General features: G+C 49.8%; 3 protein-coding genes across 4 annotated transcripts in view; all 3 read right to left on the reverse strand.

The window, feature by feature from the left end:
* Positions 1-38,260: 38,260 nt before the first annotated feature.
* Positions 38,261-70,563, reverse strand: LOC311204925 (coiled-coil domain-containing protein 169-like; the record flags this gene model as incomplete). The annotated part of the gene is made up of 8 exons (XM_084279189.1): positions 38,261-38,363; positions 40,234-40,304; positions 42,842-42,895; positions 43,121-43,219; positions 64,306-64,346; positions 64,442-64,552; positions 64,982-65,064; positions 70,484-70,563. The coding sequence occupies 8 exons, from the start codon at positions 70,561-70,563 to the stop codon at positions 38,261-38,263; spliced, it is 642 nt and encodes a 213-aa protein (XP_084135315.1).
* Positions 70,564-75,587: 5,024 nt separating this feature from the next.
* On the reverse strand, positions 75,588-99,363 carry SPART (spartin). 2 transcript variants are annotated; one of them, XM_084268682.1, is made up of 10 exons: positions 99,270-99,363; positions 92,561-93,400; positions 90,586-90,783; positions 89,452-89,556; positions 86,614-86,743; positions 84,559-84,753; positions 82,629-82,787; positions 82,460-82,550; positions 77,418-78,212; positions 75,588-75,832 (listed from the first exon to the last, which is right to left on the reverse strand). In XM_084268682.1, the coding sequence occupies exons 2-9, from the start codon at positions 93,389-93,391 to the stop codon at positions 78,026-78,028; spliced, it is 1,896 nt and encodes a 631-aa protein (XP_084124808.1). In that variant the 5' UTR covers positions 93,392-93,400; positions 99,270-99,363; the 3' UTR covers positions 75,588-75,832; positions 77,418-78,025. The 2 variants fall into 2 exon arrangements, with proteins under 2 accessions (XP_084124808.1, XP_084124809.1); XM_084268683.1 differs by lacking the exon at positions 89,452-89,556.
* A 34,729-nt stretch (positions 99,364-134,092) lies between these two features.
* The window catches only part of LOC311189103 (erythroblast NAD(P)(+)--arginine ADP-ribosyltransferase-like), an 18,053-nt gene continuing 9,432 nt past the window's right edge, over positions 134,093-142,713 (reverse strand). The window contains exons 2-3 of the mRNA XM_084260683.1: positions 135,105-135,935; positions 134,093-134,342 (exon numbers count right to left, since the gene is read on the reverse strand). Of these exons, the coding sequence (XP_084116809.1) occupies positions 134,101-134,342; positions 135,105-135,864 (1,002 nt within the window). The 5' untranslated portion in view covers positions 135,865-135,935 and the 3' untranslated portion in view covers positions 134,093-134,100. The remainder of the gene's footprint in view (positions 134,343-135,104; positions 135,936-142,713) is intronic.

Raw genomic sequence — 142,713 nt, forward strand, 5'->3', positions numbered from 1 at the left:
GTGTGTCATCTGCAAATTCTACCATTAATGCTGTTAAATATTCCTTCAGATCACTCATAAATTTATGTAGTAGCAGAGGACAGCGTTTTCTGAAATGTGGGGCTCAATCCCCCAAGGCAGCGGTGTCCAGGCCGTGTTTAGAGCTCATTCCACTTCATGTCAGGGAGGCACTCGGCTCTCTGGGTGCCAAACCAGGCCCAGGGAACTAAAGCAATCGCATGTGCCCGTTTCAGCAAACAGCCTGTGCCAGCTCCCAGCTGGGATCTGAGCAACCGGAGCCGCACCAGCCAGCTGGGCACCGCCGAGGCCTGGAGTGGGGTGGCCCAGGCCTGGCACCAAGGCGGCCCAGGCCTGGCGCCAGAAACACGTGGGGCAAACGCTTGCTTCTGAGAAGGAACAAACTCAAGGAGTAATGATTAGCTGTTTGTAGTTACTTTGGGGGGATCTGTCATTTAGCAGGCTTTTAATTAATTGTTCAGAGTTACAGTGATTTTGTGTAACGCTAATCACTTAATTAGATTGATGTACCACTGTATCTCTGATGCTTTACAGAAGCATATGTCAACGCAGTCACCTTTATCAATCATAGTCTGCAATCTCACCCAGAAATCTACCCAATTTGACATGCTCTCTGGCACTAATTGCACAATCATTTTCTGCATTGATTACATCATGGGTCAGGCCTTCAGGTATTTTACCTGCTACTGATTCCAGCGTAGCTAGAATTAGATATTCAAGGTCATATTTATTTTGTGTTGTCCAAATCCTAGTGTAACCCCGTCTTCATCCAGCTTTCTTTCTTCAATATTCTTTAATTTCTTAAATAGTGACATTAATTACTCAGGCAGTCAAGTAATATTATTTATGGAGTTAAACTACCCATCTATTAAAAATTATTTGCATATTATTTCAGGCAAAAGCATATGGTGCTCCTGACTGGGATGGGACTGCATTATGTAGAGATATTTGCTGAGTACTTCTTTCTGTTCTGCCTTGTTATTGGCAATTTCAACTGTGTGCTTCTAATAACAGGCTGATGATTTTCCTAGGATTCATTTTGTCCACATTACATTTTTTTAAATTCCTCTTTTTGTGCACGGTGTTCCTTGCTGTAAAACTTCTCACCAATTTTATCTCCTATGTTTATTGTTGATATTTCACTCGTCCAGACTTATAATAATGAGTAAATAATTTTTGCTGCATTATCTGTCCTTCTGTGTATCTCTCCTGCAAGGGTATTTGTAACAAAAGGCAATATCCTCTCTAACTGCACAAGTGGACTTTTGAGTCTGCTAAAATCATACACAGCAAAGACTCTTCTTTTGTCTTATTTGCTTATCAGCGACTTCAGGAAATTCATCCTTCTAAAAACAGACTATAGATGGGACTTAACTGTGCATACAGCAGATACAATTACATGCTGGCCATTGGATAAAACATTCTTAATGTTTTATGGTACATGGTTTTATGGTTATATGGTTTTCCACTGGAAGGAGGTCCCACTGCAAAGTGAACCCATTTTGTATTGGAAAATGATGGTATTTCCCTTTTTGACAGTCCATGAGTGTTGTAACTATGTCAGCAAAGACCACCAACATGGCTTGTCAGACTTAGGTCTCTTTTTTTTCCTTTCTAATATTTTTGAGATGTTTCAGATACTATTATTTCAGATATTATTAAGGACATTTTTTGAAGAGCTGTTTGTCTGCAGATTTGCTGACCAATATTGGTTAACAAATTCAACCTAAGTCCCTGTCATTTGGGATTATCAATTATTAATGAACTATACGGGTGGCAGGCCAAACCCTACCTGGGAAACCACTCTATCCATCTCCAGAATATTCTCCATTGACATGTAGTATCGTGAGATACACATCTGAGTAAAACATTAATATAATATTTTTCCTTTCCAGGTTGCCAAGAAGCTGAATTAAAATAATTCTGAAATGCAGGATCTGAATTTTCTCTGATCCCTGGTTCAAACTAATTAAAGCTAATTGATATTCTTTGCTGACTGCTAACCTTTGGCAGAAGCCTTTTAAATAATTTAGAGTATGTATGTTCACAATAACCTCAACCGAATCTCAGTAGTATTCACATTCTCTAAGCTGAGGATTTGGGCTCTGTCTTTTTCATTTTGAGAGAAAGCTGGAATGTTTTATGAATATAAATGCACAAACTGTACACAGTGTTTTGAACCACAGAAGGACAGCATATGTGGCAGTTTCATCTACCAGTGTTTTAAAAATAAGTCAGAGGGGCTAGTGCTAGGGCACAATTTTTACAAACAGCACTTTTAAGAAGGAATTGCTTTCCAAAAGAATTTAGAAGGTGAGGTTGTGGCTTTGTGCCATTTTTTTGTCATGCACTGGCTGTACAAGGTTGTGAAGCAGCATCTGCTGGGTGTCCTGCTACAACCAGAATCAGGTCCTCTCAACATTCTGTATCTTTTCTGAGGGAGGATTTGGATGGTGTCCTCTCCCACAGTTCCTTCACAGGTTAGGGCTGCAAGGCACTGGCTGTTCCTTTACACTAGAGTCCCATATCTCTCCACATGCAGACTGTGTGGTATGGAGGAAGCCATTCGTACTGCTTGTGGGATCTGAAAAGACTTCTTTACTGATGGTCCTTCCACTCAACCACCCTATGGCTAAGCACTACAGCAGGTAAAATTGATTCTGTGGCATTTAATTAAAGATTCATCTACATTATGGCTGAAAGTCCAATTCTTATTAGTTTAGAGGAGATTCAACCTCATGGTAATGTTAAAGATTTCATCCTGACTGTCTAATACTATTAATGCACAGATAAATAGTAAGTATTGTTTTAAGATGCTGAGCAGCAAACAGTTTTATCTCCAGATTACTGGAAGTATAAGGTATGGAGAAACAGCCTTTCTTAATGTCTCTGTTGATGCTAATTCAGGTATGTTTGGCTACTGGAATGCTGGGCAGTGCTGTAAGGTTCATCAGGTAAAAAATAAAGCAAATTATCACAGGTATGAATACTAAATACCTTTTACTTAAAGAAAAATGAAGGTAAATATACAGGTACTAATAGTTTTATGTCTGATAGGACAGAGTGTATAAGTTAGCAATGATACTATACGAGTAGTTGTGACTCTTGTGGTAACAGGGCTCAAGGTAAAATCAGATCAAAATATAATATTCCCATAGTAATCACAGATCATGGCAGGGCTGCACAGACAACCAAAACAGTACATATAGAGAAAAGACTTGTAAGTTAGGGAATCTCTTTGAGATAAAATAAACAACTTGTAAACTACTACACACACTACTAGCACACGTACAGGCTGGTTTGATAATGGATTGAGAGCAGCCCTGAGAAGGACTTTGGGTGTTGGTGGATGAAAGACTCATCATGAGCTGATAAGATGTGCTTACAGCACGGAAAGCCAAATATATCCTGGGCTGCATCACAAGAAGTGTTGTCAGCAGGTGATTCTGCCCCTCTGCTCTCATGAGAGCCCACGGTGAGTACTGGGTCCAGCTCTGGAGTCCCCAGTGCAAGAAAGACATGGAGCTGTTGGAGCAAGTCCAGGGAAGGACCACAGAGATGAACAGGGGGCTGGAACACCTCTTCTATGAAGACAGGCTGAGAGAGTTGGGTTTGTTCAGCCTGGAAAAGAGAAGGCTCTGGGGGGAACTTAGTACAGACTTCCAGTTACTGAAGAGGCCTACAGGAAAGCTGGAGATGGGCTGTTTACAGGGGCAAGGAGTGACAGGGAGAGGGATAACTCGTTTAAACTGAAAGAGGGGAGATTTAGGTTGGATATTAAGAAGAAATATCTATGAGGGTGGTGAGACACAACAACAGGTTGCCCAGAGAAGCTGTGGCTGCCCCCTCCCTGGCAGAGTTCAAGCCCAGGTGGGATGGGGGTTTGGGAAACCCAGTCTACTGGAGTCAGTCCCTGCCCATGGCAGGGGGTAGGAAGTAGATGGTCTTTAAGGTCCCTTCCAACCCAAATCACCCTGTGATTCTAGAAATGGAGAAGGCAAAGCATAAGTGGTAGCCTTCTCCCCTTCATCCAAAGAAAGAACTGACATGCCTAAAACTGTAGAGGCTTCAACACAAAACTGAAATCCAGCCAAGACACCACCTTTCTGGGGAGTCCAAGGTACCTGCACTTGTACTGCCCTGAGCTTTAATTACCTCAGAGTTCATTAAACATTTGACCTTCAAAAGTCTTCATCTACTCTAAATTACAATGACCTGGAATGATTCAAAATGAAACATATTTGAGCTGCTAAATTTAGCATTGCTGCTTAGGAAAGGTAAGGCAAAAGCTCTGGGTTGGGGTAGGTGTTTTCTGTAGCTGTGAGACTGTGGATTGTCAGCTCAGTCCTTTGATAAAAAATAAAGCCATCATTATCTATTGAGTAACTATCTTTGTGTGGGGAAATTAATGAGGTCTAGAGGAGAACAGGGTAGCTCCCAGTTTTGCATCTCCAGATAACTTTTTCTGCTTGTCCATGTCCTTTGCAAGTTTAGGTGGGGTCAACATGAAATATCATAGGATCATAGACTGTTCTGGGTTGGAAGGGACCCCAAGGATCACAGAGCTCCAACCCCCTGCCACAGGCAGGGACACCAACCTCCAGGCCTGGAGCTACACAAGGCTGCCCAGAGCCCTATCCAACCTGGCCTTGAACACCTCCAGGGACAGGGCATCCACCCCCTCTCTGGGATAGCATCATAGATAGCCTGAAACATTAATTTTGTTCAAGAGAAGCTGTTACTGGTAATAGCCAGAAAGAAATACAAATCTTAAGATTACATTCAGACCATTGCTGATAGGAAGGAAAGTAGTATTAAGTAAATTAATCCACATGCTCTTAGATGGTAACAGAGCAAAAACTAATTTGCCATGAAAGAGCAATTCAGAGTCTTTTGTTTTGAAGAACTAATTAATTTTGCTTTAATGTAGGAAAGTTTAATGTAACAAATCCCTAGAAAACCTATGAAGGGCTGTTTTACATGAACAGAGTTGCACTTCTTCATAAGTTTAAAATAAAGGACTTTAAATCATGCGTGGTTTAAGTTTGTGAAGCTTCAGTGAAACAAATCCATGTGGAAAAAACAGCATTTTTTAAGGTTACCAATTAATTGAAGATATTGCACTAGATAGTGACATTAAAATTTCTCCTTTCTTCCCTTTTGGATGATGTAGACCTTGGGGAGGCTGCCTCTGAACAATTGTTCTTGTTTTGTTTCCTCACTTTAAATTTATCAGGGTTATTAAATTTAGAATTTTCTGAAGAACAGAAAACCCACTTGTCAGTGTGAAAAAAATGGCTGGTGCATTTGATGCTCTGGAATGACATCATGGAAAGAATCAGTTGCTAACTAGATATGTGGGGCTGCTATGGACCCAGAAGCTCTCACAGAAGTTAGTTTTAACCTTTTTCAAACTTGTTACTTACACAGTTATAAGGTATTTTCTGTTCATTCATCAGTTCTCTTTTCCAATATTTCTAATCCCTTGATTATACCTCCTTTGTCAGAGATCTTCCACAGTGATGTCAGTATTTCCATGCTAAATCAAGGCTCCCCTGTAAAGCAAGGTGACAAACTTAGACGCTCACTTCTCACTCCATAACACTGCTGCTTAGTGTGATGATAACATCTCACTTTTTCAAGTGGTAAGTTATTTTGGGGGTTGAAGAGTGACCGATGTCATGGTTGCAGGGAAAACTTCAGCTGAGCTTTTCTCTGTTTTTTGTCATTCCTTTATTTATTCTTTGTGAAATCTCCTGTCCCTCATCAGCCTCTGAGCTGAAGAACACTATTTATTTATCATCCATGACGTACCCAGAAAGGTTGGATGAGTTTGAGTGCTTTTGGGATTCTGTATCCAGCAGTCCTGCCAAGTGCCACACAATGAAAAGATCCTGCCTCTCCACTTCAGCTCTGTCTGTACCCCATGTAGTCATGCAGTGTAGCACATTGCTTTCCAGCTCTATCATGTTCCTCAGATATCCTAGCTCAGCAGTTCCTTCTCCTCCCTCCTTCTCTCCCTCCCTTCCTCCTACTCTCTCCTCAGGCACATGCTATAAGATGCCAGACACATCCTACACCATTCACCAATCTGTAGTGCTCTTATAAAATCATAGAATCATTAAGAGTGGAAAATACCCTTAAGATCAAGTCCAACCATTACCGTGACACTGCAGAGTCCACCACTAAACCATGTCCCTAAGCACCACATCTACATGTCTTCTACATACCTCCAGGGATGGTGTCTCAACCACTTCCCTGAGCAGTCTGTTCCAGTGCTTGACAACCCTTTGGTGAAGAAATCTTCCCTAACCATCAGTCTAAATTTCCCCTGGCACAACTTGAGGCCATTTCCTCTTGTGCCATCACTTGTTACTTGGAAGAAGATACAACTTCCTTTCAGGTGGTTGTAGAGAGCGATAAGGTCTCCCCTAAGCCATGCACAGAGGATAATTAAGGAATGTCTAAAGATGTCAGTCCTTGTTGAAAACAAATGTGGTTTACTTTGCAGAATAAACAAATCTTTTAGAGAGAATTGTTTTTAAACAATCTAAAGATGTGTTTCTATTACTTTAAGCCCTGCAGTTTTGTAAAGGTCATCTATGAAGCTTCAGTTTTACTCAAATATCCCAAAAGTGAGTACTGTGCCTCAGTTTTCTTCTTGAAAACTTGCTCTTGCCACTGTCTTACAGAATCCTTTTTTACCCTGCAATCATTCCTTCAGCCTGTGTTCTCAGGCTTTGGCTCTTCTGGTCTTGCCTGCTTCAGCAGGAGTCTTCAGGACTTACAGCTCTGGTCATGGATCCTGTATTTCTTAGGGTAGCTATTTTGAGAAAAAATGTCTTCTTTTCTGCCCATTTCCTCTGGCAGAACGCTGCCAGATCAGTCCTAATATAGTAAGCATCCCATTAACCAAGCAATACACATAATCTCTCTCAGAACAGCACTAAATTTAACATGGTCATTAAAAAATGCTGCTGGGGATTCATCTCATAGACCTGTTACTATTCTGCTGCCTACAAAATAAAAGACTAGCACACCATCTTAATTATGCCAAATAATTACAAGTTACAATCAGAGACTCTTAAGATACATTTACTTCAGAAACCGAGGGAAGCATATGAAAAGGGGAGGGAATTAAAATGAAGTTGCTAATAGAGCTGAGATTTTCCTTACTATGCACGTTACCATGTCAACCAGAGTTATGCAGCATCGCATTTGAGATCTATTCAAGACCCCTTCAAAAGCTTAGCAACTAACCAGGATGTTGTAGATGGGTTTTCAGCTGATTTTGGCATCTTTTGCATGATAAATGCTACTTAACCACATTCTTTTCCTGGTTTAATATCAAATACAACTGAGCAAATGTTTAATTATATCCATGCAGATGGTTTATTATGTAAGAGATAATTACTTGTCCCACTTTGAAAGTACTAAACCATGCAGAAAACATGAGGCTCAATCCCTTTAGGATGGTGAGGAACTTGGTATAAATCATTATTTCTTGCACATAGCAGAGGAAAACATACAACCTCAGTATCCTGTGCATGGATTAGTTTCAGGTGGCTTAACTATGATTCTCTGAAGTTAGTACGTGAGTATTTCCTCTGTCCTAGCTTCCCTCTTCAAGGCAGCGTAGCTTTCCTCTGCTCTCTGGCAGCAGCCTAACTGAAGGAACGTAAAATTTGCCAGCTGATCATTCAGAAAATACACTTTTCTTTATTCTTAAGCACTTAAATGTATATAATGGGCTTTAGCATTATTGGTTCCCTGTTTAATATAACTTAAATATCTTATGAGGAGTGTTAGTTCCAGAGTCAGCATCTTAGCTTTGAGAATTATAGGAGCTGGTACAACAGAAGACGTTGGCAGGTAGCAGCCCTTGAGGAATTACAACATTTTTACCTGTTTCCCATATTAATTGAGTTATTTAAATACACTTTGAAGAACCATAGAATCATAGACTCATAGAATGGCATTGGTTGGAAGGGACCCCAAGGATCACAGAGCTCCAACCCCCCTGCCACAGGCAGGGACACCAACCTCCAGGCCTGGAGCTACACAAGGCTGCCCAGGGCCCCAGCCAACCTGGCCTTGAACACCCCCAGGGATGGGGCATCCACCACCTCTCTGGGCAGCCTGTTCCAGCCCCTCACCACTCTCTCTGGAAAAAACTTCCCCCCAATATCTAATCTAAACCTTCCTTCCTTTAGTTTTAATCCATTCCCCCTTGTCCTGCCATTATCTGCTCTTTTAAAAAGTTGATTCCCCTCCTGTTTGTATGTTCCCTTCAGGGACTGGAAGGCTGCAATGAGGTCCCCCCACAGCCTTCTCTTCTCCAGGCTGAACCAGCCCAGCTCCCCCAGCCTCTCCTCATAGAGGAGCTGCTCCAGCCCTCTGATCATTTTGTGGCTCCTCTGAACCCTCTCCAACAGTTGAACAAAAGGGACAAAAAAAATATATGCTTCAAAAGCAGAACAAAAGTATCAGCCAGGGATTATTTGTATTTGGAACCTAGATTCACTTTTTTCCAAGTCAAACACTGTATGAGACCCCCAAAAGGGAATAAATGCAGAAGAACTGATAAACCCATTGCACAACAGCATGGTAATCACTTAGCTAGGTGAAAGTCAGGGATAATGTGAAAGTGATGAAACACAATTCATCCCCAATGCCAGAAAGTTCCCTCACACTTTAGACAGATCCTGACAAACTTCCTCCCAGAGCAGCAGAGCAAATGGAGTTCAGTCGGTAGCACATCGATTCTTCGATGTCCAACGGTGAATGAAGCTCTTAACCTTTTCCCCAGCACAGAGACAAATGTCCTGTCTCTCTACTCAGCTGTCTAATTTCATAACATTTTAAGGAATTCAGCCTACTTGAGCTCTCTCCTCTTGCCTGTTCTGGTTACAGTCGCAGGTGGTTGGGAGCGGTCAGGAGGCAGCTGATGGATGTCGCTTCCTCACCAGAGGCACCAGGCTGGCAGGGACCCTCCAGAGAAGCTGAAGAGCCTCTAGGGGAGGATGGATTGTTCAAAGTTCAGAGAATGAAAGGTAGGGGCTCAGGTTGCCAGTACTTGCTCCATACTTTGGAAGAACTGATTTTAAATGGAGCCTGGTTGATTTTTTCTGAGCTCCATATCCTTAGATAAACAAAGCTGAGTGCAGATAACTCTGTCTTGGCAAACATCTGCCAGGCACATCCACTTATGCAGTGCCTGCATGTTCCCTGGGCAGCTCAACATATTCCCCAACCACCCATAACCTCAGCAGGAAAATGATCATCTCATGGTACTTCATAGTCCAGAATGAAAGCAGGACTGCAGAACAACCAACGTTCTCCTCTGGCTGGCTGAAGTTCTATTACATCTACAGGCAGATACCATGCAGGAACATAACCCCACTGCCTACTAGTTACTCAAACACGTAATTCCTAGACTGTGGTTTCCAGGGATCCCATATTTTATCCAATCCCTGGTGATGCTGGATACAGAAATAGTCCAGCAAACTGTGTATCTCAGCCCATGAGTTACCCACAAGTTCTGTTGTTTTCTCCCCTTTCCAGTGGCAAAAGGAAATAGAGAGCAAGAGGGAAATAGAAGGGAAGGATATATGTAGGAAAGAAAGGGAAAGAGAAAAGAAAGAAAGAAGGAGGGAAGGGAAGGGAAGGGAAGGGAAGGGAAGGGAAGGGAAGGGAAGGGAAGGGAAGGGAAGGGAAGGGAAGGGAAGGGAAGGGAAGGGAAGGGAAGGGAAGGGAAGGGAAGGGAAGGGAAGGGAAGGGAAGGGAAGGGAAGGGAAGGGAAGGGAAGGGAAGGGAAGGGAAGGGAAGGGAAGGGAAGGGAAGGGAAGGGAAGGGAAGGGAAGGGAAGGGAAGGGAAGGGAAGGGAAGGGAAGGGAATAGTGGGAATAGTTTTTTAAAATGTGCCTGAAGCAAAATGTGCTTTTGTCAGGCTTATGTGATAAAATAATAGTATTAGAAGTTGGTAATTGTATTTGCAAGGGAGCTGAAGTGTCCCTAAACAAACTAAGGCTGAACTCCATCCTAAGATGAATACTTGAGCATCTGGGATTAAAAAATAATGGTTTTTCCTGCTTTGTTATTAAACAGGGACTGCTTCATTGTTGCTAGATGTACATAGTCCTTCAGCTTCCCCACTGCCACATACTGTATAGTGTAAAGCTGGAAGAATTGCCCTAGATTCAGCTTCTTTTCTGTGGTTCTGTCTGTACAAAGAGCAGCAGGAAACAATGCTGCAACAGCCATTTCCCTGAACTCCCTGCAGAGTTTGTGGTGTTCATACTTTTTCATTCTCAACCTAGAGAGGAGACACAAAGCTTCTGGGTGAGAAAGGATAAAACAAGCAGAAAGCTGGGTGAGGAAAAAGAGGAAAAAAGATAAAAATAGACGTTTAAAATGTATGCTGCATGTTAGAGTATCATTGCTTTTGATGGTAATGTGTGTAAAAAAGTCACTGGGAATATATCATAGGATATCCTGAGTTGGAAGGGACCCATAATGATCATCCAGTCCAACTCCTGGCTCCACACAGGACCAGCCAAGTGAGAGCATGGGACTGAGGGCATCGTCCAGATGCTTCTTGACCTCAGCCCAGCTCAGGGCTGTTATCCCCTTCCCTGGGGAGCCTGTGCCAGTGCCTGACCACCCTCTCCTTTTCCTGACATCCAACCTAAACATCCCCTGTAGTAGCTTCAATATATGCTCTCATACATTTCAATATATATGCCTGGACAGGGGGACCCTCAGCTGGGTTAAAAACTGGCTGGATGGCTGGGCCCAAAGGGTGGTGGTGAATGGAACCAAATCCAGCTGGAGGCCGGTCACGAGTGGCACCCCCAGGGTTCAGTCCTGGGTCCAGTCTTGTTCAACATCTTTATCAGTGACCTGGATGAAGGGATTGAAGCTCCCTCAGTAAGTTTGCAGATGACACTAAACTAGGAGGAGGTGTTGATCTGCCTGAGGGTGGGGAGGCTCTTCAGAGGGATCTGAACAGACTGGACCGATGGGCTGAGACCAACGGGATGAAGTTTAACAAGGCCAAGTGCAGAGTGCTGCACATGGGACAGAACAACCCCCTGCAGCGCTACAGGCTGGGGGAGACTGTCTGGAGAGCTGTCAGGCAGAGAAGGACCTGGGGGTGTTGGGTGACTGCAGGCTGAATAGGAGCCAGCAGTGTGCCCAGGCAGCCAAGAAGGCCAAGGGCATCTTGGTTTGTACCAAAACCAGTGTGGCCAGTAGGTCTAGGGAGGTAATTGTGCCCCTGTACTGGGCACTGGTGAGGCTGCACCGCGAGTGCTGGGTCCAGTTCTGGGCTCCTCAGCATCAGAAGGACATTGAGGTCCTGGAGCGAGTGCAGAGAAGGGCAACCAGGCTGGGGAAGGGGCTGGAGGGCAAATCCTCTGAGGAGCAGCTGAGGGAGCTGGGGGTGCTGAGCCTGGAGAAGAGGAGGCTGAGGGGAGACCTTCAAATGCTCTCACATATATCTGCTGTCAAATGTGCAAGATAAAATGGAAACTGTGACTTTAGGTTTTCAAGAGCACTAATTCCCACTCATGTTTGGCCAGTCCCACTGACATTTCACAGTGCACCAGCTCAAAACAATAAGGTGAAGTATGTCTCCCAGACCATAAGTAGAGCAAATTTATGTGATGATGCCCTAAGTAAATAATGTATCTGGGTTTGGGGTTTTTTATTATAAGGCAATATAACATAAAATACCTGCTACTCTCCTTTAGGTACATAAGGAGACACAACATATTCTCCCACAAGTCGAACCCCACAGAACAAAGGCAGAAGAGGTATATTCAGTTTAAGAGAAGTTCAACAAGCATTTCCTCTGAGAACTGAGGGACAGCATATCTCTGTTAACAAAGTGGGGGGGGAGTGATTGCCATGTGGGAGCTGAGAGGAAGAAACAGGCTGCTGTGTGGAAAACTGAGGGGGAGAACAGTTATATAAAGATGAAAGACGAGGTACTGCCTACAAGCCAGATACAGGAAGACACACTTTAGGGAGAATTGGTGATAATAAGAGACAAACAGGAAAAGAGAAGGATGTATACATACACCCATGGACACGTATGAGACACACAGCAGAATTAGACAAGGGAAGTTAACTGGTTAGTGTCTGTACAGATCCTCTCATGTTGCATATCCTAGACTCTCCATCTTTCTTTCTTTCTACAAGAATGAGCTAAGATATAGGAAAGGTTTTTAAGCCTTGTTTATTTAAAAAAAAAGATAAATAAATGGCAACCTGCCTAAAGGGAATTTAGCCTGTCCCAAAAATCATCAATCTGCCTCTCTGTGAGCCAGGGGTAAACCTATAGCATATATAACATCCCTGCTTTGGAGAAGTGCAGCCCTTTGGTTTCTAAGGCTTTCATTTGGAAACATTTTCCATGGTGTGATTTGTGTCACCATGTACTTCCCATCTTAACGTTGGCAAAGAAACAGCTGCCATTTATTGTGTGCTTCAGTGCAGTGCAGTGGAGAGACGTGCAGTGGGGGCCCTTTACATGTGACTGCAATACAAAGGGCATATCAATAATCCCTAAGAGTTGAGGAGGAATGGAATGGGCCTCTGGGTATAAGATATCATTTTTCTTCTTAGGCCCAGTTTAGATTGTAATCAGGGAGTTCTTAATCTTGCAATTATTAGGTGATGTGCGGAGTATTAGGACATTTACAAAATTAACAGTTGAGTTAGACTAACAATTGGAAATGGGCATTAGCTGTTAATCAGACCAGCCTGTGGAAATTAGCACTGTGTGGTAATGGGAAAAGGAGGCACATCTGCACATCTGTCTCTGCCTCTCTCTACTAAGTGCTCTGGGAACTCTGTTGAGATGAAACAGCCAGGTTTTTGCAGAGGGAGCACAGTTGTGCCTTGCCCTGACCAGCAGAAGGCAAACCCTTTATCCCCTTCTAGTGACACAGCTCTGAGTTAAAGCACTCAACACCAAGTCACAATACCAGTTCTGCCTCAAGTAATGACAGACAGACAGCACCTCCTCAGCTCAGTTTCTACACTGGATCCTCATAAAGCTTTAGTCCTTCAGCTTGTCCATCCCCCTGCTGTGCTTCTGTGATCCTCAGGTATGGTCTAATTGTCTCTCCTGCTTTTATCATCCAGGCAGAATGAGTCAGTGCAGGATTCCTTGCTGGCAGGCTGAAAGGATCTCTGCTGCCTTCTCTGCAGACATAGGTCATAGAATCATAGAATGGTCTGGGTTGGAAGGGACCCCAGGGGTCACAGAGCTCCAACCCCCCTGCCACAGGCAGGGACACCAACCTCCAGGCCTGGAGCTACACCAGGTTGCCCAGTTGTAGTGTAGGTAAGTACAGTGTACCCACGTGGCTGACTAATGGTTTTTGAAGTCACTGGACTGCAGATATTTTTATTCACAGGTCCTGGTGGAGATGGGCTCCAGAAAGTTGTCTTGCTCACTTAAACTCTGAACACAGCTTGGGACCCAGAGCACTTAAGGACATGATTAACCACTGAGACCTGATGAAGCTAATTATTTACATTAGTATATGCAGAAGTGTATGCCAAGGATCAGCATTTAGACTTGTCTGAACATTTCTGTGGAATCATGGACTTTAAGGTGCTTGGACACCTCAGCAAGGTGCAACAAATCTATATGAAATCCAAGTGGCACCACAGCACGTGTATTCTGTGCAGGAGGATGGGGGAGGAAGTTCTGCTGACTGTAGTTTGTTGCCAGTAACACAACTGTGAGCTTGCCAGCAGCTGTCTGAACAACTGGTGAAGCTTAGTTTCTTTGGCTGGACCTGTGTTCCTAAAGGTAGATCCCTGGGCCCACTCTAAGTGGTGCAGAAGGGCTCGTGCACACAGAGGGGTCCCCCCATCGATGCAGATGACCTGGCTGCATCCACACTAGCCCTGGGCTTCCTCCTCAAGTACCAGCATAGGGTCCCAGTTGCTTAATGATGAAATTGGGTTTCAATAACTTGTGTTTTCTAGTTGAAATTCTTTGAGAAAAATATGAGGATCAGCTTATCAAAAGCAGCATTTTTATAGCATGAAACAGAAGGCATGTAGAATTGTTGGAGAGGGTTCAGAGGAGGGCCACAAGGATGATTAGAGGGATGGAGCAGCTCTCCTATGAAAAGAGGCTGGGGGAGCTGGGCTGGTTCAGCCTGGAGAAGAGAAGGCTGTGGGGGGACCTCATTGCAGCCTTCCAGTCCCTGAAGGGAACATACAAACAGGAGGGGAATCAACTTTTTTAAAGGGTAGATAATGGCAGGACAAGGGGGAATGGATTAAAACTAAAGGAAGGAAGGTTTAGATTAGATATTAGGGGGAAGTTCTTTGCAGAGAGAGTGGTGAGGGGCTGGACAGGCTGTCCAGAGAGGGGGTGGGTGCCCCATCCCTGGGGGGTGTTCAAGGCCAGGTTGGATGGGGCCCTGGGCAACCTTGTGTAGCTCCAGGCCTGGAGGTTGGTGGCCCTGCCTGTGGCAGGGGGTTGGAGCTCTGTGGCCCTTGGGGTCCCTTCCAACCCATGCCATTCTATGATTCTATGGTTCTATTACCTGTCTGGGCGAGACATGTAAGGGTTGCTTGAGGATCTACTGAGAGTGGGTTAGTGGAGTGTGATGCAGGCTCCTATACACCTCCTAGGAGAATGGTCTGGGAGGTGAATTATCCCCAGAACTGCACCTAGATTTGTGGGGGAACTGAATGTTTCAGTCTGAAAGAGCTCTTACTGCTGAACTAGTGTATATGGTATTGATGATCAGGCAGCCAAGGCCCAGAAGACAATTGAGTGACTGAGATATTTGGTAGCTATGAAGTACTCCTTAAAAACAGATTGAGAATACACAATTCCCCATTAACCACTCAGAGAGTCTAATGGCTCTCTGAAGAAAATATAAACATCACCTGTGAAAAATGACAATATGAATCTCACCACTTTTCCTCAGACGTTCATCTGCTGCCACGTACAATTCTTCTTGCTTGACAGTCTCTCTCTGACAGTCTCTAGTACTAAAAATGACTTTGCCACCTCATGTTGTCACAGGCTAAGACTGACTTTGAACAAGAAACACAGTTTCAAAGAAATCAAGCTCAATGGCTTGCTGTAAAGTAGTTCTGATTGTTTGCATCTGTCCTTTAGGATCGGTCATGTTGTTTGGAATCAGCCACCTAAACAGCCCAGGGGTTCGAGGTTCCAGCTTCCCCAGTTGTGTAATTGGAAGAGGTGATATTTCATCTCTTGTTCTGTGAAGTAAAACAAGTAATTTATTCATAGAAGTAGGTGTGAGAAGCACAAAAAAGGTGTGAACTTGGTGTTGGGAGATCCTGCCTTGACTTCATGCCAGAGATCTAAGAGTAGTCATAAAGACCCCTTTCACATAAAGTGCATGTGGGGAACTAGTCACGTCCAAGCAGGCTGCAAATTTTGGGGAAATTCATTTCATTCTAAGTTTCTAGACCTCTGTAGGCTTTAGGTAAGAGCCACGCTGGGGTACTTCGCCTTGTGAAGGCTGATCCTTCCAGACACGCATCGCCACAGGGTATTATGGTTCTGCACTGACACCACTGCACACCAAGGAGAAAGGAAGTTAGTCAACTTGAGGTGCCTTGGTGTTTAAAAGGCAGCTGAGTTAGGGGGTTGCTGGGATCAGAATATCCTGCTGTCCTCCACATACTCAAAAAGAGGAGAAAACTGACTAAAGATGGACTAAAATTGACTTGAGACCTGGGCACTGGAACAGGGTGCTCTGGGAGGTGGTTGAGTCACTACCCCTGGATGTATTTAGAAAATGGGTAGATGAGGTGCTCAGGGATATGGTTTAGTAGAGGTATGGTTGGCCTTGATGATCTCAAAGGCCTTTTCCAACCTAGTGATTCTGTGAATCTGTGTGAGAAAACAAGCAGCATAGTCAAGGAATTCATGGAGATGGGGTGGATTACAGAAAAAAAACCCCACCAAGATGCTTTTAACTACATCCCACAGGTGTAGAAACACAACTGTGTTCTTTCATACTGTATTTCACAGTTATATATGAAAGAGAGAAACTAAAAAAATGAAACAAAAAAATTCCTTCAGGCTCAGGAATTTTTAAATATTAATGTTTCCTGGCACAATAGAACTGTAATCTTATCAAAAGTTGGTCTTAATTGTTCATATTTTGCCAATTAGACAAAAGTTGTGTGAATTAAGTGCTTACAGAGCAAAATTAATTCACATCTTTCAAAGTAACCTAGAATTTATTTGTAATGGAAGCTTTTATTATCAAATTGACTATTTTAGCAGAACAAGACCCCACAGGAGAGTAAAAATAATCTGTTTTATGGAGGGAAGTTCTGCTTTAGCCACTCCAGCAATCTTCAGAAATTATTAGAGCACAATACAAAATGATCTCGTTCAGAAATTAACATTGATGGTTTTAATACTGGAAAATGTTTCAAGAGGTAATCGATCTGTTCCAGCAGAGCTCTAAAATAAGTTCCATTAGATCAAGGAATATTTATAGAAAACAACAATGAGAGAAATCAGTTTTAAGGCAAAAATGGTTACACATTATGTAGCGCCTTGTGAACTTCAGTGCTGTTCTGAACTGTTTGAAAATCGTGGTTTCCATGGATTAAATCTTAGATAAATGAAGATGTGCTTGAAAAATAATACAGAGTTGCTTGTTCAGGCTAGTCCTTCATGACAGGGCAGGGGAAGAAGATAATGATTTCTTCACAGGGTTATTCAACAGTTTCAGGGGCTGTTGTGGTCTCCAAAATCAAGAATGGTTTAGGAATGAAATTGGGTAATGAGGATTAAATTCTACATGCTAGTGTTCAACCTTGAACCTTGTGACACCAGAAAGATGTACCTATTTCAGATTAATCCAGCATTGCAAAAAAGTGGAGTAAATTAGGTAGCTCGGGATATCAGGATACAACTTCTCATGTAGCTGATACTGTGTTTAGATAACAGATAGGCTGTTAACAGATTCTGCTAATTAGCATGCATCCCCCCATTGCAGTTAACCCAGTAACTCAGATCTGTGCTTACGTAGTCCCCACAAAGAAAAGGACAATTTCTCATTTGTAAATAATTAAAAAATGAATAGAGTAGCATTGTTAAATGATATATTTTAATTATTAGGCAGTAAAAGCTTACTGAGCCACACACAACAATCTAGCTGTGCAACATCTGTTTGAATTTGGCCTGTTGCTTTTGTCTACTACCCAAAAAACGTTTGGCTCTGTAATGTACACTTTCAAGGCTACAGTATTTGTGCATTCCAGATGTTTTTGTTATATAAAATTAGTTAAAATTAACATTTAGTGTAAGAAAATTTGCTGTAAACCCCCCCAAATCTTACATTTTAGGAAAACATTCATCACAACAGTGATCATGTACAGCACATTCTTCACAGAGATATTTAAAAAAATGATGAGAAGCCTGTAAAATGCCTTGCAAAGCAGGAAGAAGACAGAAAGGCAGCAAGATAAATCAGAATTATTATAGACAACAGAAGTTAATTTGAATGAAATGGATAAGATAATAGAGTATGCCCTTTCTGCTCCCTCAGATTGGCAGCCCGTTCAGAAGCAGCTCTTTGAGAACATCCTCCTAATGCTGCTTTCTGATAGGGAGTCCATGTGGCAGCCATCAAAATAAATCTTGGTATCTCTGACATTGCAGATGTGGTTTCAGCAATATTGCTGGAAAAAGGATCCGAAAAAGACCCACCAGAATCTCACAAGGACTCGATTCACTCAATGGTATTGGATCCACGTTCCCTGGAACAGGATAGATGCAGAAGTACACTGTATCCATGAGACTCCCACATTACTTTTCAGACTGGTGTTAAACCACTGCCTTATTTATGTACTTAAAAAAAACCCCAAACAACCCCAGACAAACCAGAAAAGTGTGTCCATTCGACTGTGTTCATTAATTCAATTATACTGATTGTAAAATGCAGGTGCTGTCCAGATTAGCCTTCCATCCTGAATTCCAACCAGAATTTTGATTTTCCTCTGTGCTCTTCCAGTTTAGATGATGATTTCCACAGGATTCAGTAGTGACAACACTGTACATATCAGTAGACTATTTCCAGGTTCCATTTCAATAACCTCTAGAAGAATCCATATACACCTCTGTGTGAAGCTGCCAGTTCCTCTAATCAGCACTTGATGGTTCATAGGCCACCTAATGAGTTTAACTAATTAGGAAATGTTCTGGGTTGTTTGTTTGCTTTTTCTCCCAAAAATTCTTCATCTGGATACTAAATCACTTGAATGCCTGATGGCTCATGGGCACTGCAGACGTTACCAGAGAAAACAGACAAGGCTCTCATCACAGGAAGATGAGATCTGACCGAGTAGGCAGCCAAGAAGGCCAATGGCATCTTGGCTTGTATCAAAACCAGTGTGGCCAGTAGGTCTGGGGAGGTAATTGTGCCCCTGAACTGGGCATTGGTGAGGCCACACCTTGAGTGCTGGGTCCAGTTCTGGGCTCCTCACCATCAGAAGGACATTGAGGTCCTGGAGCGAGTGCAGAGAAGGGCAACCAGGCTGGGGAAGGGGCTGGAGGGCAAATCCTCTGAGGAGCAGCTGAGGGAGCTGGGGGTGTTGAGCCTGGAGAAGAGGAGGCTGAGGGGAGACCTTCTCCCCACCTACAACTACCTGAAGGGAGGGTGCAGAGAGGTGGGCGATGGTCTCTTCAGCCAGGGGCCAGGAGATGGGACAAGGGGCAATGGCATGAAGCTGTGCCAGGGCAGGGACAGATTGGACATTAGAAACAAATGTTTTCCTGACAGAGTTGTCAGGGCTGGAACAGGCTGCCCAGGGAGGGGGTTGAGTCACCTTCCCTGGATGTGTTCAAAAAAAGGGTAGATGAGGTGCTCAGGGATCTGGTTTAGCTCAGGATGGGAATGGTTGGACTTGATGATCTTCAAAGGTCTCTTCCAACCTTGTGATTCTGAGATTCTGTGATTAGTAACTTTAAAAGTCTATGTGATTATTTACTTCACTATGTACACTTCTGGAAGTTAATTGTGTTAGCCTCTTTATTATATCTACTTCCCACTTTGACATTGCACAAGGGCTCCATGAAATGGTTTCAAATCAATATCAGACTTAGTGTGTCACACTGATTAGTGGTTTGTTGCTGTGATTTTACATTCCATCACTTTGGGCTCGACTGTTTTCCTGTACGTTGTATGCTTTATTTTACAGCAAAGCTTCAGAGATCTTTCTGCTGCTGGAAGCCTCTTGCAAATTCTTTCTGTTTCGACTGGGCAACAAGATATCAGCAGGGGATGTCTAAAAACCAGCAATAACAAAAAAAAAAATAGCCTTTCCCTCTAGCAGACTCAAACTCAGCTGGAATGCAGACTTCTGGTTGGATGGGAAGGAATTTTTAATTATGTAGAAAGAATAGTTGAATAAAGGAGAAAATGTAAATAATTAACAGTTGACTTCACCCTACAACAGCCAGAATTTCCCTGGAATATTTTAAAACATAAAATAACTATTGTGACATTTCAGAGTGTGAGAAATAAACTCCTTCTTCAGGTGTTCTTTTCTGTCACATGCCAATATGACTATGTCACTTAAACATCTTTAAGGGGAAGAAGATCCTCTGAATCTCCTCCTGCACACTCTGAGCAGCTCCTGGAAACGTCAGTCTTGGCCCGTGTAATTGATGTGTGCAGGCCTTCAGCAGGGAAAGGAAGAAGGAGGCAAAAACCCCAGATAGTCTGTGCTCACTGTAATCACATAGCTTGTGTAACTGCTACTATGAGTGTTCAGAGTCCAAGAGCTAAATCCAGAATAGATGTTAACTGAAGAAATGGGACAATGGCTGTTAGGACTGGAGGAGGACTCTGTGACAGTAAATACATCACCAGTGTGCTATGAACCAGCCAAAGGGGAGGATATAAAACAGTGGTGAAGGTAAGAAATCCCAATATTCAGCATGAGCTGCCACACTGATGACAAACGTCGATTCTGGTATGATTAGTTCTCCAAGGCAAATTGAACTGGGTAGAGCACTGGGTTTCCTTCAAAAAGCCCAACCCCAAACAGCTAGAAAGTTCTTTTTAAGAGAATAGGTAAGCTTTGTATGAGCCATGGTGGGCACCTCATTCCACACTGAGTTTCAGGATAGGGGAAGTGAGATGGATACCATCTTATAGTATTCCTCTTTGAGTCCAGTATGTCCATTTCCTTCTTGTGCTGGGGAGACTGGACACAGTACATATGGTTTCACAAATGCCAGACTGATGGGAAGAATTGTTCCCCTGGACATGTGTGCTGATCCAACCCAGAACACTGCTGTCCTTCTTTGACACAGGGGTACATCGCTGCCCTTTGGTCAACTCTTTTGTCCATCAGAGCCTGTGTCCTTCTCTACAAAGCTGCCTTCCAGCTGTTTATTAAGGGGGGATGGACTTAATGATCTCTGAGGTCCTTTCCAACCCCTACAATTCTGTGATCCTGTGTGGGTTTCAGGGGTTTTTCTATGCCAGAGGTTGGAGATTGCATTTGCTTTTGTTGAACATCATGATGTTGCTGAGGTTCTTTTAAATCTCTAAGTTGAATTATATTCAACACAGAATGGACTGAATTTTTCATAGATTAAAAAAAAAAACAAAGAAGAAAAGAAAGCAACAGAAAGAGATTTTTATTCAGATGTTTCACCAGCTACAACTACCTGAAGGGAGGTTGTAGAGAGGTGGGCGATGGTCTCTTCAGCCAGGGGACAGGAGATGGGACAAGGGGCAATGGCATGAAGCTGTGCCAGGGCAGGGACAGATTGGACATTAGAAACAAATGTTTTCCTGACAGAGTTGTCAGGGCTGGAACAGGCTGCCCAGGGAGGGGGTTGAGTCACCTTCCCTGGATGTGTTCAGAAAAAGGGTAGATGAGGTACTTAGGGATCTGGTTCAGCTCAGGATGGGAATGGTTGGACTTGATGATCTTCCAAGGTCTCTTCCAACCTTGTGATTCTTGTGATTTCCTGCCTGTGGGCATGGGAAGCTGCAGCTTCTTCAGGAAAACAAGATGTTACTAGTAATTCTACCCCAGTTACGTAGGTATCACCAGTAGAGCAGATTGCTTTCAGGTTCTCCATGGGACTACAGGTGATGACAGTCTGAACATGCTCTAAGCTTCTATTGGTTTGGGTTTTACTCCTCTGCAAACTGACTGCTCTACCTGAAATGAAAAGCAGAAAGGAAATGGTCTGGCTGTTGCTATTATTACTCGCAGCACAGTTTCTCCTGCTGATGGCAAGGGTAATCAAGGTGATGGAAACCCACGCATTTAATTCTCACTCCGTGTATTAAAAGATGCCCTGAGACAAGCCCTGAGCTCCTTAATTTAGATAAACCTCATCTGAAAAAAAAACAAAACCCAAACAACTTTACCAGAATAGTAATTTATACTTAATCTTAACTTAGGCACATAGTTGCCATTACTTTAATGAAAATTCAATACATTTTAAAATCTGGGACTCGGGTTATATTTAGGTAGGTAATGCCATATATAAACTGAGTTTAAAAAAAATGGGTAATGTTTTAACCCTGCCCCGGGTATATTTAACATAAAACATTTATTTGATCATGTTTAAGGATTTAATTTTGCAAATTGCAACACATTCTTCTCCCTGCTGGACTCTCCCTACATGCTTACACACGCTGCAAACAGCTTTCTGCAGGGCTTCAGAACACGGACTGATGAAACATGTAAGGCCCTTGAAAGGTTGGTGAGGAGATGTACACCCTGAGGAGAACACAGGGAGAAGGAAGGTCCTTGAGAGGCAGTGGTGAGGCATTTTCAAATTACAAGAGCTGCTGGCAGCACCAGAAGCAGCAGCATTAGGTGTTCCTGTAACCCTTCCGACTCGTGCTCACATCCCTGTGCCCAGCTCAAGCCTCAGGACAGAGACTGGGAGTTTTCATTACCTTTTGTTTATGATTTCAATTTTACTCCTGATTTACTGTGGTCAAATAATTCAGAGCAGACTATACACTACACTAGCGAGTATGTCTGTAGTACTTCCCGTGCGTACCCTAGAATCATAGAATCATAGAATCATAGACTGGTCTGGGTTGGAAGGGACCCCAAGGATCACAGAGCTCCAAACCCCCTGCCACAGGCAGGGACACCAACCTCCAGGCCTGGAGCTACACAAGGCTGCCCAGGGCCCCAGCCAACCTGGCCTTGAACACCTCCAGGGATGGGGCACCCACCCCCTCTCTGGGCATCCTGTTCCAGCCCCTCACCACTCTCTCTGCACAGAACTTCCCCCCAGTCTCTCCTCTGCCCCTTCCCTCCTCCAGCTTCACTCCAGCCCCTTGTCCTGCCAGTCTCTGCCCTTTAACAAGCCCATTCCCCTCCTGTTCCTGGGGTCCCTTCAGGGACGGGGAGGCTGCAGTGAGGTCCCCCCACAGCCTTCTCTTCTCCAGGCTGACCCAGCCCAGCTCCCTCAGCCTCTCTTTGTAGGGGAGCTGCTCCAGCCCTCTGAGCATCTTTGTGGCCCCTGATCCCGAATCGACTTCAAAAAAAGTTTACAGTTCAATCCCCTCCTTGTACTTTTGGTCTATTTTTGTTCTGGAATGAGGCAAAAGTTGGTTTCACCTTTCAGTTCTTATACAACAGAACAAATTTAGAAAACTGTTTACATCTCTCCCTGAAGGTTTCTTTGCTCTGCCTGTGGCTATTACAGCAGTGCTGTGACAGCCTCAGCTTCAAAAAAAAGAGAGAGAGAAACATTTCATTTCCTTATGTTGTGCAAACCACAGCGCTGGGTGCCCGGCCGCTCCCCGCTGCCACCACCACCCGCTGAGGTTTAAGCTGCCTAAGAGGCCCTGCACAACACAGTTGGTTCTCCTTGCTTAATAAGCAGGTTCTCCTAAAACTACCAGGTTTCTCTCTGATCAGGAAGAAAAAAATCAAAGGAAAAGACATGAAGTGAAGCTGGGGCACGGGCAAGGTTGCTTCCCTCGCCGGCTCTTTGAAGGAGGGAGCAGAAGGCAGCAAAAGCAGAGCTGTGTCACACCATGGTTTTGTTGTTTCCTCTGCTGTTCAGAGTGCCCAGTCCATTTGATCTCCAGCAGACAGGTGCTGCAGCCCTTACATTCAATTATATTTTCCTCCCAGTAAAAGGTTTGTCTTTATATGCCACTTCCAGAACCATATTTCATAGTGAATGGGCAAACTCCCTACTGATCTGCAAATCTACTTGGAGTGAAATGGCAAGCTATCACATTACCATTCTCTTAATTTATCTTTCTGAGGCTCAGTTTTACATATCCTTTTTTTTTTCTTTCTTTCTTCCTGATCATGCTCTCTCAATGGATGTTGGTGCTACTTGACCTTTAAATGTCAAAATCCATCTGAATGGCATTTACCACAAACTCTGCAGTCATATATCACACCCAAATCCCTAATATACATAAGAATCAAGAGATACTTCATGAGGCATGGCCTGGCTTATGAATCAATTTTATTATTCCTATCACCTCCCCACCCCCATTGAAATACATTTTCAACCAGCTACTACTATTTTAAGAAGAGAGTAGGGAGAGTGTATGCAGACAAGCTGATTGACACCAGTCATCTAACTCTTCCAGCTAAAGGTCTGAGCCTGCAAGCTGTTTTTTGTGGGTGGAACTCTGGGCTTAGATTGAGAAGCCTGCAGAATTTAAACTGCAATCAGTTACAGCTAAGGTATGAGGCATAAACTCTTACTTTTAGAAGTCCTTCAAGGGAAGAACCACTTAGAAAGTGAAGTCCCTTTCCATACGATTGTTGCCACTTTCTGTTTGCTTCCCATTAACTCCAAAATACAGACACTCTCTGTATGTTGTTTTTGCATTTGTCTCACACTGGGCAGTAAGAAGAGGTTTCCATCACTACATCTACCTGCATGAGTCCTGAAATCTGAACCAAGTACCCCAACCTTTGCCTGGACTGGCAAAGCAGGGGAGTCAGTCAGGAGGGAATTGAAAATATGCCCATCACAGTCAAGAGTCTCATTCAGGCTTGTCCCTCTAACCCAAAGCTGTTTGACAGTGATTCAGTCACAATAGCTGTCGTGTATCAATCTCATCTGGGGCAAAATAGCAGAGTTTGTCCAGTTCTCATGCCAGTTGAAAAAAACCAAACAAACAACAGAATCACAGAATCCTAGAATCACAGGGGTTGGAAGGGACCTGGAGAGATCATGGGGTCCAACCCCCCTGCCAAAGCAGCTCCCCAGCTCATATTGCACAGACAGGCGTCCAGACGGGGCTGGAATCTCTCCAGAGATGGAGACTCCACCACCTCCCTGGGCAGCCTGTCCCAGGGCTCTGGCACCCTCACTGGGGAAAAGTTCTTCCCCATGTTGGTGTGGAACTCCCTGTGCTCCAACTTGCAGCCATTGCCCCTTGTCCTGTCTCCACAGACACTGAACACGAGCTGGCTGATTCCCCCTGCATTCCATACTTCAGATAATTATAGACTTTAATTAGGTCCCCCCTTAGTCTTCTCTTCTCAAGGCTGAACAGTCCCAGCTCACTCAGCCTTTCCTCCCAGGGGAGATGCTCCAGGCCCTTCAGCATCTCTGTCTCTCCTCTGGACTCTCTCCAGGAGATCCCTGGCTGTTTGATCCCAGGGACCCCAGGCCTGGACACAACACTCCAGGTGGGGCCTGACCAGGGCAGAGCAGAGGGGGAGGATCCCCTCCTGTCACCTGCTGGCCACACTCCTCCTGATGCCCCCAGGATCCCATTGTCTCTCTCAGCCCCCAGGGCACACTGCTGGCTCATGGCCACCCTGTCACCCACCAGCACCCCCAGGTCCTTCTCCCCAGAGCTCCTCTCCAGCAGCTCATCCCCAGCCTGTCCTGATTCCAGCAGTTATTCCTCCCCAGGTGCCAGACTCTCCACTGGCTGTTGTTGACCCTCATCTGGTTTCTCCCTGCCCAGCTCTCCAGCCTGTCCAGGTCTCTCTGGATGGCAGCGCAGTGTCCTGCCTGTCCCCACTCCTCCCAGCTCTGGATCACTGGGTACTTGCTGAGGGTGGATGCTGTTCCCTCATCAAGGTTGTCAATGAAGATACTAAACAGGACAACAAACAAAAAATGAAGACAAAAGACCCCTTTCCTCCATCCGTTTCTGAAGGAGAATGTGGCATATTTTGACACCATTACCCCAATATTCTGCCCATGATTTGCTGTGGAAGTGAATATGGATTTCCACTCGTGGCTGTCCTCCTGCTCACAAAGGTGGATCGGTTTGTTCTACCCATTGTAGGATCGTTTTGCCTGCAGAGAAGAGGAGAATTCCTTCAGGAAGGGAGAATGAAAAACACTGATTTAGCTTGCTGCTGTTTCTCTCACTCACTTGGTTTAGATGTGGAGAAAATTTCTGTTGCAGAAAAAGGGGATGGGGGCTCTGCTGAACAGCCTGCAGGAAGCTGGGCGTTGTCAAAATCTGGGTGTAACATCTTGCTGGGTGGATGCTCAAAAAATTCAAATAGTCCTATTTTTCAGTTCACACAAAAAAAAAGCACAGAGTTTCCACCATTCATTCAATTCTCTTGTCTCATCTTTCTCACTTAGAAGGCACAGACTCATTTACAGGTTTTCTCTGGTGATGCCTGTCACATGGAGATGGAGACACCTCTAGAACATGACAGAATTATAGTGCTTACAACACCCACAGGAAACAGTTGTTATCCCACAGGCGAGTGAGAAATTGAGTCACTGTATCATCATCATCATCTCCCACAGACCAGCCGAGTCTCCTAATTATAACAGCACTCCCTGTTCAGAGTCACCTAGGAAAAGAGGAAGCCTGAAAGGTAAATGTGGCCATAGCCCTGTGGAGCCTTGTCTGCACCACAAGCTGTCTCACATTCCAACTACAGATGAGGGGATGAGCTGCTGGAGAAGGGCTCAGTGGAGAAGGACCTGGGGGTGCTGGTGGGTGACAGGGTGGCCATGAGCCAGCAGTGTGCCCTGGGGCTGAGAGAGACAATGGGATCCTGGGGGGCATCAGGAGGAGTGTGGCCAGCAGGTCACAGGAGGTGATCCTCCCCCTCTGCTCTGCCCTGCTCAGGCCCCACCTGGAGTGTTGTGTCCAGGTCTGGGCTCCTTGGTATAAAAAAGCCAGGGATCTCCTGGAGAGAGTCCAGAGGAGGCTACAAAGATGATGAAGGGCCTGGAGCATCTCCCCTGTGAGGAAAGGCTGAGTGAGCTGGGACTGTTCAGCCTGGAGAAAAGAAGACTAAGGGGGGACCTTATGAATGTTTATCAATATCTGAAGTGTGGGATGCAGGGGGAATGGGCAGCCCCTTTTCAGTGTCTGTGGAGACAGGACAAGGGGCAATGGCTGCAAGTTGGAGCACAGGGAGTTCCACACCAACATGGGGAAGAACTTTTCCCCAGTGAGGGTGCCAGAGCCCTGGGACAGGCTGCCCAGGGAGGTGGTGGAGTCTCCATCTCTGGAGAGATTCCAGCCCCGTCTGGACGCCTGTCTGTGCAATATGAGCTGGGGAGCTGCTTTGGCAGGGGGGTTGGACCCCATGAGCTCTCCAGGTCCCTTCCAACCCCTACAATTCTGTGATTCTATGATATCTACGCTAGATCACAACCAGCAGGATGACCTCAGGAGGTGCTGTGGGCTGAAGCAAGAGCTGTTTGATATTCACCTGATGAAGTGCCTTATGCTGAAGCAAATGGGGCACAGCCACCACTGGGAACTTTCCACCTAAACACACTGAGCTCCCTCCCCTGTGTTCACTTGCAGATATATGATCCAGGGTGGCTTAGATTTGCTGAGGCTTCCTGCCAATCAAAGGGGTTAATTTGATTATTTAACATAGAATGGTCTGGGTTGGAAGGGACCCCAGTGATCACAGAGCTCCAACCCCCCTGCCACAGGCAGGGACACCAACCTCCAGGCCTGGAGCTACACAAGGTTGCCCAGGGCCCCAGCCAACCTGGCCTTGAACACCCCCAGGGATGGGGCACCCACCCCCTCTCTGGGCAGCCCCTTCCAGCCCCTCACCACTCTTTCTGTAAAAAACTTCCCCCTAATATCTTATCTAAACCTTCCCTCCTTTAGTTTTCATCCATCCCCCTTGTCCTGTCAGTCTCTGCCCTTTAACAAGCCCATTCCCCTCCTGTTCCTCTGCTCCCTTCAGGGACTGGAAGGCTTCAATGAGGTCCCCTCACAGCCTTCTTCTCTCCAGTCTGAACCAGCCCAGCTCCCTCAGCCTCCTCGTAACGGCCGTTAGAAAGCAAATTTAAAAGTGATCATCTGTTCTTAGCTGAACAGCTTCTCCTTTCAAAAAATGTTTTCCCAGGAGCTCAGCTCAGATGAATGGGACAGTGTCAGTGGAGCTGTATAGCTTGCCTGCAGTTTCCACCCAACCTCCTGAAGGAGGTACCCGAGAGTCAAAGGTCCAACACAGCAAAAAGAAACATCCTGCTGTCACAAAATCCATATAATCTTCTTGCAGTAAGTTTGCAGATGACACTAAACTAGGAGGAAGTGTTGATCTGCCTGAGGGTGGGGAGGCTCTTCAGAGGGATCTGAACAGACTGGACAGATGGGCTGAGACCAACGGGATGAAGTTTAACATGGCCAGGTGTAGAGTGCTGCACATGGGACAGAACAACCCCCTGCAGCGCTACAGGCTGGGGGAGACTGGCTGGAGAGCTGTCAGGCAGAGAAGGACCTGGGTCAGAGCATCACTCCCAGCCACGTGTGTACAAGAACTGTTGGTCTGCCAGTGAGAGGATGAAAAGGTTCCATAAAACCTCCCTGGCATTCCTTATTGAGGAGATCTTTTCCTTTCACTTGACAATGATGAATACTCTCAGTTCTCTTGTGCACACAGACATTTCAGAACAGAAAGTGATGTTAAAAAAAACAACCAAACAACCAACTCTTCTGTCTAATGATTCCAGCAGGGCATTTTCTGTTTCTCAAACACCAACCAATGCTGTATGACAATGGAAAACGTGTCTTGCAATGTACATGCCATGATGTTACTGATGGATTTGTTTCTGCACTGTAGAAAACTCCATGAACAAGAAATCATCAAAAGGACAAAGTATTCCAAAGACATTTGAAGGATCAGAAAGGACATACAGTGCAGAACTTTCTGGTTAAGGCACATTTCATCATGAAGTGGTCAGTAACTGAAACAGAAGGTCTCCCCAGAAACAGCTTCCCTCCTTGGTTTGGAGAAGGTGAAGCTCTCCACCACTCCTGCTCATCATCCTGGTAACTGGACTACTGGCTGGCTGGGTTAGGCTTTGCCCCATGCAGCTTCTGAGTGCTGCTAATCTCATCCTTCAATTTCTAACTTTCTGCATTTAATGTACAGAGAGAGCCAACAGCAGAGTCCCTTTCTCTTTTGGGGGTTGGACCCGATGATCCCTCAAGGTCCCTTCCAACCCCTGTGATTCTATGATTCTGGAACTGAACTTTCAAGCTCTACATGATCTGGACCCTCTTCCAACCTACTCTGTAGAGTCCTTTGGAAATCTGGCTCTTAACATGAACCTTAACAACATGTTCTCTATGATTTTTGTACCACCCACTTTTTATGGGACCAGGAATCCACTGGCTACCATCAGACAGTCTTTGCACAGATAGCACTGGGCGAGTACCTCAACTGTGCTTACACTCCACAGCTCAAAGGGAAAGCCAAAAGCATATCACAGAATCATAGAATGGCATGGGTGGGAAGGGACCCCAAGGGTCCCAGAGCCCCAACCCCCTGCCACAGGCAGGGACACCAACCTCCAGGCCAGGAGCTACACAAGGTTGCCCAGGGCCCCATCCAACCTGGCCTGGAACACCCCCAGGGATGGGGCACCCACCCCCTCTCTGGGCAGCCCCTTCCAGCCCCTCACCACTCTCTCTGTAAAAAACTTCCCCTTAATATCTAATCTAAACCTTCCCTCCTTTAGTTTTAATCCACCCCCCCTTGTCCTACCATATCGGTTTAGGTTAGACTGTTTTTTCTCTTTATGAGAATTCAACCAGTCCATTAAACTTGTTAAGCTTTATCTCCTCAAGTAAATAGATTGTGTCCAAAGCAAGGGTTTTCTTCTGTAGCAGTTGTATCTTCCTTGCCTCTGAGCACATTTTTAGCTTTGAAATAGACCCTCAAAGGTATTTCTTAAGTAAACCTTTCAAAGACCTTTACAGAGTCTCTTCTCCCCCTGCTTCTCACCAGTGCTTGTTTTAGAGTAACGTTTATATGAAGTTTGATACTACAAAGTTTTTATAGAACTGCTGAACTGTACCTCAAAATAAGTCAAGCCAAAGCTTGAGTGCACAGCTTTGTCTTTCATGGAATCACAGAATCACAGAATTGTAGGGGTTGGAAGGGACCTGGAGAGCTCATGGGGTCCAACCCCCCTGCCAAAGCAGCTCCCCAGCTCATATTGCACAGACAGGCGTCCAGACGGGGCTGGAATCTCTCCAGAGATGGAGACTCCACCACCTCCCTGGGCAGCCTGTCCCAGGGCTCTGGCACCCTCACTTGGGAAAAGTTCTTCCCCATGTTGGTGTGGGACTCCCTGTGCTCCAACTTGCAGCCATTGCCCCTTGTCCTGTCTCCACAGACACTGAAAAGGGGCTGCCCATTCCCCCTGCATCCCATACTTCAGATAATTATAAACATTCATAAGGTCCCCCCCTTAGTCTTCTTCTCTCCAGGCTGAACAGTCCCAGCTCACTCAGCCTTTCCTCACAGGGGAGATGCTCCAGGCCCTTCATCATATTTGTACCCTCCTCTGGACTCTCTCCAGGAGATCCCTGGCTGTTTGATCCCAGGGAGCCCAGCACTGGACACAACACTCCAGGTGGGGCCTGACCAGGGCAGAGCAGAGGGGGAGGATCCCCTCCTGTCACCTGCTGGCCACACTCCTCCTGATGCCCCCAGGATCCCATTGTCTCTCTCAGCCCCCAGGGCACACAGTTGCCAGTTAAAAGTGCTGTCCAGTTAACAGTGCTGATGGTCAGAGGGCAGAGAGTTGGAAAAGGGAGTAGCAGGCACTGCTGCAGCCAGCTCTGGCATCAGGAAACAGACGATGCTGGGAAATCATCCACCCAGAAAACAATCTCTGAACTCCTCTATGGCTCAGAGGTGCAGGAGACCAACTTCAATAACATGAGATGAAGGAATAAGTTGGCAGTCCTGTGAAACGCTACAGTGAGACAGTGTGTGCTGCAGATACCAGAGGAACGAAGAACAAGCAAGTAAAGCAATTAAGTAGATAGAGGAGACTACTAGGAGGAGCAAGACGGGCATTTTTGCCAAGGTTTTTGGAATTTCTGCCATGAAAACTCCTGCAAATCTGAACATCATCCCACAAGGACAGTGTGAGGTGCCAGATCTCTCTCTGCAGAGGCTTCATCTCTCTCTGCAGAGGCTTCATCTCCCTCTGCAGATGCTTCAGCACAGGTTGGCATCTTGCTTTAGATCAGGTTGACATCTCTTCCAATTGTATTCTTCTTATCCTTTCCACGAAATGCTGGTTGCAATGGTGTCCACATGGTGATGAAAGAGGATGATGATGGAGAGCTCTCTGCCATTCTGAGCCATGAGGCACTGTCCAACGCCACTATCTAACATTAAGAGCATGTGTGTGGCTGTAATGGTTGAATTTTCTCCTAATCCCCCCCCACCCCCATCCCCAACATGTGCAGCCTCAAGTGACACGTGGATCTTAACAGAAAGGCTGGGGGTGGGGAGAGCAGAGCAAGTGGATGAACCCACCACTGTAAGGTAACTCATACACACACACTGTGTGCTAAAACTGTAAACCCTGGGCTGCCAGGAACAATCTGGGGCATGATAATCCCTTAATGAGCAACAGCAGGTGCTAAAGGGCTTAAAGTAAATCACTCCTGCATTTTAGAGAGCTGTTATTTATGTCATCACTATCAACAAGTGCAAATCCACCCGAGCTGGCAGCAGCCAGTGACCTCTGCTCCTGAGGGCTGGGAGCTGCAGGGGATGCCCAGGGCAGGCAGGGCATGGCTGGTCTCACCACCCCAGCCAGGTGCAGGGCTGCTGGAGAGGTGATCATACAAATTAGAATCATAGAATCATAGAATCATAGAATGGTCTGGGTTGGAAGGGACCCCAAGGGTCACAGAGCTCCAACCCCCCTGCCACAGGCAGGGACACCAACCTCCAGGCCTGGAGCTACACAAGGTTGCCCAGGGCCCCATCCAACCTGGCCTTGAACACCCCCAGGGACGGGGCACCCACTCCCTCTCTGGGCAGCCCCTTCCAGCCCCTCACCACTCTCTCTGCAAAGAACTTCCCCCTAATATCTAATCTAAACCTTCCCTCCTTTAGCTTTAGTCCATTCCCCCTTGTCCTGCCATTATCTGCTCTTTTAAAAAGTTGAATCCCCTCCTGCCTATAAGCTCCCTTCAGGCTGCAGTGAGGTCCCCCCACAGCCTTCTCTTCTCCAGGCTGAACAAGCCCAGCTCCCTCAGCCTCTCTTTGTAGGGGAGCTGCTCCAGCCCTCTAATCATCCTTGTGGCTCCTCTGAACCCTCTCCAACAGTTCCACATCCTTCTTGTATTGGGGGCCCCAGCTCTGGACACAGGACTCCAGATGGGGCCTCCCGAGGGCAGAGCAGAGAGGGACAATCCCCTCCCTGTCCCTGCTGCCACCCCTCTGCTGATGGAGCCCAGGATACCATTGGCCTTGTGAGCTGCAAGAGCCACTGCTGGCTCATGTCAAGCTTCTCATCCACCACAATCCCCAAGTCCTTCTCAGCAGGGCTGCTCTCAAGAAGCTCTTCTCCCAGTCTGTATCTATGGCTGGGATTCTTCCAGCCCAAGTGCTCAGTAGGTTTTCAGACTTGGGGCTTCACTGCAGATGTGTGGAGTGGACTGATGTACAGTCCTCTCCACTCCCCTCCTCACCAGCCGTGGGAAGGATGCACAGTTCTCACACCCCTCCAAGCCCTGACAGCCATGGCTGCCCAGGGGCCAATGAGAGACCAAAGACTTGGCCCAAGGGGTGATTTCTGCTGGCAGACTGAGGCAAGGCAGATGATTTAATCCCCAAATTTTAAGTGTATTTGGAGAAATTATCCCTGCCTTCGGAATACATCACACTAATGAAGTTACACTGTCAGCCACTGCAGGCTTGGCAGGACTTGCCAACTATTTTAATCCTCCAAGAACACATTTGCCCAGCCAATAATTTGACTTCTCATTAGTAAATTCCTAGCTCAGCTTTTTTTAAGAGACAGGAACACACCAAAAAGTATCGATCTCCAGGGCATCAATTCCTGTTCCAACTGGCCTCAGACGTCTTCTAAGGTCTGTAGCAGATTGATCTACAGATGGGCTGTATTTTCCCACCTGTATATTGAAGGTCCATGGGCTTTAGGGAGGGCTTTTTAGAATAACACAGCAGCTTGTTGCTTTGATTTCAGCAGAGCAGGGAGCTTGCCAAATCTCTTCAAAGGGAAAGGCAGAGATGGAGGGGGGGGGGGAGGTAATTTGCCCTTGTAGATCCTGATGCAACATGAGAATGGATCTGTGGGCCTTGTAAATATGGGGTTTAAAGAACAGGCCCTGCCTTGTGTGCTGGGCTGCTGCAGGAGGAGAAGATCAGCTCGAAGGAGAGTTGAATTGCAGCTCAGTGTTTCTTCCTGGCTCAGGCTCTCTACTGAGCTTGGGTACCAATATCCCTCACCAGAGCAGGAAAAATAAAGACCTTTTCAAGAAGAGGATTCAACCTGCCCAGTGGCATTAGACAGGTTATTCTGGGTTGGTCATCCTAAATTCTCTTTCTAGTCAGTGGAGAGAAACCCAGTAGATGTGTCATCCAAACCATTTTAAGCAGTTAGAATGAGAGGAACTGCTGCTCTCTGAAGGTGTCTGTTTCTTCCCATTCACTACACAAGGAATATGTGGGTCCAGTCCTGTTTAATATCTTCATTGATGACCTTGCTGAGGGAACAGCATCCACCCTCAGCAAGTACCTGATGATCCAAAGCTGGGAGGAGTGGCTGACAGGCAGGACACTGCACTGCCATCCAGAGAGACCTGGACAGGCTGGAGAGCTGGGCAGGGAGAAACCAGATGAGGGTCAACAAAAGCAAGTGGAGAGTCTGGCACCTGGGGAGGAATAACTGCTGGAATCAGGACAGGCTGGGGGATGAGCTGCTGGAGAAGAGCTCTGTGAAGAAGGACCTGGGGGTCCTGGGTGATGACAGGTTGGCCATGAGCCAGCAGTGTGCCCTGGGGGCTGAGAGAGACAACGGGATCCTGGGGGGCATCAGGAGGTGATCCTCCCCCTCTACTCTGCCCTGGTCAGGCCCCACCTGGAATATTGTGTCCAATTCTGGGCTCCCTGGGATAAAAAGGACAGGGATCTCCTGGAGAGAGTCCAGAGAAGCGCTACAAAGATGATGAAGGGCCTGGAGCATCTCCCCTATGAGGAGAGGCTGAATAAGCTGGGGTGTTCAGTCTTGAGAAGAGAAGACTAAGGGGGGAACCTAATTAATGTCTATAAATATCTCAAGCATGGAATGCAGGGGGAGTTAGCCAGCCCCTTTTCAGTGTCTGTGGAGACAGGACAAGGGGCAATGGCTGCAAGTTGGAGCACAGGGAGTTCCACACCAACATGGGGAAGAACTTTTCCCCAGTGAGGGTGCCAGAGCCCTGGGACAGGCTGCCCAGGGAGGTGGTGGAGTCTCCATCTCTGGAGAGATTCCAGCCCCGTCTGGACGCCTGTCTGTGCAATATGAGCTGGGGAGCTGCTTTGGCAGGGGGGTTGGACCCCATGAGCTCTCCAGGTCCCTTCCAACCCCTGTGATTCTGTGAATACACAGCCATTAGCTCAGACTTGGATGTGTGGATGGCTTTTAAGCCCAAACCTGGGACAGTTTGTATTTCCTTCTTTTCCTCTTCGGCTCTTTTCAAAAGATGCCTCAGTATCCTATTCCCAATCAGCACAGGATGAGTCAAGGGGACACACCCTTGTTGCTTCATCCTCCTCCCCCAGAATAAGCCCTTCAGCTGTGGATGATCCCTCTGCCCCCAGCCTGAGTTCCTCTGTTTCACCACACCATTCCTGAGCAGATTCCCCACCAGACACTTGCTGGCTGTGAGAAGGGGCCAGACAGCTGCAGGAGGCAGCGCCTGTTGTTCAGAGCCTGTCCTCAGCCCCACCTCCCAAGGGCTCCTTCTCTTTTTGTGCCTGGCATTTATTTCCTTTCCCAGCATTTGCACAGCAGCTGGTGGCACTGCTGGGCTGTGGCCATGGGAAGCACCCTGACATGGATCCCTACTGGCAGTTCTTTTCAGTAGGCTGCAGCAGCCACTGCTGATAAGCTTCTGCACCATCCTAGCCCCAGTCTTCTCTATTTTTGTTGTGAGACAAAAGAAAACCCATTTGGTTTAGGTCAGGCTTACTTAGACTCGTGTTTTTACCAGCTGGCTTCCTTCCAGCACTGGTGTGTTTATCTTCACACCCCTTATCTGCACCACAAACATACTACTCTCCCTACTTTACAGACAGGTTCCTGAAGCAGAGTTCATCTTCTCTCTGGCATCTAAGGGAGGGGTGAGGAACTTCTATGGGAATCAGAGTGTAGCAACCAGGCAGAACCATTGGGAGAGCCTGGTCCCATCTGTATGCTGCTCCTGTAGATGTGAGATGCTCACTTGGGCTCTAACATGGTTCTTAGTCAATAGGTTCCAGGACAGAGCAAGAAAATCATAGAATCATAGAATGGTCTGGGTTGGAAGGGACCCCAAGGATCATAGAGCTCCAACCCCCCTGCCACAGGCAGGGACACCAACCTCCAGTCCTGGAGCTACACAAGGCTGCCCAGGGCCCCAGCCAACCTGGCCTTGAACACCCCCAGGGATGGGGCAGCCACCACCTCTCTGGGCAGCCTGTTCCAGCCCCTCACCACTCTCTCTGTAAAAAACTTCCCCCTAAGATCTAATCTAAACCTTCCCTCCTTTAGCTTTAGTCCATTCCCCCTTGTCCTGCCATTATCTGCTCTTTTAAAAAGTCAAATCCCCTCCTGTTCCTCTGCTCCCTTCAGGGACAGGAAGGCTGCAATGATGTCCCCCCGCAGCCTTCTCTTCTCCAGGCTGAACAAGCCCAGCTCCCTCAGCCTCTCTTTGTAGGGCAGGTGCTCCAGCCCTCTAATCATCCTTGTGGCTCCTCTGAACCCTCTCCAACAGTTCTTTCTTGTGTTGGGCCCCAGCTCTGGACACAGGACTCCAGATGGGGCCTCCCGAGGGCAGAGCAGAGAGGGACAATCCCCTCCCTGTCCCTGCTGCCACCCCTCTGCTGATGGAGCCCAGGATCCCATTGGCCTTGTGAGCTGCAAGAGCCACTGCTGGCTCACGTGGAGTTTCTCATCCACCAGAATCCCCAGGTCCTTCTCAGCAGGGCTACTCTCAAGAAGCTCTTCTCCCAGTTTGTATCTGTGTCTGGGATTCTTCCAGCCCAAGTGCTCAGTAAGAGAACTGGATTCCAAGCAGCAACCTGCAAGGAGCTACATACAGTGTCTGTGCCTTGGGAAGAGAGGGTTAAACTGATGTGCTGAGTTAAATGACATACTGGCACCTTTGAGAAGCCTCATTATCTGGTCTAGAAAGGTCTGCCATTAGCATGACACTTGTATGTAAAGAGCTAAATTTGTTGCAATTAGCTGTGATTTTCATCCACACCCTTCACTGTTTATGTTTGACACCAGCCTGGCAGCAAGAGTGAAGCTTCATAACACAGAGGTTCCTTCATTTAGCTGCTTATTGTCTTGCTTCCTACTGTGTCTGCATCACATTTCCAAAAGTGCCTGCTCAGCATCTTCCACTACTGGACTAAATTATGCATCTCATCTTTATCAGTGGAGATGGAAAACCATAGGAGTCAGGGATGCTGTGAACTGTACCACCTGGCCAGTTATTTATATGGAGAACCCATTAAATGAAGTATTTAAGCAATGAAATATCTTGCTTATTGTTAATGACATCCTGACCATGAGGAAGCTCATCACCCAGGTTCTCTGGAGCCTGTGGTTATGCTGTGTAATTCCAGAATAATCAACCACGTGGGCAATGCCAATCGAGTAAACATTTTAATTTTGTTCTGTCAGAGATATGGTGGGGCTACACTGATTTATTGAAAATAAAAACTGTGACTCAATGCCCTCTTAAAGCATGAGAGAAAATAAACAAACCTATTTCAGGAAACAAGAAGTGTTTGCTTACCAGCATTTGAGGTTTTTAATTAATATTTTCCAGCAAGAATGCAGGTAAATAATTAAAATGCCACAGTTGCCTCAAAATCCTGACTCCTCTCAAAATCCATGGAGTTACATGAGTAATCATGTAAAGGCAGCATACTCTCAAGTCCCAAGAGGTTGGATACCAAATGTCTCTCCCCATCAATTACAGGCACTTACACACAACAACCAGCACATCTGGGATCCCAGTTACATTCAGAGAATCACAGAATCACAAGGTTGGAAGAGACCTTTGAAGATCATCAAGTCCAACCATTCCCATCCTGAGCTAAACCAGATCCCTAAGTACCTCATCTACCCTTTTTATGAACACATCCAGGGAAGGTGTGTTTCCTTAATTCTGTGTCGAGTCTGTTTTGCCCATGATGCTAACTGTGGAATGATCTCTCCCTGTCCTTATCTCGACTCCTAAGCCTCTCAATATACATTTTCTCCCCTGCCCAGCTGAAAAGGGGAGTGATAGAGCTCCTTTGGTGGGTGTCTGGCCTCCAGCCAGGGTGAAACCACCACACCATCAGAAAAGCATCCAATCCTCCTGCTGTGAATAAATGCCCATTCTGCCACATTTGTGCCATGTTTCCAGTGATTTTGAGGTGCTGCAGGGACTGGACTGGAGTGCACTGACTAACATTTGATTCAGGGACTGCAGCAGTAAACGTCAGCTGCATAAATCCAAGAGCTGAGTATTCTTCCCTGCTGCAGATGTCCCTTCTCTTTTATGCCAGTAGAGCCATTACAGTGATTTTTATTCCCCCCCACCCAGTCTCCTTCTCCACAATGACAAATGCCAGCACAAAAGTCTGGAAATTTTCCATGTGAAAACAGGAACAGAAAGAAGAATATAACCCCAATCAGCTGTGCTGTGCTTCCAACTGTGACTGTGAGGAGAAAACCTGGCCATGGAGCCCACCCTGCTTAGGGAAGGACAGTACCAGGTGCATCATGGCAACACTGGAAATGTCTGTAACAACTCCCATACCATGTCAGGGCAAAACATGGAGTTTCCATGCTGTACTCCACTGCAGGTTGTCTTCCTCTGCATTTCAGAATGACATCATTGATGTTTCTCTACCAGTTTAATTACAGCCTCACTTCCATGCTGCCAGTAATAAGCTGCTGCTCTTAAAGAGGCAAAAAGCTTTATTAGATACTGCAAAGAGCAGTAGGGATGCACTTAAAAATAATAAAGGGCAGTTAATCAATCACATTTGCCCTGCCAAGAGCTTTTAAGATGTAACCCAGAGGCCTGAAGCTTCATTACCAGAACATTTTTTCCTGCTGCCACTTAAAATTTCTGCTGAAGTTTAATGGTGAAAACACAGGTAAGGAAACTGCAGCAGCAACTGCATGAATTCTTCAGGGGCACCTACCCTTGTGGTTTTAGAGCCCAAAACGGTGCCAGTCTTTGAAGTCATCTCTTGAATGAAAGTAAATCTATTTTGTGGATTGCATGAGGGGTCTCTTTGCTGGGTCTCCTCAACAAGGATGCCCTTGGATGGAATTTTTACTGGTCTCAGTGGTGAGGGAATACCTCAGGTTACATCAGAGTGCCTCTTTTATCTTCTTGGTTGAGAGGTGAAAAATGTTAGAGGTTGGTTTGTTTTCCATGGTTGCTGTGCAGTCAAAGATTTCAAGGACCTACATGGTGTAGAAAGAAATTAAATGTTCTCCAAGGCTTCCAACCCCCTGACACCCAGAATCAGCGATGTGAAACCGAAGGGAAAAGGGTCAGAGATCCCCAGAACAAGGGTGGCAACTAGAAGAGCAATTCCATTAGGCAGAGGAACACTTACATTAAGGCTGCCAAGAATCCAAGCCAGTCTGGGTTTGGTATGGCACAAATACATTCATTTTCAATTCAGAAGCTTTCAGTTAAATTAATTTTTTTTTAAAAAAAAAGAGTGATTGGAAGGTCTTGGCATTATTATTAAGTCAGTGCTTTAGTTTTGGAAGCTTCTCCACTCCTGCAGTCTTTTTAATTGATGCTTTCTGGGGATTAACCATCTTCAGGTTTCCTGGCACACTGTATCTCCCTCTGAAATAAAGCAGGTGAGGTTAGTCACCAGGTGTCACATTCCCTTTAAGCTTTAACTGCTAGAAATTTGCATGCTTTTTATAGTTGCATAATGAGTTACTACTGTGAATTAATAACCCTGAGAGAGGAAAAAAAACCAAATGTATTTCTGGGTTTGCAAGCTAGCAGAGCATCTAATTATTCTGCCTACAAACTGAATCCTCATCTCATGGCTCCTGACTATTTCCTGTTACCTAAATGGCAGCATTTGAAGAATGAGAACAGAATGCTAAACATTTGTGCAAACAACTGGCCAAGGAGCCATTTTCATCAGTTACACAATCCCCATCAGGGAATGGAAAAGCACTTCATGTAGATGAGGTTAGAGTTCTCTGCAGGTATTCCACCCTGGAGACCCACGCTCCTGAGCCTGTGACCTTACAGGGGAAAGTAGATCCTCATGGATACACACACACCATCTGTGTAAGAGCTGTTTTCATCTTGATCTTTGGAGGGAAATCAGTGGGAATGTCAGCCAGTCTCCAGGGGTGGAAAATGGGGACTCCAAAAACTGGAAGGGTCGTTGTCATGACTGAGTAGCTATCTTAGGCAATGTACATTTCACAGCATCACAGAATCACAGGGTTGGAAAAGACCTTGGAAGATCATCAAGTCCAACCATTCCCATCCTGAGCTAAACCAGATCCCTAAGTACCTCAGCTACCCTTTTTTTGAACACATCCAGGGAAGGTGACTCAACCCCCTCCCTGGGCAGCCTGTTCCAGGCCCTGACAACTCTGTCAGGAAAACATTTGTTTCTAATGTCCAATCTGTCCCTGCCCTGGCACAGCTTCATGCCATTGCCCCTTGTCCCATCTCCTGTCCCCTGGCTGAAGAGACCATCGCCCACCTCTCTACAACCTCCCTTCAGGTAGTTGTAGGTGGGGAGAAGGTCTCCCCTCAGCCTCCTCTGATCCCAGAGTCAACACCCCCAGCTCCCTCAGCTGCTCCTCAGAGGATTTGCCCTCCAGCCCCTTCCCCAGCCTGGTTGCCCTTCTCTGCACTCGCTCCAGGACCTCAATGGCCTTCTGATGCTGAGGAGCCCAGAACTGGTGAGATACAAACCATATAGAAAGCATCCTACCTTCAGGAAGTATCTGAGAGCCTTCCAAAAGCAAATGTTTCATCTGCCTGCCTATAGACTTTTGTAGTTATCTACTTGTGTCCCCTGGAGACAGGACACTGGGCCCAACAGACTTCTGATGCAATTCCCGATATTCCTTGTACTTTACAGTCTTAAATCCCATCCACTTTGAAGCTTTCTCACAAGCACTCCACTCAGACATCTGTCTTATTTATGAGTAGCTCAGAGCAAGTGGGCTCTTCTCAAAATTCAATGTCTAACCCACATAACAAACAGAAATCTGTTAAACAACGGAGCTTTTCTATTTTGTCATTTAAATTCACTCACATTATCATCCCCAAAAGGCTTTATGATTTTTATTGGCTAAATAAATTACTTCCTTGGTGCTTTTGAAGTGAACCTACCCTTAATGGACTAAAAGGTATACTTGTTGCTCCCAACTCTGCAGTAATATAGAAAAAAAAATCCCATTCATTTTAAACACAGGTTGAAAAGGAATAACACCAGAGGTACTGTGAGGTTTCCAAAAGTCCACTGAAATAGAAGCACATTCAGTATTGCAACATAGTTAATATGAAACACAACTGATGGAAAATCAGTACCAAAAATGATGTCAAGATGAGCACTGTCTCAGAAGGATTATTCTCAGTGAGGTTTACTATGACTAGAGAGCTGTGACACAAAAAACACACTACTCAGCAAAATGTAATAAAGCCAGAGAACAGAGGGAAATAAAAGGAAACTCACCTCAGTCTCTGGTTTTCTCCTTTGCCTGTCAGAGGGTTTTGCCTTTCAACAATTTTAAGCGTAGCTGAGGTCTGCAAGAGCCAAATTTTTACAAAGCAAGTTAAATTCTAACCACAGCAACAGTTAAAGAAGGGTTTTTTTTTCCCCAAACTAGTCTCAACACAGTGTGGTTTTACTGCACTAGAGGGTGTTAAGCATGTATTATACTGATGCATTGTTGATTTGGGCAACTGAACATAAGGCAAAATCCCATGATGTGCCAAACTGCAATCACAGCAGCACAGAATGTGTAAGGCTGGAAGGGACCTTTAGAGGTCATCCAGTCCAACCCCCCTGCAGTGAGCAAGGACAACTTCACAAGATCATAGAATCACAGGGGTTGGAAGGGACCTGGAGAGCTCATGGGGTCCAACCCCCCTGCCAAAGCAGCTCCCCAGCTCATATTGCACAGACAGGCGTCCAGACGGGGCTGGAATCTCTCCAGAGATGGAGACTCCACCACCTCCCTGGGCAGCCTGTCCCAGGGCTCTGGCACCCTCACTGGGGAAAAGTTCTTCCCCATGTTGGTGTGGAACTGCCTGTGCTCCAACTTGCAGCCATTGCCCCTTGTCCTGTCCCCACAGACAGACTCTCAAACAGTGAAATTTTAATGCATCAGAAAGAGTCTGGACTGAATGTAAGTTTGTTTCTGCCCCTATTGTAAAAAAATGAACTGTTAAAAGGGAAGACATACACATGTAGATTTTAAAAGAACATAAAAGCCACAGTCAAATCAAAGTTACAGCAGAACAGGACCTGAAGAGACCAGATTAGCCACTGACACTTCTGCAACCAACAGTCAACCATGATTATGTTGACTGACATGTTCAGATTGGCAACATAAAGGGCAGATACCTGAACCTCTCACCTAGGCTCTGCTTATAGCTCAGGAAGGCAGACAGATATATCCCTGGGTAATTCATTTCATCTTGATATAAAACAGGTATGGTAATTTGGGTCTTAAAGACGTTTCTCTCTCCAGATTACAGAGAACTGTAACTGCTCTTGTTACAACTGCTTCAGATTGGCTGTTGTTCTGGTTTCAGCCAGAACAGAGTTCATTGTCTTCCCAGCAGCAGGTGTAGGGCTGTGTTGTGGATTCAGGATGAGAACAACATTGATAACACTCCGATGGTTTAGTTGTTGCCAAGCAGTCAAAGACTTTCCAGCTTCTCATGCTGGCCTGCCAATGGGAAGGTGGGGGGCACCCAAGAAGCTGGGAGGAGACACAGCTGGGACAGGTGACCCAAACTGGCCAACAGGATATTCCATACCACATGACATCATGCTCTGTATGTGATCAGGAGTGGGCTGGGAGGCAGTTTGGCACAAGAACTAGGCAAGCACTGGCTTCAGCTGGTGAGCAGGATGGGGAGATTAATCTGAAGAGGATTATTTTGTTTACCCATGATTCTGAAATCATGGGGGCAAGTAATTCATTGCTGCAAACAGGACACACAAACTACCCTGAGTGTCAGTTGCAAAATCCTCAATCCCAAATGCCTCATTTAAGATAAAAGGCCAGTGCATACACCTCACTTCCAATCATGTTTTATGCATGTTTAAGTGCTTTTCTAGGCAGTTGAACATGGGCACTCCTCTTGCTAGCATGTTCAGTGATAAAATCATCTTTATCTCCTATCTCCTTCCTCCAGCAGTTCTCAGTTTCACTGTTAATGCAAAGATATTAATAGTTATCATGGCCGTTTCCTGGGCTCTTTTTCTTGGTTTCATGCTGAAAAAAGTTTGTTTAAGCAATTCTTCCAGAGTTCCCAAAGCAGCCACACGAATCAGATGCCCACTGGGCACACATTCAGAAACACTGCTAATTACAGCCTGTCACCCCAGTCAGCTATGACAGGGATTCAGTGGCAGTCATACCTTCACAGAACCACAAGGTTGGAAGAGACCTTTGAAGATCATCAAACCCAACCATTCCCATCTTATGCTCAACCACATTATTCAGGAATTAAGAGCTCTTTAACAATAAGAATTACCAGAGAACTTCACAGGTTCCTCCAGTTTGTAGTATCAACCCCTTTGTGTATTACATAATTTGCAGCAATAAAATTTAACCTGATTTCATGAAAACAAAGGATCTTATCCCTTATCTTATCAAATTAATTGAAGTATGTGCTGTATTGTCCTTCTGGTTGGCTAGTTTGTCTCTAAAAGGATAAAAGGAAACATATGTAAAAGAGGAATTGCTACTTAATGCGGGTGTCACTACTGTTCATAATTTGGTTCTGCTCTTTTCAACTGAAACATTAAACTAACAGCAGTCTAATGACTAATGGATGAGCAAGCTGTCTCTATTAAGGGCACTTTGACTATCCTGGGGAATAATGAAACTCCAATTGCTACAAAAAGAAAAACAAGAGTGTTTCAAAGTAAATAAACTGCAGCAATCATTCAACAGAGAAACTCTTGAAATGTTTAAAAAGAGCAGCTTTTGTAATGGATTTGGTAGATCCTTTGACTTTGCCCTAACAGCATTAACAGATGCTGTTGCTATTTTAAGAAAGCAAAATGATTTCTTTTAAATTATTGAGCCAGACATTTGTCTCACCTGTAAGATCTCTGAGAGGTACGCACGGCGCTCGTCGTTGGCTTTGTGGTAAGCCTGCAGTTAAAACAAGGGACATCCCACGATTAAACTAAGGGATACAGGCTGCCATTAAACAAAATATTTTACAAGCTGAATCCTCCAGGAAGAAGCAAATATACAGCAGTGCTTTGTTCCAGTGACATATGTTGGGGAACCCTTCCATTGGGTGTTGCACACACACTCTCTGCCTGCCAGACAACACAATGGCTTAGAGATTAGAGGCATACAGTGATAACAGACCTTTGCTTCCTGTTCCAGTCTAAGTTCATAGTTTTTCAGTTGATTCTGGAGACTTTTCTTCTCTTCTTCTAGTTGTTTAAGAATCTCCTTTAAGGAACCCTGTGGTTAGAGTACATGAAATAATGTTTTACAGAAGTTTCCATGCTGTATAAAGCATCATCACCACAGTCCTTATTCTTCAAGCATTATGGTCTTTGTCATTGCACCCTCAGCATGTTTGGGGATGACACCAAGCTGAGTGGTGTGGGTGACACAACAGAAGGAAAGGAGCCATACAGAGGGATCCTGACAGGCTGGAAAGGTGGGACTGGGTGAACCTAATGAGGTTCAACACTGCCAAGTGTCAGGTGTTGCACTCGGGCTGGAAGAATCCCAGACACAGATACAGACTGGGAGAAGAGCTTCCTGAGAGCAGCCCTGCTGAGAAGGACCTGGGGATTCTGGTGGATGAGAAACTCCACATGAGCCAGCAGTGGCTCTTGCAGCTCACAAGGCCAATGGGATCCTGGGCTCCATCAGCAGAGGGGTGGCAGCAGGGACAGAGAGGGGATTGTCCCTCTCTACTCTGCCCTCCCCAGCTGGAGTCCTGTGGCCAGAGCTGGGGCCCAACACAAGGAAGATGTGGAACTGTTGGAGAGGGTTCAGAGGAGCCACGGAGATGATGAGAGGGCTGGAGCACCTGCCCTACAAAGAGAGGCTGGGGGAGCTGGGCTTGTTCAGCCTGGAGAAGAGAAGGCTGTGGGGGGACCTCATTGCAGCCTTCCCATCCCTGAAGGGACCATACAAACAGGAGGAGAATGGGCTTTTTAAAAGGGTAGACACTGGCAGGACAAGGGGGAATGGACTAAAGCTAAAGGAAAGAAGGTTTAGATTAGATCTTAGGGGGAAGTTTTTTACAGAGAGAGTGGTGAGGGGCTGGAACAGGCTGCCCAGAGAGGGGGTGGGTGCCCCGTCCCTGGGGGTGTTCAAGGCCAGGTTGGATGGGGCCCTGGGCAGCCTTGTGTAGCTCCAGGCCTGGAGGTTGGTGTCCCTGCCTGTGGCAGGGGGGTTGGAGCTCTGGGATCCTTGGGGTCCCTTCCAACCCATGCCATTCTATGATTCTATGATTCTATTTGCTTCTTCTGCACTCTTCATTTGCATGTATCAGGCTGGCACAGTGCAGAGACAAAAGCAGTTTACCATATGCCACAATTATCAGTTATTTCCACTGTGATAGAACAACACAGATAGGGTTTTGCACACTGCTACCCCTTGATAGGTTAGCAAAGTCAGCATGTGGTGACCAACCAGAATCACCCCTTATATCTAACCAAAAATTACTCTGATACTTTCACTTCAATAGGAAGATTTCAGATCTCACTTGAGCATCTGTTTTCAAACCACCTGCCAAGGGAGATGCACTGGCTGATGAGGGACAGCTGATGTCAAAGGTAACCCACAAGAATTTGGTCAGAAAGCAGTATTTTGTGGGGAGGCTTTCTCCAGCATGCAGCTGTCTACCTTGTCTGCAATTGTGATGAGGTAAAGGGACAGTGGTAGAGTCCATTTTTGGTTACTGGCAATGGCCATTTCTTTCTGTGCCGTGTAGTGGAAGTAGAACACACACCCAAGCAGGTCATCCTCCATTTCCAAAACAGGAAAAGGCTTCTCATGATCCTTTTCATAAACCATCCACTCCATCCAGCAGAGACATTCTCTAATGTGGATTGCTTTTTAAAATTCCTTGCCTCAGACTATTCAAGGTCAGTTTATACCTGTTTGTTCTTGTATTGAAATGATTTTTAAGGTAACTCTTCTTTCTCCTTGGTGTTTTCCCCCCAGCATGTACAGACAGAAGACAGGAGCATCTTTTTCCAACATTCTTTTTAGTAAGATAAGTAAGTTGGGGGGTTAAAAATGTTTTCTCACCTAAACATAATAGTAACCCCTTTGTACAACAGGCTGGACCTCAACCTTCTTAAAGCTGGAGAACAGGACTGTATTAGAGTGTGCTGCACTCCAGAAGCCATCTCAGTGCTGTGAACAGTGTCAGTAATACTTCTTTATATGTATAAAGGAGTTTTCACAGCTGTACAGTTCATGGTCAAGAAGGGATCAGCTTGGATACCCAGATTCTCCTCTGCAGCTGCGTCCAGGCGATCAGCTCCCACTTCATAACATAACAGAATTTGCTGACAATTTCCTAAATCCTTTGGTCTGCACTATTAAATTTTAATCCCATTTTCAATAATCTAGCCTTCAGCTTCATTCTTTTTCTTAACAACATCCAGATCCCTATTACGTTACATAATTGGTATCAGGAGAAAGACATCCTCCTCTGTTTCTCCTTCGTGTATCAAGGTCATACATTCAGTGTTCAGATTAGTCTTAAACCTGGTCCTGAAAGAATACTGCCTGTAGCCTCCCAGCAGCCTCCTCCCATCGTGTCCCATTTGCCAGCTCTTTGCTCCTTCAACAAACCTCCTCGTTTCCATTTTTCTCCAAATTAATCCGTCACTTCCCATGCGACCTGGTGTCTTTATCAGAGGTCACAGAGAACCAGATTACTGTATTTATTGTGGCAGCAACTCTATTGTGTCATCACAGAATGTCAACAGGCTTGCCCGCCACGAGCCACTTCTAATACATCTGTATTTCAGTCTGCTCTTGCAGCAATTATTTCTCTCTTTATCTTAAAACTGGAAAAAAAACCCCCACCCCCAAAATATTTGCTTCTCTCCAATGCACACAATGCCATCATCCACACAGCTCCTGGAGTTTTCCTTAGGATTTGGCGATTGTCATTGCTTCTTCCCAGCACTTGCTGACATCAGCTGTTTCTTCTGTTGTCCTGCCTGTATTGTTCCTGCCTTTACTGAAACCTTTAGCCTAGATATGTGGGTTTAATTTAAAATGAATGAATTCATGATCATTTGAACTGACAGTTTCCATGATGGTTTCAAAATCTAAGCCAGCATTTCCTGATAAAATGTCTTGGTTTATCCATCCACTGAGGTCTGGGCCTCATCATTATTAATACTTCATTTTCAGTCCTTATTGACAAGGATCACAGATGATACAATTTCTGGGAGTAATCTAATAATATTAGATCCAAATTTATGCATCCAAATTTTGTATTTATATCTATATTTGACTGTATAGTTGGGATTCACTCTGAGGTGAGGAGATCTACTTCGGACCACCCTGGTTTCATCTGGGACAGAGTTAGTTTTCTTCCCAGCAGCTCACAGAGTGCTGTGTTGTGGATTTAGGATGAGAATTATGTTTGCACCACAGTGATGTTGTAGCTGTTGCTAAGCAGTGTTTACAGTTAAGTCAAGGCCTTTTCAGCTTCCCAGACCTGCCAGCAAGGAGGCATGAGCCTTCTCATGCTTCCTTTTCTTCTGAGGAGATATTCAAAAAGCTGGCAAGGGGGCACAGCCAGGACAGCTGACCCAAACTAGTCAAAGGGATATTCCCTACCATGTGATGCTCATTATGTAACATAGTGGGGTGGATGCAGCTCGGGAAGTAGCTGGGAATCAGTCAGAAGGTGGTGAGAAATGTGCTGTGCATCATTTGTTTTGTATATATTATTACTATTATTATCATTGTTGTTATTATCTGTCTTTTAAAACTGTTTTTATCTCAGCCCATGAGTCTTTGTCTTCTTGATTCTCCCATCCCACTGGTGGCTGCAGGGAGTGAAGGTCTGTGTGGTTGGTTGAGCTGCTTCTGGGGCAAACATTAACAGTGTCCATGTGTGAACAAAGCTCCCACTAAGACTCACAGTCATTACAGTTGATGATGCACAGAGATTCACTCAGCTGAGCAGCTAGAGACCTGAACTCAGTTGCCACCTGAGATAGCCTAGAGTGTCCTGGACATTCATGTGTGGCAGATATTACACATGGGTTACAGGATGCACGTGTCCTTCTGGAGCAGCAGTGGGCTACTCTGCACTGAAACACCTGCAAGTCTCTTTGTTTAGACAACTATTGCCCACTGAGACAGATCTAGAGACAGCTCCAGACTCAGCCACATAGAGAAGCTGCAGTAGAAATTAAGATCTAGCCAACAGGGAGATATCTGCAAATAGAAACGATCTGTGTCCCAGTAATTGACTCATACTGGTTTAATGTATATTTCAGTATTATTTCCCAATATTACTGTGATTCAAATTTGTTTTCCTCTTCGTCCTCAAGATTAATTAATCCAAAGAGATGAGGAAGAGCAAAGAACATTAATGTAAAATTCCCTCACATCTGTCAATGGGATTCTGGGGGGCATCAGGAGGAGTGTGGCCAGCAGGTCACAGGAGGGGATCCTCCCCCTCTGCTCTGCCCTGGCCAGGCCCCACCTGGAGTGTTGTGTCCAGTGCTGGGCTCCCTGGAATAAAACAGACAGGGATCTCCTGGAGAGAGTCCAGAGGAGGCTACAAAGGTGATGAAGGGCCTGGAGCATCTCCCCTGTGAGGAAAGGCTGAGTGAACTGGGACTGTTCAGTCTTGAGAAGACTAAGGGGGGACCTTATGAATGCTTATAAATATCTGAAGGATGGGATGCAGGGGGAATGGGCAGCCCCTTTTCAGTGTCTGTGGAGACAGGACAAGGGGCGATGGGCTCAAGTTGGAGCACAGGGAGTTCCACACCAACATGGGGAAGAACTTTTCCCCAGGGAGGGTGCCAGAGCCCTGGGACAGGCTGCCCAGGGAGGTGGTGGAGTCTCCATCTCTGGAGAGATTCCAGCCCCATCTGGACGCCTGTCTGTGCAATATGAGCTGAGGAGCTGCTTTGGCAGGGGGGTTGGACCTGATGATCCCTCGAGGTCCCTTCCAACCCCAGTGATTCTAGGATTCTGGGATCCTATGCTGCATACCACACGTATCTCTGTTTGGATCTTTCCTGCCAAGTGCATACCTCTGATACTTGTCACCCTTCATGTTTTCATTATCAATGTTATTATATTTCCTACTAGTCAGGTTCTTCCATTTGGCTGCTTAGGCACCCTGTGCACAGTATCTGTTTCAGATTGTTTCTTTTTATTTTGAACTCAAGCATCTCCCTAGTCAAAACAGCTGAATCATTTCACTTTCTGTATTGACTACCTGACAATTACCTTAATGATCAGTCATTTCTTCTCACAACCTTAATGCTTTCCTCAGCCTTCATTTACCAGGTTTTCCTGGTAAACATTGAAAAGAAGATAGTATGACTTGCTCCAAATATTCTACCCTTCTTTTTTTGTGGAAATATTTTCCCTGTTTATCATGCAAACCTCAGATCTAGGAGGCCAGTATCCTTGTATGGTCAATTTCTTCTGTTTATGAATGCTTGGTAATGGTAAAAAAATCCCAAAGCAAATTCAAGCCTTAAGGGATCAATACTATTTAACATTCATTAATTATCTCAATGGTGGGGCAGAGTGTCCCCTAGAGAATCATAGTATCATAGAATGGCATGGGTTGGGAGGGACCCCAAGGATCACAGAGCTCCAACCCCCTGCCACAGGCAGGGACACCAACCTCCAGGCCTGGAGCTACACAAGGTTGCCCAGGGCCCCAGCCAACCTGGCCTTGAACACCTCCAGGGACGGGGCATCCACCACCATGAGCAGCCTGTTCCAGCCCCTCACCACTCTCTCTGTAAAAAACTTCCCCCTAATATCTAATCTAACCCTTCCTTCCTTTAATTTTAATCCATTCCCCTTTGTCCTGCCAGTGTCTGCCCTTTGAAAAAGTTGATTCCCCTCCTGTTTGTATGTTCCCTTCAGGGACTGGAAGGCTGCAGTGAGAAGGTTACAGATGACACCACACTGGCTGAAGTGGCTGATACTCCAGAGGGTCACGCTGCCATCCAGAGGGACCTCAACAGCCTGGAGATGTGGGCTGACAGGAACGTGTTGAAGTTAAAGAAGGAGAATTCCAAAGTCCTGCACTTAGGGAGTGTTGTGTTAAGGGTGGCAATTTGCCCAATTTATCATGGTAAGTCCAGTCACATCCCTTCCACTGAACTATCACAATCTGGATTCACAAATAATGAAACACACCTTCAACCTCCTCACACTCCTTGAACAACCATGGCCAGAGTTTGGTCCTGTTCATTGGGAACCAACACAGCTGCCTTAATGAAAGGGTCGTTTATTTAAGCAACACACAGATTCTTTGGATTGCCAGTGATAAATTCACTGTCTGCAAAACACTTATAAATACCAAGAGTCTTATCTACTAATGTGTTAAAAGATCTATGGGGACTCTATAGAGATTTATAGTTTCCCAGGGAAGCACCTGGTGTAACCAAGTGTTTGAATCTTACCCAAAAGTGTCCCAATGGGGGGGAAGAGAGGCTCACCCACCAACTGATCCCAGGTGTCAGAATGGTACATGATGGTATCTTCAAGGGGAAATGGCATGAAGCTGTGCCAGGGCAGGGACAGATTGGATATTAGAAACAAATGTTTTCCTGACAGAGTTGTCAGGGCTGGAACAGGCTGCCCAGGGAGGGGGTTGAGTCACCTTCCCTGCATGTGTTCAGAAAAAGGGGAGATGAGGTACTTAGGGATCTGGTTTAGCTCAGGATGGGAATGGTTGGACTTGATGATCTTCAAAGGTCTCTTCCAACCTTGTGATTCTGTGATTCTGTGATTCTGTGATAACTTTATTCAGTTATAACAAACACACTAGAGACATGGAGAGAATTAAGGTTTTTTTTAAGTTCCTAATTAAAGCATAAGCACCTTGGATGCAGATGAAACCTTTGTCCTAATACAGTCAATACAGTCAATGCTGGCTGACTCAAGGCAAAAAAAAGGTAAGCTGCAGATTAAAGAGAAAATTTGGCTAAATTCCACTAGGGTCACATGCTAGTTCATTACAGTACCAGTGTCTGTACAGAATTAAACAAGACAGAGAAAGCCTCAGCACTGTCAAGGTAGGAAAACTAATGGGTTTTGTCTCTTTGACCTGACTGCACATTACAGATTATACAGATAATTTTGTACAACATATTTTGGACCACCCCAGTAAGCTTAAATACTGTAAATACAGAAGTTCATGCTGCTCTCCAGATTTGTTCCATGTAAATCCACAGCTGTCTATTTATTTCCTCACTAGATTGTCCATCAGTGATATATAAGACAGCAAGACGTGGTGTGGCAGTTGTAAGTCACAAGAGAGTGATTTGGTAACTCCTCAGTGATGGTACTCATCTAATTTCATTGAGTTCTTTCACCTACAAAGTAAACTACTTTTAGATCTCCTTTCATTTAATCATGTCAGAAACACTGTCTATTTTTTGCTGCCAGTGCAGCTGGTCCAGTGCAGATGCCTGGGCATTCATTCAGCTCTGGAACAAGGATGATATCCAACCACAAGCAAACAAATGGTGCAATATGCTGCTTTTGATGAGCAAGCAGACAGAAATAGGTTGATAATGTGACTGAAGTATACAGTTACCATCCCTACAATCTCTGGGTGCCTCATAATTTGTAGTGTATCTAATGCTTACAACTCTCCTGTGGAATTAAGAATGTTATTAGCTTACTCCCAATTTACAGACTGGGAAGTGAAGCCCAAAATCCAAAGGGGACTACAGTCAAAATTGCACTTTAGACAGAATTAACATCCTAATGCTAGTAAAGCAATCCATGTAATGTCTCAACATCCTTCACAGCTGGTTTTGTCATATAACTTAGGGAGGCACCTGGGCTGATGTAGTTGCCCATAAGCACAAGCTTAATAAGCTGCTTAGTCTGCTGCTGAAATTCAGGCTTTATGGACTCTGAGAGTCAACTCCCTAATGGGGCACCACCTGAGGATGCTCCACCCACATCACATGAGGAAGGAATCCTCTTCTAATGGCCTAAAAACTGACTCACAAAGAAATTACATGAGCTACATTTCAGTCCTCTGCCACCCTGAATTCTTGTATCTTGTATCATGAGAGTGCTCTTGCCATCACACTTAACTACCTCTGTGAGAAATTTTGAAGCCAGGTCATTTAATCAGTCAGGAATGCAAAATGTACATGGATGGAAAGGAACAAGTGAGAAAGGCTGCAAGGTCATACCTGCTTCTGGAAAGAAGGCAGCACCTCAGACACGATTCTTCAGCATTTCTTACCAACTTCCCATTGGTTTTCCATCTCTGCTGTGTACTGTTATGAGTCCCAGTCTAGCTGCCTTTCTCCCAGTTAATACCTAAAAAACTCAGGCATCCAAGTCAGCTTTCTCACTTCCCTTCCTGGGTCTATGCACCTAATTGATGATGCAGACTTCAGCATGGCACTGCTGAAGTTCTCATGGGAATCTAGTGACCCAGATGTGTTTACTCAACTGAAAGACCTCTTCAAGTGCCTAAACACTATAGAATGAATTTCAAAAACAGACACAGAAACTTCAAAGAGGTTCTTGAGACCCACTTTAGCCAGGACTGGTTGTAAGTTACCTCCCACCCATACTTCCAAGGCAGTAATTGAACACACATGTGTACACATAGAATCATAGAACCATAGAATCATAGAATGGTCTGGGTTGGAAGGGACCCCAAGGATCACAGAGCTCCAACCCCCCTGCCACAGGCAGGGACACCAACCTCCAGGCCTGGAGCTACACAAGGCTGCCCAGGGCCCCATCCAACCTGGCCTTGAACACCTCCAGGGATGGGGCACCCACCCCCTCTCTGGGCAGCCTGTTCCAGCCCCTCACCACTCTCTCTGTAAAAAACTTCCCCCTAAGATCTAATCTAAACCTTCCCTCCTCCCTTTAGTTTTAATCCATCCCCCTTGTCCTGCCATTACCTGCTCTTTTAAAAAGTTAAATCCCCTCCTGCTTATAAGTTCCCTTCAGGGACTGGAAGGCTGCAATGAGGTCCCCCCACAGCCTTCTCTTCTCCAGGCTGAACCAGCCCAGCTCCCTCAGCCTCTCTTTGTAGGGAGCTGCTCCGGCCCTCTAATCATCCTTGTGGCTCCTCTGAACCCTCTCCAACAGTTCCAAATCCTTCTTGTATTGGGGGCCCCAGCTCTGAACACAGGACTCCAGATGGGGCCTCACTAGGGCAGAGTAGAGAGGGACAATCATGAAGTATATACATATATATATATGTATGAGATCTTATATATATATATATATATATATATGAGATCTTATATAGCTGAAGTCTTTAGCTGCTGCACAATACAAATCAAGAAAAGAGATCTGCACACATACAAACTCAGCCAAATGATTAAGGGCTGAATTTGCCTGCCCTGGATTCTGTGGGAAGTAAGCAGCAAGAAACCCCAATGAACGATCCCATCCTCGATGCCCACGGTTGAACGGTCCTCTTAGTGCTTCACACAGTAAAACAACACCAGAGCAAAAAGCTCCCAGAAAACAGGGAGCAAAGCACACAGTAACAGAGTTGTAGCAAAGTTTTTTGGAGCACAGAAAATCCTCACTACAAAGCAAAGGCCGGTAGGAGTCAAGAGAACCAAAAGAAGCCTCCTAGGTATGCAGTACTCCCCCCAGAAGGAGTAATTGCCAACCAAGCTCCAGTCTGAACCAGCAAGATAAAGTCTGATGAAGCTTTTTAGAAGTGGTTTAATTGAGTATTGAAACGGGGCTTTTAAAAGTTTGATTTAATACAGGTTCTTCTCCTAAGGCTTGAATAGCTGGACAATATTATTCCTGAAAAGGAGGCATAATCTGACTAAGGGATTTAACCTGAATTTAAGATCCTTAGTTTTCAATAAGTCTTCCATGTCAAGGCCCTCTGAGCAAGCTGGTGAGCTAAAGGACACACTGAGATTTTAAATGAATCCTTTCTTTATGTAATGGAATTTTGCAGGGCTTAGCAAGATTCACTCTCAGAGCAATGATACATGAAGTGCTGTGTCCAGCAGTGACCAAAGCCCAGAATTTCACAAAGGGAACACCAATTAGCCAGTTCTTCTTTTTCTCCACACAATTTCCTTTTTCATTGGGCTGAAGTTCCATATTTGGCTTAACACTCCCCAGAAAATGAAATTATACAGCATGACACTGCAGCTTGAATTTTAAAGCCACCCACAGAAGTTGTTTTCATTCTGGATTTTTTTCCTTGCCCTGCTACCAAGAGAGGTGGTGATTTCTACCAGTCATTTCACAACAGAGAAGCTGACAAACCCATGACATCACCAAGAGGCTCAAACGTACTTTCACCAGAGCCCCAGCTCATAGAGACTATTGATCCTTCTGGCAATTCCCTTCAGCAATAATCCCCTTGAACTTTTCTCCATCAGTTGGAAGAGAAGCAGAGCATCTGTCAGTTGTGTAGGGGAAAAGAAGAAAAAAACCCAGCCCAAAACCACAAGAAGCCTTTGCAATCCGTTCTACTTGACATTTCAAATCAAATGAAGTTTTGTTTAGAAAACAAACTCCCTTCCCTGCGATGCAAGGAGCTGCCAGTCATCAGCTGACTTAGCTAATCTTTTAATGTAGCATTTTAAAGTCATCGAGGCTAAAAAGCAAGGCAGCATCTTTAGTTTAAGGGAATTGGATTTGAAGTTGGTATCAGTAACTTCAATAGTCACAAATCACTGGAAAAAAATGATACATGTAAATTCTAAATAGCATATTTCTACACTGAACGTGGTGTGGGTATGTGCAGCCCAGGTGCTGCAAGGGCTTCAGCAGAGGTGAGGGAAGGCTTCCTGCACTGCTCTAAATGCCAAGTGCCCCCTCGTGGTTAACGTCACCTTCATATCACAAACAAATCCGAGGGCTGAACGACAGGAATGCAGAGTGTTCCCTGCCCACCAGGCATTCTGGGCAAGGAACGGCCAGGGGAAAGGAATCCCACAGAACCACAAGGTTGGAAAAGACCTTGGAAGATCATCGAGTCCAACCATTCCCATCCTGAGCTAAACCAGATCCCTGAGCACCTCATCTACCCTTCTTTTGAACACACCCAGGGAAGGTGACTCAACCCCCTCCCTGGGCAGCCTGTTCCAGGCCCTGACAACTCTGTCAGGAAAACATTTGTTTCTAATGTCCAACCTGTCCCTGCCCTGGCACAGCTTCATGCCATTGCCCCTTGTCCCATCTCCTGTCCCCTGGCTGAAGAGACCATCGCCCACCTCTCTACAACCTCCCTTCAGGTAGTTGTAGGTGGGGAGAAGGTCTCCCCTCAGCCTCCTCTTCTCCAGGCTCAACACCCCCAGCTCCCTCAGCTTCTCCTCAGAGGATTTGCCCTCCAGCCCCTTCCCCAGCCTGGTTGCCCTTCTCTGCACTCGCTCCAGGACCTCAATGTCCTTCTGATGGTGAGGAGCCCAGAACTGGACACAGCACTCGAGGTGTGGCCTCACCAGTGCCCAGTCCAGGGGCACAATTACCTCCCCAGACCTACTGGCCACACTGTTTTTGACACAAGCCAAGATGCCCTTGGCCTTCTTGGCTGCCTGGGCACACTGCTGGCTCCTATTCAGCCTGCAGTCACCCAACACCCCCAGGTCCAGGAGACCAGAGACAGCCCAGAGAGTTGTTGGGAACTTCAGGCTCCTTCAGGGAACCAGGGGTGGGACGCCGCCACCCTACACGCTGATGTCAGTGGTCTCCACAGCATTGCTGGTAGAGGTTAGCTGCTGACTTGAGGAGGTGGAAGCTAAAATTGAGACCTTCATTTCTGTGGTTCAGATTGACAGAGCAACACAAGAAAGATGTAGAACTGTTGGAGAAGGGTCAGAGGAGCCACAGAGGGCTGGAGCAGCTCCCCTACGGAGAGAGGCTGAGGGAGCTGGGCTGGTTCAGCCTGGAGAAGAGGAGGCTCTCGGGGGGACCTCATTGCAGCCTCCCCGTCCCTGAAGGGAACATACAAACAGGAGGGGAATCAGCTTGTTCAAAGGGTAGACACTGGCAGGACAAGGGGGAATGGATTAAAACTAAAGGAAGGAAGGTTTAGATTAGATGTTAGGGGGAGGTTTTTTCCAGAGAGAGTGGTGAGGGGCTGGAACAGGCTGCCCAGAGAGGTGGTGGATTCCCCATCCCTGGGAGTGTTCAGGGCCAGGTTGGCTGGGGCCCTGGGCAGCCTTGTGTAGCCCCAGGCCTGGAGGTTGGTGTCCCTGCCTGTGGCAGGGGGTTGGAGCTCTGGGACCCTTGGGGTCCCTTCCAACCCATGCCATTCTATGAGTCTATGATTCTATGATTTCTGACTCCAAAACATTTCAGTGAGTGTAACTCCTGGTCAGCCTGAAATGGCCAGTGAGTGTTTTCTTACACATTTTATCTAGAAGAAATCCCAGGGTCCAAGTCAATTCCTAAGGAATTCTTGAGAAGAGCCAGCAAATAACCCCACTTGACTGCAAGATCTTTCCCCAGTCCCTTCCTTTGAAATACAAAGTGCATCCTGGCTCTGGGAATACCACAAAGGGATTGGAGTGAAATAGTCTGCTGGTCTGTGCAAGGACACCAGGAGCAACAACTAATGCTGACATGGCAAGGAAAGGGAAAACTGCAAACCAGAAAGGTCTCTTGGAGGCATCCAAAATGCTTGTCTGAGGTGAGATGAAAGGAGAAGGAAAGGAGAGTCTGTGAGGAGGCAGGATACACCTTAGGGCAGTCAGACCAGACTCCAGCTCTCTCTCCAAAATAAAAGCTAGGATAACAGATTTCTTCTTCCCATATAGCTACTGGTGACTTAACCCAGCCAGAGCAACAAAGTTCATTGACCAGTGACTTGCTGGGAGAATTGTCAACATGTCCTATCCCTTGACAAAGTGCTGATGTTCCCTGTAGGCAGTTACCAACACCTACTGCAACACCAAGTCTTCACTGTGTGTTTTCACAAACCCAAGATCCCCCTCCTGTCACGTTTCCAGCACCTTCTCCAGGGTGACACTGCCACACGTTCTGCTTAGTTTAAAACTGACAGTAAAATCCCTGAGGGTGGCTGTGGGAGGGTCTCAGTTCTGTGGTCACTGTGCTCTCAGAAAGGTGGCTTCACAGAGCACGTCTCTGTCCCTTAAGGTCAGAATTTTCTCAGCTCTGGTGCTGGACATTCCTGGAAATGGTGATTTATCTCAGAAACCTTGGTTCCATGGCTAATCTGAACTGGAGCGTTGCTAAGGCAATGCTATCAGGAGTGTGCTCCTCTGAACTGATTTTGCAGGATGCTTTTCAGTATTTGCATGCTAAAGCTGCTATCTAGGGACTCTTCCTTGCAGAAATGGTGAGAGAGAAAGGAATCCTTTTCTTTCTGCTTATATGAGAAATTACTGCTTAGCAGAGAGCATGTGTTTCACCAAAAAAAAAATCATTTAATGAAAAAAAATGGGGACAAATGCATGCAGCATGTTTAAGAGAGGCGAGTAAAATTCACATCATGTTATACTTCAGAGAGAAGGCATTCCTTCTGTGATTGTCTCTGAAGTGCTGCATGGCATTTGTATTATTCATTGGGACAGAAAGGAAATCACTAACTAAACAGTTCTCACTGTTAGAACTCCCTTGTGCCTGTCAGTGTTTAGGTTGTGTTTTGATCTGCCCTCAGGACACAACAATTATTTTCTAAGCCCTGGCTGTAAAAATGAGTGTTCAAGGTACAGGTTCTGCATTTACTGACATGTGACACCTGCAGGGTCTCTCTGAAATGAGAAAAGGAAAGGATTCTCTCAAATCAGGGTAAGGACCTGGAACAGGCTGCCCAGGGAGGGGGTTGAGGCACCTTCCCTGGATGTGTTCAGAAAAAGGGGAGATGAGGTACTTAGGGATCTGGTTTAGCTCAGGATGGGAATGGTTGGGCTTGATGATCTTCCAAGGTCTTTTCCAACCTTGTGATTCTGTGATAATTGTATATTTAAATGGTTTAGGGGTGCTTTTAACAGCAAGGAATCATTCACCAGCACATTTCTAACTCTAAAGCAAAACCAGTGCAAGCCACCTGCAACAATTCCTGCAGTTTATCAACAGAGAAAATCCTTCCTCATCATTCCCAATTCTGCATTTGCATTCCTCCCTCTCATTCAGGTTTGTGTAGCTTGCTGACTGCCAGGCTCCCTGATGAGTAATTTTCTTTATTTTCCCTGTACTGCTTGATAGTGAGAAGATATTTTATGCTGCCTGTCTCTAAATGGGATGGATTACTCTTTGGGCATGTTTTTCTCCTATTGACTATGGCAGGACCTCAAATGAGTAGCTGAGTGAGATAAATCTCTTCTGCACCTCTGAGGTATCTCCTCTATTAAATACAGCCAAAACTGCTTAGGAAGTTAAGAATTATTAGAGGTCCTTCTAATAATTCTAACTCTGTAATTCCAACTTGTTTGTAGGTTAAAAAGACTTGCAAATGCTATTTAATTTTCTAAACACCTTGCTTGAAACAAAACCCACTGTATACTGGTGCCATAGTCTATAAATCTGTATCATCTTGCTGGAATAATGACTTTGCCATCTTGCCACAGAGTTTCATGTGCTGCTGCAAGTTGAAAGCTGAATATCAGAGTGTAGCACCTGGGGGGTACAGTGCTGGGCTCCCTGGGATAAAAAGGACAGGGATCTCCTGGAGAGAGTCCAGAGGAGGGACAGAGATGCTGAAGGACCTGAAGCATCTCCCCTGGGAGGAAAGGCTGAGGGAGCTGGGGCTGTTCAGCCTGGAGAGAAGAAGACTAAGGGGGGACCTTATGAATGTTTATAAATATCTGAAGGATGGGATGCAGGGGGAATGGGCAGCCCCTTTTCAGTGTCTGTGGGGACAGGACAAGGGGCAATGGCTGCAAGTTGGAGCACAGGGAGTTCCACACCAACATAGGGAAGAACTTTTCCCCAGTGAGGGTGCCAGAGCCCTGGGACAGGCTGCCCAGGGAGGTGGTGGAGTCTCCATCTCTGGAGAGATTCCAGCCCCGTCTGGACGCCTGTCTGTGCAATATGAGCTGGGGAGCTGCTTTGGCAGGGGGGTTGGACCCCATGAGCTCTCCAGGTCCCTTCCAACCCCTGTGATTCTGTGATTCTAGGATTCTACTTTTGATTTAACACACACACACACACAATTTTATATATACCCACTCTCAGCATTTTTACTTTGAGCAAATGGAGATTGATGACTGGCTGCAAAGTTCTTTGTTTTTCTACACCCACTCACCACATCTGCTCTTTATTCTCATCTGTGGAGAAGCTAAATACTCCCCCCAACAGCTCTCAAAACCAGAAAAAGGTTTTGGATAAACCTGTATGCTTAAAACATCACAAAATGATCTGTGTTGGGTTTTTTTTGTACCAATGTTTTATCTCCTAAACTTTAAAAGCTAAAAAAACCCACCAAAACCAAAACCAACTCTTCATTATTCTCCAAGAATATCTGTAAATACACACTGACTTCTGATACATTCAGCTAAAACAAACCAGACAAACCAAGCCAACAAAATATATTTATTTTCTTCCCTTCTTCCCATCTCCTGAAAATCAAAACAAGGGAAAATGAAACATTTCACTACACCCCTAAGCACTTTTCCTCCCCCTCTGGCTAGCAAACAGAACATATCCACTCTAAGCTGGAAGGATTTCAAACTGCAGAAGAAAAACCTATGCCATGGGCTTCAGACCTCCTCAGCTGTCACTGAGACTCTTCAAACTCTCTTCTAGACTCCTACTAGGAGCATAAATCTTTCCGTTGTGCTGCTGTCCTGGTTCCAGTCAGGATGGAGTTAACAGCTGCCATTCTTTCCTTTGTGGGACCAGTAATCCAACCTCTGGGACTGACAGCTCATAGGTGAGGAGGTGTTTATCAGGGATCAGAAAGGTCCTGGACTGGTGCAGCACAGCGGCTGGTGAAGGAGATTATCTCACTGGTAGGGACTTTCCAAGTGCTTGTCAAGGTGTAATTGGATTGGTTAAGAAGGTGGTAGCAGTGGGATGGAAATAAACACTTCTGATGGTGTAAGCAGGCATGCCAGTCGGGGCTTTACAGGCTGACAGGAGTAACAGTGTCTGAAGAGGCAGGTTGTACTGTCAAACATTCTAGATCAGTGTTCTGCCTTCAAGACTTCCCCTCAAGTACAATCCCTACTGTGCCTTCCAATCAGCTTCAGGAAACTGAAAAGTGGGAAGGATTGGTTCTCTGGTTAATGAACTGTTAAATAAAGAACAATCCTGCCAACCTAGAAAACTCCACAGTCTCTAGGACACCACTGAGAGTGGCAAGAATGTTCACTATCTGAAGGCCACGGATCAGAGCGGATTCACACCCTGCTTACAACAGGGAATCATTCCCACTAACAGGGCAGCCAGCCTCCTCCAGCTCAGTAAAATCCCATTTATCTTCACAGAATCACAAGGTTGGAAGAGACCTTTGAAGATCATCAAGTCCAACCATTCCCATCCTGAGCTAAACCAGATCCCTAAGTACCTCATCTACCCTTTTTTTGAACACATCCAGGGAAGGTGACTCAACCCCCTCCCTGGGCAGCCTGTTCCAGCCCTGACAACTCTGTCAGGAAAACATTTGTTTCTAATGTCCAATCTGTCCCTGCCCTGGCACAGCTTCATGCCATTGCCCCTTGTCCCATCTCCTGTCCCCTGGCTGAAGAGACCATCGCCCACCTCTCTGCACCCTCCCTTCAGGTAGTTGTAGGTGGGGAGAAGGTCTCCCCTCAGCCTCCTCTTCTCCAGGCTCAACACCCCAGCTCCCTCAGCCACTCCTCAGAGGATTTGCCCTCCAGCCCCTTCCCCAGCCTGGTTGCCCTTCTCTGCACTCGCTCCAGGACCTCCCTGTCCTTCTGGTGCTGAGGAGCCCAGAACTGGACCCAGTACTCCAGCTGCAGCCTCCCCAGTGCCCAGTACAGGGGCACAATCCCCTCCCCAGCCCTACTGGCCACACTGGGTCTGACACAAGCCAGGATGCCCTTGGCCTTCCTGGCCCCCCAGGCACACTGCTGGCTCCTGGTCAGTCAGAGTCACCCAACAGCCCCAGGTCCTGCTCTGCCTGACAGCTCTCCAGCCAGTCTCCCCCAGCCTGTAGCACTGCAATGCTTGGGGGGGATTCTTCACAATATGAAGCACAAAAAAAATACAATGGAAACACTTCTCTAAGCATAACCAGCTGGAATAAAAACTTGTCAGAGCCCTGCCTCTGTAATGTTTGTTATTCCTGCTTATGTCACACGGTATTATCACATCCTCACCTGTCTGCTTTATTTCTCAAAGTTGGTTGGAAGCAGAAAAGGTCTCAGTAAAAACTTTCAGCAGATCACAACTAAGGAATCATAGAATCATAGAATGGTCTGGGTTGGAAGGGACACCAAGGATCATAGAGCTCCAACCCCCCTGCCACAGGCAGGGCCACCAACCTCCAGGCCTGGAGCTACACAAGGCTGCCCAGGGCCCCAGCCAACCTGGCCTGGAACATCCCCAGGGACGGGGAATCCACCACCTCTCTGGGCAGCCCCTTCCAGCCCCTCACCACTCTCTCTGTAAAAAACCTCCCCCTAAAATCTAATCTAACCCTTCTTTCCTTTAGTTTTAATCCATTCCCCCTTGTCCTGCCAGTCTCTGCCCTTTAACAAGCCCATTCCCCTCCTGTTCCTGGGGTCCCTTCAGGGACGGGGAGGCTGCAGTGAGGTCCCCCCACAGCCTTCTCTTCTCCAGGCTGACCCAGCCCAGCTCCCTCAGCCTCTCTTCGTAGGGAAGCTGCTCCAGCCCTCTGAGCATCCCCATGGCTCCTCTGACCCCTCTCCAACAGCCCCACATCTTCCTGGTGTTGGGCCCCAGCTCTGGACACAGGACTCCAGCTGGGGAGGGCAGAGCAGAGAGGGACAATCCCCTCCCTGTCCCTGCTGCCACCCCTCTGCTGATGGAGCCCAGGACCCCATTGGTGTTGTGAGCTGCCAGAGCCACTGCTGGCTCATGTTACATAGTCCTAAATCTAAAATTGTTTTCACTTCTTTTACTACTTGAGAAGACAAAATGGCCAGAGGATTTGCACTTGTTTTTGTCATTTTCTCCTCCAATAACAGGAAAAAAAAAAACCATTTTGTGCTTTGCTGAAATACAAGTCATGAAATATGAGCACATTAGGAAAACAAATTTTAAAAATGAAAACAGATATACCATTTTTTGTAACACCTAAGGAAATAGACACTGTACAATGAGGAACTTTCCTGTAACTGTGTTATACAAGGTGTTATTGCTACTGTTTTCTGTGTTACCACAGTTGATGCAAAACTGGGAATAGCAGCTGATACACCAGAGGACTGTGTTGTCATTCAGAGGGGCCTCAATGCACGAAGTTCAGTTCAACAGTCCTGGCCCTGGGGGAAAAATAACCCCAGGCACCAGTATATGCTGGGAGCCAACTGGCCAGGCAGCATTTTGATGCACAAGTAGATGATCATGAGTCAGCAAGGAGCTCTTGCTACAGAGCCATTAAGAAGGATGCTGCCAAGGGGCTGAGGGAGGTGATCTGTCCCTTCTCTTCAGCACTGGTAAGACATACCCAGAGTGCTGGGGCCAGTCCTGGACTCCCCAGTACAAGATATGGATTTCCTGGACCAAGTTCAGCACAGGACTACAAAGATGATGAAGGGACTGGAGCATCTCCCAGTTGGGGAGAGAGCCTGAGAGAGCTGGGAGAACAGGTCCCAGGGTAGGGGGTGGGGAAATGTGTACAAGTACCTGATGGGAGGGGATGAAGAGGGACCCAGGCTCTTCTGAGTGGTGCCACTGACAAGATGAGAGGACATGGGCACAAACTGAAACACACTGGGTTTGCATGGCAAGGTTTTGGTAGTGGGGGCTTCTATGAGAACCTTCTAGAAGCTTTCCCCATGTCCAACAGAGCCAATGCTCCAAGACAGACCTGCCACTGCAAAGCACCATCAGCAACAGTGGTTGTGACTCTGGGATAACAGAGTTAAGAAGGGGAAAAAAATGCTGTGGAATCAGGAGTTTCACCCAGAGGAGTGAGAATGTGAGAGGAACAACTCTGCAGACACCAAGGTCAGTGAAGAAGGAGGGGAAGGAGGTGCTCCAGCCTGAGCAGAGACTCCCTTGCAGCCCATGGAGAAAACCATGGTGAAGACCATGGTGAGGAGGCTGTGACTGCATGGGAAGCTCAGGCTGGAGCAGGCTCCTGGCAGGACCTGCAGCCCATGGAAAGAGGAGCCCACTCTGGAGCAGGTTTGCTAGCGGGACTTGTGACCCCACGGGGGACCTATGCTGGAGCAGTTCATGAAGCCTGTATGAAGGACTCACCTTGGAGAAGCTGGTGGAGGACTGTCTCCCATGGGAGGGAGCCCACAGTGGAGCAGGGCAAGAATGTGAGGAGTCCTCCCCCTGAGGAGGGAGGAGTGGCAGAGACAACGTGTGATGAACTGACCCTAAACCCAACTCTACATCCCCCTGTGCTGCTGTGGAGAAACTGGGACTGAAGTTGATCTTGGGAAGAAAGGAGGAGTGAGGGCGGAGGTGTTTAAAGGTTTGGTTTTATTTCTGAGAACTCACCTTTGATTGGATTTGCAATGAATTAAATACATTTTCCCAAGCTGAGTCTGTTTTGCCCATGACAGTGACTGGTGAGAGATTTCTCCCTTATCTTACCTACACCCTGAAGCATTTCTTTACATCTTCTCTCCCCTGCCCAGCTGAGGAGGGCAGTGATAGAGCAGCTTTGGTGTGCACCTGGCCTCCAGCCAGGGTCAACCCACCACACACAAGAAATTGCATCTGATTACAAAAAAAACAATGCTTTTTTTTTAGAATCATTGAATCATAGAATGGTCTGGGTTGGAAGGGACCCCAAGGGTCACAGAGCTTCAACCCCCCTGCCACAGGCAGGGACACCAACCTCCAGGCCTGGAGCTACACAAGGCTGCCCAGGGCCCCAGCCAACCTGGCCTTGAACACTCCCAGGGATGGGGCATCCACCACCTCTCTGGGCAGCCTGTTCCAGCACCTCACAACTCTCTCTGTAAAAAACTTCCCCCTAAGATCTAATCTAAACCTTCCCTCCTTTAGCTTTAGTCCATTCCCCCTTGTCCTGCCATTATCTGCTCTTTTAAAAAGTCGAATCCCCTCCTGCCTATAAGCTCCCTTCAGGGACTGGAAGGCTGCAATGAGGTCCCCCCACAGCCTTCTCTTCTCCAGGCTGAACAAGCCCAGCTCCCTCAGCCTCTCTTTGTAGGGCAGGTGCTCCAGCCCCCTAATCATCCTTGTGGCTCCTCTGAACCCTCTCCAACAGTTCCACATCTTTCTTGTATTGGGGCCCCAGATCTGGACACAGGACTCCAGATGGGGCCTCCCCAGGGCAGAGCAGAGAGGGACAATCCCCTCCCTGTCCCTGCTGCCACCCCTCTGCTGATGGAGCCCAGGATCCCATTGGCCTTGTGAGCTGCAAGAGCCACTGCTGGCTCATGTCAAGCTTCTCATCCACCACAATCCCCAAGTCCTTCTCAGCAGGACTGCTCTCCAGGAGCTCTTCTCCCAGTCTGTATCTGTGTCTGGGATTCTTCCAGCCCGAGTGCAACACCTGACCCTTGGCAGTGTTGAACCTCATTAGGTTCCCCTGGGCCCATCTTTCCAGCCTGTCAAGATCCCTCTGGATGGCTCCTTTCCTTCTGGGGTGTCGACCACCCCACTCAGCTGGGTGTCACCCCCAGACTTGCTGAGGGTGCACTCAATTCCATCATCCATGTCACTGATAAAGATGTTCAAGAGCACCGGTCCCAAGACAGACCCCTGGGGGACCCCGCTTGCCACCGGCCTCCACCTGGACACAGACTGTGAGAGTGGCCAAACACATCTCCCAGAGAAGCTGTGGAGTCTCCTTCTGCACACACATTAAACCCCCAACTTCACAGGATTCTGGGTGACCTGTTGTAGCTGGCCCAGCTTGAGTAGGAAGGGTTGAGTAGAAGATCTCACAGGAGACCCTTCCAACCTAAATGACCCCATGGTTCTGTGATCAATATTTAACATCCCATGCCTCAGTGCAGGGCCACACAACCTTCACCCAGTCCAAAATCTCCCTGCAGCATTCTTCCCAACATTCAGGTCTTGTGTAACTCCAATTTACTACTTTTATTCCATGCTTGATAAATGCATAGGCAACTGCACAGATCTGAAACAATAAAGAAAAGCAAGCAGCACTGATTGTTTTGGTTTCCAGCCCAGGCTGGTGATCTTTTCTGTCATGAAAAAGATAAAGATTACAGAAGGTCTTCAATTACACTGTGATTTTTTAACCAACTTAATGCTGCAGTACTCACCACAGGCATCTGATCAAAGGTACGAACAATGGACAATTTATCTATAAACAAGCAGAAAAAAAATTGACCCATTGATATCATTTCAACATGTAATCACTGGATCTATTGAAAAGCTGTTACCAACACCCATTTCTACCTGCTGGATTGCCACGAATAACGTCCACTTTCTCTTGAAGAGTATCAATTTGCCTTTCCAGCTGCTTATTCAGTTCTGCTTGTGTCTCATACCTGGTTTTCCATTCATTACCTCAAAAGAGAAATACAGGGTTATGCTGTTCCCTATATTATTTTAGGCCATTTCAAGTGAAAGGATTTTTTCACAGCGTTCCCATTTGGTTTTTTTTCAGGAGACTGAGAAAGTCCTCAGTTAATAATGCACAAGATGAGCAGTTTTGAATACAAAAAAGCATGAAAACATAAATCAAGGGAATTTTTCTTGGGCTCTACCGTGGCCAGAATATTAACCAACTCTATGAATTCATGTTATTCATCGTTTCAATAATAAATACAACTAAGATGTGGCATGCAATAGTTCTTAATTTCACATCTGCAACATCACACCCCTAACAGTCCTGTTTGAAAAGGGAAAACTCAAGTTTCTAAATATTTATATCCAGAATAATCAATTTTCTGTGATTCCTCATCAAGTAGCAAGACTCTGTTGCACTTCACTTACCTTCATCTCCAACACTGCTAAGTCTTTTCTCCAGTTGTGTCACTGTGTTTCTCAGTTCAGATATTGAGATTTCAAGCATTTGCCTGCAGTGTTTAGAGAAGTCAATAAATTGGCTATGGAATTAATCTTATTATTAAACTTAAACTGAATATATTTACAGATTAAGCATCTATTGGTCCTTCCTATATCATGACATCATCTTGCCCCACGTTTTTAATAGATTTTTCTCTGTGGATGCTACAATGCCTTAAAAACAAAAGAAGCAACTTTGTCAATAAAATCATTCCCTAAAGAACCCAAGACAGACATTTCCTCAAATGTAGTAACTGTCCAGCAGATAATCAGTATTAAACAAATGCAGAGGAGACCCTGGTCTCTGCTCTTAATTGTTCATCTAAAGGAAGATGTACCTGGAGCATCTCCCCTGTGAGGAAAGGCTGAGGGAGCTGGGGCTGTTCAGCCTGGAGAGAAGAAGACTAAGGGGGGACCTTATCAATGTTTATAAATATCTGAAGTATGGGATGCAGGGGGAATGGGCAGCCCCTTTTCAGTGTCTGTGGAGACAGGACAAGGGGCAATGGCTGCAAGTTGGAGCACAGGGAGTTCCACACCAACATGGGGAAGAACTTTTCCCCAGTGAGGGTGCCAGAGCCCTGGGACAGGCTGCCCAGGGAGGTGGTGGAGTCTCCATCTCTGGAGAGATTCCAGCCCCGTCTGGACGCCTGTCTGTGCAATATGAGCTGGGGAGCTGCTTTGGCAGGGGGGTTGGACCCCGTGAGCTCTCCAGATCCCTTCCAACCCCTGTGAGTCTAGGATTCTATGCTACCAGAAATACAGTTTTTGAAACAAGAACATGCCTGAGAGATGTGCTATTTGACATTCTGCATTCATTCTTCATTTTGACTCACTGCTCAATGATTAATAGTAATTTTCTCAATTACACCTGTACCAACCCCAATCAAAGCACACCACATGCTATGACTACCAGAAAAGAAAGCCAGACTGAAGTAAGAATAGTTTTACCAAAAAATACCCCAAACAACCTCCCCCTCCCCTAAACCCAGGAGTTAAAGCCACCATTTTTTTTCTCAGTAACTCAGAACTTAAGTGGGGAAGAAATATTTTTGCCCACTAACTAGTTCTGTATGCTGGTCAGGCAGCCAGAGAGCTGGCAAGTACCATGGGAGGTGGGCTCTTTCTGCCTTGGACAGTATGACCTGAGGCAGAAGCCAGCAGAGGGCTTAGCCTGACAAGAGCACAACCCACCAGCACGCATCAGGCAGACTGCTGAATGATCCTCATCCTTCTAAATGGCAAGATGATCATTTAGTGAACTACCATGCGGGCTCCATCAGCAGAGGGGTGGCAGCAGGGACAGGGAGGGGATTGTCCCTCTCTGCTCTGCCCTCCCCAGCTGGAGTCCTGTGTCCAGGCCCAACACAAGGGAGATGTGGGGCTGTTGGAGAGGGGTCAGAGGAGCCCCAGGGATGCTCAGAGGGCTGGAGCAGCTCCCCATGGAGAGAGGCTGAGGGAGCTGGGCTGGGTCAGCCTGGAGAAGAGAAGGCTGTGGCAGTGATTTACTCTGGGCATGACTGAGATTCATAGAATCCCAGACTGGGCTGGGAGGGACCCCAAGGGTCACAGGGCTCCAACCCCCTGCCACAGGCAGGGACACCAACCTCCAGGCCTGGAGCTATACAAGGCTGCCCAGGGCCCCATCCAACCTGGCCTAGAACACCCCCAGGGATGGGGCACCCACCCCCTCTCTGGGCAGCCCCTTCCAGCCCCTCACCACTCTCTCTGCACAGAACTTCCCCCCAGTCTCTCCTCTCCCCCTTCCCTCCTCCAGCTTCACTCCAGCCCCTTGTCCTGCCAGTCTCTGCCCTTTAACAAGCTGATTCCCCTCCTGTTCCTCTGCTCCCTTCAGGGACGGGGAGGCTGCAGTGAGGTCCCCCCACAGCCTTCTCTTCTCCAGGCTGACCCAGCCCAGCTCCCTCAGCCTCTCTCCATAGGGGAGCTGCTCCAGCCCTTGATCATTTTTGTGGCTCCTCTTCCAGACGTGCTCCAACAGGTCCATGTCCTTGTGTTGAAGGCTCCAAAGCTGGACACAATAAACCACAGGTAAGGTTTCCATAAGGCAGGTTTCTATCAACCTCTCAGTGCTTGGGAAAGAGGAAATTACAATGACAGTGAACACTAAACTGGGATTTCTGGGAGGAAATAACACTGGGAATTAAACACAGTCAAGGCTGTAACTGGAGCTGAGCTGCATCAAAATGGAATTGTTTTCCTTTTCAAACAAATTCCAACCTGGTGCTTCGATGGATGCAGAAGGATAGCACAGGAACAACGAATTCTTTAAATCAAGTGCTTTCAGTTCTTCATTTCTGCTGCTATACCAAGACTACACATAACATTTCCTACAGTAGGTTTTATTATTCCAAACCTGCCAGCCAACTTCCAATTACATTTTGTCCTGATTAGAATGTGTACAGACATGATAAATCATCAGGTGTCAGACTGCAATTGCTACACTGACAGAAAGTCTTATTTCCATTTGGCAACTGGAACCAGTTTAGAAAAAAAAACCCCACAACTTAATGATTATTAAACATTTAATACTCCAATAACAGCCAGGAAGTAGCCAGGGTGGCACCTCTCTATTTTAGTCAGTGTATATGCAGTAAATCACAGTGCCTGCATTGACACTGAAGGGATGGAGAAATAAATCACTTTGACTAACTCAGTAAACACTTCAGCTCTTTAAGGTATCAGAATATTTTGCATTTCTGGAGTTATTTCTATTTGTGATAGGAAATGATGGGCACACCATGTGTGAATGTAATGCAGCTGTGTATCAAAATGCCTGCACAAATAAAGGCTTGGTCTGTACTTAGAGGGACTGTGCTGTGACTTTACCTGTGACCTCACATGTATTAAACATAATTAGACATATATTAAGGTCTATGAATCTTCCCCATGTCAGTGGACAATTGATAGCCATCAGAGAAGAAAGCCCATAAATCCTAGAAGTTCCCACTTCAGCCATCAGGAGAATCTAACTCCATCCTTGCACACTAAGCATAACAAGCAGGTTCTTGGGAAGGGAAGGAAAAAGAAGTGCAGTTTGGACAAGAGGGCTCTGATTGAAATGACAAAGGAAAGAAATTGCTGGGGTTCTTTTCAAGACAGTTTGCAGGTGTTATTGTGCTTCCAAGTGACAGCCTCTTAGGAGGAAAGCCATTCTCCTGCAGGATTAGCTCTCCAGATCTGGCTGTCTGGTACACTATCAGACAAAAGGCTGCCTGGAGCGTTTTCTATAGTGGAGAAAGAAGCCAGGAAACATTACAGGAGAAGCTCAAGGCAAAGCATCGGTTCCAGGGCATCAGCTCCATACCACAGCAGACCTTTTCTGATTCCTGTCGAAGATAAAACACATAGAAGCCTTCAGAACCTCTGAAGAAAGCAGAAACATCCCTGCACAGTGCAAAAGGCACCACGGCACTGAAAGCCAGAGACTTCTGCCACTTGCAGCCAGCAGCGGGCTGGGGAGATGCTGCAGCTTGTCTGCCAGGAAAGCCCCAGGAGCTGAAATCACACAAGCTGAATTAACACACAACTCCATGGACAGGCAGAAATACGTGGCTCCAAGACCTCTTTGTCTAATAAGAAGTGTACTGCAGTGTTATTTGCCTTCTCTCTCTCTCTCTCAGAAACATGTGCCGTGACATTTCCCAATCAAAACCTGGGCTGAATCTTGATGAGTGTAATTCAGAGTCACATCTAACCCGACTTTCATTAATGCCTCTCAGAGATTTCACAGTTTTACATCCACAACCATTGAGAAACAGCAGGTACTTCACATACAGACCCCTTATGGACATGGATGATTCCATTTACTCTTTGAAGTAGAAATCTCTTCTGCGTGAGCTTTACATGAGAGTGGTGGGTGGGCTGCTAGCAAACTGCTTGAATAAATGGCACAATAATCAAATCAACTGGTCAAAAAGATGACAAGGGTGAGATGGCTGTGAAGGAATGCAGGCATCTAGCTGTAAGCCAGTCACCCTCAGCTTGCTTTATACCCAACAGAGAGAAATGGGCACCTTTGAGGGTGGGAATCATCTCATGCTACAACAGCCAGCCAGCCAAAGTAGGTCAGATGAATCACACCTTCAAAGAGCCTTGCTGTATTCAGGGACTGTACATGGCACTGGTTTAGATGCCCAACAACCCTGCTCACATCCATATGTGTATATATACATATATTTATATATATATGCTAAAGCTAAAGGAGGGAAGGTTTAGATTAGATATTAGGGGGAAGTTTTGCAGAGAGAGTGGTGAGGGGCTGGAAGGGGCTGCCCAGAGAGGTGGTGGATGCCCCATCCCTGGAAGTGTTCAAGGCCAGGTTGGCTGGGGCCCTGGGCAGCCTTGTGTAGCTCCAGGCCTGGAGGTTGGTGTCCCTGCCTGTGGCAGGGGGGTTGGAGCTCTCTGGTCCTTGGGGTCCCTTCCAACCCAGACCATTCTATGATTCTCTGATTCTATGATATATAAAGCACCTATCAGCGTCTTGATAAACATTCTCTGGAAACACCCTGAGGGCAGAGGTAAGAACAGGAGTCAGCCTGTCAGTACCTCAGCGCTGCTGTTTCCAACCGATTCAAACCAAACCAAAGCCACAAGACTCTGCTGCCAGCTTGGTGGGATTGAGAAAAAGGCTGCCCAGGGAGATGGTGGAGTCTCCATCTCTGGAGAGATTCCAGCCCCGTCTGGACGCCTGTCTGTGCAATATGAGCTGGGGAGCTGCTTTGGCAGGGGGGTTGGACCCCGTGAGCTCTCCAGGTCCCTTCCAACCCCTGTGATTCTGTGATCTCCTCTGCAAACTGCACTCTTCCCAAACCCTGTTGGCTGTGAGCAGGGACTGCCTTGTCCTGTAGGTGTTTTTCAGTAACTCCAGTATGATTTCAATCACAAATCCCAGTAGGATTTCAGCCACAACTCCCAGTAAGATTTCAATCACAACTCCCAGGATGATTTCAACCACAACTCCCAGTAGGATTTTCTCCATAACTCCACCAGGCACTGAGGGGAAACTGCCTTTTACCCTTCAGACTCTCTCGCCCACCCCACTGGGAGGGGAGCAAGAGAGGAGCCGTGTCAGGGTAGCCGCCTACCACAGTCACACCTCCGCACCCAGCCCTCTTTTCCTTCCTTCTCCAGCACCAGCCACATTTTGGGCTAAAACCTCTTCTCCTAATTCATCAGGCCCCTCGCCTCAGCCGCGGGGGCTGCCTCACCACTCCCAGCGCCGTGCCCAAACTATGGGCCCTCCCGGCTCTGCCAGGCCGCTGCGCACCCACCGCCCCAGCCAGAGCCCCCGCCCGGTCCCATGGCAACCGCCGCCATTTTGCCTCCGGGAGGCGCAGCGGGCTGCAGCCGCCCGGTCCTGCCGGCTCTGCGGTGCCCGGCCTGATCCCCGTTCCCCTGCCAGGCACTCACTTCTTCTGCCTCTCCCGCCCCAGCTCCAGCGCCAGACGCTGGGGATCTGCAGCCCGGCGGCCGCCGCCGCCTTCCCCCATGGCCGTTGCGCGGGGTAACGGCCGCCGCATGCCCAGAACAAGCCCCAGGGAGCGGCCCGGCCCGGCCCGCCCTGCCGAGGCTGTGGGGTGACCGGAGGTAGCCGAGGTGTGGTCCTGTACCCCGGGCCGGTCACCCTTCGGGGCGGGTCTCTCGCTGCCATGGCGATGGGGAGAGGGAGAGACGGTTCCCTGAGGAGCCGGCGTCACCTGCGGCTCCTCCGGCCCAGCCCAGCTGTAGCGGCTCCTCCCGCTCCCTGCTGCGGCTGGTCCCCGGTTCGATGGGGTTTTTCATTCCCTCCGACCAGGGAAATCCCCGGCTCATGGCTCAGGGAGCAGCGGCCGAGGATGGGAACAATACAGCGTGGGTTTGGCCTAATCATAGAATCATAGAATTGTAGGGGTTGGAAGGGACCTGGAGAGCTCATGGGGACCAACCCCCCTGCCAAAGCAGCTCCCCAGCTCATATTGCACAGACAGGCGTCCAGATGGGGCTGGAATCTCTCCAGAGATGGAGACTCCACCACCTCCCTGGGCAGCCTGTCCCAGGGCTCTGGCACCCTCCCTGGGGAAAAGTTCTTCCCCATGTTGGTGTGGAACTCCCTGTGCTCCAACTTGCAGCCATTGCCCCTTGTCCTGTCCCCACGGACACTGAAAAGGGGCTGCCCATTCCCCCTGCATCCCCTGCTTCAGATATTTATAAACATTACTAACGTCCCCCCTTAGTCTTCTTTTCTCCAGGCTGAACAGTCCCAGCTCCCTCAGCCTTTCCTCACAGGGGAGATGCTCCAGGCCCTTCAGCATCTTTGTAGCCTCCTCTGGACTCTCTCCAGGAGATCCCTGTCCGTTTTATCCCAGGGAGCCCAGCACTGGACACAACACTCCAGTGGGGCCTGAGCAGGGCAGAGTAGAGGGGGAGGATCCCCTCCTGTCACCTGCTGCCCACACTCCTCCTGATGCCCCCAGGATCCCATTGTCTCTCTCAGCCCCCAGGGCACACTGCTGGCTCATGGCCACCCTGTCACCCACCAGCACCCCCAGGTCCTTCTCCCCAGAGCTCCTCTCCAGCAGCTCATCCCCCAGCCTGTCCTGATTCCAGCAGTTATTCCTTCCCAGGTGCCAGACTCTCCACTTGCTGTTGTTGACCCTCATCTGGTCTCTCCCAGCCCAGCTCTGCAGCCTGGCCAGGTCTCTCTGGATGGCAGCGCAGTGTCCTGCCTGTCCCCACTCCTCCCAGCTTTGTACCATCGGGTACTTGCTGAGGGTGGATGCTGTTCCCTCAGCAAGGTCGTCAATGAAGATGTTAAATCTAAAGACTTAGAGGTTCACAGAACCACTTAGGGTTGAAAAGACCTTTAAGATCATGAGGTGCTCAGCTTTTCTTCACCTGAGAAACACAAATATGTGCGGATTTTTAAATTATTTACATTTTTTAACCACTTTCGGCTGGAGAGTGGCGTGGCTTTAAATAAAAGCTTTGACCCACATGTGAGGGCAGGCACAGCCTGCTCTGAAACGCCTGGCCTGTATTTTAGCCCCCTTGGTAACTGTGATCTGTGCTGTGCATAAGCTGGTTTGCGAGTACCTAACTTGGGACAGGGCAGAAGAGCTTAGAATAATAGGTCTTAATCATCACTAATCAAGTCAAGGGGGTCAATCAGTCAGTATGTACTGGGTGATGTGGCCAGTGCTGGGCTCCCTGGGATCAAACAGCCAGGGATCTCCTGGAGAGAGTGCAGAGGAGGGACAGAGATGCTGAAGGGCCTGGAGCATCTCCCCTGGGAGGAAAGGCTGAGGGAGCTGGGGCTGTTCAGCCTGCAGAGAAGAGCCTGAGAGGGGACCTTATTCATGTTTATAAATATCTGAAGTATGGGATGCAGGGGGAATGGGCAGCCCCTTTTCAGTGTCTGTGGAGACAAGACAAGGAGCAATGGCTGCAAGTTGGAGCACAGGGAGTTCCACACCAACATGGGGAAGAACTTTTCCCCAGTGAGGGCGCCAGAGCCCTGGGACAGGCTGCCCAGGGAGGTGGTGGAGTCTCCATCTCTGGAGAGATTCCAGCCCCGTCTGGACGCCTGTCTGTGCAATATGAGCTGGGGAGCTGCTTTGGCAGGGGGGTTGGACCCCATGAGCTCTCCAGGTCCCTTCCAACCCCTGTGATTCTAGGATTCTACAATGCTTTAGTTATCTTATGATGTTCCAGATTGATGACTAAAAATGTTGCATGTTGCATTTTTCAGACATGGAGTTCAAATCAGTTCGTGGCTTTCTCAGGGTGAAGGTTTATGGGGTGGACTGAATGAATCTAATTGCTCACTGCTGCTGGGAGCAGCACTGCTGCTTCAGTGCCAGCCCTGACACTCGTGTGTCCTTCCAACAAGCCAGTACAGCTCATGAAACCTACAAGACTTACATTAGGGAAAACTCTAGTATTTGCTGCAGGTTAGGGATCAGAAATGCCTTACCGGTGTCCAGACTGGTCTGGAATCTCTCCAGAGATGGAGACTCCACCACCTCCCTGGGCAGCCTGTCCCAAGGCTCTGGCACCTTCACTGGGGAAAAGTTCTTCCCCATGTTGCTGTGGAACTTCCTGTGCTCCAACTTGCAGCCATTGCCCCTTGTCCTGTCCCCACAGACCACTGAAAAGGGGCTGGCTGATTCCCCCTGCATCCCATCCTTCAGAAGAGCTCCAGAGTTGATGCAAGGGACTGGGTGAAACTGGGAGTGGTTAGTGTGCTTGTAGATAAAACTCACCATTCCATGGGACCTAGTGCTCACTAGAGAAATTATCTGTTCACTTTCTCAGGATGAAGAAATGGACTGTAATTTTGCTTTACCAGTATATAGTGAAAAAAACCCACCCCAAACCAACAGGAGTAGTTTCTTAGTTACTCAGTAGTAATTCCATTGCATGAGCACCAAGCCACATGCAATAAAGCCACAGCTTGTTGTGCACAGAACTGCTGCTTTCAGAGTTTAAAATGAGGGTTATGTATTACTGTTACTTTAATACAGCATAAATCAGTCTTGCCAGACAAAAGCAAGCCCTGAAATTTTGGGAGTTTTAGTCCTGAAGTGGTAGTTTGTGACACTGGAATGTGCAGATCTCACACCTTAGATACTGCAACAGTAGGGCATTAATTCAGTAGGATCTAGTGCATGGTGAAGAGTAGGATGGAGAGTGAGGAGCTTCACTGTAAGAAGAAAAAGTCATTTTTAATGTCATTTGTCAGATATATAGGGCAGGAAGGGATTTCTGACAGCCTCAAGTTATAACTGATGCTAGCATCTAATGAGTGAATTACCACCTGAGGTAAAGATTGAACTGCAAATTGTCTGAAATACAAGAAACAAAGTTAAATGAGTTTTGCACTGTTGCTGCATTTACATTTAGCTGCTCACTTTGCCTTCAGGATTTACTGAATGCTCCCTTTCTAAAATACATATTGAAAACACATTCTGTTATCAAACCAATTATTGAAGTGATGACTTGGGGCTGGGTTAGTGCACCTAACTCAGGAGCTCCTAATCTCAACAGCCAGGGTGTTAACCACTAACCATTTCTCTTCCTAGTTTTGGTGAAGAACTGTTTCAAGATTAACTGGACCAGCCTACTGAGCAGTTCTCCAAGAGGAGGGCACGTTCAAGAGTTCAAGAAGAGCCCTGGAGTCTCAAGGAAGTCTGAGGACAGAGAGTGTGGAGTAAGAGGGCTGTAGCCTGAGGCCCACAGCGTACTCTGCCTGCCCCAGGAGACTTTTCTTGGACCTAGCTCATCATACATTCAGTTCCCAGCCTCCACTCAGGCATTACTAGGTGCCCTAACTAGGTAAGCTGGCAGGAACTACGTCACAGTGCACATCAGGATGAGCCCAGATCACACTGCTTGGCTTGGCACAGGACAGCAGGTCTAGCTGGGTGCTTCAGCAGGCAGTTTGGGAGTTGAAGAAGAGCAAAAGTGCCTTCTGGGTAGAGGTCTTGTGTATGTAAATCTTCAGACCATCAATATTTTTAACCATAACTGCAGTTGCACAGGCTGCAACACGTGAAGTTCCCTCCATTTATACTGAAATGTTCTATTTAAATAAGGGACTTTCATTGTCTTTTAATGTTGAGATGAAAAGGAAACTTGGTCATAACATAGTGTGCTTTGAAACCAGGATTTCATTCTTAAAACACACACCTTTGGGTTATGTGAAGGCAATGAACAGCTAGAGTTGCTTAAAAGCAAGCTAGAACAGATTCTGAAGACAGATGTTTGGATTATAAACCAATTTTTACAAAGAAGTGGTTATTTCTGTAGGACCAGTGACTAGGATGTGGTGACTGACAAGGGGAAACGGGGATGTTGTGTATTTTTGTTTTACAGGAGTCTTTGCTATAGTCTGCTATGGTACATTTATAGCCAAATGGGTGAGATACAGATTGGGTAAGTGGGAAATGAGGTCAGTGGAAAATTGGCTGGGTCATCAGGCCTAAAAGTGTGATGATCAGCGCTCTGACTGCCTGACTCTGGGATCAGAGGAGGCTGAGGGGAGACCTTCTCCCCACCTACAACTACCTGAAGGGAGGGTGCAGAGAGGTGGGCGATGGTCTCTTCAGCCAGGGGACAGGAGATGGGACAAGGGGCAATGGCATGAAGCTGTGCCAGGGCAAGGACAGACTGGACATTAGAAACAAATGTTTTCCTGACAGAGTTGTCAGGGCTGGAACAGGCTGCCCAGGGAGGGGGTTGAGTCACCTTCCCTGGATGTGTTCAAAAGAAGGGTAGATGAGGTACTTAGGGATCTGGTTTAGCTTAGGATGGGAATGGTTGGACTTGATGATCTTCAAAGGTCTCTTCCAACCTTGTGATTCTGTGATCAATACCCCAGGCAATACCCTTAATTCTTCATTAGCAACCTGGAAGGCTGAGCACACTCTCAGTAGGTTCGCCGGTGACGATGGATGGAGGGGAGCAGTCTTTGCACTCACTGATCTGTACAGTAGCCTCACGTCATAAAAAGGACAAAGCAGATTAAGCACTTTTAGTTTCATCTTTATTTCCATAAACCAAAGCTACACTTCAAGTGGTTAGATCCTTTTCTTCACATTTCCTACCCTAAGTACACACCCAAAATGTGCACCTATTTCCACTCTAACACACCTCAGCTGTTGCTGTGTTTTCCCAGTCCAGCACAAATACCATTTCCTCACAAGCATCTACAGTTATTTTCTCCATGTACATGAAATGGATTTAACTTGCAAGTTGGTGGTGGTCTGTTTGCTGCAGGTCCTGCCAGGATTAGAATGTGCAGCAGCTTTAAAACTCAGTAGTGAACCGTTAAGTAAGTAGCAGCATAAAAGCATCTCGAGGGTTCTACATGTGGAGTTACATCATGCTGCAGCCAGGAACAGGATGAAAAGCCTACACAGTAGCATCTATTCTATTCCACACACCCCCCTCTTCATTAAAAGGGTTTGTCTTCATACCCTTTAAAGATGTACCTTATGCAACTATGAATTTAATGGAATAAAGACACTGCCCTTTAGAACCACTTGAAAAAATACACATCTTCATTAGGAGGCTGTGATAAATCTTTCTGGATTGGCTGAAAAGTAAAGAATGCATAGAAGTTCCTAATGTCCTCTATAGGATGTTTTTTACAGAAAAAATACTTACCCTCTACATAAAAATCTAAATTTCAGAGGATCTTTGTTTATTCCTTATGGTGTCAACAAAAGGAGACATTTTTTCTTGATCTGTGAATACTGTCTTTCAGAAGCAATGCTTGTTATCTTTGGTTTGCTTACATGATGGATGGAAAAAAATACCATAGAATCACAAAATATCTGAGTTGGAAGGGACCCAGAAGGATCATCCACTCCAACTCTTGGCTCCACACAGTCCCAGCCAAGTCAGAGCATGGGACTGAGGGCATCGTCCAGATGCTTCTTGACCTCAGTCAAGCTCAGTGCTGTGACCACTTCCCTGGGGAGCCTGTGCCAGTGCCTGACCACCCTCTCAGTAATGAACCTCTTCCTAATATCCAATCTAAACCTCCCCTGTCACAGCTACGTGCAGTTCTCTTGGGTTCTATCACTGGTCACCAAAGAGAGGAGATTGGTGTCTGCCCCTTCGCTCCCCCTCGTCAGGAAGCCACAGACCATGCTGAGGTCTCCCCTCAGCCTCCTCTTCTCCAGGCTGAACAAACCAAGGGACTTCAGCCTCTTCTCACAAGACTTCCCCTCCAGACCCTTCCCCATCCCTGTTGTCCTCCTCTGGACACTCTCCAATAGTTCTGTGTCCCTCTTGTCCTGTGGCCCCCAAACCTGCACCCAGCACTCGAGGTGAGGCCGCAGCAGCGCAGTGCAGAGCAGGACAATCCCCTCCCTGGACTGGCTGGCCATGCCCTGCTGGATGCACCCCAGGATAGGGTTGCCCCTCCTGGATGCCTGGACACACTTAACCAAGACCCCCAAATGCCTCTCAGCATGGCTGGCATCCAGCATCTGACCCCCCAGGCTGTAGGCACAGCCAAGGTTCTCCCTTCCCAGGTGCAGAACCTGGTCCTTGCCCTTGTTAAACTTCATGAGGTTGGTGACTGCCCAGCTCTCTGATCTGTCCAGGTCTCTCTGTAAGGCTCCTCCACCTTCAACAGAGACAACAGCTCCTCATGATTTTGTGTCATCTGCAAACTTACTCAAGACACCCTGGAGTCCTGTGTCCAGGTTCTTTATGAAACTCTTAAAAATAACTAAGCCTAAACTGGGAACCCCACTAGTGACTGGTGGCCAGCCAGCTGTAACCCCCTTCACTATCACCCTCCAGGCCCGACCCTTCAGCCCACTGCCAAAATATTTTAGAGAAGAATAAATACCTAGTTACCTGAGGTTCATCTTTCATTTCTTCTAACATGAACTTTGGATAAGATTAGCTGTTTGGTAGCTGAAAAGGGAAATTCTCTACAAAACAATGAGACACAAAGCTTATCTTAATAGTGCATATTAAGTAGGACAAGGCTGTTTTAATAAAGCTACTTCTTAAAGTTAGTTAGAAAACAAAACTAGTAATCCAATTTATTCCAGAATTAGTAATCCTACTTGTTTAGTATCACCACTTCCTTGAGAAATATAAAGAATTACAAAAATATTCACAATAGTATTTCTACATTAATCTGTTATGCCATAATGTATTTTGAAAAAGTGCTTACAGAGGCAGGTTTATTAACTGCAAACTGAGATCCCTGCAGTTGCTGAAAGCCCCAATCCAGTTGTTTAAAACCCTTGCTCCAAACAGAACAGGGAGTAAAAACAACTTTCATTTTTCCTTCTGTGAAGGCCCCTCCCTACTTTCACATTTTCACGTCCAAGTGAGTGACAGTTGCTTGAAAAGTGGTGTGATTTGTGTTAAGCTGCAGATCAGACAGGTAGTTACTTCTACATAGGAAGTTTCATCTCTAAGGCTTTGAGAAACAGTTCATGGCTTTCATTTTTTCTCCTTCTTCTCACTATCCAGTACTTTATACTCATCTAACACAGCGTGGCCAGTTTCCTTTGCAGTTCTCTTCACAACAGCCTTGATCCCCAGGTGGTCGATGTTAAATGCTGTCACCCCCACATTGAGTGCAGAATTCACAGCGTTGTCTGTAGCACGGCCAGCATCGTCTCCATACCTGCAGGAAGAGAGCAGGGTTGTAGGTATCTATAACTGGACTGTTCTCTTCACCAGGATTCTTTGGGAAGCAAAAACTGAAGCGTTACCAAGGACAAGCAAGAAGCACACAGCCCAAATGTCTGAAGAACAGCATTAGAAATCACCAAGCCATCTGAGCAAGGGCTGCTCCTCTATCAGACAGATGAGTCTCTAAAGATATCAATATGCTTCTGCCCTTACCCCTCTAAACCTTCCAGTCCTTCTCCCTCCTTCCCCTCTGGTTCTGAAGACAACAGTAGATGGCTTATCTACAGAAGCCTAAGATGTGGGAGGGCAGCTGTGCACAATTACCCCGAAGTACTTAGTCACCTAAGTTTTTTAGGTAGAACTCCTAGTAACCTCTATTCCCCCTGTAGGTCCTCACAACTAGACCCTTGTACCTGCTAAATGTGAGGCCACCCCTCGAGTGCTGGGTCCAGTTCTGGGCTCCTCAGCATCAGAAGGACATTGAGGGCCTGGAGTGAGTGCAGAGAAGGGCAACCAGGCTGGGGAAGGGGCTGGAGGGCAAATCCTCTGAGGAGCAGCTGAGGGAGCTGGGGGTGCTGAGCCTGGAGAAGAGGAGGCTGAGGGGAGACCTTGTCCCCACCTACAGCTACCTGAAGGGAGGTTGTAGAGAGGTGGGCAATGGTCTCTTCAGCCAGGGGACAGGAGATGGGACAAGGGGAAATGGCATGAAGCTGTGCCAGGGCAGGGACAGATTGGACATTAGAAACAAATGTTTTCCTGACAGAGTTGTCAGGGCTGGAACAGGCTGCCCAGGGAGGGGGTTGAGTCACCTTCCCTGGATATGTTCAGAAAAAGGGTAGCTGAGGTACTTAGGGATCTGGTTTAGCTCAGGATGGGAATGGTTGAACTTGGTGACCTTCCAAGGTCTTTTCCAACCTTGTGATTCTGTGATTCTCAGTCTGTACCACGTGTGGAGGCACTGAAGAAGAGCAAACACTGTCCTGCCTTCTCACCTCTTACAGAAGAAGGGATTGAAATCACCTCAGGCATATTTTTTCCTCTGCTGCTCCCACCACTGCCAGAGCAGTGCTTGGGCAGTACTCACCCAGTATCTCTTCTCCTCTGTCTACATGGCATAATACAATACTGTGTCTGGTGTAACAGCAACACACTGACATGCTAATCCAAAAGCAAACTCAGTGAGGCACTGCATTGCTGTGCTCAAGCAAATTAACCCAGACAGTCTAACAGGTCTCCTGGGTACAGGGAATTGCTGACACAACTATGCTTATAAGCTGCAGGTAGCAAGGCCTCTGCAGAAAAATCCATTATGCAGTGAAAACTTAGCTGAAGTAACCTGGAATCAATAGAGTGGCAAAGGGGAAGAGGCAGTTGGGGGGAAGGAAAATTGCACAAACCCCCAAAGGGCTCAAAGGTATCTTGAGGATTTGTTGAAAATTACTAAGAGATTAAAAACTTCTGGTCTCTCCACTGCACTGTGGGTCCAGCTTCTGTAGGTTTTAGGGGGCAAGGCAGCAGTCTCCTGTTAATTACTGTAGCATGAAGAACACATCTACACCAGTAAGAGAACATTCTGAAGAAGGACAAGAGAAAGGAGAGAGCAGTAACTCCCAACTGTTCCAGACAGCCAGACACTTCCCCGGAGAGCACTGTAATCAGACAAACCAGGCCAAAGGGAAGGATTTCTGTCAGGATCAGAATTCCAGCTGTTAGCAGTTACTTCTCCCTCGTGCTTTTTAAGCCCAGAGATTGCTTAAGGACCTCAAAATAAGGCTAGGGAGAAGCACAGAATATCAAAAAGTCAAAAAACTCTATTGTGTTATCAGTACAGCAGACATGGCATTAACAGCTGGAAAAAAGAACAAATAAAAGAAGTAGTGCTTGTGTTTTGTTTTTAGTTCTCTGATAGAGCAACAGCCATGAATCACTAACAGCTGATTCACAGGTCACAGAATGAATCTCACAGCACAAGTGCAGCATTTGTCAATGTGATCACTTGTTTTCACTTCAGGAGCATGACAGGCCAGTTGTATGTAACATCTGTAGAACAGGGAACCTCATTTACAGTAACCCTGTAGCTAATCCAGTACTTAGACTAACCATTTCATCTGGTAACTGTTTTAACTGGGATTTCAGTTTGTCTGCCTTGGTTGCATGATTTGTAACTGCAGCCAAGTTTTAGCCAGGTTTTCTGTTGATTCAGAGGCACTGTAATGATGCTCCTTCTGCTTTGTTTAGATTAAGTGGAATTCAGCTCATTCTCTGAAGCATTTAGAGTTGCAGAAATCTTTGTCACCAAATCAAAAGAACAGCTTCCAAAAGAGATATTATGTAGAATTTAAATTTATATAGATCTAAATATCAAATATAAAACACCAGCCTAGAAGGGCAACCAGGCTGGGGAAGGGGCTGGAGGGCAAATCCTCTGAGGAGCAGCTGAGGGAGCTGGGGGTGCTGAGCCTGGAGAAGAGGAGGCTGAGGGGAGACCTTCTCCCCACCTACAACTACCTGAAGGGAGGTTGTAGAGAGGTGGGCGATGGTCTCTTCAGCCAGGGGACAGGAGATGGGACAAGGGGCAATGGCATGAAGCTGTGCCAGGGCAGGGACAGGTTGGACATTAGAAACAAATGTTTTCCTGACAGAGTTGTCAGGGCTGGAACAGGCTGCCCAGGGAGGGGGTTGAGTCACCTTCCCTGGATGTGTTCAAAAAAGGGTAGATGAGGTACTTAGGGATCTGGTTTAGCTCAGGATGGGAATGGTTGGACTTGATGATCATCAAAGGTCTCTTCCAACCTTGTGATTTTGTGAAAAGGTTTTCAATTGTATTCTAATTAACTGCAACATTTAATTACTTATTCTTTTTCACTTTTAGTGGCTGTTGACTGCTGATCTCCATGTTTCTTATTTCTATATCTGAAACAAAAACACTAATGTGAGTACCAGTACAATACCTCCCCTCACCCCTCCAGAAACCAAACATGAGCAATAAACACCACTGACTGGAACTTCACAATCTTGCCTCCTATTTGAAAGGCATCACCACACAACCCCAAGTGCCAATCCACTTCATACTACATGCTGACATTTACTTGGATTACTCTCTGCTAGTAGCATGTGTGTACTTTCAGGAAGCCTTTTTAACAACTCTCTTGCTACACTTATCCACCCCATTATCCCATTTAACTTACATCCTCCTGCTTACACTCCACCTTCTCATACCTAAGGCACTGTTTGTGCAGAGTGCATGTCACACATTCTGCAGTTCTTTCAGTACATTAGTGCCAATATTACTGCCAACCATAGGCAACATGAGATGAACTGACCCCACCCCCCATTCCCCATCTCCCTGTGCTACCAAGGGAAAGGAGGCAGAGAAACTGGAAGGCAAGTTGAGCCAGGGAAGAAGGGAGCTGTGGGGATGGGTGTGTTTTTTAAGATTTGGTTTATTTCTCATTACTTAACTCTGATTTGATTGGTATAAATTAAATTAATTTTCCCCAAGTTGAGTCTGTTTTGCCTGTGATGGTAATTGGTGAGGAATCCCTCCCTTATCTTGACCCATGAGCCTTTCATGGCATCTCCTCTTCCTTGCCCAGCTGAAAGGGGGGAAATGACAGAGCAGCTTTGATGGGCACCTGGCCTCCAGCCAGAGTCAACCCCCTACAACTTTGTTCTTATCATCTTAGTAACATCACCTTAATCCCAAAAGTTACTTCCTCCATTACCTTTCCTAATAACATCTGTATTTTACAAGTCAAGGTTATCCCATGATTGCTCTTCACACCTTTGATTTCCTTACACAATTCTCTTTTTTCTTCCCCCTCACTTTACTCAGACCTACTGATAGATGAAGTTGTTCCATTTTTCTTAAATTTAGCTAAGTTGACATAAATTCAGGATCAAGACTGAGAAGTTTAAAGTAGTAACTTTTTCCATAATGTCTTCATAATGTAGAGCAAAGATGTAAATCTGAACATTATTTGTAACATAGCCTGAAGCTGTAATGCTTGTAGAAGAGAGCTAAAAAAATACTTACCACAATCATTTACTCATTTCATATTTTTACTTACAGGAGATGCTCATTACTGTGCATTTAGCAGCTTATCATGTGCTGCATAATCAGAGCAAGGCACAATTTCAGTAAGTTTCCCTTCACCTTTATAAGGTTTTCTTTTTGCTAGTGTTCAAACACAATGACAGTATGTTGTAGAAAAGGAAACCAGTAAAACCAGAACTTACTTGTGTTTCACAGTTTTCACAGTCTCAGTTGAAACACTCTTAGCAATGCACTTAGCTGCACTTTCTAAACCTTGCCACACTGTTGAAAACCCTGTAAAAACAGACAACTTATTTGAGTCCACAGCTTTGAAAAGTATGCAATTAAAAAAGCACAAGGAAATTTTATTACCTTGAACTCCACTTGCTGCTACCACCAGAGCACCATCAAAAGTGGATTTGCCATCTTTGTCTTTCTTCAGGGATTCTGGAACTAATTTGCTGCCATGCTTCTTGACGTGTGGAGCCAGCTCCTTTCCAACACAGCTCGCTATAGAACACACTCCCTCAACTACCAGAAGACAAGAGTATGCACATGATTTAGTTAGAACACAGAACAGCCTTGTGTTGAAGTCCTTACATGTAACTGAAAGTTTCACCCAAGTCTTAGGTGCTGTTTCTATTTAAATAAGCTTATTTGAGAGTCACACTTGAATCCACTTTTAAGTGCCCAACTGATAATCACCCTTACTTTTCAACTTCTACACAGCTCCAAGTCAAAATCAAGGTTGTTCTTGCAGCTAAAAAACCCTTCAGAAGAAACACATACACATCACAAACTCTTAATTTCAAGACACAGTGTCTATTGTTTTATTATCCCCAACCTGCAGAGAGGGAACAAGCTGTGTTTCTTTTTTGACCTGTCTTCTGAAGAAGTTTTTCTTACAATTACTTCAGCCCTTCAGATTAAGTTCTGTAACATCCAGCCCAATTTGCTTTTAAACTCAGATGAGTCACTAGGCACTGCATATAAACATTAATGCAAATAAGTAACAGAAGGAAGCTACTGAAAGCTGCTAGGGTTACCAAGCCCCTCTGAACACTAAGCTATTTCTATCTGGAAGTTTACAGAGTGTAGCAGACTCTGTTGCAGGTGTGTGTATTTAAAAACACACACGCACAGGTTCTCTAGTGGTACAGTATGTCCCTGAGTAGCCAATGACAGAACAGCTTTTAAAATACATGCTTATCAATTTAAGAAGAAAGAAAGGGCTCAGTCCTGTGTCCAGTCTTGTTCAACATCTTTATCAATGTCCTTGATGAAGGGATTGAAGCTCCCTCAGTAAGTTTGCAGATGACACTAAACTAGGAGGAAGTGTTGATCTGCCTGAGGGTGGGGAGGCTCTTCAGGGGGATCTGAACAGACTGGACCCATGGGCTGAGACCAACGGGATGAAGTTTAACAAGGCCAAGTGCAGAGTGCTGCACATGGGACAGAACAACCCCCTGCAGCGCTACAGGCTGGGGGAGACTGGCTGGAGAGCTGTCAGGCAGAGAAGGACCTGGGGGTGTTGGGTGACTGCAGGCTGAATATGAGCCAGCAGTGTGCCCAGGCGGCCAAGAAGGCCAATGGCATCTTGGTTTGTACCAAAACCAGTGTGGCCAGTAGGTCTAGGGAAGTGATTGTGCCCCTGTACTGGGCATTGGTGAGGCTGCACCTCGAGTGCTGGGTCCAGTTCTGGGCTCCTCACCATCAGAAGGACATTGAGGTCCTGGAGCGAGTGCAGAGAAGGGCAACCAGGCTGGGGAAGGGGCTGGAGGGCAAATCCTCTGAGGAGCAGCTGAGGGAGCTGGGGGTGCTGAGCCTGGAGAAGAGGAGGCTGAGGGAGACCTTCTCCCCACCTACAACTACCTGAAGGGAGGTTGTAGAGAGGTGGGCGATGGTCTCTTCAGCCAGGGGACAGGAGATGGGACAAGGGGCAATGGCATGAAGCTGTGCCAGGGCAGGGACAGATTGGACATTAGAAACAAATGTTTTCCTGACAGAGTTGTCAGGGCCTGGAACAGGCTGCCCAGGGAGGGGGTTGAGTCACCTTCCCTGGATGTGTTCAAAAAAAGGGTAGCTGAGGTACTTAGGGATCTGGTTTAGCTCAGGATGGGAATGGTTGGACTTGATCTTCAAAGGTCTTTTCCAACCTTGTGATTCTGAGATTCTGTGATCTGTGATCACTGGATTTCATCAGGTCAGACCCTGCTCTAGCTCACTGGCAAGAGAAACCAGGTATCATTTTACAGAACATTCAAGGCAAAAATGTAATATACTGGGAGATGGAAATGTTTACCCAAGAACTGGCTGACTTTGACAGCCCCTCCAGTAGCCTGTTTGGCGACATGAAGCCCCTTGGCTACAGTCGGGTTGACTTCCAGGGGCTTTTCTTCCGGCTGAATGTGCTCCCGCAGTTTAGAGGCTCCCTTGTGGATGGCTTTCCCAGTATATTCTGCTCCTTTTATTAGGCCCCAGCTCACCCAAGATGCACCTGCAAGGCAAAAACTGTGTTTCTCAGAACATACAATGTTATAGACAACGATTCCTACAGCTGTCCCTCCTCTGCAACACTGGCTTTAGAAACATCCCTGTTCACACACTCTGCAATGTGGCTCTGTCCTGAATGGGCCACCATGAATCCCTGCAGTGATTTGTGCCCCTACACCACCCAGGTTTGCTCCAGTCACTTGATTTAATAGTGCCAACCCTCATCCAAATGCAAGCTTAATGCAGCAACTCAGGTTTTTAATAGATACCCAAACTCCAGTGGGGTCAAACATGACACACTGGTACATCTCAAAGGCTGAGGGTGCTGGGGCTGTTCAGCCTGGAGAAAAGAAGACTAAGGGGGGACCTTATGAATGTTTATAAATATCTGAAGTATGGGATGCAGGGGGAATGGCCAGCCCCTTTTCAGTGTCTGTGGAGACAGGACAAGGGGCAATGGCTGCAAGTTGGAGCACAGGAAGTTCCACACCAACATGGGGAAGAACTTTTCCCCAGTGAGGGTGCCAGAGCCATGGGACAGGCTGCCCAGGGAGGTGGTGGAGTCTCCATCTCTGGAGAGATTCCAGCCCCGTCTGGACGCCTGTCTGTGCAATATGAGCTGGGGAGCTGCTTTGGCAGGGGGGTTGGACCCCGTGAGCTCTCCAGGTCCCTTCCAACCCCTGTGATTCTGTGATCTCAATGCTGGTAGCATTCTGAAAACGTACAAGTCAACCCTCTAGCAAGATTCATATTTACTGCAATTTGGCAGTGATCATTAGTATATTCCAAAGGTTCCCAGAGGGGGAAAAATAAAAGAGTTTATCTGCAGAAATCACAATAGATCCCTGCTTTAACAGAACTGCTCACACAGGAGTAAAATGGTTCTATCGCAGTGGTTTGAGTCACAGAGGATGGACTGGAGAGGAAGGATGGAGAGCTGTCAGGCAGAGAAGGACCTGGGGGTGTTGGGTGACTGCAGGCTGAATAGGAGCCAGCAGTGTGCCCAGGCGGCCAAGAAGGCCAATGGCATCTTGGCTTGTATCAAAACCAGTGTGGCCAGTAGGTCTGGGGAAGTAATTGTGCCCCTGGGCTGGGCACTGGGGAGGCTGCAGCTGGAGTGCTGGGTCCAGTTCTGGGCTCCTCAGCATCAGAAGGACATTGAGGTCCTGGAGTGAGTCCAGAGAAGGGCAACCAGGCTGGGGAAGGGGCTGGGGGGCAAATCCTCTGAGGAGCGGCTGAGGGAGCTGGGGGTGTTGAGCCTGGAGAAGAGGAGGCTGAGGGGAGCCCTTCTCCCCACCTACAACTACCTGAAGGGAGGTTGTAGAGAGGTGGGCGATGGTCTCTTCAGCCAGGGGACAGGAGATGGGACAAGGGGCAATGGCATGAAGCTGTGCCAGGGCAGGGACAGATTGGACATTAGAAACAAATGTTTTCCTGACAGAGTTGTCAGGGCTGGAACAGGCTGCCCAGGGAGGGGGTTGAGTCACCTTCCCTGGATGTGTTCAGAGAAAGGGTAGCTGAGGTACTTAGGGATCTGGTTTAGCTCAGGATGGGAATGGTTGGACTTGATGATCTTCCAAGGTCTTTTCCAACCTTGTGATTCTGTGATTCTGTATCCTAACATGCAGTCAAATGAGAGGCCTGAGCAATCTGCCATGTACAAGACTGTTGGCAATGGATTTAAATTCTGCACTTCTGTTTTTTTACAGAACCCATCATGTCCTCTTTAGGTGATCACAGGTGGATCTGGTGAACAACTGCTTCTGACCACCTGACTTCTACAGGCAGTTAGGTGAAAATACTCAAATGCTACTCACATCATAATGTTTTTACATTCAGCACAGTCTGCTTATTGCAACAGTACCTGACAAGATTCCATGGGCAACCTTCTCACTCCATTCTGGCAGCTCTTTCCGGTTTTCCTCTCCTTCAGGTTGTGGTGGGATATGTACAGTTTGAGGCAAGTTAAACGCATCACCAGAGGCTTCTGCAGGCTAAGAAGTACAAGAAAACACCTGAGAACCTGCTTCACAGAGACATTTTATGACTCTATGATTTTACATCATACAGATCCATTACCAGAACGTGCTAATACTGTGTGTTCCTTGGGGAAGCACAGAGAAATTCAATGGAAATTTGTGAGTCAATTACTCCTGCACAGAAATACTTTCAGGAAAAGCTTACTGGACAGCTCAGCATTTTCTGTACCCTTTGTGCATCCAGTTACAATGAAAAGATTTGCAGGGCAACACAGCCCCATGGTCAAGTGACAAAGTAGGGAAAACTTACAGGACAAGTTAACGAGCAAAGGAGAGAAAAGATTTGTCCATCCATCATTTTTGTCTTCTCAGAGGGAAATCAACTCTGTTATTATTCAGTGTGGGAACTGCAGTCCAGCTGCTGTAAAAGAATGCAGCTGTTCTGATTGTTTTGCTCCTCATCCTTCTCTCCCAAGTTAAAAAATAAAGGAGATTATTCATTCTACGTGCTGTGGGTGCTTTTGCAGACTGGCACAGCCAAGGAACACATCAAGCTGTGCACGATACTGTTCCCCATTTAAAACTGGATGGGTAGGTACAGGGTGATTTCATGTCAAACACCAGAGTTTCTGGAGTAAACATTACTCATTCAAACTCAGCAACCACCACACAGCTCAGTCAGGATTTCTAAAAAGCATAATATCACTTTACACACTTCACAATGTGTAATTAAAATTTAATTAGAGAAAGAAAGAATTGTAAATTACTTAAGAGTTTGGTTGGGATTCTGTTTAAGACTTGGCCAAAGTAAAAGAGTAAACATTTCAATGACTGAAAACGCTGCTAGTTATTGAGGGGCAGTAAGAAAACCCTTTTTGTTTAGTCTAAAAGAGTCTAGATGAAAGCATTCAGAGCAGAAATAGAGACTAGAATACAGAAAAATAGAATATTTGCTATTGCATGGAAATTTCAGATTCCTCTGAAATATTTAATGGAAATAAAAACAGGGGATTGCACAAAGAGAGCTGTTACAGTAAACCAAAGCAAAAGCATCATGAACAGAAAAGAGTAGATAAAGCCTTGGAAAGTTAAGTTAACAATGTATAACTGTATATTATATAATACATATAACATATATAATATATTATATATATTATAATTATATAATATTATATATACATTGTATAATATATAATGTATATTATATATAACTGACTTATATTATCAATTTCTGCTTGCCAGCATTATGAAACCTCAAGTTTAAGAAAAGTCTTTAGCACGTGACCAAAACACTTTGGAGGCTGGGCAGGAGAAATGCCCTTAATACACAACTAGAACTAAAAATCCAACCAAAAACCTCAAGAAGTGTGCTCCAGACATAACTGTTACACCACAGTTTGTGTCATTATGCAGAAAAATACTCAACAAGACTTCTAAGGACTTTGCTAAAGAACAGAAATGGGTTCTCTAGTAAGAAAAGTGATGTTGTACTATAATCACATAAAATATACTTGTTAATTAGATCACAGAATCACAAGGTTGGAAAAGACCTTGGAAGATCATCGAGTCCAACCATTCCCATCCTGAGCTAAACCAGATCCCTGAGTACCTCATCTACCCTTTTTTGAACACATCCAGGGAAGGTGACTCAACCCCCTCCCTGGGCAGCCTGTTCCAGCCCTGACAACTCTGTCAGGAAAACATTTGTTTCTAATGTCCAATCTGTCCCTGCCCTGGCACAGCTTCATGCCATTGCCCCTTGTCCCATCTCCTGTCCCCTGGCTGAAGAGACCATCGCCCACCTCTCTACAACCTCCCTTCAGGTAGTTGTAGGTGGGGAGAAGGGCTCCCCTCAGCCTCCTCTTCTCCAGGCTCAACACCCCCAGCTCCCGCAGCCGCTCCTCAGAGGATTTGCCCTCCAGCCCCTTCCCCAGCCTGGTTGCCCTTCTCTGCACTCGCTCCAGGACCTCAATGTCCTTCTGATGCTGAGGAGCCCAGAACTGGACCCAGCACTCAAGGTGTGGCCTCACCAATGCCCAGTACAGGGACACAATTACCTCCCCAGACCTACTGGCCACACTGGTTTTGATACAAGCCAAGATGCCATTGGCCTTCTTGGCTGCCCAGGCACACTGCTGGCTCCTATTCAGCCTGCAGTCACCCAACACCCCCAGGTCCTTCTCTGCCTGACAGCTCTCCAGCCAGTCTCCCCCAGCCTGTAGCGCTGCAGGGGGTTGTTCTGTCCCATGTGCAGCACTCTACACTTGGCCTTGTTAAACTTCATCCCGTTGGTCTCAGCCCATGGGTCCAGTCTGTTCAGATCCCTCTGAAGAGCCTCCCCACCCTCAGGCAGATCAACACTTCCTCCTAGTTTAATGTCATCTGCAAACTTACTGAGGGAGCATTCAATATCCTCATGAGTACTAGATAACAAATCTATTAAGTGGCCATTAGACCAGGCTTTGAAATATTTCTGTTCTACCACAGAGATTTTAGAACTGCAGAAATTTGTTACTGATCTGCCACACGTTGCAGCCTCCAGTACCTGGACCAGCTCTTCACAAGCAAACAAAAAGCAACTCAAAATCTCCACTGGGCACAGTGCACATTGCTGCTTTCAACCAAGTTTGGGATCTCAGCAGATCTAACATATATTTCAGTGACCATTGTTTAATATGTTTTTTTTAACTATAACATTTTGGAATCACTGTCCTGGAATTTACCTGGACTTTGTGGCCAGACACCTCTTTAAATTTATCTTCAAATTGCGCTCTCTCACTTGCTGGGAGCTCTGAAGGTAACCCTACTCTCTCATGGGATCCTGGCACCTGTGACACCATACCAGGGAACATTAACAAAAACATGGGATTTTAGGACAACAAGGAGAGATCCAATCTGAACAGTTATACACACAAAAGATTACAAAATTTCCCTCCAAGTTCTGCACTGAAATATGAGAGGAGCCTGTAGGGCTTTTCCCTTTGATGTAAAAAAGCTGTGGCCTCCTGTGCTAGTGAGATTCCCTGCTGGGCTCACCAGGGATTGAGAACAGAACAGAACTTTGCCCACGTGGCACGTTGCAAACTGGTCCTTCATCCTCACTGTCTTGTCACTCAAGTCTTGGTGATTCAACAAGATTTGGTCTTTCATGAGAAGATACAGTCTGGCTATGAGCTTTTAAGTCGTTACTGATTGCTGCTCTTCCTGAACTCATGCTCCAGTGCTCTTACAGTAATGTTTTTCACCTTGTTTCCAGTCACTGCATCTTAATGCACCTTTCTTAAGATTATCATTTGTTTGGGTTGGTTTGTTGGGTTTTTTGGCTATTTTCACTATCTGTTAATATTTACTGCAACGAGGCATCATGTTTATCTATTTTGAGATGCCACTTGAAGGCAGATCTTTGAGGCACACACTATTTTCACAGGTTTTCTCTGAAGTAGCTTAATATTTTTGAACTGTAAACACATTTGGGCACAATATTCCACCAACAGTACCATTAAGACTCCACAGAGAGCCTCTGTGTGTGCACACAGGGGGAAAATAGTGGGTTTTCCTAAACAGAAAAATTCAATTTGAGTCTTCTGTCCTCTTTTGGAAAGCAGAGAAAATATTCAAAATAATCTCCAATTCCTCTCTGTGCTTAGAATTTGTTTTAAAATTTCTGTCCTCTCACCTCACTGAGCCTACTGTTTCATTACTAGGTTCCTTAATCTTGGTTACTTTTAGTTCTCACTGCTGAGCTTAACAAGCAAGACACAGAACTTGGTGGTTCTACAGAACTGAATCGAAGTGGGAGAATGTATTGATCATTTCTGCTTTCCCTATTGCTTTAGAAAGGCAGCCCAGGAATCTACCTGGATTCGAAGGTCAGACATCTGTTTTAAGAGATCCTCAAAGAGCTCTCTGTCAGCAGCTGGCAGCTCTGAAGACAGCACTACTCCCACGTAGGACCCTGGTATCTGCGACATCGTGTCAGGGAACATGTAGACTCCAGTATTGCAGCACAGGACAGGAGACTGGTTACACATTAGAGGATATAACCAGTCACAGACCTAGAAAAGATAAGTGCATAAAGGAATTGAAGGATGCTTTTAAAAAGAAAGGCAGGCAGGATGTACTGGTAAGCACCACAAAGCTGATTTTCCATAAAGTTTAGTAAGAAACATAAAAAAGCCTTGTGCCATCTGGAAAAAAACATGCATAAAGAACCCCAAAAGGAAACAAAACCCAAGCCCAAACTGAACAAACCACATGTGAAAACACCATTCCTGATTAGTTCTTGCAGCCCAACACAGAGGAAATACTGATTTACACAGGAGTGCAATTCAGACTGGTAGCCTCTCAACTCAGGTCCAGTCTTCAGGCCCCAGTGTAGAAGCAGATGTGGAAGTGCTGCCAAACAAGTCTGAATTCACCAACACCTGTAACGTCCTGAAGATCTCAGGACAGGTCTGTATGACAGGATAACCTATGGCTGTAACTGAAGACTGCTAATACAGGTAGGAGCAGCCCCAAAACCAGGAGAAGGTTCATTCTTTATTCCTCCAAATCTCCCCTTCACTGATTAGAACTAAACAACTAATCCTAGCAGCAACAGGGAGATCCAAAGTCAGCAACCTGATGGACACGTGGAACATGCCCACATGAAGCAAGCACAGACTAAGAACTTCAAATAATCTGTATTCTTTCTTTGTAGTTCAGAATCTGAACTAATACAGGCCCTCTCTCTTTCCATGAGCAGAGGGGTGGCAGCAGGGACAGGGAGAGGACTGTCCCTCTCTGCTCTGCCCTCCCCATCTGGAGTCCTGTGGCCAGAGCTGGGGCCCAACACAAGGAAGATGTGGGGCTGGTGGAGAGGGGTCAGAGGAGCCCCGGGGATGCTCAGAGGGCTGGAGCAGCTCCCCTACGGAGAGAGGCTGAGGGAACTGGGCTGGGTCAGCCTGGAGAAGAGAAGGCTCTGGGGGGGACCTCATTGCAGCCTTCCAGTCCCTGAAGGGAACATACAAACAGGAGGGGAATGGGCTTGTTAAAGGGCAGAGACTGGCAGGACAAGGGGGAATGGATTAAAACTAAAGGAAGGTTCAGATTAGATATTAGGGGGAAGTTCTTTACAGAGAGAGTGGTGAGGGGCTGGAAGGGGCTGCCCAGAGAGGGGGTGGATGCCCCGTCCCTGGAAGTGTTCAAGGCCAGGTTGGATGGGGCCCTGGGCAGCCTTGTGTAGCTCCAGGCTGAAGGTTGGTGTCCCTGCCTGTGGCAGGGGGGTTGGAGCTCTGTGATCCTTGGGGTCCCTTCCAACCCAGACCATTCTATGATTCTATGATTCTCACATTCCAAACTATCAGCTGTCCTAACTGCCGTACCTTGTGACTAGTTGAGACTGAAGTGGGTAGCACAAGCCCATTTTACCCTGACAAATTACAACAGGCAGATCAACAAGTCTGCTCTGTGTAAGGAACGGGAAGTTAATTTTATGGAATGAAAAGGCCAGTTAGATCAGCTCCTTTAGAAAATGGACTTCACCAAAACTGTTAGCAATTGAGAACCCTGGGAAGACAACAAGGTCATTTCCTCAGGAAAAATCATAAAAGCACTTATTTGCAGAAAAACATTTTCCCAACAGATTTCATAGTATCACATGCTGATTTCAGCTCAGAAAAGCAAGAACTTATGTCCTAGGGAGCTGCTTTGGTAGGGGGGTTGGACCCAATGATCTCTCGAGGTCCCTTCCAACCCCTACAATTCCGTGATTCTGTGATTCTAAGACTGCCTTTTAAAGTTCTATGACAGTTTCTGAAATATAATTAAAGGAGAAAATGATCTTTCTGTTACCTGGAGAAAGGCAGGTGGACGATTCTGGGACGTCGCACTGTCCGTATCCAAGAACTTCACGATGCGGAGATATCCAGGATATGAAGGAGCACTAACCTGCCCATCAGGAGTCACAAAGAATATCTGCACTCCCTGGGGAATCAAGATCAGCTCATCTGCATCCACTCCTAGGTTTTCAAGGGGGGGTGGCTGAGTACACTTACTGTAGTAGTCCTCACCCACAGAAGAGAACTCCCCGGAGTCTGTGCCGTAAGACACAGTGAAGTGGCCGTTGGTGGCTTGAGGAGTGTAGGCAGGAGGAGCTTCATTTGGCAGGCAAAGAGGTTTTGCAGGTGATGGGCTGGTAGCTGGTATTTGCCCCTGGCTCCCAGTTGCACCAATTCCATCTGCTGCTGGTGGCCGAGTGGGTACAAAGAGAGAGGCAGGGGCTGGGGGTCTTTCTGGCTTTTCTTTGGAAGGAATGGGTGGGTACAGCTTGGGCACCCCAGCAGGGGCACCCACTGCAGCAGGACTCCCTTGTACAGGGGGGCTGTTTTCTTCCAGAATGCCGAGTCGAGCGTAAACGTTTCGCAGAGTCTCCCTCATCTTCAGCTGCATTTGCCTGGCAGATTCCCACTGGGGCCCCACACACGCAGGGCCCTGCGATGGAACGCTGATCCCTCGGAGCAGGTGGTCAAGTCCTTGCTTGTAGTAATCTCTGGCCTCTTCCTTCTGACCCAGTTCATCTGTATTCAGACCTTTATTGATAAAAATAAAGGCTTTCCTGTATTCTTCATTAATAGCTTCTATACTTGCCTCTCCTTGCATAGCTGGATCCTGTAGCTGTTCCATCACTGCAAACTGGAATAGATTAACAAGAGAATTAACAGATGAAGCCAAACAAAGTTCCCCTCAGAATAAAATGTCTTCTAATTGGTTTCAAACACTATTTAGTGCTTGGTACCGTGTCTGACATGTTATCTCCTATTAACCATCAGATTTACAATACAGGATTCCAAGTCAGCAAGGAATTTAAGTCTGTAACTGTCACATCCAGTTACATCACAGACAGGTGTTTCTGAAAAAGTTCTGCATCAGAAGAGTATGGATATGCCAGAAATTAAAATGTCCATCTTAAAAAGTGTTAAAATTAGTACCAAATGGTGGAGTAAAAAAAAACAAACAAAAAACAAAACCCAAACTAACTTTTGTTTTGGTACCATTTAAAAAAAAATCTCTAAGGTATTAAAAAATTCAGTTACCATTTTTGTATGTTTAAACAAAGACTGAACTTACAAACTCAGTACATTTTTATTTCAGGGATTTAAGGGAAAGCAGTCAACAGATTTAAATCTTGACAGACTCAACAGACTTAAATAAATCTTGAAAGACTTCAGCATAAAACACAGAACTGGGAAGAAATACTTTGAACAGTGAAAGCTATGCCTTCCAACATAAAAGCAGGGAATTACTTATGTCCTTTACAGCATTTATCAAGTGAGAAAGAGGACTGGTGTTTTCTCTTCTTTGCTCCCCAGGTGGCAAAAACCTGGAGTACCAATATGTCCAAAAGGCTGCAGGTTCTATTTGTATTTTGAGATGTATTCCTTATATATATATGTCTATATTTCAAAAAATTAAGAGCAGAAGAGAATCCAATAGGTTTACTTGAACTTTAAAATGCATAAACAACACTATTTTAACCAACTGCAGGTCTGCAATCCTGGCCAAATGCAGCAAATGCAAATCAGTCTTGGACCAAGACAGCCAATGCGAAAAAATTCCAGTGAGGTTTTTGCTGGTCAGTGTTGAGAGGCACTGTCAGTTCAGAGAAATGAGAGTCATGCTCATGGACAACAAGAATAGGACACTATTTAAAAAAGAGACACCATGCATTTTAAAGAATGATTTTGATTTATACTGTAAACTGGATCTAAGCAAGGAGAAAATCTGGAGACATCTGTCAATCCCAGTGATTACAAGGGGGGATAAGTAAAATCCAAGGTGTGAAAAGAAAAATACTTCCATTATACATGCAGAGGCATTAATGCTCCTGGAGAGCAGCCCTGCTGAGAAGGACCTGGGGATTCTGGTAGATGAGAAGCTTCACATGAGCCAGCAGTGGCTCTTGCAGCTCACAAGGCCAATGGGATCCTGGGCTCCATCAGCAGAGGGGTGGCAGCATGGACAGGGAGGGGATTGTCCCTCTCTGCTCTGCCCTCATGAGGCCCCATCTGGAGTCCTGTGTCCAGAGCTGGGGCCCCAATACAAGAACTGTTGGAGAGGGGTCAGAGGAGCCACGAAGATGATCAGAGGGCTGGAGAAGAGCTCTGTGGAGAAGGACCTGGGGGTCTTGCTGGGTGACAGGGTGGCCATGAGCCAGCAGTGTGCCCTGGGGGCTGAGAGAGACAATGGGATCCTGGGGGCATCAGGAGGAGTGTGGCCAGCAGGTCACAGGAGGGGATCCTCCCCCTCTACTCTGCCCTGGTCAGGCCCCACCTGGAGTGTTGTGTCCAGTGCTGGGCTCCCTGGGATCAAACAGCCAGGGATCTCCTGGAGAGAGTCCAGAGGAGGGACAGAGATGATGAAGGGCCTGGAGCATCTCCCCTGGGAGGAAAGGCTGAGGGAGCTGGAGCTGTTCAGCCTGGAGAAGAGAAGACTAAGGGGGGACCTGATTAATGTTTATAAATATCTGAAGTGTGGGATGCAGGGGGAATCAGCCAGCCCCTTTTCAGTGTCTGTGGGGACAGGACAAGGGGCAATGGCTGAAAGTTGGAGCACAGGGAGTTCCACACCAACATGGGGAAGAACTTTTCCCCAGTGAGGGTGCCAGAGCCCTGGGACAGGCTGCCCAGGGAGGTGGTGGAGTCTCCATCTCTGGAGAGATTCCAGCCCCGTCTGGACGCCTGTCTGTGCAATATGAGCTGGGGAGCTGCTTTGGCAGGGGGGTTGGACCCCATGAGCTCTCCAGGTCCCTTCCAACCCCTGTGATTCTGTGATCCTTACATGAAAAATCATGGCATGTCTGACTATATTTTATGATCTAGGAGAACTGTTCTTCGGTTCCTACATCACTCACAAGATGTACATTACATTGGTTACTACATTTCCACATAATAATACTACATGAACCATTTACCACGTGCACAGTCAGATTACTTGCTAGCAAAAAGCCTGGGGACTTCCAAAGCACATTGTCTTCAGTCAACAATTGTATTTACTACATTCTTTTTAAGAAGGTTATAAGATAAAGCAAATTTGTCAGTAAAGAAGCCTGATTTTTAAATTGTTATAGGCTTCCACAACATAGAGAATGTTTGGAAGGTAAATAAAGACAGAGTTTAACCTAACATGACAGTTTACTTCTGTATGAGCAAAATTCTGGCATTTTTATTGCCTGTGAATCTTATTCTGTAAAAAGGCTTTCAGGAAAAAGTTCACCCAAGTGCAGTACCATGGGCAACTTGGATTTGGTTTTGCTGGGGGAGGATAAGGCAGAGGTACCTTCCATATTTCAAGTGATTCTTTTGCTAGCATGTAACAAGAGAGACCAGGTAAAATCCTGAAGTCATTGCTACGTTTCAACCTTTATAGAGAATTGTCACTATTCACTCCATGCTCACCATGCTGTCAGCACCACTGTTTGTGCTAAAGCTCAGCCTTTCTGAACACTGAAAAGGTCTGCAAAGAAAACAGAGATGTCAGCACCACCAGTGCAGACACAGCACTAGTGCACAGCCACGCATGGCAGAGGTACAGAAGCTGTCTCAGTGAGTCAGAAGAGTGGGGGGTTTGCAATTCCTCTCTGATTGATTGTTTGAAACATCCCAAGTTTGCAGTGCAATTCCCAAGAAACTGCATTTGGGTGGGAAAGTATTTGGAAAATGAGGAATTCGCAGTAGATGAGAAGTTCAACACAAGATAATTTAGCCTGAAGAGATGAATTTAATGAATTCTTATGAATTTATTAAAATAAATACACAAAATAATGGATATTATAAAGTAAATAAACCAAAGTGGATTGCTCCCTCACCATGCAAGAGAAGACATACTCTGAAATGGAACATTTCACTAGCAAGGAAGATGCTCAGTCATTATTGTTTTCAGTGTTTGATCTTAATGTAGTCCTTAAGTACCCTGCATGTTTTAGTATTTATCTGCAATCCATTTCTGTGCAATGCAGAATCTTATTTCCTCTACTCCAAAGCTGAAATGAATGGCAAAGCAGTATCACTAAGTCAGAGAATGCTGCAGAAAACGATCTTTGGCCCTACAACTGGTACAGATTGGCTCAGACCTGTACTACTTAGTGGTAAGTAAGACTTAGAGGAACTCCTCTTGGAGAAAGCTGGTCCATAACAGCCCTACAAAAAGAGCTACCATGCACATATAGAACAGACAGATACACACAGATAGAGACACATAGATAATCACACATCAATCCAGTGTTTCAGCTCCTTCCTTGGCCCTTTTTCCATCCACTGGGCCAGGTATACCCTGTGGTTTTAAGTGACTCAACCAAGGGAGGCAACAGAGAGTCTCCAGTTCAACCTGGTAATTGTAAGCTAACATCTCATGGCTGACCATACCCCTCCCCTGCAGCAGCAAACCCCACTTCATTAAAAAATAATGGATACCCAAAAAAAAACCCAAACAGCTCAGTGGTGGATATCACTGCCAGAAGGTAAACATGAAACCTAAAGCTCGTGAAGAGGATTAAATATCCTGAGTGACAGAGGTAGGACACTCTTTCCAACTCACTATTTTTGAAACCTGGGGGGTGTAGAGGAGGAAAAAGCAAAACCAAACCAACCCCCTTAATCCAAGAGCTCTTCCTATTGTCAACTGTTTTTTCTATCAGCTGCTGAAGATGAAAAGGATTTGGAACTCCCATGCAGGCAGAATGGTTTTAAGCCTTATTTCAGGAAAGAGCAATTAAGAAAGTATTAGTAACTTTCAAGAATTTAGAGAGCTCAATTAAAACCAAGACTATAAATGATTTAACCTAATAGAAGCCAGGCACTAGCTGATAAATTTACATGGGTTTTGCTTTGAGTTTACTTAAATTAGTTTGTTTAATGTTTGATTAAGTGGTAGCCTACTGTTAGTTTCTAAGCACCTGAGGCCAGATGATGTCCAAGACTAGACAACACTGAGTGATCTAACGTGGTTATTTTTACTTTCTTAAAATTACTCAAGTCTTCAGTAAACTCTCATCTTCTGACATTTCAACCTGCACCATCCTGTCAAGCTGGTAACCCAACACTCCCATTCACCCAGCCAGCAGCACGTCTGATTTTCTTCCCCTCAGTATTGCTGTTGTCTCAAGTTTTGGGGTATTTTTGTGTCCAAATAAATGGACTTTCTTCCTGACTCCCTGGTCTGCATTTCCATCACACTCTGTCAGTGCAGAGCTTTCAGGTTTCAAGTGCCTTCTTGGCACATGTGTGAAAACAAAGTGAGACACCAGCAGGGCAGGTACTTCCCCACACCCAGCTCCTGCCTGGCACTTCCACTCTTCCCAGTCTTGGAGTACAATGACATCACCACTATCTACCATCCTGTGGGCAGGTCATCACAGGAAATCTACTGTTACGTAAGGTTGCTAATCAACACTTTCTCATTAGCAGCGTACTGACCAGTTTCTGATCACTGCCAACAGATTATCCACAGAATCACAAGGTTGGAAAAGACCTTGGAAGATCATCAAGTCCAACCATTCCCATCCTGAGCTAAAACAGATCCCTAAGTACCTCATCTACCCTTTTTCTGAACACATCCAGGGAAAGTGACTCAACCCCCTCCCTGGGCAGCCTGTTCCAGCCCTGACAACTCTGTCAGGAAAACATTTGTTTCTAATGTCCAATCTGTCCCTGCCCTGGCACAGCTTCATGCCATTGCCCCTTGTCCCATCTCCTGTCCCCTGGCTGCAGAGACCATCGCCCACCTCTCTACAACCTCCCTTCAGGTAGTTGTAGGTGGGGAGAAGGTCTCCCCTCAGCCTCCTCTTCTCCAGGCTCAGCACCCCCAGCTCCCTCAGCCACTCCTCAGAGGATTTGCCCTCCAGCCCCTTCCCCAGCCTGGTTGCCCTTCTCTGCACTCGCTCCAGGACCTCCCTGTCCTTCTGGTGCTGAGGAGCCCAGAACTGGACCCAGCACTCCAGCTGCAGCCTCCCCAGTGCCCAGCCCAGGGGCACAATCCCCTCCCCAGCCCCACTGGCCATGCTGGGTCTGGCACAAGCCAGGATGCCCTTGGCCTTCCCTATGCAAACGAGTCCTTTCCAAAAAGGCCAAACACACGGAGTTTCCCAAGTATCGTGACAAATAAACTCGGCTTCACAGGTCACAGTGAAGATTGGCTGGCCCGGTCACACCACACCCACCCACACACACCCCCCCCCAGCCCTCCCAGCAGCGGCCTGGGACTCCCAGCCCCTTCGGAAGCCGCCTGACCGTGCCGCGGGGCTCCACACATGCCGACCGGCCTCAGGCGCTGAAGGGCAGGAGCCACCCGGGCCGCTCCCAGCACCCGCCAGGCCCACCTAGGCCCGTGTTCCGGCCCCGCGCCGCCTCCGCAGCTACCCCGCCCGGCGCGGAGGGCAGCGCCGCCTCCGCTCTCGATACCGACCGCGACTGCCCGGGAGCGGCCGAGGCGGCGGCCGTGCCACGGCGCCCACCCCCCGCCAACCGCCCGCCAGCCAGCCCGCCCCGGCCGAACGCCCCCGCCTCACCGTAACCTGCCGGGCCGGGCCCACCTGAGCCCCGCCAGCCCGGGAGGATCGGGCCGCGCTCACCGAGCCAGTCCCGTCTCGCCTCTCCGCCTCCCAGCCCGGCCCGGCCCAGCTGATCCACCGCCCCCCCCTCCGCCCTCCGCCTCCCCGGGTCAGGCGGCAGCGGGCGGGGCCGGCGCCTCTGACGCGGGGGGAGGGGCGCGCGGTCCGGCGGTGGCCGCTCGGCAGTCAGCGGCCCCGCGCGGGATTTTCGGCGGGAAAGGACCCCAAAGACCGCCGAGTCCCAACACCCCCCTCCCCCCCGCCGCCATGGGCAGGGGCACCCTCCATTAGACCAGGTTGCCCAAAGCCCCATCCAGCCTGGCCTTGAACCCTGCCAGGGACGGGGCAGCCACAGCCGCGCTGGGCAGCCTGTGCCAGGGCCTCACCGCCCTCACAGGGAAGAATTTCTTCCTCATATCTAATATAAATCTCCCCTTTTTCAGCCGACGGCCATTGCCCCTTGTCCTGTCACTGCATTCCCTGACAAACAGTCCCTCGTAGAACCCTCTTAAGTACTGGTAGGCCACAATTAGGATCATAGAACCGTTAAGGTTGGAAAAGACCTCCAAGCTCGTCGAGTCCAACCATCCCCTCACCATCTATATTACTTACTAAATCATCCCTAAGTACCTCATCCAACCTTTAGGTCTCCCCAGAGCCTTCTCCAGGCTGAACAAGCCCAACTCTTGCAGCCTCTCCTCACAGGAGAGGTGCTCCAGCTTCATGGCGCTCCTCTGGACCCGCTCCAACAGTCCTGCCCATACTGGGGACCCCAGAGCTGGGTGCAGTGTTCCAGCTGAGGTCTCCCCAGAGCAGAGGGGCAGAATAACCTCCCTCGACCTGCTGGCAACGCTTTTGATGCAACCCAGGGCACAGTTGGCTTTCTGAGCTGCCAGTGCACACTGCTGGCTCACATCGAGCTTGTCATTGATCTCCATGTCCTTCTCCTCAGGACAGCTCTGGATCCGTTCCCTGCCCAGCCTGTAGTTGTGCTTGGGATTGCACCAACCCACAAGCAGGACCTTGCACTTGGCCTCGTTGAACTTCATGCAGTTTGCATGGGCCCATCTCTTCAGCCTGTCAAGGTTCCTCTGCCATCCCTTCCCTCAGTGTCAACCTCACCACACAGCTTGGTGGTGTTGGCAGACTCGCTGAGGGTGCAGATATGGCACTGCCCATATCTTCAACACAGATGTTAAACAGTGCCAGTCCTAGAACCAACCCCTGAGGAACACCACTCATCATAGCCCTCCACATGAACATTGAGCTGTTGACAACAACTCTTTGACTACAACCGTCCAGCTGATTCCTTATCCACCAAGCAGTCCATCCATCAAATTTGTGTCTCTCCAATTTAGAGAAAAATGCCTTGCACAAATCCAGGAAGCTGGTATCTGTCACCCTTCCCTCATCCACCATCTCTGTTACTCCATCGTAGAAGGCCACCAGATTTGTCAGGCACGATTTGCCCTTAGTGAAGCCATGTTGGCTGGCATCAGTTCCCTCCTTACTCTGCATGTGCAGAATCATAGAATCAGAAAATGGTCTGGGTTGGAAGGGACCCCGAGGGTCACAGAGCTCCAACCCCCTGCCACAGGCAGGGACACCAACCTCCAGGCCTGGAGCTACACAAGGCTGCCCAGGGCCCCAGCCAACCTGGCCCTGAACACCCCCAGGGATGGGGCATCTACCACCTCTATGGGCAGCCTGTTCCAGCCCCTCACCACTCTCTCTGTAAAAAAATCCCCCCAATATCTGATCTAAACCTTCCTTCCTTTAGTTTTAATCCGTTCCCCTTGTCCTGCCATTGTCTACCCTTTTAAAAAGTCGATTCCCCTCCCTTTTGTATGTTCCCTTCAGGGACTGGGAGGCTGCAATGAGGTCCCCCCACAGCCTTCTCTTCTCCAGGCTGAACCAGCCCAAGCTCCCCCAGCCTCTCTTTGTAGGGCAGGTGCTCCAGCCCTTTGATCATCTTTGTGGCTCCTCTGAACCCTCTCCAACAGTTCCACATCCTTCTTGTATTGAGGGCCCCAGCTCTGGACACAGGACTCCAGCTGGGGCCTCCCGAGGGCAGAGCAGAGAGGGACAATCCCCTCCCTGTCCATGCTGCCACCCCTCTGCTGATGGAGCCCAGGATCCCATTGGCCTTGTGAGCTGCAAGAGCCACTGCTGCTCATGTGAAGTTTCTCATCTACCAGAATCCCCTAGAGATCTGCTTCTGCCTGACCTGGACCTGCAACAATTAGACCGCACGTTAATCCCACAGGTTTTCATTCCCATTTGCAGATGGTGGTAACTCAGTTTGCTGTGAGCTGTCTGTCCCTCTAGTGGAGTCAATCCAAATAGCCACTGTGGGCCTGCTTCTTTTTTGTCTGCATTGTTGCAAAACCCAATTTTCCTCAAATATCTCCTTTTTATGTTTCAAGAACATACGCAAATATGTTCTAAACGAGCTGAGAAACATTTGTGTGCATGTGTATATATATGTATTTAGGTATATAAGCATAAGCATGCATAATATATCCAAGCTATTTGAAGAGAATTGAAACAGCAAAATCACTGAGGGATCTCAAACTGCCGTGCAAAAGCGAGCAAACGTGGGGGGAGTGGTGAGGGCTGGTGACTCTGGGAATAAAATATATGAGAGGGTTCTCCAAACCCACTTACTAATCACAGAATCACAGAATTGTAGGGGTTGGAAGGGACCTGGAGAGCTCATGGGGTCCAACCCCCCTGCCAAAGCAGCTCCCCAGCTCATATTGCACAGACAGGCGTCCAGACGGGGCTGGAATCTCTCCAGAGATGGAGAAGAGGTTTTAGCCCAAAATGTGGCTGGTGCTGGAGAAGGAAGGAAAAGAGGGCTGGGTGCTGAGGTGTGACTGTGGTAGGCGGCTACCCTGACACGGCTCCTCTCTTGCTCCCCTCCCAGTGGGGTGGGCGAGAGAGTCCGAAGGGTAAAAGGCAGTTTCCCCTCAGTGCCTGGGGGAGTTATGGAGAAAATCCTACTGGGAGTTGTGTTTGAAATCATCCTGGGAGTTGTGGTTGAAATCCTACTGGGATTTGTCATTGAAGTCATACTGGAGTTACTGAAAAATACCTACAGGACAAGGCAGTGATTGCTGACAGCCAACAGGGGTTGGGAAGAGTGCAGTTTGCAGAGGAGATCACAGAATCACAGGGGTTGGAAGGGACCTGGAGAGCTCATGGGGTCCAACCGCCCTGCCAAAGCAGCTCCCCAGCTCATATTGCACAGACAGGCGTCCAGACGGGGCTGGAATCTCTCCAGAGATGGAGACTCCACCACCTCCCTGGGCAGCCTGTCCCAGGGCTCTGGCACCCTCACTGGGGAAAAGTTCTTCCCCATGTTGGTGTGGAACTCCCTGTGCTCCAACTTTCAGCCATTGCCCCTTGTCCTGTCCCCACAGACACTGAAAAGGGGATGCCCATTGCCCCTGAGGTTGTAGAGAGGTGGGCGATGGTCTCTTCAGCCAGGGGACAGGAGATAATGGGACAAGGGGCAATGGCATGAAGCTGTGCCAGGGCAGGGACAGATTGGACAGTAGAAACAAATGTTTTCCTGACAGAGTTGTCAGGGCCTGGAACAGGCTGCCCAGGGAGGGGGTTGAGTCACCTTCCCTGGATGTGTTCAAAAAAAGAGTAGATGAGGTACTTAGGGATCTGGTTCAGCTCAGGATGGGAATGATTGGACTTGATGATCTTCAAAGGTCTTCTCCAACCTTGTAGTTCTGTGATACTACACCCTTCTTCTGCCTCAGCACTGCCACTCCTGTAAAAGCAGCATTCTCCAGTGCTGTCAGCCATTGCCCTATCTTTCATGTTCCATTCTCAAAAGGGCCTGGAAAGAGATTAGAAATCACTAATTTTAAAAAACCCCAATATAGTATAAAGTAAGAAATATGGCCAATACTGCATTTCCCTAAATGCATGCAGGGAATGCCCCTTCCTAAAACCATTCTTCTCTCTTGCAACCTTATGGAAGGTAGTTCTGTTCACTTATCAGCCAACACTGACTACCCTGCCCTACACAACAGCATCTGATGTCAAGGAACGATCCTCGATCTTATTCTGTATTGAATGCACTCAACTGGCAGCGTATTATGATATAATGAAACTGGGACACTAACACAAAGAGTAATGAACCAAACTTTGAGAGGCTGGTGGACTCAGAGAAGAAGCTAACGTGAAAAAGCTGGGAGGCTGATACCACATTCAAGGAGGAAAATAAGAAAATGTATGATTGAAGCAATAGAATAGAGATATGGAAAACTGAGATGTTTTACTAACTGCTCGATGACAGCCAGGATGCTGCACTACTTGGGCAAAGCAACAGCAATCACAGAATCACAGAATCACAAGGTTGGAAGAGACCTTTGAAGATCATCAAGTCCAACCATTCCCATCCTAAGCTAAACCAGATCCCTGAGTACCTCATCTACCCTTTTTTTGAACACATCCAGGGAAGGTGCCTCAACCCCCTCCCTGGGCAGGCACGAAATGGATGGATGGATGGATGGATGGATGGATGGATGGATGGATGGATGGATGGATGGATGGACGGATGGACGGAGGAACCGCAGCATTAGGAACAGACAGAATATTTATTGCTCTAACATTGCAGATGGGGGATGCCCCAGGGGATTCGCGGCCGCACAGCCGGCAGCAGCTCAGGAGCTGGGAATCGTGTTCTTCTTCTCGAACAAACGGTGTCAGTCCTGGGGCCCGCAGAAGCACATAGTAAAAGGCTGGCAGCAGCATCTCCACAAGGCCTTCATGCAGCGGCAGATCCAAGCGCAGCCCTTCTGAAGGCACTGTCCTGCCTTGCATAACTTCTTCCGGTCTTTAGCTACAGCCTTCTCCAGACTTGGCTGCTCCCTTCCAAGAGCCCAGGGACACACTCTTGTCTTCAGCGGCCCCATCTGTCCCTGCACCTCCTTCACCTTTTGTTGGAGGGAGGGATCCCCAAGCTCTTTGATCCCTGCCTGGATGGTGCAAGGAGTGCGGATGACCCCAAGGACCAGCTGCTCCTTGTTCATGTCCATGGCTGGGTGTCTGCTGGGAGAAGGCTCCACTTCCATGGGGCTCTGCACCCTGTCCCTTGCCTGGCCATGGACCTGCTCTTGGTTGGTCTCATGTCGCAGTTCCATAGGGGGATCTTGGTGAGGTGCTGGCCCTGGCTCAGTCACCAGCCCCTCAACAGCGTGATTGGTCTGGAGGGGGCGGAGAACTTCCGGCTCTGACATCACACCAGGCCTGGGCTCTGGGACGGACTCGACAGAAGTGCTGTCGAAGAGGGAGCCCAGGGAGCTCTTGGAGCCCAGCGGGGTACATGAGGATAAAAGAGAGTCCTGGGAGCCCATGGAGCTCAGCTGGGTACATGAGGACCAGGGGGAGCCCAGAGAGCCCTTGGAGCCCAGCGGGGTAGATGGGGACAGGCGCTTTACGCTCATTGTCTTCCTGTTCTCCCTGGAGAGGAGGAGAGAGAAGAGACCCAGTTGCAGCTTGGCCCCTCTGCTGGGAACCCCAGGCAGCAGCCCCTCCTCAGCCAGCAGTCAGGGCTGCCCAAAGCGGGCAGGGGCAGGACTGAGGCTGGGGCAGGAGCTGGGGGTCTCCCTAGCACTCACCACATGTCCTGGGGCACTACAGACTTCTCCGCTCCTCCAGCTGCTTGGGAAGAACCTGATGAGGGAAGAGACCCAGTGAGCATCTGGCAGCCCCCAGCACAGCCCCGTGTCAGGGCTGCCGTGGGGTGTCGGCCCTTTGCAGGGCGATCGGGGCCGGGGTCACTCACCGCTCGGCTGCTCTGCCTGGGCCCTCGCCTTGCTCTTCCCAAGCTTCTTCTTCCACCACTTCTGCAAACGCCCCCGGAACGTGGGTGACCGTGGAGCAGCCTCCAGCGCCGTGCCACAGTCCCCCAGGCTCCCCCCACACTGCTCCATGTCACGACATGGTGAGTCACAGTGTGGTGAGGAGTAACGGCCACCTAGCCTGAGTCTGCTGGCAGAAGGCTCCACTTCCATGGGGCTCTGAGCTCTGTCCCTGACCGGGCCATGGACCGGCTCTTGGTTGGTCTCATGCGGCAGTTCCATAGGGGGGGCTTGGAGAAGTGCCTGCCCTGGCTCAGTCACCAGCCCCTCAACAACTTCATAGGTCTGGAGGGGGCTGAGAACATGCAGCTCTGACATCACACCAAGTCTGGGCTCCAGGAAGGACTTGAAAGAAGTGGATCTGCTGTACAAGAGGGAGCCCCTGAAGCTCTTGGACTTCAGTGGGGTACACAGGGACAGGAGGATTATGCTGTTTTTTCCCTCGTTCTCCCTGCAGAGGAGAGAGAAGAGACCCAGTTGCAGCTTGGCCCCTCTGCTGGGAACCCCAGGCAGCAGCCCCTCCTCAGCCAGCAGGCAAGGCTGCCCAAAGTGGGCAGGGACAGGACACAGGCTGAGGTTGGGGAATGACCTGGGTGTCTCCCCAGCACTCACCACATGTCCTGGGGCACTAATGACTTCTCTGCTCCTCCAGCTGCTTGGGAAGAACCTGATGAGGGATAAGACCCAGTGAGAGTCTGGCAGCCCCCAGCATAGCCCCGTGTCAGGGCTGCCGTGGGGTGTCGGCTCTTTGCAGGGCACTCGGGGCCGGGGTCACTCACAGCTCGGCTGCTCTGCCTGGGCCCTCGCCTTGCTCTTCCCAAGCTTCTTCCTACAACGCCTCTGCAAGACCCCAGAACATGGGTGAAATGGGAGCAGATCCCAGCCACCCACACCTCCCCAGCACCACCCTGTGTCAGGACACGGCCCAGCTCCGTGCGGTGCAGCGTTCCCCTACCCGGCGCTCCCTGGCCCACATAATGATAGTGACAAAGATAATCTCGATCGCCAGCATAATGAGTGGCAGCAGCTCAGCCAGACTGGGGATACCAAAGCAACCCATGGCTCGGGCTGCGGTACAACCGTAGCACTCTGGTCACCAGCACAGGCCCGCGGTGCGGGTCAGCAGTGACCTCCGACGCCTCCAGTGATGGGACAACCAACACTGCAGAACTGGCAGTGGCTGAGGCTGCAGTCTGCACTGACTGTGCCAAACTGCAGTGTCCAGCACCTACTGCCTACTAACCAGGGACCCTGTGCCCCCTTTTATACCTGCCTGGCAGCCACTCCCCCCCTTTGTGACGTCACGGGAACGCTGAGCCCTCATTGGTGCTGAACCCTGATTGGCACCCTCAGAGGCAAGCAGAACTCTGGTCTGATCAATCTGGTGGCACTCCAAGGCATTCCACAGCCAGTGCAGACAGCTGCGAGGGGCTCAGGAGGGGCTTGGGTGTCCCCCGGGACCTCAGAAGCCCATCTGGGCATGATGGGCCACATGGGTGGCCTTCAGAGCACGGGGAAATACGGGCGATGCTGGTGGCCCGGCGGTCACTTCTGGGCTGGGTTTGGGGGGTCCCGCTCCCCTGGGCCAGCTTTGGGGCAGGAATCCCTGTAAAAGCAGCAGCGGTTGGTGTCTCCTTGCCCACGCAAAGCGGCTGTCCTGCGCTGCTGGCGTCGCTGCATGTTCAAGGTGACACCGGCTGTGCCGCGCCACGCAGGCAGCCAGGTCACGCCGGCTTCGCCGCCTTCCATGACTGTGACTGCGTCTCTGCAAAGCCAGGTGCTGTCCAGGGCGGAGGGGCTGTGCGGCTGGGACGTTGGGCTGAGGATGAATAATTCACCACCTGGAAACAAAACCTTGAGCCTTAAAACCCATCGGTGCCCTGCTTGGCATCTGCTGCCAGGGATTGGCAGGGGAAAGGTGCCAGGCTGGTGCCAGGGGAGTGGGAGCCAGTGGCTTCCTGCATGGCCGGAGCTGGGAGATGTTCTGGAACCCCTGTGGTGGGCACACCTCTGCTGCTTTGTCTCCCCTTCATCTCACAGGTTTTTTTCTCCTCCCTTTTCTTGCTGCAACCTTGTGTAGCTCCGGGCCTGGAGGTTGGTGGCCCTGCCTGTGAAATTTCCACCAGCTTACAGTCCATGGGATCCATCCCAATTTTGTTTCAGTTGCTCCCAGCAAATCATCTCCATGTAGCAGAATTCCTTCTTTAGAAGGAGGCTCCCAGGTTTCCAATTCTTGTGCCAGCTGCTTTCCAAAAATCATGGGAATAAAAATGCTTGGGGTTTTAAAACTGTCCAGGGAAGCTGGGATTTTCCCCCAGAAGTGGGACTCTCCCATTCAAGTGCAAATAGAGGCAGAGGTGGCTGGTACCCTAGTGGGTGTGCTGGTGCCCAGGGACGTGGGTGGGCTCAGAAAAGGGCTGTCAGTGCCCAGAGGGGACCCTCACCTGGGCTCCCTAATGCTGGAGCAGCACCTCGAGGGCTGCAGCACGGATGGGCCCTGAAGCGCTGAGGCCTGACCCAGAGACCCCGAAGCAAGGCTGACCTGTAGATGAGTCTCACAGCCCAGCACTGTGTTCCCTGGGCAGAATATTACCCCCACAGGCAATTGGAACCAGGTGATCAGTTTTTCTGCATTTGAAGGCTGGCTGCAAAGCCCTGAGAAGGGCCGCGTGGCCTTGGTGAGGAACAGGTCGCTGGGGTGGTTTGGCCCTGGCTAGAGGCCAAATACCCACCAGACCCGCACTATCACTCCCCTTTTCAGCTGAAAAGGGGAGAAAATATATCTTGGAAGGCTTAGGATTCCAGATAAAGACAGAGGGAAGAAGATTTTACTCCCTCCTTCCCAGGCCATGTTTTAGGGGAAGTGGAACATGGCAAGTGGGGTTCCGGTCACTTCCTCACAAGCTGCTTTCCTCCTCCAGATCTTAAGCCACCTCTACTTCCCCCCCACCCCTCCCTTCTTCGCAGACTTGACATTAATTGATTCCCTTATGCAGTCTGTGATATCACAGAATCATAGAGTAGCATGGCTTGGAAGGGACCCCAAGGATCATAGAGCTCCACAGGCCGGGATGCCAGCCTCCAGGCCTGGAGCTACACAAGGTTGCTCAGGGCCCCATCCAACTTGGCCTTGAACACCCCCAGGGACTGGGCATCCACCCCCTCTCTGGGCAGCCTGTTCCAGCCCCTCACCACTCTCTCTGTAAAAAACTTCCCCCTAATATCTAATCTAAACCTTCCTTCCTTTAGTTTTAACCCATTCCCCCTTGTCCTGCCAGTGTCTACCCTTTGAACATGTTGATTCCCCTCCTGTTTGTATGTTCCCTTCAGGGACTGGAAGGCTGCAATGAGGTCCCCCCGCAGCCTTCTCTTCTCTAGGCTGAACCAGCCCAGCTCCCTCAGCCTCTCTTCATAGGGGATATACGTCCTTCTGATTCCTGTTAATATGAAGTAATGTTGGGGGCACATAGTGAGTCGTGACATTTTTGTTCCCTTGCATGGCCGGGGTCAATGTAAATAGTTTCTGGTGGGAGAAAGGGGGTTGAGTGTGGGGTGAACAGTCCTGCAGGTGCATTCCCATTGCTTAGTTACCCGGCGTTACAGTGAGACACCTGTGAGGGGTGGCACCTGTGCACTCACTGTTACAAGCTCAGACGGCAAAAGAACACCAACCAGTCACAGAAAGAAGTTTCCCCTGCTGTACCATTGGGTCACACCCACAGAATACAGTCGTCCACAGACTTCTCCAGCCTGAAGCCTTTCTGTCAGGGAGTCATCTCCTCACCACAGGCCTCAGCAGGGCTCCCTTCCATGGGGTGCTGACCTTCGGGCACAGACTGCTCCAGCCTGGTCCCAATAGAGTCCCAAGTCCCTGGCAAACCTGCTGTGGCATGGGTCGGTCTCTCCACAGGCTATAGATGGGATCTCTGCTCCCCATCATTATCCATGGGCTGCGAGGGGACACCCGCTCCACCATGGGCTTCTCCAGGGGCTGCAGGGAAATCTGTCTCCAGCACCTGGAGGGCCTCATTCTTCCCCCTCCCTCCTTCTTCCCTGTCCTTGTTGTCTGCACAGCTCCTTACATCCTCTCACTCCCTTCTCTTGTGGCAAAATGCAGCTGCCTGCAGGGTTTTTTTCCCCTACATGTGATTCCCAACAGACATGGGGCCTGCTCGCGCAGCAGGGCCCTGCCAGACAGCGCAGCCCACACAGCAGTCGGGATGCCGGGGTCTGTATCTTTACATCTCTCTCGGGATGGGCTTTCTCCAAGGCCAGAAGGGCCCAGCCCCGTATCGGGACCACCTCCCCAGGGAAGGGAAGGACTGTGCGGTTTCAGGGCCACGATCTCGTTGCAGTCCCAGAGATGCGGTGGGACAGCTGGCAGGACCGGGCTGCTCTCATGGCTGGCTGCGTCCTGTTTCAGATAGACAGGCTGGGAAGGGGAGGGGAAGGGGGTTGCTCTTGATATGAGAGAGCAACTGGAGTGTGTGGAGCTCTGCATAGCGCGGGGTGAAGAACGAGTCGAGAGCTTATGGGTGAGGCAGAAGGGACAGGCTCCTCTGGGGACACTCTGGTGGGGGCTGCAATAGGCCAACTGATCTGCATGTGGATGTGGTTTAGGCCTTTCCAGGCGGCTGCAGAGGCCTGACAACCACAGGCCCTGGTCCTGGGGAGGACTTGAGGCACCCTGGTACTGGCTGGACAGGCCGCACAGCCAGGCACGCAGTGCCCAGGAGGTTCCAGCAGAGCCCCCGAGATCCGTCATTTAGAATTTGCCAACTGTGATAAATGACTTTGTCCCAAATAGGATTATAATCAAAATTTGCAATTTATTAAACGAATCAAGGCAAGCAAACAGCGCTGGGTGTGCTGGGAGTCTCTGCTCCACCAAGAGGCACACCGCACAGTTCCAGTTCCAGCTTTATACACTGTTCAAGAGGAGGCACTTCTTTCTAAGCTTGTCCTCCAGCTGGTGGTTGGTGGATGTTCTGGCTAGCGACAAGGTTTCACGCATGTGCCCACATAGGTCTTCACTGCCTGACGCCACGGCTTAGTAACAAGGCTCCACCATTGCACCCCCAGAGGCCTCCCTGGGCTGATGCTGGGCTGCCCGCCCAGCGACCCTCGCAAGAAGGGGGTCATTCAGCCCCTGCCAGGCCTATGGCCATACAAGGGTGTAAGAATATCATGTTTCATTCTGCGGCCCTAACATTATTCCCTATTGACACAAATCAGATGGTCATATTTAAGAATCCCCCATTTTCTTTTTTCACAGTGTTGATTCGTGCTTTCGTTTCTAATCGATCCAACACTTGCCGAATTGGTATCAATTTTGGATCATCTTCTGGTTTTGTTGTCACCAGGGAATGGGCTTTCTCTTTCCCTGGTTCTGGGTCAACAGGGACCGCAGATATTTGCATCCCTTGTATAACCAAGTAAAACAAGGTATTAAAAATTATTAGTAAAATCATGGAATTATTAACAATCCTCCACATATTCCTGATATATCCAAGCCCAGTGCCAGATGCTCCATGGCAGGCAGAGCCACCCTGGGAGAAGCCCCCGGCTGCTATGGTGCTGTCGGCAGGGAAGCAACTGCAGGCTAACTGGGAAGTGAAGAAACAAGAGTAAGGTCAACTCAGGGGAGCAGGGCCTGCGAGGGGACGGTGAATGTTCCCTTCAGGGACTGGAAGGCTGCAATGAGGTCCCCCCGCAGCCTTCTTTTCTCCAGGCTGAACAAGCCCAGCTCCCACAACCTCTCCTTGTAGGGCAGGTGCTCCAGCCCTCTAATCATCCTTGTGGATGGGGTGAAGGCAGGACAGGTGACCCAAACTGGCCAAAGAGTATTCCATGCCAATTACGTCCTGCTCAGTATAAAGGGGGCTGATGGGAGGAGCATGGGCAGCTCCAGGACGCGTGGTTTTTGGGGATGGCTCCGGGTGGCACGGCCTGAGCTGTGGGTTCGGTGAGAAACTGCATTGTGTATCAGCAGTTTCAGAGATGTTTTGCTCTAAAGTCCTGTCAGCATTGTTATATTTGATCTTTCTGCTATTTTCGTAAACTGTCCTTATCCCAACCCACGGGCTTTGGGTTTCCTGGTTTTGGGGTTGGTATTTGCCCCTTCCTTTTCCCTTCCCTTTCCTCTCACCCCCCTACACACTTCTCCTCCTCCTCATTTCCTTTACAGAGCAGGCAGCCGACTGGATCTCGGCTCTCAGCCGGGGTAAAACCACGACAATTATTCATCCTCAGCCCGACGTCCCAGCCGCACAGCCCCTCTGCCCTGCACAGCACCTGGCTTTGCAGAGACGCAGTCACAGTCATGGAAGGCGGCGAAGCCGGCGTGACCTGGCTGCCTGCGCGGCGCGGCACAGCCGGTGTCACCTTGAACATGCAGCGACGCCAGCAGCGCAGGACAGCCGCTCTGCGTGGGCAAGGAGACACCAACCGCTGCTGCTTTTACAGGGATTCCTGCCCCAGAGCTGGCCCAGGGGAGCGGGACCCCCCAAACCCAGCCCAGAAGTGACCGCCGGGCCACCAGCATCGCCCGTATTTCCCCGTGCTCTGAAGGCCACCCATGTGGCCCATCATGCCCAGATGGGCTTCTGAGGTCCAGGGGGACGCCCAAGCCCCTCCTGAGCCCCTCGCAGCTGTCTGCACTGGCTGTGGAATGCCTTGCAGAGGCGTTGTAGGAAGAAGCTTGGGAAGAGCAAGGCGAGGGCCCAGGCAGAGCAGCCGAGCTGTGAGTGACCCCGGCCCCGATCGCCCTGCAAAGGGCCGACACCCCACGGCAGCCCTGACACGGGGCTGTGCTGGGGGCTGCTGGACGCTCACTGGGTCTCATCCCTCATCAGGTTCTTCCCAAGCAGCTGGAGGAGCAGAGAAGCCATTAGTGCCCCAGGACATGTGGTGAGTTCTGAGGAGACCCCCAGCTCCTGCCCCAGCCCCAGCCTGTGTCCTGCCCCTGCCCACTTTGGGCAGCCCTGCCTGCTGGCTGAGGAGGGGCTGCTGCCTGGGGGTCGCAGCAGAGGGGCCAAGCTGCAACTGGGTCACTTCTCTCTCCTCCTTTGCAGGGACAATGAGGAAAAAAACAGTTTAATCCTCCTGTCCCCATCTACCCCGCTGGGCTCCAAGGGCTCTCTGGGCTCCCTCTTGGAAAACATATCCAATCATCTCAAGTCCTTCCTGGAGCCCAGCCCTGGTGCAATGTCAGAGCTCGAAGTTCTCAACTCATCGAGCCCCCTCCAGACCTTTCAAGAGTTTGAGGGGCTGGTGACTGAGCCAGGGCCAGCACTTTCCCAAGACTCCCCTGTGGCACTGCCACTGGAGACCAACCAAGAGCCGGTCCATGGCCCGGTCAGGGACAGAGCTCAGAGCCCCATGGAAGTGGAGCCTTCTGCCAGCAGACTCAGGCTAGGTGACCGTTACTCCTCACCACACTGTGACTCACCATGTCGTGACATGGAGCGGTGTGGGGGGAGCCTGGGGGACTGTGGCACGGTGCTGGAGGCTGCTCCACGGTCACCCACGTTCTGGGGGCGTTTGCGGAAGTGGTGGAAGAAGCAGCTTGGGAAGAGCAAGGCGAGGGCCCAGGCAGAGCAGCCGAGCAGTGAGTGACCCCGGCCCCGAGCACCCTGCAAAGGGCCGACACCCCACGGCAGCCCTGACACGGGGCTGTGCTGGGGGCTGCCAGATGCTCACTGGGTCTCATCCCTCATCAGGTTCTTCCCAAGCAGCTGGAGGAGCGGAGAAGTCTGTAGTGCCCCAGGACATGTGCTGAGTGCTGGGGAGACCCCCAGCTCCTGCCACAGCCCCAGCCTGTGCCCTGTCCCTGCCCGCTTTGGGCAGCCCTGCCTGCTGGCTGAGGAGGGGCTGCTGCCTGGGGGTCCGAGCAGAGGGGCCAAGCTGCAACTGGGTCTCTTCTCTCTCCTCCTCTGCAGGGAGAACAAGGAAAATACCAGTATAATCCTCCTGTCTCCATGTCCCACACTGAACTCCAAGGGCTCTCTGGGCTCCCTCTGGTCCTCATGTAGCCAGCTGAGTTCCATGGGCTCCCAGGAGTCCCTCTTATCCTCATGTACCCCGCTGGGCTCCAAGGGCTCCCTGGGCTCCCTCTTCGACAGCTCGTCTGTCGAGTCTGTCCCAGAGCCCAGGCCTGGTGCGATGTCAGAGCTGGAAGTTCTCAACCCATCGCACCCCCTCCAGACCGATCAAGCTATTGAGGGGCTGGTGACTGAGCCACAGCCCGGTCCATGGACAGGCCAGGGAGAGGGCACAGAGCTGCAGGGACTTGGAGCCCTCTCCCAGCAGACACCCAGCTATGGACATGGACAAGGAGCTGCTGGTCCTCAGGGTCATCCGCACTCTGTGCAACACGCACACAGGGATCAAAGAGCTTGGGGATCCCTCCCTCTAATAAAACCGGACTGTGCTGGGGGCTGCCAGCAGCTCCCTCGGTCTCGACCCTCATCAGGTTTGTCCCAAGCAACTGGAGGAGCGGAGAAGCCTGTAATGCCCCGGGACATATGGTGAGTGCTGGGGAGACCCCCAGCTCCTGCCCCAGCCTGTGTCCTGCCACTGCCCGCTTTGAGCAGCCCTGCCTGCTGGCTGAGGAGGGGCTGCTGCCTGGGGTTCCCAGCAGAGGGGCCAAAATGCAACTGGGTCTCTTCTCTCTCCTCCTCTGCAGGGAGAACAAGGAGACAATGAGTGTAAAGCGCCTGTCCCCATGTCCCCCGCTGGGCTCCATGGGCTCTCTGGGCTCCCTCTTGGAAAACATATCCAATCATCTCAAGTCCTTCCTGGAGCCCAGCCCTGGTGCAATGTCAGAGCTCGAAGTTCTCAACTCATCGAGCCCCCTCCAGACCTTTCAAGAGTTTGAGGGGCTGGTGACTGAGCCAGGGCCAGCACTTTCCCAAGACTCCCCTGTGGCACTGCCACTGGAGACCAACCAAGAGCCGGTCCATGGCCCGGTCAGGGACAGAGCTCAGAGCCCCATGGAAGTGGAGCCTTCTGCCAGCAGACTCAGGCTAGGTGGCCGTTACTCCTCACCACACTGTGACTCACCATGTCGTGACATGGAGCGGTGTGGGGGGAGCCTGGGGGACTGTGGCACGGCGCTGGAGGCTGCTCCACGGTCACCCACGTTCTGGGGGCGTTTGCGGAAGTGGTGGAAGAAGCAGCTTGGGAAGAGCAAGGCGAGGGCCCAGGCAGAGCAGCCGAGCAGTGAGTGACCCCGGCCCCGAGCACCCTGCAAAGGGCCGACACCCCACGGCAGCCCTGACACGGGGCTGTGCTGGGGGCTGCCAGATGCTCACTGGGTCTCTTCCCTCATCAGGTTCTTCCCAAGCAGCTGGAGGAGCGGAGAAGTCTGTAGTGCCCCAGGACATGTGCTGAGTGCTGGGGAGACCCCCAGCTCCTGCCACAGCCCCAGCCTGTGCCCTGTCCCTGCCCGCTTTGGGCAGCCCTGCCTGCTGGCTGAGGAGGGGCTGCTGCCTGGGGGTCCCAGCAGAGGGGCCAAGCTGCAACTGGGTCTCTTCTCTCTCCTCCTCTGCAGGGAGAACAAGGAAAATACCAGTATAATCCTCCTGTCTCCATGTCCCACACTGAACTCCAAGGGCTCTCTGGGCTCCCTCTGGTCCTCATGTAGCCAGCTGAGTTCCATGGGCTCCCAGGACTCCCTCTTATCCTCATGTACCCCGCTGGGCTCTAAGGGCTCCCTGGGCTCCCTCTTCGACAGCTCGTCTGTCGAGTCTGTCCCAGAGCCCAGGCCTGGTGCAATGTCAGAGCTGGAAGTTCTCAACCCATCGCACCCCCTCCAGACCGATCAAGCTATTGAGGGGCTGGTGACTGAGCCACAGCCCGGTCCATGGACAGGCCAGGGAGAGGGCACAGAGCTGCAGGGACTTGGAGCCCTCTCCCAGCAGACACCCAGCTATGGACAGGGACAAGGAGCTGCTGGTCCTCAGGGTCATCCGCACTCTGTGCAACACCCACACAGGGATCAAAGAGCTTGGGGATCCCTCCCTCCAAGAAAACCGGACTGTGCTGGGGGCTGCCAGCAGCTCCCTCGGTCTCGACCCTCATCAGGTTTGTCCCAAGCAACTGGAGGAGCGGAGAAGCCTGTAATGCCCCGGGACATATGGTGAGTGCTGGGGAGACCCCCAGCTCCTGCCCCAGCCTGTGTCCTGCCACTGCCCGCTTTGAGCAGCCCTGCCTGCTGGCTGAGGAGGGGCTGCTGCCTGGGGTTCCCAGCAGAGGGGCCAAAATGCAACTGGGTCTCTTCTCTCTCCTCCTCTGCAGGGAGAACAAGGAGACAGTGAGTGTAAAGCGCCTGTCCCCATGTCCCCCGCTGGGCTCCATGGGCTCTCTGGGCTCCCTCTTGGAAAACATATCCAATCATCTCAAGTCCTTCCTGGAGCCCAGCCCTGGTGCAATGTCAGAGCTCGAAGTTCTCAACTCATCGAGCCCCCTCCAGACCTTTCAAGAGTTTGAGGGGCTGGTCACTGAGCCAGGGCCAGCACTTTCCCAAGACTCCCCTGTGGCACTGCCACTGGAGACCAACCAAGAGCCGGTCCATGGCCCGGTCAGGGACAGAGCTCAGAGCCCCATGGAAGTGGAGCCTTCTGCCAGCAGACTCAGGCTAGGTGACCGTTACTCCTCACCACACTGTGACTCACCATGTCGTGACATGGAGCGATGTGGGGGGAGCCTGGGGGACTGTGGCACGGCGCTGGAGGCTGCTCCACGGTCACCCACGTTCTGGGGGTGTTTGCGGAAGTGGTGGAAGAAGCAGCTTGGGAAGAGCAAGGCGAGGGCCCAGGCAGAGCAGCCGAGCAGTGAGTGACCCCGGCCCCGAGCACCCTGCAAAGGGCCGACACCCCACGGCAGCCCTGACACGGGGCTGTGCTGGGGGCTGCCAGATGCTCACTGGGTCTCTTCCCTCATCAGGTTCTTCCCAAGCAGCTGGAGGAGCGGAGAAGTCTGTAGTGCCCCAGGACATGTGCTGAGTGCTGGGGAGACCCCCAGCTCCTGCCACAGCCCCAGCCTGTGCCCTGTCCCTGCCCGCTTTGGGCAGCCCTGCCTGCTGGCTGAGGAGGGGCTGCTGCCTGGGGGTCCCAGCAGAGGGGCCAAGCTGCAACTGGGTCTCTTCTCTCTCCTCCTCTGCAGGGAGAACAAGGAAAATACCAGTATAATCCTCCTGTCTCCATGTCCCACACTGAACTCCAAGGGCTCTCTGGGCTCCCTCTGGTCCTCATGTAGCCAGCTGAGTTCCATGGGCTCCCAGGACTCCCTCTTATCCTCATGTACCCCGCTGGGCTCCAAGGGCTCCCTGGGCTCCCTCTTCGACAGCTCGTCTGTCGAGTCTCTGCCAGAGCCCAGGCCTGGTGCGATGTCAGAGCTGGAAGTTCTCAACCCATCGCACCCCCTCCAGACCGATCAAGCTATTGAGGGGCTGGTGACTGAGCCACAGCCCGGTCCATGGACAGGCCAGGGAGAGGGCACAGAGCTGCAGGGACTTGGAGCCCTCTCCCAGCAGACACCCAGCTATGGACATGGACAAGGAGCTGCTGGTCCTCAGGGTCATCCGCACTCTGTGCAACACCCACACAGGGATCAAAGAGCTTGGGGATCCCTCCCTCCAATAAAACCGGACTGTGCTGGGGGCTGCCAGCAGCTCCCTCGGTCTCGACCCTCATCAGGTTTGTCCCAAGCAACTGGAGGAGCGGAGAAGCCTGTAATGCCCCGGGACATATGGTGAGTGCTGGGGAGACCCCCAGCTCCTGCCCCAGCCTGTGTCCTGCCACTGCCCGCTTTGAGCAGCCCTGCCTGCTGGCTGAGGAGGGGCTGCTGCCTGGGGTTCCCAGCAGAGGGGCCAAAATGCAACTGGGTCTCTTCTCTCTCCTCCTCTGCAGGGAGAACAAGGAGACAATGAGTGTAAAGCGCCTGTCCCCATGTCCCCCGCTGGGCTCCATGGGCTCTCTGGGCTCCCTCTTGGAAAACATATCCAATCATCTCAAGTCCTTCCTGGAGCCCAGCCCTGGTGCAATGTCAGAGCTCGAAGTTCTCAACTCATCGAGCCCCCTCCAGACCTTTCAAGAGTTTGAGGGGCTGGTGACTGAGCCAGGGCCAGCACTTTCCCAAGACTCCCCTGTGGCACTGCCACTGGAGACCAACCAAGAGCCGGTCCATGGCCCGGTCAGGGACAGAGCTCAGAGCCCCATGGAAGTGGAGCCTTCTGCCAGCAGACTCAGGCTAGGTGACCGTTACTCCTCACCACAATGTGACTCACCATGTCGTGACATGGAGCGGTGTGGGGTGAGCCTGGGGGACTGTGGCACGGCGCTGGAGGCTGCTCCACGGTCACCCACGTTCTGGGGGCGTTTGCGGAAGTGGTGGAAGAAGCAGCTTGGGAAGAGCAAGGCGAGGGCCCAGGCAGAGCAGCCGAGCAGTGAGTGACCCCGGCCCCGAGCACCCTGCAAAGGGCCGACACCCCACGGCAGCCCTGACACGGGGCTGTGCTGGGGGCTGCCAGATGCTCACTGGGTCTCTTCCCTCATCAGGTTCTTCCCAAGCAGCTGGAGGAGCGGAGAAGTCTGTAGTGCCCCAGGACATGTGCTGAGTGCTGGGGAGACCCCCAGCTCCTGCCACAGCCCCAGCCTGTGCCCTGTCCCTGCCCGCTTTGGGCAGCCCTGCCTGCTGGCTGAGGAGGGGCTGCTGCCTGGGGGTCCCAGCAGAGGGGCCAAGCTGCAACTGGGTCTCTTCTCTCTCCTCCTCTGCAGGGAGAACAAGGAAAATACCAGTATAATCCTCCTGTCTCCATGTCCCACACTGAACTCCAAGGGCTCTCTGGGCTCCCTCTGGTCCTCATGTAGCCAGCTGAGTTCCATGGGCTCCCAGGACTCCCTCTTATCCTCATGTACCCCGCTGGGCTCTAAGGGCTCCCTGGGCTCCCTCTTCGACAGCTCGTCTGTCGAGTCTGTCCCAGAGCCCAGGCCTGGTGCAATGTCAGAGCTGGAAGTTCTCAACCCATCGCACCCCCTCCAGACCGATCAAGCTATTGAGGGGCTGGTGACTGAGCCACAGCCCGGTCCATGGACAGGCCAGGGAGAGGGCACAGAGCTGCAGGGACTTGGAGCCCTCTCCCAGCAGACACCCAGCTATGGACAGGGACAAGGAGCTGCTGGTCCTCAGGGTCATCCGCACTCTGTGCAACACCCACACAGGGATCAAAGAGCTTGGGGATCCCTCCCTCCAAGAAAACCGGACTGTGCTGGGGGCTGCCAGCAGCTCCCTCGGTCTCGACCCTCATCAGGTTTGTCCCAAGCAACTGGAGGAGCGGAGAAGCCTGTAATGCCCCGGGACATATGGTGAGTGCTGGGGAGACCCCCAGCTCCTGCCCCAGCCTGTGTCCTGCCACTGCCCGCTTTGAGCAGCCCTGCCTGCTGGCTGAGGAGGGGCTGCTGCCTGGGGTTCCCAGCAGAGGGGCCAAAATGCAACTGGGTCTCTTCTCTCTCCTCCTCTGCAGGGAGAACAAGGAGACAGTGAGTGTAAAGCGCCTGTCCCCATGTCCCCCGCTGGGCTCCATGGGCTCTCTGGGCTCCCTCTTGGAAAACATATCCAATCATCTCAAGTCCTTCCTGGAGCCCAGCCCTGGTGCAATGTCAGAGCTCGAAGTTCTCAACTCATCGAGCCCCCTCCAGACCTTTCAAGAGTTTGAGGGGCTGGTCACTGAGCCAGGGCCAGCACTTTCCCAAGACTCCCCTGTGGCACTGCCACTGGAGACCAACCAAGAGCCGGTCCATGGCCCGGTCAGGGACAGAGCTCAGAGCCCCATGGAAGTGGAGCCTTCTGCCAGCAGACTCAGGCTAGGTGGCCGTTACTCCTCACCACACTGTGACTCACCATGTCGTGACATGGAGCGGTGTGGGGGGAGCCTGGGGGACTGTGGCACGGTGCTGGAGGCTGCTCCACGGTCACCCACGTTCTGGGGGCGTTTGCGGAAGTGGTGGAAGAAGCAGCTTGGGAAGAGCAAGGCGAGGGCCCAGGCAGAGCAGCCGAGCAGTGAGTGACCCCGGCCCCGAGCACCCTGCAAAGGGCCGACACCCCACGGCAGCCCTGACACGGGGCTGTGCTGGGGGCTGCCAGATGCTCACTGGGTCTCTTCCCTCATCAGGTTCTTCCCAAGCAGCTGGAGGAGCGGAGAAGTCTGTAGTGCCCCAGGACATGTGCTGAGTGCTGGGGAGACCCCCAGCTCCTGCCACAGCCCCAGCCTGTGCCCTGTCCCTGCCCGCTTTGGGCAGCCCTGCCTGCTGGCTGAGGAGGGGCTGCTGCCTGGGGGTCCGAGCAGAGGGGCCAAGCTGCAACTGGGTCTCTTCTCTCTCCTCCTCTGCAGGGAGAACAAGGAAAATACCAGTATAATCCTCCTGTCTCCATGTCCCACACTGAACTCCAAGGGCTCTCTGGGCTCCCTCTGGTCCTCATGTAGCCAGCTGAGTTCCATGGGCTCCCAGGAGTCCCTCTTATCCTCATGTACCCCGCTGGGCTCCAAGGGCTCCCTGGGCTCCCTCTTCGACAGCTCGTCTGTCGAGTCTGTCCCAGAGCCCAGGCCTGGTGCGATGTCAGAGCTGGAAGTTCTCAACCCATCGCACCCCCTCCAGACCGATCAAGCTATTGAGGGGCTGGTGACTGAGCCACAGCCCGGTCCATGGACAGGCCAGGGAGAGGGCACAGAGCTGCAGGGACTTGGAGCCCTCTCCCAGCAGACACCCAGCTATGGACATGGACAAGGAGCTGCTGGTCCTCAGGGTCATCCGCACTCTGTGCAACACCCACACAGGGATCAAAGAGCTTGGGGATCCCTCCCTCCAAGAAAACCGGACTGTGCTGGGGGCTGCCAGCAGCTCCCTCGGTCTCGACCCTCATCAGGTTTCTCCCAAGCAACTGGAGGAGCAGAGAAGCCTGTAATGCCCCGGGACATATGGTGAGTGCTGGGGAGACCCCCAGCTCCTGCCCCAGCCTGTGTCCTGCCACTGCCCGCTTTGAGCAGCCCTGCCTGCTGGCTGAGGAGGGGCTGCTGCCTGGGGTTCCCAGCAGAGGGGCCAAAATGCAACTGGGTCTCTTCTCTCTCCTCCTCTGCAGGGAGAACAAGGAGACAGTGAGTGTAAAGCGCCTGTCCCCATGTCCCCCGCTGGGCTCCATGGGCTCTCTGGGCTCCCTCTTGGAAAACATATCCAATCATCTCAAGTCCTTCCTGGAGCCCAGCCCTGGTGCAATGTCAGAGCTCGAAGTTCTCAACTCATCGAGCCCCCTCCAGACCTTTCAAGAGTTTGAGGGGCTGGTGACTGAGCCAGGGCCAGCACTTTCCCAAGACTCCCCTGTGGCACTGCCACTGGAGACCAACCAAGAGCCGGTCCATGGCCCGGTCAGGGACAGAGCTCAGAGCCCCATGGAAGTGGAGCCTTCTGCCAGCAGACTCAGGCTAGGTGGCCGTTACTCCTCACCACACTGTGACTCACCATGTCGTGACATGGAGCGGTGTGGGGGGAGCCTGGGGGACTGTGGCACGGCGCTGGAGGCTGCTCCACGGTCACCCACGTTCTGGGGGCGTTTGCGGAAGTGGTGGAAGAAGCATCTTGGGAAGAGCAAGGCGAGGGCCCAGGCAGAGCAGCCGAGCAGTGAGTGACCCCGGCCCCGAGCACCCTGCAAAGGGCCGACACCCCACGGCAGCCCTGACACGGGGCTGTGCTGGGGGCTGCCAGATGCTCACTGGGTCTCTTCCCTCATCAGGTTCTTCCCAAGCAGCTGGAGGAGCGGAGAAGTCTGTAGTGCCCCAGGACATGTGCTGAGTGCTGGGGAGACCCCCAGCTCCTGCCACAGCCCCAGCCTGTGCCCTGTCCCTGCCCGCTTTGGGCAGCCCTGCCTGCTGGCTGAGGAGGGGCTGCTGCCTGGGGGTCCGAGCAGAGGGGCCAAGCTGCAACTGGGTCTCTTCTCTCTCCTCCTCTGCAGGGAGAACAAGGAAAATACCAGTATAATCCTCCTGTCTCCATGTCCCACACTGAACTCCAAGGGCTCTCTGGGCTCCCTCTGGTCCTCATGTAGCCAGCTGAGTTCCATGGGCTCCCAGGACTCCCTCTTATCCTCATGTACCCCGCTGGGCTCCAAGGGCTCCCTGGGCTCCCTCTTCGACAGCTCGTCTGTCGAGTCTCTCCCAGAGCCCAGGCCTGGTGCGATGTCAGAGCTGGAAGTTCTCAACCCATCGCACCCCCTCCAGACCAATCAAGCTGTTGAGGGGCTGGTGACTGAGCCACAGCCCGGTCCATGGACAGGCCAGGGAGAGGGCACAGAGCTGCAGGGACTTGGAGCCCTCTCCCAGCAGACACCCAGCCATGGATATGGACAAGGACCTGCTGGTCCTCAGGGTCATCCGCACTCTGTGCAACACCCACACAGGGATCAAAGAGCTTGGGGATCCCTCCCTCCAAGAAAACCGGACTGTGCTGGGGGCTGCCAGCAGCTCCCTCGGTCTCGACCCTCATCAGGTTTGTCCCAAGCAGCTGGAGGTGTGGAGAAGCCTGCAATGCCCCAGGACATGTGGTGAGTGCTGGGGAGACCCCCAGCTCCTGCCACAGCCCCAGTCCTGCCCCTGCCCACTTTGGGCAGCCCTGCCTGCTGGCTGAGGAGGGGCTGCTGCCTGGGGTTCCCAGCAGAGGGGCCAAGCTGCAACTGGATCTCTTCTCTCTCCTCCTCTGCAGGGAGAACAAGGAGACAGTGAGTGTAAAGCGCCTGTCCCCATGTCCCCTGCTGGGCTCCATGGGCTCCCTGGGCTCCCCCTGGTCCTCATGTAGCCGGCTGAGTTCAATAGGCTCCCAGGAGTCCCTCTTATCCTCATGTACCCTGCCAGGCTCCAAGTGCTCCCTGGGCTCTCTCTTAGACAGCACTTCTCCCGAGTCCTTCCCGGAGCCCAGGCCTGGTGCAATGTCAGAGCCGGAAGTTCTCAACCCATCGAGCCCCTTCCAGAACTTTCAAGCTGTTGAGGGGCTGGTGAGTGAGCCCGGGCCAGTACTTCCCCAAGACGCCCCTATGGAACTGCTGTATGAGACCAACCAAGAGCAGATCCATGGACAGGCCATGGACAGGGCGCAGAGCCCCATGGAAGTGGAGCCTTCTCCCAGCAGACACCCAGCCATGGACCTCGGGGTCATCCGCACTCCTTGCAACATCCAGGCAGGGATCAAAGAGCTTGGGGATCCCTCCCTCCAACAAAAGGTGAAGGAGGTGCAGGGCCAGATGGGGCCGCTGGGAACAAGAGTGTGTCCCTGGGCTCTTGGAAGGGAGCAGCCAAGTCTGGGAGGGGCCAAACTGCAACTGGGTCTCTTCTCTCTCCTCCTCTGCAGGGAGAACAAGGAGACAATGAGTGTAAAGCGCCTGTCCCCATGTCCCCCGCTGGGCTCCATAGGCTCTCTGGGCTCCCTCTTGGAAAACATATCCAATCATCTCAAGTCCTTCCTGGAGCCCAGCCCTGGTGCAATGTCAGAGCTCGAAGTTCTCAACTCATCGAGCCCCCTCCAGACCTTTCAAGAGTTTGAGGGGCTGGTGACTGAGCCAGGGCCAGCACTTTCCCAAGACTCCCCTGTGGCACTGCCACTGGAGACCAACCAAGAGCCGGTCCATGGCCCGGTCAGGGACAGAGCTCAGAGCCCCATGGAAGTGGAGCCTTCTGCCAGCAGACTCAGGCTAGGTGACCGTTACTCCTCACCACACTGTGACTCACCATGTCGTGACATGGAGCGGTGTGGGGGGAGCCTGGGGGACTGTGGCACGGCGCTGGAGGCTGCTCCACGGTCACCCACGTTCTGGGGGCGTTTGCGGAAGTGGTGGAAGAAGCAGCTTGGGAAGAGCAAGGCGAGGGCCCAGGCAGAGCAGCCGAGCAGTGAGTGACCCCGGCCCCGAGCACCCTGCAAAGGGCCGACACCCCACGGCAGCCCTGACACGGGGCTGTGCTGGGGGCTGCCGGACGCTCACTGGGTCTCATCCCTCATCAGGTTCTTCCCAAGCAGCTGGAGGAGCGGAGAAGTCTGTAGTGCCCCAGGACATGTGCTGAGTGCTGGGGAGACCCCCAGCTCCTGCCACAGCCCCAGCCTGTGCCCTGTCCCTGCCCGCTTTGGGCAGCCCTGCCTACTGGCTGAGGAGGGGCTGCTGCCTGGGTGTCCGAGCAGAGGGGCCAAGCTGCAACTGGGTCTCTTCTCTCTCCTCCTCTGCAGGGAGAACAAGGAAAATACCAGTATAATCCTCCTGTCTCCATGTCCCACACTGAACTCCAAGGGCTCTCTGGGCTCCCTCTGGTCCTCATGTAGCCAGCTGAGTTCCATGGGCTCCCAGGACTCCCTCTTATCCTCATGTACCCCGCTGGGCTCCAAGGGCTCCCTGGGCTCCCTCTTCGACAGCTCGTCTGTCGAGTCTGTCCCGGAGCCCAGGCCTGGTGTGATGTCAGAGCTGGAAGTTCTCAACCCATCGCACCCCCTCCAGACCAATCAAGCTCTTGAGGGGCTGGTGACTGAGCCACAGCCCGGTCCATGGACAGGCCAGGGAGAGGGCACAGAGCTGCAGGGACTTGGAGCCCTATCCCAGCAGACACCCAGCCATGGATATGGACAAGGAGCTGCTGGTCCTCAGGGTCATCCGCACTCTGTGCAACACCCACACAGGGATCAAAGAGCTTGGGGATCCCTCCCTCCAACAAAAGGTGAAGGAGGTGCAGGGACAGATGGGGCCGCTGGGAACAAGAGTGTGTCCCTGGGCTCTTGGAAGGGAGCAGCCAAGTCTGGAGAAGGCTGTAGCTAAAGACCGGAAGAAGTTATGCAAGGCAGGACAGTGCCTTTAGAAGGTCTGCGCTTGGATCTGCCGCTGCATGAAGGCCTTGTGGAGATGCTGCTGCCAGCCTTTTACTATGTGCTTCTGCGGGCTCCAGGACTGACACCGTTTGTCCGAGAAGAAGAACACGATTCCCAGCTCCTGAGCTGCTGCCGGCTGTGCGGCCGGGAATCCCCTGGGGCATCCCCCATCTGCAATGTTAGAGCAATAAATATTCTGTTTGTTCCTAATGCTTCTGTTCATCTGTCCATCCATCCATCCATCCATCCATCCATCCATCCATCCATCCATCCATCCACCCATCCATCCAACCATCCATCCATCCATCCATCCATCCATCCATCCATCCATCCATCCATCCATCCATCCATCCACCCGTCCATCCATCCGTCCATCCATCCGTCCATCCATCCATCCATCCATCCATCCGTCCGTCCGTCCGTCCGTCCATCCATCCATCCATCCATCCATCCATCCATTTCGCCTGGGGCTCCTCAGAGCCCAACCCCTGTGGGCACAAGCTGACCACTGGCACCCCCTAAATTGAGGCAGAGGTGGCTGGTACCCCAGTGGGTGTGCTGGTGCCCAGGGAGGTGGGAGGGCTCAGAAAAGGGCTGTCAGTGCCCAGAGGGGACCCTCACCTGGGCTCCCTAATGCTGGAGCAGCACCTCGAGGGCTGCAGCACGGATGGGCCCTGAAGCGCTGAGGCCTGACCCAGAGACCCCGAAGCAAGGCTGACCTGTAGATGAGTCTCACAGCCCAGCACTGTGTTCCCTGGGCAGAATATTACCCCCACAGGCAATGCTGTAACGCTCCTTGGAACCAGGTGAGTGGTTTTTCTGCATTTGAAGGCTGGCTGCAAAGCCCTGAGAAGGGCCGCGTGGCCTTGGTGAGGAACAGGTCGCTGGGGTGGTTTGGCCCTGGCTAGAGGCCAAATACCCACCAGACCCGCACTATCACTCCCCTTTTCAGCTGAAAAGGGGAGAAAATATATCTTGGAAGGCTTAGGATTCCAGATAAAGACAGAGGGAAGAAGATTTTACTCCCTCCTTCCCAGGCCATGTTTTGGGGGAAGTGGAACATGGCAAGTGGGGTTCCGGTCACTTCCTCACAAGCTGCTTTCCTCCTCCAGATCTTAAGCCACCTCTACTTCCCCCCCGCCCCTCCCTTCTTCGCAGACTTGACATTAATTGATTCCCTTATGCAGTCTGTGATATCACAGAATCATAGAGTAGCATGGCTTGGAAGGGACCCCAAGGATCATAGATCTCCACAGGCTGGGATGCCAGCCTCCAGGCCTAGAGCTACACAAGGTTGCCCAGGGCCCCATCCAACTTGGCCTTGAACACCCCCAGGGACGGGGCATCCACCACCTCTCTGGGCAGCCTGTTCCAGCCCCTCACCACTCTCTCTGTAATAAACTTCCCCCTAATATCTAATCTAAACCTTCCTTGCTTCAGTTTTAATCCATTCCCCCTTGACCTATCATTATCTACCCTTTTGAAAAGTTGATTCCCCTCCTGTTAGTATGTTCCCTTCAGGGACTGGAAGGCTGCAATGAGGTCCCCCCACGGCCTTCTCTTCTCCAGGCTGACCCATCCCAGCTCCCCCAGCCTCTCTTCATAGGGGATATACGTCCTTCTGATTCCTGTTAATATGAAGTAATGTCGGGGGCACATAGTGAGTCGTGACATTTTTGTTCCCTTGCATGGCCGGGGTCAATGTAAATAGTTTCTGGTGGGAGAAAGGGGGTTGAGTGTGGGGTGAACAGTCCTGCAGGTGCATTCCCATTGCTTAGTTACCCGGAGTTACAGTGAGACACCTGTGAGGGGTGGCACCTGTGCACTCACTGTTACAAGCTCAGACAGCAAAAGAACACCAACCAGTCACAGAAAGACGTTTCCCCTGCTGTACCATTGGGTCCCACCCACAGAATACAGTTGTCCACAGACTTCTCCAGCCTGAGTCCTTTCTGTCGGGGAGTCATCTCCTCACCACAGGCCTCAGCAGGGCTCCCTTCCATGGGGTGCTGACCTTCGGGCACAGACTGCTCCAGCCTTGACCCCCACAGAGTCCCAAGTCCCTGGCAAACCTGCTGTGGCATGGGTCGGTCTCTCCACAGGCTATAGATGGGATCTCTGCTCCCCATCATTATCCATGGGCTGCGAGGGGACACCCGCTCCACCATGGGCTTCTCCAGGGGCTGCAGGGGAATCTGTCTCCAGCACCTGGAGGGCCTCATTCTTTCCCCTCCCTCCTTCTTCCCTGTCCTTGGTGTCTGCACAGCTCCTTACATCCTCTCACTCCCTTCTCTGGTGGCAAAATGCAGCTGCCTGCAGGGTTTTTTCTGCTAAATGTGATTCCCAACAGACATGGGGCCTGCTCGCGCAGCAGGGCCCTGCCAGACAGCGCAGCCCACACAGCAGTCGGGATGCCGGGGTCTGTATCTTTACATCTCTCTCGGGATGGGCTTTCTCCAAGGCCAGAAGGGCCCAGCCCCGTATCGGGACCACCTCCCCAGGGAAGGGAAGGACTGTGCGGTCTCAGGGCCACGATCTCGTTGCAGTCCCAGAGATGCGGTGGGACAGCTCGCAGGACCGGGCTGCTCTCATGGCTGGCTGCGTCCTGTTTCAGATAGACAGGCTGGGAAGGGGAGGGGAAGGGGGTTGCTCTTGTGACAGAGGAACTGGAGTGTGTGGAGCTCTGCATAGCGCGGGGTGAAGAACGAGTCGAGAGCTTATGGGTGAGGCAGAAGGGACAGGCTCCTCTGGGGACACTCTGGTGGGGGCTGCAATAGGCCAACTGATCTGCATGTGGATGTGGTTTAGGCCTTTCCAGGCGGCTGCAGAGGCCTGACAACCACAGGCCCTGGTCCTGGGGAGGACTTGAGGCACCCTGGTACTGGCTGGACAGGCCGCACAGCCAGGCACGCAGTGCCCAGGAGGTTCCAGCAGAGCCCCCGAGATCCGTCATTTAGAATTTGCCAACTGTGATAAATGACTTTGTCCCAAATAGGATTATAATCAAAATTTGCAATTTATTAAACGAATCAAGGCAAGCAAACAGCGCTGGGTGTGCTGGGAGTCTCTGCTCCACCAAGAGGCACACCGCACAGTTCCAGTTCCGGCTTTATACACTGTTCAAGAGGAGGCACTTCTTTCTAAGCTTGTCCTCCAGCTGGTGGTTGGTGGATGTTCTGGCTAGCGACAAGGTTTCACGCACGCGCCCGCATAGGTCTTCACTGCCTGACGCCACGGCTTAGTAACAAGGCTCCACCATTGCACCCCCAGAGGCCTCCCTGGGCTGATGCTGGGCTGCCCGCCCAGCGACCCCCGCAAGAAGGGGGTCATTCAGCCCCTGCCAGGCCTATGGCCATACAAGGGTGTAAGAATATCATGTTTCATTCTGCAGCCCTAACATTATTCCCTATTGACACAAATCAGATGGTCATATTTAAGAATCCCCCATTTTCTTTTTTCACAGTGTTGATTCGTGCTTTCGTTTCTAATCGATCCAACACTTGCCGAATTGGTATCAATTTTGGATCATCTTCTGGTTTTGTTGTCACCAGGGAATGGGTTTTCTCTTTCCCTGGTTCTGGGTCAACAGGGACCGCAGATATTTGCATCCCTTGTATAACCAAGTAAAACAAGGTATTAAAAATTATTAGTAAAATCATGGAATTATTAACAGTCCTCCACATATTCCTGATATATCCAAGCCCAGTGCCAGATGCTCCATGGCAGGCAGAGCCACCCTGGGAGAAGCCCCCGGCTGCTATGGTGCTGTCGGCAGGGAAGCAACTGCAGGCTAACTGGGAAGTGAAGAAACAAGAGTAAGGTCAACTCAGGGGAGCAGGGCCTGCGAGGGGACGGTGAATGTTCCCTTCAGGGACTGGAAGGCTGCAATGAGGTCCCCCCGCAGCCTTCTTTTCTCCAGGCTGAACAAGCCCAGCTCCCTCAGCCTCTCTTTGTAGGGCAGGTGCTCCAGCCCTCTAATCATCCTTGTGGATGGGGTGAAGGCAGGACAGGTGACCCAAACTGGCCAAAGAGAGTATTCCATGCCAATTACGTCCTGCTCAGTATAAAGGGGGCTGATGGGAGGAGCATGGGCAGCTCCAGGACGCGTGGTTTTTGGGGATGGCTCCGGGTGGCACGGCCTGAGCTGTGGGTTCGGTGAGAAACTGCATTGTGTATCAGCAGTTTCAGAGATGTTTTGCTCTAAAGTCCTGTCAGCATTGTTATATTTGATCTTTCTGCTATTTTCGTAAACTGTCCTTATCCCAACCCACGGGCTTTGGGTTTCCTGGTTTTGGGGTTGGTATTTGCCCCTTCCTTTTCCCTTCCCTTGCTTCTCACCCCCCTACACCCTTCTCCTCCTCCTCTTTTCCTTTACAGAGCAGGCAGCCGACTGGATCTCGGCTCTCAGCCGGGGTAAAACCACGACAATTATTCATCCTCAGCCCGACGTCCCAGCCGCACAGCCCCTCTGCCCTGGACAGCACCTGGCTTTGCAGAGACGCAGTCACAGTCATGGAAGGCGGCGAAGCCGGCGTGACCTGGCTGCCTGCACGGCACGGCACAGCCGGTGTCACCTTGAACATGCAGCGACGCCAGCAGCGCAGGACAGCCGCTCTGCGTGGGCAAGGAGACACCAACTGCTGCTGCTTTTACAGGGATTCCTGCCCCAGAGCTGGCCCAGGGGAGCGGGACCCCCCAAACCCAGCCCAGAAGTGACCACCGGGCCACCAGCATCGCCCGTATTTCCCCGTGCTCTGAAGGCCACCCATGTGGCCCATAATGCCCAGATGGGCTTCTGAGGTCCAGGGGGACGCCCAAGCCCCTCCTGAGCCCCTCACAGCTGTCTGCACTGCCTGTGGAATGCCTTGGAGTGCCACCAGATTGATCAGACCAAAGGGGGGGAGTGGCTGCCGGGCAGGTATAAAAGGGGGCACAGGGTCCCTGGTTAGTAGGCAGTAGGTGCTGGACACTGCAGTTTGGCACAGTCAGTGCAGACTGCAGCCTCAGCCACTGCCAGTTCTGCAGTGTTGGTTGTCCCATCACTGGAGGCGTCGGAGGTCACTGCTGACCCGCACCGCGGGCCTGTGCTGGTGACCAGAGTGCTACGGTTGTACCGCAGCCCGAGCCATGGGTTGCGTCGATATCCCCAGTCTGGCTGAGCTGCTTCCACTCATTATCCTGGGGATGGAGCTCAGCTTCATCGCCACCTTGCTGCAGGCCAGGGAGCGCCGGGTAGGGGAACGCTGCACCGCACGGAGCCAGGCCGTGTCCTGACACGGGGTGGTGCTGGGGAGGTGTGGGTGGCTGGGATCTGCTCCCATTTCACCCATGTTCTGGGGGTCTTGCAGAGGCGTTGTAGGAAGAAGCTTGGGAAGAGCAAGGCGAGGGCCCAGGCAGAGCAGCCGAGCTGTGAGTGACCCCGGCCCCGATCGCCCTGCAAAGGGCCGACACCCCACGGCAGCCCTGACACGGGGCTGTGCTGGGGGCTGCCGGACGCTCACTGGGTCTCATCCCTCATCAGGTTCTTCCCAAGCAGCTGGAGGAGCAGAGAAGCCATTAGTGCCCCAGGACATGTGGTGAGTTCTGAGGAGACCCCCAGCTCCTGCCCCAGCCCCAGCCTGTGTCCTGCCCCTGCCCACTTTGGGCAGCCCTGCCTGCTGGCTGAGGAGGGGCTGCTGCCTGGGGGTCGCAGCAGAGGGGCCAAGCTGCAACTGGGTCACTTCTCTCTCCTCCTTTGCAGGGACAATGAGGAAAAAAACAGTTTAATCCTTCTGTCCCCATCTACCCCGCTGGGCTCCAAGGGCTCCCTGGGCTCCCTCTTCGACAGCACTTCTCTCGAGTCTGTCCTGGAGCCCAGGCCTGGTGCGATGTCAGAGCTGGAAGTTCTCAACTCATCGAGCCCCCTCCAGACCTTTCAAGATGTTGAGGGGCTGGTGACTGAGCCAGGGCCAGCACTTTCCCAAGACTCCCCTGTGGCACTGCCACTGGAGACCAACCAAGAACCGATCCATGGCCCGGTCAGGGACAGAGCGCAGAGCCCCATGGAAGTGGAGCCTTCTCCCAGCAGACACCCAGCCATGGACCTCGGGGTCATCCGCACTCCTTGCAACATCCAGGCAGGGATCAAAGAGCTTGGGGATCCCTCCCTCCAACAAAAGGTGAAGGAGGTGCAGGGACAGATGGGGCCACAGAAAACAAGAGTGTGTCCCTGGGCTCTTGGAAGGGAGCAGCCAAGTCTGGAGAAGGCTGTAGCTAAAGACCGGAAGAAGTTATGCAAGGCAGGACAGTGCCTTCAGAAGGGCTGCGCTTGGATCTGCCGCTGCATGAAGGCCTTGTGGAGATGCTGCTGCCAGCCTTTTACTATGTGCTTCTGCGGGCCCCAGGACTGACACCGTTTGTCCGAGAAGAAGAACACGATTCCCAGCTCCTGTGCTGCTGTTGGCTGTGCGGCCGGGAATCCCCTGGGGCATCCCCCATCTGCAATGTTAGAGCAATAAATATTCTGTCTGTTCCTAATGCTTCTGTTCATCTGTCCATCCATCCATCCATCCATCCATCCATCCATCCATCCATCCATCCATCCATCCATCCACCTGTCCATCCATCCATCCATCCATCCATCCATCCATCCATCCATCCATCCATCCATCCGTCCATCCATTTTGCCTGGGGCTCCTCAGAGCCCAACCCCTGTGGGCACAAGCTGACCACTGGCACCCCCTAAATTGAGGCAGAGGTGGCTGGTACCCCAGTGGGTGTGCTGGTGCCCAGGGACGTGGGTGGGCTCAGAAAAGGGCTGGCAGTGCCCAGAGGGGACCCTCACCTGGGCTCCCTAATGCTGGAGCAGCACCTCGAGGGCTGCAGCACGGATGGGCCCTGAAGCGCTGAGGCCTGACCCAGAGGCCCCGAAGCAAGGCTGACCTGTAGATGAGTCTCACAGCCCAGCACTGTGTTCCCTGGGCAGAATATTACCCCCACAGGCAATGCTGTAACGCTCCTTGGAACCAGGTGAGTGGTTTTTCTGCATTTGAAGGCTGGCTGCAAAGCCCTGAGAAGGGCCGCGTGGCCTTGGTGAGGAACAGGTCGCTGGGGTGGTTTGGCCCTGGCTAGAGGCCAAATACCCACCAGACCCGCACTATCACTCCCCTTTTCAGCTGAAAAGGGGAGAAAATATATCTTGGAAGGCTTAGGATTCAAGATAAGGACAGAGGGAAGAAGATTTTACTCCCTCCTTCCCAGGCCATGTTTTGGGGGAAGTGGAACATGGCAAGTGGGGTTCCGGTCACTTCCTCACAAGCTGCTTTCCTCCTCCAGATCTTAAACCACCTCTACTTCCCCACCGCCCCTCCCTTCTTCGCAGACTTGACATTAATTGATTCCCTTATGCAGTCTGTGATATCACAGAATCATAGAGTAGCGTGGCTTGGAAGGGACCCCAAGGATCATAGAGCTCCACAGGCCGGGATGCCAGCCTCTAGGCCTGGAGCTACACAAGGTTGCCCAGGGCCCCATCCAACTTGGCCTTGAACACCCCCAGGGACTGGGCATCCACCCCCTCTCTGGGCAGCCTGTTCCAGCCCCTCACCACTCTCTCTGTAATAAACTTCCCCCTAATATCTAATCTAAACCTTCCTTGCTTCAGTTTTAATCCATTCCCCCTTGTCCTGCCATTATCTACCCTTTTGAAAAGTTGATTCCCCTCCTGTTTGTATGTTCCCTTCAGGCACTGGAAGGCTGCAATGAGGTCCCCCCGCAGCCTTCTCTTCTCTAGGCTGACCCATCCCAGCTCTCCCAGCCTCTCTCCGTAGGGGATATACGTCCTTCTGATTCCTGTTAATATGAAGTAATGTCGGGGGCACATAGTGAGTCGTGACATTTTTGTTCCCTTGCATGGCCGGGGTCAATGTAAATAGTTTCTGGTGGGAGAAGGGGGTTGAGTGTGGGGTGAACAGTCCTGCAGGTGCATTCCCATTGCTTAGTTACCCGGAGTTACAGTGAGGCACCTGTGAGGGGTGGCACCTGTGCACTCACTGTTACAAGCTCAGACAGCAAAAGAACACCAACCAGTCACAGAAAGACGTTTCCCCTGCTGTACCATTGGGTCCCACCAACAGAATACAGTCGTCCACAGACTTCTCCAGCCTGAAGCCTTTCTGTCGGGGAGTCATCTCCTCACCACAGGCCTCAGCAGGGCTCCCTTCCATGGGGTGCTGACCTTCGGGCACAGACTGCTCCAGCCTGGTCCCAATAGAGTCCCAAGTCCCTGGCAAACCTGCTGTGGCATGGGTCGGTCTCTCCACAGGCTATAGATGGGATCTCTGCTCCCCATCATTATCCATGGGCTGCGAGGGGACACCCGCTCCACCATGGGCTTCTCCAGGGGCTGCAGGGAAATCTGTCTCCAGCACCTGGAGAGCCTCATTCTTTCCCCTCCCTCCTTCTTTCCTGTCCTTGGTGTCTGCACAGCTCCTTATATTCTCTCACTCCCTTCTCTGGTGGCAAAATGCAGCTGCCTGCAGGGTTTTTTTCCCCTACATGTGATTCCCAACAGACATGGGGCCTGCTCGCGCAGCAGGGCCCTGCCAGACAGCGCAGCCCACACAGCAGTCGGGATGCCGGGGTCTGTATCTTTACATCTCTCTCGGGATGGGCTTTCTCCAAGGCCAGAAGGGCCCAGCCCCGTATCGGGACCACCTCCCCAGGGAAGGGAAGGACTGTGCGGTCTCAGGGCCACGATCTCGTTGCAGTCCCAGAGATGCGGTGGGACAGCTCGCAGGACCGGGCTGCTCTCATGGCTGGCTGCGTCCTGTTTCAGATAGACAGGCTGGGAAGGGGAGGGGAAGAGCTCTTGACGTGAGAGAGCAACTGGAGTGTGTGGAGCTCTGCATAGCGCGGGGTGAAGAACGAGTTGAGAGCTTATGGGTGAGGCAGAAGGGACAGGCTCCTCTGGGGACACTCTGGTGGGGGCTGCAATAGGCCACCTGATCTGCATGTGGATGTGGTTTAGGCCTTTCCAGGCGGCTGCAGAGGCCTGACAACCACAGGCCCTGGTCCTGGTGGGGACTTGAGGCACCCTGGTACTGGCTGGACAGGCCGCACAGCCAGGCACGCGGTGCCCAGGAGGTTGCTGCAGAGCCCCTGAGATCTGTCACATAGAAGCTGCCGCTGCACAAGGACAGAAAGGCTTCTGGGTTCGTGCTCAGACCATGAAACTCCTCAGTGCCTGGAGTTGTGGCATCTGCTCCTGGCTGTACCAGACACTTCCCTCCCCATCCCGTGTCCCCACTGGCATGTGACACGCTGACAACCCAGGGCCGTGTCAGCTGCAGTGACCCGTGTCCTGGGGACAGGGTGCTTGTGAGTGCAGAGGGCAGCTGTGGGGTGAGTTGGGAGGGAAAGGAAGTGGCCCGCGTGCCTGCAGAAGGTGGAGTGTGTCCCTGACCCCCTGCCATCCTGGACTGGGGCCAGAGAGCCATGGGGAGCCCTGCAAACCCCAGGGGTGCCTGGTCCCATGGCTGCAGCTTGTGCCAGAGGACGGGGAGGACTGTGGGCAGCTCTAGGGCACAGGGACCCACAAGGAACAGGGCCCATTATGTCCCCCTCTGCATCTGCCACGCTTGGGCTGTCCCCTGGCATGGTGCAGATGAACCCCCTGTGCTTCTCCATGGGGGAGCCACCGGCACGTCTTGTCCTGGCAGGACTCTGTTCCTGGGCAATGGGGATGGGATGGGATGGCTGGTGCTCACGCCCTCCCTGCTCCCTCAGTGGAAAGGCTGCAACCCCCCTCCTCAGTCTGCAGACCGCCATGGGCAGGCAGGGACAGACCGTAGTTGGAGACACCCCCTCTCCCCATGAGCAGAGCTGCACTGTGGGCACCGCTCTGCGGGATGCTGTGGGTGTGGGAGGGCTGGAGACGTGAGTGGGCTGGATGCCGGCTTCAGCCCCCACCACAGACACTCCCAACCCACACAGCAATAGGAAAGCAACAGAGACTCCTCGGTCTGGAGCAAGTCTTTATTCCTCTGGGGGAAAAGAAACGGTCTCATTTGGGCTCCACTGTGGTGGAGTGGTGGCATCTTGTCTCAGATTCCCTCCGCGTTTTCCCTGTCTTTGGCTGCCAGGAGAAACCCCCAGAAAGGCAGTCAGGGGCAGCTCTGAGGGCATGGGGCTTGGATCGGGTGTACCCTCCGCAGCTGCACGGCGGTCTCTCAGCTCAGATGCTCTGAAGTCACACGGCTGGTTCTTGCATCGCTTCTCTGCCAAAGAAACCAACCGTCAGCACAACTGCTGCTGCAGTGCCCTGTGCCGCCCCAACCCTGCTCCACACTGTGCCGCGCCATGCTGCGCCCCACCATGCTGTGCCACGCTGCACCCTGTTTGCCGCTAAGGGCCCCATTGCAAACCCCAGGGGAGAGCGGCTGGAAGACGTGCCAGGATGCACGCCCAAGGGCAAGCTGCCTCTGTCACCCTCCCCCCTGTTGAGATCCTGGATCATAGAATCATAGTATCCCAGACTGGTCTGGGTTGGAAGGGTCTCCAAGGGTCCCAGAGCCCCAACCCCCTGCCACAGGCAGGGACACCAACCTCCAGGCCTGGAGCTACACAAGGTTGAGCAGGGCCCCAGCCAACCTGGCCTTGGACACCCCCAGGGACGGGGCACCCACCCCCTCTCTGGGCAGCCCCTTCCAGCCCCTCACCACTCTCTCTGCAAAGAACTTCTCCCCAGTCTCTCCTCTGCCCCTTCCCTCCTCCAGCTTCACTCCATCCCCCTTGTCCTGCCAGTCTCTGCCCTTTACCAAGCCAATTCCCCTCCTGTTTCTCTGCTTCTTTCAGGTACTGGAAGGTGGCAGTGAGGTCCCCCCACAGCCTTCTCTTCTCCAGGCTGAACAAGCCCAGCTCCCTCAGCCTCTCTTTGCAGAGGCGGTGCTCCAGCCCCTTTTCTGGCAGACTTGTTGGGATGCTGATACCCCATCCCTTACACCCCGGTAGCAGGGAGGGACCATCTCCCAGGACTTTACCTTTCACATACTCGCAGTTGTACTTGCTGTACACACCATGGGACTGGAGGTCTATGCGGGCTTTGTTCCCAACTTGGGTGAAACTGGTGACCTTGAAGGTCTCAAAGGGAGGGATGAGGACCTCATCCTTAACAGAGAAGGCCTTGATGGGGACACCATAGCAGGTCTTCACCGAGATGATGGTGCCATCGCCGACCTTCTTAGCAATTGACTTGTCTCGGGACATGGAGGTTAATGGCCCGAGGCGGACAGATTGGCCACGTTGGGCAGTGACGACGACACCCTTGACCCACTGGTAGACATAGTAGCACTGTCCATGCTGGGCCTCCCGCAGGGCACGTAGGGCCTCCATCAGCAGGAAATGCAGCACCTTGAAGTGGAAGTTGTTCAAGTATTGCACACGGGAATACCCAGCCTGACCCAGAGCCACGGTGAACTCCTGGTACAGGGGCTGTGATTCTAAGGTGTATGTCATCAGGGCAATTTCCTGCTCCGGCTTCAGCGCTGATGACTGGGACCCGCGCTTCTGCCATTCAGCTGCTGCTGCTTTCCAGGCGTTGGCGTAGTTGCTGTTGGGGACAAACTCGGTGCGGTTGAGCTTCTTCAGCTCCTTCTCCATCATCTGGCTGCAGCCCTTGTACTGGTCATCAAAGGAGTAGGGGGCCATGTCCATCGCCATCATGTGGACTTGCTGGAACATGGGGCTGACAGAGACCAGCATCCCAGGCAGCCACACCAAGCCCAGCGCCAGATGCTCCATGGCAGGCAGAGCCACCCTGGGAGAAGCCCCCGGCTGCTGCGGTGCTGTGGGCAGGGAAGCAACTGGTTCCTCTGCAGGCAGATGGGAAATTGGAAAAACAAGAGTGGGGTCAACTCAGGGGAGCAGGGCCTGCGAGGGGGCTGTGAAGTGGAGCAGGCTAAAGGGAAGCAGCCCCACTTGTATCTCCAGTCAGGGCACGGTCAAGACCACAACCCACGCACTGGCCAAAGCCCCAACACCACTACTTGCCTCAGACCATGACCAGAGGTGGGTGTCCCCAGTGCCTGGCCCCATGGCCCTGGCAGCCTGAGGGTCTGTGGTGTCTCCTGCCAGAAGCAAAGCCCTGGGGACGCGCCAGTGAGAAGCCATACCTGTGTCCTGTGGTGGTGTCCATGTGCTGCTCCCCAGATCCTGTGGCACCCAGCCCCTTGGTAACTTCCTACCCATTACTGGTAGGAAAGGTGAGAACCAGGCACCCTTTTTAGAGCAGTCCCAGGCAGGATTGCTCAGGCTCAGCTCTAGTCCCCACCTCTTGGTTCTTTTTACCATCCCAAGTCCCCAGTGCTAAGCTTGCCCACTGACCCCCTCCTGCTCTGCAGCCTGTCTGCAGGAGTGGGTCAGGAAAGCCCCATGGGATAAACTGCCTTTGTTCTGACCTGGGTGCAGGTGCTGTCCCACTGAGGGCTCTGCATTTTCCTGCAGGACCTGATGCTGACCTGGAGCCCAGGTTTTGCACCAACCCCCTGTCACAACACTGAGGACGGGGCAGGTTGTGGCACAGGCAAGGGGCATCTGTTCCGGGTCAGTCCCTGCCTGCAGCCCTGGGCTGTGCAGGGGCTCAGAGGGCAGGAGACAGGGCAGGATACAGGCAGCAGGGTTGGGGACAGCCTGGTCCCTGCCTGATCTGGCAGGAGCAGCTCTGGGTTGGGGGAACGTCCCTGTTGCGGTGCTGGTGGACACAGGGGTGTCCCGACCCAGAAAGGTCCCATCTGGGGAGATTCGTTGTTCTTCCCAGAGTGAGATTAAGACACAAACGAGCTCAGGTGCCATAAGGAGACGAAGTAGTTTAACAGCTACATCAACATTCTCAGAGATGCAAGAAAGAGAGAGAAAGATGGGGAAAGGAAAGGAAAGGTGCAATAGCTACCACCGTGGAGCTGCGGGGTCCCGTCAGTGCGACTCGACTTCACGTCAGGGGGGGAATTCTGTTTGGTGCTGGTTGTCAGGGCTCTTTTATTGAGGTGTATTGCCCCTTCCGAGAAACAATCAGCATATTCTGAGAACTCTTGAGCTTAACCCCACCCATCACTCTGCTTGTGGTGCTGCACATGCCCAGTGCCATCACTAGGGGGTCTGCGGACGTCCTCAGTTGTCTTCAGGGGTCTCTAGAGCCCTCTCTGGTTTCCCACCCTGGGTCTGGGCGCATGCACGGGGCTTGGGTTAAAGTTCTCAGACTTTGCTACACAGACAGGTACATAGGAGGGCAGGAAATGGGTCCTCTTGTGGTTTGCCTGATACTACATTACTACAGCCGTGATAGATGATGTCCAGCAGTGCTGAGACAGACACCCACTTGTACAAACAACCACCAACACAGTCTCGACCTGGTCCCTTAAACATCTGTTGAGGAACAGTCCTTCACAAAGCGTGAGTTAACCATAACTGGAATGGTTTGCAGTCATCAGTCTACACAGCAAGAACCTGGCTGTTTGGAACAGACAATTAATATTTGCAAATGGACTATCTGGCCAATTTCAGAATTAGATATGTTTTATGGACTCAGTGCCAGGCATGTATGTCCTGTATCAAATGATACAAACAGTGTAGAATGATTCAGTCTACAAATCCCATTTGTAGAATCCATAAGAATTCTTTGCCATCTCTTTTGTAAAAACAGTACTTGTACTTTTTATGCTGCAGCAGCAGAACAGCTTGCCTTATTATGGCATTAGGAATCCCTGAATGCAAGTAAAGTCAGAACCTCTTTTAACAAGTTAAACAAAATTTTAGCTCAAATGAAACAGTTCAAAGACTACATACAATGCATAGTAAAGCTTGACATAAATAATACTTTAATACTATCATAACCTATCTCTAGCTGAGAGAGTTTGGGCATTGCCCATAGTAACCAAACATGAACAATATCAAATGTTGTGAAAGAATTTACAAAAATATTGAAAAAGGGGAACTTGAAAGGGAGCTGATCAATCTTGAATTTGTAATTAACCTATAAAACCTTGGCTTTATATTGTATTACTGTAAAACCAAGCCTTGTGATCTATGTGCTAATGAATTGCCCACTGTGTGGAAACTTGAGAAACAGGATATTTAGATAATGTTTAACATTGAGCAAACATGTTCAAACCCTGGTCTATGTGGGAAACTTCAATCACCCCAATATCTGCTGGAGGGACAGCACAGCTGAGCACAAGCAATCCAGGAGATTCCTGGAACGTGTTGATGATCACTTCTTCCTCCAGGTGACAGAGGAGCCAATGAGGAGATGTGCCATGCTGGACCTTGTTCTCACCAACAAGGAGGGGTGGTAGGGGATGTGAAGATCAAGGTCAGCCTTGGATGCAGTGATCACAATATTGTGGAGATCTGGGTCCTCAGGACCACGAGGAGGGTGCACAGCAACCTTGCTACCCTGGACTTCAGAAGAGCAGAGTTTGGCCTCTTTGGGGTACTGCTGTGTAGAGTGCAATGGGACAGAGCCCCACAGGGAAGAGGGGCCCAAGCCAGCTGGCTACTATCCAAAGGTCACCTCCTCCAAGCTCAGGGGGATGCATCCCAGCAAAGAGGAAATTAGACAGTAAAAACCCCAGGGCCTGTGTGGATGAACAAGGAGCTTCTGGGCAATTTCAAATCAAAGAAGAAAAAGCCTACTGAGAATGGAAGGAGGGGCAGGTAGCCTGGGAGGAACACAGGGAGACTGTCCAAGGAGCCAGGAATCGGGTTAGAAATGCTGAAGCCCTGACAGAACTACATCTGGCCAGGGATGCCAAGGGCAACAAGAAAAGTTTTTACAGGTACATCAATGAGAAAAGGATGATGAGAGAAACTGTGGGCCACAAGTCAATGGGACCTGATGGGATCCACCCCAGGGTCCTGAGAGAACTGTCAGATGTGCTTGCCAAACCCCTTTTCCATCATCTATCAGCAATCCTGGCAGACTGGGGAAGTTCCACTCGACTGGAGGCTGGCAGATGTGACACCCAGATATAAGAACGGCCAGAAGGAGGATCCGGGGAACTCCAGGCCTGTCAGCCTGACCTCAGTCCCTGGATAGATCATGGAGAGGGTCATCTGGGGAGCTCTCATGCAGCACATGCGTGATGGCCAGGGGATCAGGCCCAGTCAACATGGGTTCACAAAAGGTAGATCCTGTCAAACTCACCTGATCACCTTCCTATGACAAGGTGACCCGCTTCATGGAGAAGGGGAAGGCTGTGGATGTGTCTACCTGGACTTCAGTAAAGCCTTTGACACAGTTTCTCACAGCATTCTGACTGAGAAACTGGCTGCCACTGGCCTGGACAGGGGGACCCTCAGCTGGGTTAAAAACTGCATGGATGGCTGGGCCCAAAGGGTGGCGGTGAATGGAACCAAATCCAGCTGGAGGCCGGTCACGAGTGGCACCCCCAGGGCTCAGTCCTGGGTCCAGTCTTGTTCAACATCTTTATCAATGACCTGGATGAAGGGATTGAAGCTCCCTCAGTAAGTTTGCAGATGACCCTAAACTAGGAGGAAGTGTTGATCTGCCTGAGGGTGGGGAGGCTCTTCAGAGGGATCTGAACAGACTGGACTGATGGGCTGAGACCAACGGGATGAAGTTTAACAAGGCCAAGTGCAGAGTGCTGCACATGGGACAGAACAACCCCCTGCAGTGCTACAGGCTGGGGGAGACTGGCTGGAGAGCTGTCAGGCAGAGAAGGACCTGGGGGTGTTGGGTGACTGACCAGGAGCCATCAGTGTGCCCAGGCGGCCAAGAAGGCCAATGGCATCCTGGCTTGTGTCAAAAACAGCGTGGCCAGTTGTGCTGGGGAGTGGATTGTGCTCCTTGACTGGTCACTGGTGAGGCTGCAATTCGAGTACCCCTGTCCAGTTCTGGGCTTCTCTGCAAGTGCAGAGAAGGGCAACCAGGCTGGGGAAGGGGCTGGGGGGCAAATCCTCTGACAGCAGCTGAGGGAGCTGGGGGTGTTGAGCCTGGAGAAGAGGAGGCTGAGGGGAGACCTTCTCCCCACCTACAACTACCTGAAGGGAGGTTGTAGAGAGGTGGGCGATGGTCTCTTCAGCCAGGGGACAGGAGATGGGACAAGGGGCAATGGCATGAAGCTGTGCCAGGGCAGGGACAGATTGGACATTAGAAACAAATGTTTTCCTGAAAGAGTTGTCAGGGCTGGAACAGGCTGCCCAGGGAGGGGGTTGAGTCACCTTCCCTGGATGTGTTCAAAAGAAGGGTAGATGAGGTACTTAGGGATCTGGTTTAGCTCAGGATGGGAATGGTTGGACTTGATGATCTTAAAGGCCTTTTCCAACCTTGTGATTCTGGGATAACCATTAAATCCCACTCCTTTGGAATAAACACTGGAATAGGTGTTCCTGGTCCAGGGTTCCCATGGGCTTCTCAAGGGCATTAGAGGCTCCAAAATCATGCAATAAATGCCATTTCCCTGTTGGATGGGGCCCTGGGCAACCTTGTGTAGCTCCAGGCCTGGGGGTTGATAACCCTGCCTGTGGCAGGGGGGTTGGAACTATGATCCTTGGGGTCCCTTGCAACCCAGACCAGTGTATGATTCTATGATTACAAAAATAGGTGTATTCCAAGGGCTGTTGGAAGGAACAATATGTCCAGTCTGAAAGCTGTTCAGAAACTAACTGCTGAGCAACATTTCCCTTTTTAGAGTCCACTGATCACCCCAAAACAGTGTTTCAGTTAGCTCCCTGCAGTTTGAGCAGGACAGGACACTGTCAGTGTCCACTGTCAGGAGTCCTGTCAGTGGCTGCTACTACTAATCAGGACACAGTACTTAGTACTAGTTACTTAGTATCAATTTGTACATTCCACTGCTGCAGCAAATCTCATCCCCATAAAGAAACAGGAGCCTGAAACACAAAGGGCTGTAGCCATGCAGTTTGTCCAGCCAGACCTTTTGCCGGTAGGATATGGACGCTTTGGTTTGGAATTTCCAGAACCCCTATGCCAGTGATAGTGTTTTGTGTGGACTTCAGAGGCCATCCTTTGGGGCAGTTATTTGCTGTAATTCTAGAAACACTGGCTCCAGTGCCCACCAGCCCTGTTAACTTCTTCCCTGTTACAGATACTGTGAGCGTAGGGTGCTGATTGGTGACATCAGGGGTCCAAAAGCCTTGGGAATCGGTGCTTCCAACCCCCTCTAGTCCCTGGATTCCTTTCTCTGTGTTTGGTTGCAAAAATGGCAACAGTATGAGTTGTGTTATCCTTTGTCCCTGAGCTAATGACTACAAAGCCTGTTAAGAGAGTTGCTATCACTTTTATTTCCCCTTTATAATCCAAATCAATAACTCCTGGCAATAGAAGAAGTCCTTGTTGTGATACGCTCAGTTCCCGGAGGCAGCGGATGCCATACCCCTGTCTCTATCAGAATTCCTTCTCAGAGATTATTGACAATTACTTCTGAGGCAGCTGCCAAGTCCAATCAGGTGCTGCCTGCAGCTGTGGGGGGTAAGTCAGCAACTCTCTGCTTCCCTGATGCTTCGTCTGTTCCACAACCTGGATAAGGGACCCTGTATATTGAAGACTCGAAAAGCCAGAAACAAACCTCAACAGCCTTGGTGACTACTAAGCAACTATTCTTTATTGCAGCTATTCTTTATTGCAGCCAGAGTTTTGATTCTGGCTTTTTGAGGCTTCCATATTTGGGGGCGCAGGGTCTCCTGCCCCCTTCACGCTTCCCGACAATGCGTTTCCATGTGTGTCTGACCTAGATTTACACTGATTGCTCCAGTGAGAAACTTTACAGCATCGAAGGTATAATTTAGATAGGCATGAATCCTGCCTTTTAACCCCTTTCACCAGGGCAGTGTTTGCTGATATGATCGTCCTTCCCGCAATTGAAACATTTAATTGGTTCCTTTGCCATTTGCATTCTCCAGAGGGTGCCAGTCAGGGCATCAGCGCGATGCAGTTCTGTCCCCACATTTTGACAGACCTGCACACATTCTCCTACAGCCACTGCTTGCCCTCCAATGGGAGTTAATGCAGCTCGGCAGTCAGTGTTAGCCTTTTCATGGTGTAGTTGTAAAAGGAAGGTCCCAGCGGCTTCCTTATCATCTGTCTGCCTCTGAAGTTGAAGTTTATCAATAAATCACACATATGACTCTTGTGGGCCCTGTCGGAGAGCAGCAAAAGACCCATTTCTCCTCTCCGCTTCAAGCACTCGCCGCCTGGCTCTGGTAGCTCTCAGTGAGGATTGTGTGAAAATGGACCCTGGCTGACTCGGAGGTGTACTGTACTGTCTGGTACCAGTTAACATCTCAATCCCTCAACAGGTTCAACCTCAATAGGTTCCAAACTGCCTGTTGTGCAGGCGTTAGCAGAGTTTTCGTCAAGGTGATCTAATCCTGTGGCATTGTGACATATGAATTACCAATGCCTTCCACTCTTCCTGCAGTCAAGGTACTCTGTAACCCATTTTCCTGATGGAGCATTCCAATTCTTTATCTACCTGATTGGGTACCCCCTCATGGACAGGCGGCTGATGTGGTTGGTACAGCACTGGAAAAGCCAGAAGAGAGAGGTCACCCTGATTACCAGCCTCGCTCTTACAGTTCTCCATTGCTGTGGAGTAACCACCCCTCTCCCGC

Source organism: Gallinula chloropus (genome assembly GCF_964237585.1).
Source record: "Gallinula chloropus genome assembly, chromosome: 1".
NCBI lineage: Eukaryota > Metazoa > Chordata > Aves > Gruiformes > Rallidae > Gallinula > Gallinula chloropus.

What these genes read in the sequence shown, in the direction of transcription:
- SPART (XM_084268682.1), bottom strand. Translation starts at nt 93,391, where the DNA reads ATGGAACAGCTACAGGATCCAGCTATGCAAGGAGAGGCAAGTATAGAA. An exon ending in TGCCCATGGAATCTTGTCAG is followed by an intron (nt 84,754 to 86,613) that starts GTACTGTTGCAA and finishes TTTGCCTTGCAG; the next exon opens with GTGCATCTTGGGTGAGCTGG. An exon ending in GTGAAAACTGTGAAACACAA is followed by an intron (nt 78,213 to 82,459) that starts GTAAGTTCTGGT and finishes CTCTTCCTGCAG; the next exon opens with GTATGGAGACGATGCTGGCC.